This window comes from Odocoileus virginianus, chromosome 22, assembly GCF_023699985.2.
Source record: "Odocoileus virginianus isolate 20LAN1187 ecotype Illinois chromosome 22, Ovbor_1.2, whole genome shotgun sequence".
Lineage (NCBI taxonomy): Eukaryota > Metazoa > Chordata > Mammalia > Artiodactyla > Cervidae > Odocoileus > Odocoileus virginianus.
Window position 1 is genome coordinate 45,574,973 of NC_069695.1, and position 127,920 is coordinate 45,702,892.

General features: G+C 36.9%; 1 protein-coding gene and 1 pseudogene across 1 annotated transcript; one reads left to right on the forward strand and one right to left on the reverse strand.

Moving 5' to 3' along the window:
- The first annotated feature begins 9,744 nt into the window (after positions 1-9,744).
- Positions 9,745-10,263, forward strand: LOC139030450 (thymosin beta-4). The gene has a single exon (XM_070453047.1). It carries the CDS (start codon positions 9,802-9,804, stop codon positions 9,934-9,936), a length of 135 nt encoding a protein of 44 aa, XP_070309148.1. The 5' UTR covers positions 9,745-9,801; the 3' UTR covers positions 9,937-10,263.
- A 30,100-nt stretch (positions 10,264-40,363) lies between these two features.
- On the reverse strand, positions 40,364-120,922 carry LOC110150220 (peptidyl-prolyl cis-trans isomerase D pseudogene; annotated as a pseudogene).
- Between the last annotated feature and the right edge of the window lie 6,998 nt (positions 120,923-127,920).

Consider the following 127,920-nt stretch of genomic DNA (forward strand, 5'->3'; position numbering starts at 1 on the left):
TTACCCCGCAATTTTTATATTTACTACAATCCTGAGCAACTAAGGTGCCATAGCTACTTTATCTGTAGATGCTTTTATCTGTATCTTTTTTTCCCAGCAAGAAAGATGTCATATATGTGAGCAAACTTTTCCCATAAATATACTTACTTAATGGTCTGTTGTTTATTTATTTATTTTCTGTATCAACTGAGGTCTCAGAAAGCTATGGTGCAAGTAGGGGTGGGGGAAGATGTTACACTCAAGCTAAAAATGAGAGGAGTTTAATAAAGGGGTTAGTTACAAAGATATAGGTAGGCTTAAAGGCCTAGATCTGAAAAGGAAACAGGAGATAACAACTTCTAAAACCCAAAAAGCACAACCACAGATGAAGGTGGTCCTATGAACCACCTCATAGGAATGGTCTTAAGGAAAGAACAGTGCCTCTGGGCAGAGAGAAAGCCAAAAGAATATTCAGGCTGAATGGTCATATGTATAGCTAAAATTGGGGGTTTTACTAACTAAAATAAAGGATAAAATGAATATTGAGGGAAATTTAGTGAATTCTATCATTGCAGATTGTCAGGAAATGTCAATAATAAATATCATTAGTAGTGGTGACAAGGGCTTCCCAGGTAGTGCAGTGGTAAAGAATCCACTTGCCAATGCAGGATATGTGGGTTCGATCCCTGGTTGGGAAGATTCCCAGGAGTTGGAAATGGCAACCTGCTCTAGTATTCTTGCCTGGAAAATTCCAAGGACAGAGGAGACTGGCATGGTATCACAAAAGAGCCGAGTAGTGGTGGCAAAGATAAAGTAAAATGTTATAAATGGAACATGATTGTATCAATCATTTAACACACATCCAGTAACTATTATGGGTCCAGAATTTGCATTTATTTGAGACTAGAGAGAGATCTCTTGCACAGTCCTTCCATTACTAAAATTGATTGAGTCTCCATTCCAATTGCTTCTCTGCCTATTGTATAGATCACCTCTTTGATGTGAATAAAAGGAGTAACTAATGTATCAAAATGTATTTTCATGGCAGGAAAAAGAAATATGGTGGTTAGATAGAGCAAAGGTAATAGAGCCTACCTAACTTGGCATTAGGTCTATTCAGCTAGTATTTTTAAGCACCTACTGTATTCCACCAATCTAGCAGTTAATAAAATAAAGGTCCTATTCTCTTGGAACTTATTTTCTGGATAAGGTTACAGTAAAAATACTGGATTGACCAAAAAGTTCATTTGGGTTTTTCCATAAGACATTATGAAACAAACATTTTGGCCAACTTAATACACCTATTTCAGGCTGAGAGATAACATGTTATACAGGATTGTCAAGGAAGTCCTATCTAAAAAGGAAATACTTGAATTCAGTGGTGGAGAAATCCACAAAGATCGGTGAGAAGATTATTTAAGACTGAGAGACCAGTAACTCTACATACCTTGAGATAAGAGGATACTTGTCATGGATAATAACCAGCAGCCCAGAGGAGGAATAAGTGAATGGAGAATGACAGGAGACAAGCCCTGAAATAGAAATGGACCTGATCATGTAGGTTCTTGCTGTCCACTGGAAGATTCTGGATTTGTGAATGTGAATAGCATCTTTTAAAGAGGAAGGTGGCAACACATAATTTCTGTTTTGCAAACATCATGCCCACTTCTTTGCAAGAAACCATGATGCTGTGAACATAATTGTAGTTGGTGATAGTAAGAGGTGGTTGGATTCCACATACATATTTAGAAGGTATGGCTGCTATCAGTTTGAGATGTTTCTAAGAAAAAGAAGTTAGGATGACTAACATTTCTGGACTAAACAACTGAGTAGATATATGGAGGGAAATTAATTGTTTGCTTTTCACATGTTAAATTTGTGATGCAAATATATTCTGATATTAGCCTATATGCTAATTAAATGCTAATTTTTAAATAGAAATTAAATGCAATAGCCCAATATTTACATTTTTTCCTAGCTGGGATGGTTTACAAAGTGTAAATAGTTGGAGATAAATAATTGCTCTGAAAGATACCAGAAGGAATATTTTACTGCATTTGCCTCTCAAATCCTGTGATGAAAGTAAAATTGGTAGCCTTCCACTAAAAATGCAATACTGCCAATCACTGGCTTTAATTCATTTCTTTCATTTCAAATCATTCAAATTCTAATGAAGGATGAATTGTTTCTCTTGACAGATAAGATTTACTAAGTCATATTTATGGTTCTAAAAGGTGAAGAGCTCAATGGAGGTCATTGGGGTGAACTAACGTCTTCTCTTATTCTATTTTAATTTATGTTTTATACAGGAGATAATGTTCATATGTTTGAAAAAAAGAGTGTGTTTCAATTTAAAAATGGAGTGTGACTTGATTGATTTGCATAACAGAACCTACATCAGCTTAAATTCTTTGGTGCTCAGTGATTTTATATCCTGTATTTTGGCTTTATAATAGTGTGAATTAATTCAATTTGCAAGGTGCTATAATAGAACAAAGGTAATTATGAAGGATGTGTCAACCACAGTTAAAATATTACTATTTTAATGTGCCTCTTGAAAAATATTTCTTACTGTAATTGCGGTGAAAGAAACCATATTTTTTATAAATCTCTTTTAAAATATCTGAACTGAATATTGTTATATAGTAATATGCAAATAATAAATAAAGCATGCAAAATAATTTTCTACCTTGCCTTATAAGCAAGCAAAGGGATTTAGGCATAGCTGCAGATTAGTCTCACTGGAAATAAAACACAGAAGTGAAAAATGTATATGCATACTTATTTATACATGTTAGAAGATATAACTAACTGCAGAAGCATTGCATAGAGATAAATTTTAGTTTAGGTCCTTAAAGAAGTATGAAAAATGTGTAGGAAGAAACCTCAACAGGAACCATTAACTAAAGTTTAATTTCAAACATATGCTCTTCTTAAAGGACTCATCTTCAAATATTTTACTACATATACATGAAACACACAAATTTTTCTTCTATACTGGTTCTTCATTTCCAGCCTTCAGTGGCTACAACATGTTTGTGATTTTTATTTAAACAAAATCATTAAACAATAGAAATAATGTTTAATCAGATATCTGGGCACCCCATGATCTGGTCAAGTTGACACATGAGATTAACCATCACAGGAAGCTTAGACCCAGGAAATGGTAAAGTATAATTTCCATTGTTTTCTGGTCAAGCAGCTGCTCATACAGTTCCAGAAGCCTATCCAGATACTCTGAGAGGGAGCACAGACCCCGTCACTCTGTAAAAAAGGACACAGAAGAGGCTTGGTGGGCTACAGTCCATAGGGTCACAAAGAGTCAGACAGGATTGAGCAACTAACATTTTCCCTATTTAATCTACCACAGTCTTATCTCAGGGGATTAGATAAGTGTCTGTATCTGCTACCTGACAATATTGTCTGTTATGAATTATGGTATTCTTGTGATATAAATTGATCAATAATAAATTTAGTGTTTTGTTTACCTTTTCTTATAAATGGTAAAACTGGGACATAAATGATTAATTTATTTTATCTTGTTCTCCCAGTGAATCCCTGGTTCAAAAACATATTAGATTGTGTTCTAGAACACTTTATAAATAAGCTTAAAATTCATTTGTTTAATTCAGTTGAAAATATACATTGAAACCCTGCCATGGGGTTTAAGACTGCTGCTGCTCAGGTGCTAAGCTGTCCCCAATTCTTCGCGACCCCATGGGGTGTAGCTTGCCAGGCTCCTCTGTCCATGGGATTTTCCAGGCAAGAATACCAGAGTGGGTTGCCAGGCCCTCTTCTAGGGGAACTTCCGGACCCAGGGACTGAACCTGAATCTTCTGTGTCTCCTGCATTTCAGAGCCAACCAGGAAAGCCCCAGGTTTAATGACACATGCAGTCAAAAAGACATATGAGAAGACCTTTTTTCTTCTCACTTTTTATAATGAAATCTCATTCATGACACTGCTTCAAAAGACCAATGACAAATTTGTATCCCCGGATTCTATTTTGCATCTTAGCTCCAGACAATATACCCAATTGCATACTTAATATTTCCAGTTAGAAGCATTAAAAACACCTCAGATTCAATACTCCTGAACACATTCATGTCGCTTGTCCTCAAACCTGTCCTCTCTCCAATGCTCTTTACCATAGTTCCCATGATTGCACAAGCCAAAATCTGGACTTTGACGATCCCATCTCCTCAATCTCCATTTATTTTTCTACTACATTTTAAACCCTACAAAGCAAAGATTATGCCTTTTTTCTTTCTTTCTTTTTTGTTTTTTTTTGGTTGCGTTCCAGTGCCTGGGATAGTGTTGGTATTTGGTACATTATGGTGAGTGAGAAAATTGTCCCTGATTTTGTCTTTACTTTGGAAACATTTTTGATGAATTTATAAAATCAAATGAAATTCTAAAGTGTATATGGCAAGAAATACATTTTGTTTAGTTTGAACATTTACAGAGATGAATCAGAGTGCAATAGGAATTATTAAAAACAATATATTATGTGTGTATATATATATATAGATACACTTACAGAAAGATTACATCTTATAGATATGGGGGATCATTTTAAGATTCTTTAGGGACGGTACAGGCTTCTTCCCAAAAGAAGTACTAAATTTAGGACATCTCTGAATTCACAACACAAAAGTAGTGAGGAGATTTTATAGTTCAGTCACCAACAGAGAGAAATAGCAAAATAGCACAAAAGACAGTTTCTCACACAGTGTAAATCATGTAGCAAGAATAAGATTTTCTGTTTTCTATATTATCAATATAGCTGAAAGAATTTCTTCTGAGACAGGTAACACAGGAGAGAGGTTCTTCAGATGCCATTTAAACTTCAAACACTGGTGGGCCAGACTGTTATTTCTCCTTTTCCTATTTATCAAGTTTAAAGTAACCTCATGGTGTTCTTATCTCTTTCTGTCAGGGAATCATTTCCCTTGTCTCTTTATAAAATTTCTTTACTTCTAAATTTCTTTAAAAAATGGGCTCTGGACAATACTGTCTCACTTATCTTCAGCTTCAACAAATTCTAATGATACTTCTAGTTGAGAAATAGTTTTTTATTTACTTTTCTGTTTCTTTCAATAAATTTGTCAGATTCTTAAGACTGAATATTGTTTTATACATACTCTTATATCTCCAGTCCTTATCACAGTTAGTGACACATTGTAGAGAATGATATTTGCCTACTTAACCAATAAAAAAGAAATGTGTGTCCTGGTAAAAATTAGGAAGTGAAAATAGAATGCTATTATGAAGGAAGAACATAAGATAGAATGCCACCAAAATAGAAAAGCAATAGACAGAATAATACAGAGTAAAAAAAAGTCACATTAATTATTTTGCAATTTCCATATTTTTTTACACTAGTAAAAAAATTTACAAAAGTAAGTTTATCAGATATATTTTCAATGCATTCAAAGTAGTGTCTTTCAAACATTTTCCAGAACTGACATTAAGAAATATGTATAAAAACTCAGTATTCAAATACACACAGAGATACACATACATGCACAAGACTGAAAAAATATATAATTGGTGCATATTCTAACTTTCTGTGATAAATTCTAAGAGTTCACCTTTATGTTCTGTCCTGGGTCTGTCTTGTAAATTGATTTCACAAGTCACTAGAAGGTTGTGACATGTAATGTTAAAATATAGTGGATGAAAAGAGTTCTGGAGGCATCTATTCAAGGCAGCATGGTGTGCAGAGCACTAATAAATAACAATTTGCAGCAATAATTAATCCTGCAATGTTCTCCATCTGCTGGCAGTGGTGAAGCAATAGCTACAGAGGTGAAATGATGAGTCCCAGGTCATTAAATGTACAGACTTCATGACAACTCCACCTCTAACAAAACCGATTCATATAAATTGGTTCATATAAACCTTGACTCATTTAATCAGTTATGTTTTGGGTTAATAATTTAGGCAAATAATTTTGAGTTATTATATATCCAATGGGACAAAAATATTTTGGAGGGAAAAGAAGGTATGTTTTATTAATATCTGACATAAAAATTAAACAACTATTTTTCTTTTTTTATCAAAAGGATCTATTTTAAACCTAACCTGTTTATTGTGATTAAATTCTACCTTACTAGCTTCCACAAAGTGATTTGGGATTACAAAGAAGGATTATTTGCATTTATAGTATAATGACTTTGAACTAAAAGCACTGCATTGGACATTTCATTTTTTTCCCCAATATCATTATTGATAGAAGAAAAAGTTGAAATTCTTTAGGGAATTTTTAAAATTAGCATGAGATTTTTCATCTTTAGCTTAAATTAAAATTGCACTTTCTAAGATAAAAACTGAAGCAACTTGAAAGTCAAGGCACTTGGAAGTTTACAGATTTCTTGTTTGAAGATTAAATAAATATTGAGATGTTCACAGATGTAAATATAAGTTGGCCAGTGAAATGTGAAGAGGAATATAATTACCGAAGTGACAGCAGGTGGAGTTTGGGGCATTACCTTCAGACATTCTTCCTGCATTCTAATTTGAAATACATAATTTTTGAGATGCCACCTGTATTTTCAATTCAGATCTGGGATGCAAAGCATATCCAAAAGTCAAAATTGAAAATGTAGTTTTAATATATCTCATTATGACATGTTATTCTTCTGAGGCTATATTTACTTTGGATATTTTTAAAGGAGTAAAATAACATTTTATAATACAATGTAACTATTACCATAAGAAGAATTTCTGAAAAATGTAAATCCCTCAAAGAGATGTGCAATTTATTACAAATCAACAGACAAAAATACAATGCTTTACTAGCAGAGGCATCACTGACTCAATGAACATAAATCTGAGTGAACTAGGAGATCGTGAATGACAGGGAAGTCTGGCATGCTGCAGTCCTGCTGCTGCTGCTGTGGCTGCTAAGTCGCTTCAGTCGTGTCCGACTCTGTGCGACCCATAGACGGCAGCCCACCAGGCTCCCCCGTCCCTGGGATTCTCCAGGCAAGAACACTGGAGTGGGTCGCCATTTCCTTCTCCAATGCATGAAAGTGAAACGTGAAAGGGAAGTCTCTCAGTTGTGTCAGACTCTCAGTGACCCCATGGACTGCAGCCTACCAGGCTCCTCTGTCCATGGGATTTTCCTGGCAAGAGTACTGGAGTGGGTTGTCATTGCCTTCTCCTGCTGCAGTCCATGGGGTCACAAAGAGTCAGACATGAGTTTGCAACTGAACAACAAGAAGTGGAGGTGACAATTTTCAGTTCACTTCAGTTCAGTCACTTAATTGTGTCCAACTCTTTGCAACCCATGAACTGCAGCACACCAAGCTTCCCTGTCCGTCACCAACTCCCGGAGTTTACTCAAACTCACGTCCATCGAGTCAGTGATGCCATCCAACCATCTCATCCTCTGTCATCCTCTTCTCCTCCTGCCCTCAATCTTTCCCAGCATCAGGGTCTTTTCAAATGAGTGAGTTCTTACAATCAGGTGGCCAAAGGATTAGAGCTTCAACTTCAACCTCAGTCCTTCCAATGAATATTCAGGACTGATTTCCTTTAGGATGGACTGGTTGAATTTCTTTGCAGTCCAAGGGACTCTCAAGAGTCTTCTCCAACACTACAGTTCAAAAGCATCAATTCTTTGGCACTCAGCTTTCTTTATTGTCCAGCTCTCACATCCATACATGACTACTGGAAAAATCATAGCTTTGACTAGACAGACCTTTGTTGGCAATTTTACTAATATTTATGACAATTTTAGGAATACTCAAGTTATTTACTAATATTTAGAAAAGATAAAACCTTTTTCCATCCACGTTTTTATCAGATTTATGGTATGCTTTTGACTTACTGTATACTGAATATTGACAACAGCTGTTTAAAAAGGCTATATTTCTGAGGCAGAAATTAAACAGAAATATGTCTGCAAAAGAAACTAAGTATATAAATATATAAAGTTCATAGTCACACTCATCATTTTGAAATATGACTAACAAGATTATCAATATGAGCAAAATATAGGAAAACTTTAAATTACAAGATATATAAATTCACGAGGGTTGTACATTTGAGAGGTTTTATCTACATCATGTTGTTGCTGTTGTTGTTTGTGTATGTCATGTGCATGTGCATATGCTGGAAAACTTGATTAATTTGAGATGCAAACAAAATGTAAAAATCATTGAAAAAGTGAAAGTTCCTCAGTCGTGTCTGACTCTTTGTGACTCCATGGGCTATAGAGCTCATGGAATTCTCCAGGCCAGGATACTGGAATGGGCAGCTTTTCCCTTCTCCAGGGGATCTTCCCAACCCAGGGATCAAACCCAGGCCTCCCACATTTCAGGTTGCTTCTTTACCAGGGAAGGGAAGCCACAAGGGATGCCCAAGAATACTGGAGTGGGTAGCCTACCTCTTCTCCAGAACATCTTCCCAACCCAGAAATCTAACCAGGGTCTCCTGCATTGCAGGTGGATTCTTTACCAACTGTGCTATCAGGGAAGCCCTAAAAATCACTGAAGGGCAAAAAAATAATAAAATTGATTGATGATTTTGGGCTTCCCTGGTGGCTTAGATGATAAAGAATCTGCCTGCAATGTGGGAGACCTGGGTTTGATCCCTGGGTTGGGAAGATTCCCCTGGAAGAGGACATGGCAACCCACTCCAGTATATTGCCTGGAGAATCCCCATGGACAGAGGAGCCTGGCAGGCTTACAGCCCATGGGGTCACAAAGAGTCGGACATGATTGAGCGGCTAAACACATGATGGATGATTTTTTCTTACTTTTTTGCCCATCAATTTGATATTGTGTAACCAAATGAATGACAAAGTCTTAAACGTTATAAGACTTTTAGCAGGTGTTTAATTAAGCTTTAAGTAGCTGAATTTATTTGAGGATAGTACTTAAGGGCATAGTCCTTCAGTCCAGGTTCTGGTTCTATTAATAACCAGGATTCCTAGTATGTGCAATTTTGAGTAATGAGTTCATTAATCTTTTGGTGCCTCAGTTTCCCAACATGGAAAATGTGGATATATATTTATTAGCTCAATAATAAAAGGTAGAAAAGTACTTAGAACAGTGACTCATATATATTTAAAGCTATATAAGTCTCTCATTGTATTGTCTATTATAGCATTAGTACAAAGATGAAATAGATGTCTGTCGATAAATTGGCTATGTATTTGTGGATAATGAGGCATATAAAGCTTATAAGAAAAGGTGGTGGTGGTTTTTTCTCTAAGTTGCATCCAACTCTTACGACCCCATGGACTGTAGCCCACCAGGCTCCTCTGTCCATGGGATTTTCCAGGCAAGAATACTGGAGTGGGTTGCAATTTGCTTCAAATTTGGACAAGCACAAAATTATACCTATGTAAGTTACAAAGAAAATAAGCTAAAAATGTTTCTATGTTAATAATATTTTAGCATTGTATGATTAAATCAAGAATAATCAATTGTTAAAATAATATTTGACTTCTAAAATTAATCTTTTTACCACTCTGTCAGTAAATGTGGCCCAATAGCATTTGACACACATTTTCCAACCTGCATCTTTAATATACAGATATGGCTGAGCATGCACACACAGAATGTTACAAGAAATAAGGATATTTATGTACTAACCTGTTTCATTGCTTGGAAAATAAAATAAAATCATCATTAATTTGGAAAATTTTAATTAAGTAACTACTTTTTGGCAGTTCAGGAATAACCCTAAAGAAATGAAGGAGCCAGAATTTCCAGTGGTCAAATTGAAAAGGAAATTAAGGCACTCGGCGGCGGCCACATCACAGACCAGACTTCGCTCGCTCGCAGCTCGCTCCGCGCCCTCCGCAACAATGTCTGACAAGCCCGATATGGCTGAGATTGAGAAGTTCGATAAGTCGAAATTGAAGAAAACGGAAACGCAAGAGAAAAACCCACTGCCTTCGAAAGAAACGATTGAACAGGAGAAGCAAGCAGGCGAGTCGTAATGAAGCTTGCGCCGCCAGTATGCACTGTACATTCCACAAGCATTGCCTTCTTATTTTACTTCTTTTAGCTGTTTAACTTTGTAAGATGCAAAGAGGTTGGATCGAGTTTAAATGACTGTGCTACCCCTTTTCACATCAAAGAATGGAGAACTACTGACAACGTAGGCCGCGCCTGCCTCTCCCATCTGCCTATGTGGCTGCAGGGAAGGAAAAGAACTTGCATGTTGGCGAAGGAGGAAGCTGGGTGGGACGACAGTGAAATCTAGAGTTAAAAAGCTGGTCCAAGGTGTTCTGCGGGCTGTAAAATGCAGTTTAATCAGAGTGCCATTTCTTTTGTTGTTGTTCAAATGGTTTTAATTATTGGAATGCACAATTTTTTTAATATGCAAATAGAAAGTTTTAAAACCTGAAAAAAAAAAAGGAAATTAAAATCAAAACAATAATCATGGTAAAAGGAAAGTTTATTTTTGAAATCATTATTTCATAAAGGTTACCTTTAACCAGTTGTGATTGTTTTTACTATTATTTATTCTCTATTTTAGAAAATGGAAAAGGAGGAAAAAGAATGATTAAATGAAATTGTCCTAACATAGAAGCTAGAAAAGAGGACCAAAGTATACCAGTAGTCCCAAATAATAACCATGTAGAAATTTTTTTCAATAATTGATTAGCTCATGTGGATATTCACAAATAAAACTCATAGATCTTACTTTTCATCTCAGGAAACAAACATAGGTGAGGGCAAAACACACATGAGAGATAATAGAACAGGTTATATTAGTCAACTGAAAATGAGACTGTATTCCATTTTTTTTTAAATTTGCTATAAGTTTGTAGCTCCTTAAAAGTACCTGAATAAATACATCCATAGCCAAAAATAAATGGCAAGTTAAATCTAGAAATAAAATAGCAATAATAATAATGCATTACACACTGATAGGGCTTCCTTGGGGGCTTGTGTGCCTGCTAAGTTGCCTCAGTCATGTCCCACTCTGCACAAATCTGTGGATGGTGGCCTGCCAGGGTCCTCTGTCCATGGAATTCTCCAGGCAAGAATCCGGGAGTGGCTTGCCATTCCCTCCTCCTGTGGATCTTTCTAACTCTGGGAACAAACTCTCATCTCTTACCTCTCCTGTATTGGCAGAATGTTTCTTACCTGGGAAGTGTTCCCTGGTGGCTAAGTGGAAAAGAATCTGCCTGCCAATGTAGGAAATGCGAGTTTGATCCTAGGGAGTAAGATTTCTAGACAAATTACAGCTGTTTAGTAAAAACAGAATTTTTGGTTTTGCAAGTTAATTTCTGAACTGTTTTTTTTTTTTTTTAATAAAGTTCTCTTGAACTTTTTCTTTTTTTTAAGAATTAAAAGCAAAATTGCTCGTGTGTCTATGTGCTCAGTTGTGTCTGACTCTTTGTGACCCCATGGCCTGTAGCCTGCCAGGTTCCTCTGTCCATGGGATTTCCCAGGCAAGAATACTGGAGTAGGTTGCCATTTCCTTCTCCAGGGGATCTTCCCAACCCAGGGATCAAGCCCGCGTCTCCTGCATTGGCAGGCAGGTTCCTTACCACTGAACCACCTGGGAAGTTCAGAATTGCTTGACTAACATTAAAAGAAGTGCATTGTATAACACTAAGTATTCAGTATGTTGGATTTAGTCAGGTCTTTAATGTGGGCATCTCATGATCATGTTATACACACTTGAGACTATTTTCCAAGAGGAAAGTTCACATGGTCCTTTGTGTTTTATAACACTTAAAATATCATTAACAATGTAATAGTGATAAAAGCACCAATACCTGCCTTCTCCGTTAAAGGATGCCACAGGATTTTAAAACTGTTGAAAGGAAATCTTTTGCTTTTAATATGACTTTTATCTTGTCATCTAATAATTGTAACATTTAAGAGTGATTTTTAAATGACATTATGTTATTACAGGCCAGTCATTCCACTCTGGGTTTGGACAATTTGAGGAAAAAGCAACATAAAAGATTAGACTTGGTGGAAAGCGTTTGCAGAATTTTCTAGAAAAGTTTTACACAATGTGAGTACCATTTGAAAGCACTTGGGAAGCCAATTTGCCTTCTTAAAATAGTGTGGATCTCTTTGCTTTCTGTGGTATATTCATCACTTATCACCCTAAGATGTCTGGTACCATGCAGACAGAGTTCTGCAAGAGGACTCTTTCAATAAAGGAAGGAGATCAAAGGACAATCTATTTGCATAGTACTTTCTCATCTACTTGACATAGATTGTATTTACCACTTCTGGAAGGAGGCAAGAGGTGTTCATGCAGGCAAGAGCTGGAGTCAACAGACCAGCTTCTAGATCCAGCTTTCCCACACATCAAGCCACCAGCTTTGGCAAATACATTCGTCTTCATGATACTCTGTTTTGCCATCTGGAAAATGATGGCAAGATCAGATCAGTGGTTTTCAGTCTGTGCGCTGCAGAGTTTTAATGGATTCAGAGTAGCAATCTGAGGACCCCCATGTGGGGAGGACAGACTGTGTTTTGATCTGATTTTTATATTGGAGTTTGCCCAGAGATTTGAAAAGATACAAGCAGGTGAAAATAACTGTATTAAATGGTCTTTAAGGTTCATTCTCTCTCTTTATGGAATGTATTCCCATTCTTACTCTAGTCACTTCATGAAATTAAAAAAACAACCTGATTTTGATTATTGTATCTGCTTAGGGGTATAATGCTCTACTTTTTTCAGTAAAAGCATCATAGTAAGGTATTTCAGAGCAGACCTTTCGAGACTTATATAATGGATGCTCGTCTGAGAAATGAGTACATTCAACAATGTCCATTTTTAAAAATTTAACTTTAAATAAAGGAATATCTTTCTCATATGTCCTATAACCATCCACAAAGAAAATATGTTATAATGTTTATGCTGTTTCAATTCACTACTTCTGCTAGTCTTCAAATTCCTCCAGATTAGTTTTGTTTTAGAGTGATGAATTTTTGTACTCAAAATATTTAATTGGAAAAGGAATTTAAAGCATGAGACAACTGACTAAACATAAAATTAAAAATATGAAACCATTTATGCATCTAAGTAGAGTATCAGTGTTCCTAGGCAAAATGTTATATGATACTCACATTTCTTATTTTGTGAGGTTACCAAAATCTTTTTCTATGGTATTTTACATGATATATATATATCATTTTTAGAGTATACACATACCTCAGAGATATTGTGATTTTATTTCCAGATGACAATAAAATGAATTTTACAATAAATGGAGTCACACAAATATTTGGTTTCCTAGTGCATATAAAAACATCATATATAGGTGGTCCAATGGTTGGGACTCCATGCTTCCAATGCAAGGGGAAAAGGTTTGATTGCTGGTTGGGAAACTAAAATTCTACATGTTATGTGTGCAGTCAAAAATTTGTTTATTAAAAATTCATATGTATATATATATGTATATATATGCATTGCCATATGCAAATATTACTTTAAGTGGAATTTAGGAATGTCTCTTTGTCTTAATTTTATAATTCTCTTTGCCTTACTTTTATAGAAATGGCAGAGGACTCTATAGCTGAAAACACATCAGCAGTTACTAAATACAATTTATTTTTTATGTGAAGAAACTGAGAATCAGAAAATTGAAATTTACAGGACACTCAAAGGCAAAAGCTAGTTAGTGATAACAAACGAAACTACATTTTTCTTTTCCAGAAGAGTTTTGTTCATTCTCTTGAATCTATTTTAAATGTATATATTCTATATTTATAGAAAGACAAATAAATACAAAATATACAAATACTGTCAGCTTCCAAAAGAAAAATCACCTGTTATCTTAATTTCCTTTACTGTTGGGGGCATAGTGTTATTCATAATTTTAAGTGGTCTTTTTCAAAAGTCATTATTTAATGTTCAAAAGCACAGATCAATTCAAATGAAAGAATCAAGTGCACATTGCTGTAAAGCAAATGTAAAGCATTTGATAGCAGGAACTGTTTATCATTCTTTTATCTATAGACTTTGCTTTTAGCTGTTTTCTTCTTCCTGTTATTTTTCAGTGTCTTGAATAACAGTCTTCCTAACATTCCAAATCTACCTTTGATAAGCCCAGTCTCTCTTTTTAAGATACACCCAAACACGCACACGCTTCAGGTATGTCTTCCAATCAGCTCTGGGGGAGAGAGAACGTCCAGAAGGCCTGGCTGAGAAGCTTCAGGCTCTACCTCCTCTGCGGTGAAGCAGCTAAACCGCCGTTCTCTTCCTTTGGACTTAGTTGGGTGTGTTGTCTTTGTTTTGTGCTCTGCTCCATGCATGAAACATTTTGGAGTCATTCCAAGATTTGGATAGTGTGTTTTCAGAATTTGAGGATATCCCTCTCTCTCTCTTTTGCCAGATTTCTAGTGTCACATACCAGCTACTGAGTTCACCCTGAAGTCTTCATTATGATTTCTTAAGACTGAAATATTAAGATTTGAGTCTTCCTTCAGACAAAAGCAAGTTTCCATAGTGTAGTGATTATCACTTATCACGTTTGCCTCACACACAAAAGGTCCCTGGTTGGAAACCAGGCGGAAACATCTCCCCTCTCTGGAATTTGCATTTGGGCTTCCCTGGTTGCTCAGGCAGTAAAGAAGTCCTCCACGGCCACATGCTTAAAAGCACATATTTTGTTCTGACTCTAATAACATTTTTACATCAGTTACAACAGTAATAAACCTCTTTTATGACAGCTTTCCACATGTTTTAGTTATGTATAAGATCAGAATATCCTCTGTTAATAATTTAATTAATTAACTAACTTCAGCCAATATTTTCTCAATTTTCCACCTACCCCCATGCACATAATTTATTCCAGAAAAGACTTAAGGTGAAACTTTTACATAATATTCTTCTAAATTTTCAAAGCTAATTAAAAATCCAATGCAAAACATATCCATATTGATCTCTCAGCCAAGAACACTCTTTTATATCCAATGACCCTAATCTCTGGTTTAAAAATTCCATCAACATATTTAATATAACAATTCATTTTCATCAGATTTTTTAGTCTTTTTTAAATTTAAGAATCATTACAAAGCATGTAAGCTATGAAATGCCAACTCAGTAGCTTATACCCTTTAATGTTCAACAAATGATAATGAAATTCATGAAATAAATTAATGACTTTGTGTTGATGAAAGCAGACAAAAGTAATAACCCTTGCATTCTAACTCAGAAAATCAACCATTATGTATGTTCTTCTGCTTTCAAAAACATTTCCTCACAGTTGTCAGATATCTGAGTAAAAACTGATCATAAAGACAAAAAGGAAAAAAAAAAATACAAATGGTGACAGCTGCTGCAAAAGACACAGAAGGCAGAACACAAATGGGGATATTATAGGCAGAAGGGGCAGAGAAAGCTTGCAGACCTATCACTTCAACAAGGGATGATTTGTGAGAAGGTGGAGATGTGGAGAAGGATCCATGAATGAGGGCTGATGAGAGGGTTAACTGGAGCCACAGAATTGAAAACCATGCGTGGCTCAGCATTTTACAAGAACGTTTTTAAAAGTTCTGGATTCCAGTGTGGGAGGGAAGAGAAGAAGGAGGGAAGTGAGAATGAATTGCTGGAGTTGATTTTGAGGGTGAATGGAGAAGGAAGTGGCAACCCAGTTGAGTATTCTTGCCTGGAGAATTTCATAGAGAGGAGCCTGGTGGGCTACAATCCATGGGGTCACAAAGAGTCAGACACGACTGAGCTAATAATACACACACACAAGAGTCAGATGGTAACAGGACTTGTAGGCAAATGTAAGGAACTTAGACTTTATAGTGATAAACTTCTGAATGATTTTAAGTTGGGGAAATAATATGTTGTGATCTCCATTTATATAGAAACATCCTTGCTTCTGAATGGAGAATGGACAAGAGAAGGACCCTAAGTAAAGCAGAAGATGAGCAAATTAATTCTCACAATTTCAGTTATGTGTTTCTTCCTTCAGTTGAGATCAGATATGTCCATCTTTGTAACCTATCCCTCAGAGAGTCATACTTATTCCTCCAAATCCTTAGCCATTGGGTCCAAATTTGCTAAATTAAGCTACTATCTCAGAGGATTTGGTAACCACAGTAACACAGCATACAAAGTGTTGGTTATCTGTGCTTCTCTCTAAATGCTCCACTTTGATAGAATTAAGCCTGGATAAAACCATTGGTGGGGAATCAAGTCATGCTTTCTAGTAGATTATTCTTTAAAATATGCTATTTTCTGCAGAATGAATGTCAAACAGGACCAGAGAGTGGCACCGAGCTTTAAATACATGAAATAGTTACCATTGCTTTACAAGTATAATGTACTACATAAATAAAGCAATCCAGGTTCAGACTTGACTTGTCTTATCTTCCTCACACAGTAATGATAAACAATTTAGGGCTTCCTCTCTCAGTCTCTGAAGTTCCTTTTATAGCTCTGAAGTCTACTCCTGAGTGCTGTTGTTAAAGGAAAAGAATTTTTTATTCTGACAACCCTGATATCCTTTGCATTTTCTACAAATGAGTGAAAGGAAGATATTGTGTGAAGGGATTTGATTTGTAACACAATAGCTGCTTTTCCTCAGCTGAAGTAGAGAGCATAGAACACATTTACATTAAATGTGTGCTCTTATGAAGGAAGAAATAAGCATTTGGATTTGAAATATGTCGAACACTATTTTTATGAAGGGCAAGTCGTTTCGTTCAGCTGTGATTTTAGTTCTAACGAACAAAAGCTCACTCCAGGCGTTCATTTGCTACTTCTGGGTGTCTTGTTGGTTAAGCTCTAAATCTTCCACATGGTCCCTTTCTTCCATAAGAGGTAGATTTTAGACAATGTTGGCTTTGCCATTAAATTTTACAGCTCGATGGTAATAAAATATCAAGGAAGCTATTTCATGGCCTTTCAGCAATGTAGATAGATGGATTCAGAACAGCGAAGTGTATCTGGACATGCAACTCATCTAACACATGCCCTCATTTAGTTGATGACAGATCTACAAGCTGTACAATACAAGCCTCAAAATGAATTTTGTACATCTATCCTAGTACAGGTGTTTTGATGCTGTTGTTGTTTTTTACTGTCAAAGAAATAGTTGAAAGATACTGAAAGGTTAAACCACTGGTGGTCACGGTTAATGGGAAACATTTGAATAGCAGATGGTGAGATATACCAAAAATGTACTGCTTAAGTAGCTTCTTGGGCCCCAGGGGACAGTCTAATGGACTCAAGCATAGCTGTGTCTCATTTGCTGAAACACATGTTACCTTTCTTGATCTCAATATAAAAGGATTCTGGTCGCATGACAATATTTAAGCAACAAAAGATCACTGTAAGTGCAAAGACGGTAACACGATTTTAATCTCATTGTCTTTCTACTTGTTGGGATGAGTGTCAGTGACCCTGAACTTCTTATATGGTATTGTGTTTGGACAGGCAATATGGCTACCAAAGTAGCTTCTGGCAATAAAAGAAATTACTTATCATTTAAGGTCAGCTACATAGGTCAGTCTGCATGTCAGCATACTCTAATAGTTCCCTCACAGCATTAGGCTGTTTTTGGCTGTGGTAAAATGAAAAATCTGAGTCACATTGCTTTAAAACAGAAGGAACTATGATATTGATTCTTGTAAGTGAAAGTCTAGAGGCAGAGACACTTTTACAGTTGACTTAATTATTGAAGGTTTCAAGCTCCATTTTATCACAGTTCTCTCATCTCAGCCCTCAGTATTCCTGGTCTTAACCTCTGTGTGCCCGGCCTTAACCTCTGATCATCAAACATCTACAGAAATTCTAAGTGGCACATCTGAATGACAGACACTGTCCCTTCCTGTTAATCTCAAATCAAGTAAAGAAACATTGCAGGATCCAGCATAAAACCCAGCAGAAAACCTCCCATATCTCATCAGCCCAAACTATGCAGATGCTCTTGGTGTGGGGAACGCCGCACATGGATTGGCCTAAGTCTCCTTCCTGAATGAATCAGTGGTAACAATCAGGATATTTCCATAACTGACTTTATTTGTTTTAAATATTTTATTTACTTATTTGGCTGAACCAGGTCTTAGTTGGGCTTCCCTGATAGTATTCCACTACTGGAGTGGGATACTGGACGATCCCATTCCAGTATTCTTGGGCTACCCTGGTAGCTCAGATGGTAAAGAATCTTCCTGCAGTGTGGGAGACCTAGGTTTGATACCTGGGTTGGGAAGATCCCCTGGGGGAGGAAATGGCAACCCACTCCAGTATTCTGGCCTGGAGAACCCCTGTAGACAGAGGAACCTGGCAGGCTGCAGTCTGTGGGGTCACAAAGAATTGGACATGGCTGATTGACACAGCGCAGCACAGGTCTTAGCTGGAGCATATGGGATCTTCAATCTTCACTACAGCATGCGGGATCTTGAGTTGTGGCATGCAAACTCTTAGTTGCAGCATGTGAGATCTAGCTCCCCAACCAGGAATCAACCTAGGTTCCCTGAATTGGGAGTACAGAGTCTTAGCCACTGAACCAACAAAGAAGTCCCCGTAACTGACTTCAAATAATTAAAGCTCACCCAGAATGGACATGGGAATATTTAAGATAATGTCAAAATGTCCTTAACCCTCTTTAAAAATGAGAATTTCTGACATGGTTTAATAAAACACCATCATTACTTTCACTGAGCACTGGGGAAGAGAGAGTAAATAAAATTTCCTCTGTGTGATGTTCATTTTGATATGGCCCCTCCATTATTACATGTGACAATGCAATAGGTCCTACTGCTTTCTGTTTTTGAGTTTTCATGCCACTGAGAGGCTTAGAAGGATCTGGATCTTGTCAAAGCAGAAATACAAATATTCTGTCTCTTTTCTAGACCCATGAAATAAAGATCTTCTCTTTCCTCGCTTTCTCCAACAGGCATAGCAGTAATATCGAGAGAAACAAAACCAGGCTACACCCTAAAAGACCCTTGCTGAAAAGCAAAGAATTAGCCTGTTTTCTATGTGGGCCAAGATCTTCTCTGGTGGCTCAGACAATAAAAGTGTCTGCTTGCAATGCGGGAGGCCCTGGTTCAATCCCTGGGTTGGGAAGATCCCTTGGAGAAGGAAATGGCAACCCACTCCAGTACTCTTGCCTAGAAAATTTCATGGATGGAGAAGCCTCGTAGGCTACAGTCCATGGGGTTGCAAAGAGTCAGACACGACTGAGTGACTTCACTTACTATGTGGGTCAAAGGAAAACATACATTTCATGTTTTATCCAACACATATTGATAGAATAAGATACTGCTCAGAATTTGGATCATCATCCATAACTAACAATAAAGGTGGTATTGCCTTATGGTGGTGAACATATAACACTTATGAATTTGGTGCAGCGGAAGGTGAAGAATCCAGGGCATAGCCTGTCTATTCTCCCTCCCTAAATCACTTATTAGCCTGTCTATCTTAATATACAAAATATGGAATCTCATTTATACTGATTTAACTTAAGTTTGAAAATGCCATTTTATGTGGTAGAAATAATATATTCAATTTTTACTTACCCTAATATGGAGCATCTTTTATTTTTTTTAATGCTAAGATATAATCTACCCAATCTTTATAAAATTCTGAACCTTCAACACTGCTTTTCAGGAATGACACTTATATTTTTGCTAACTTTTCTAAAGTAAGAGAGATGAGTGATGAAATCTTGCTGTTACAATTGGTTTCCTTTTGCTATGAATTCATAAGGATAAATATTATTTGGAATATTCTCAATATCAAGCATAAATGAGTTAGAAGAGAATCCAGTATTGTTTCCATTTAAAAGGGAGGTAAGTTCAAATGCCTGGAAAGCTCCAATACTTTGGCCATCTGATGCAAAGAGCTGATGCTTTGGAAAAGACCCTGATACTAAGAAAGATTGAAGGCAAAAGAAGGGGGAGGCAGAGGATGATGTTTAGATAGTATCACTGACTCAATGGACATGAATTTGAGTAAACTCCAGGAGACAGTGGAGGAGAGAGAAGCCTGGCATGCTGTAGTCTATAGGGTCACAGTCAGACAAGACTTGGCAACTGAGCAACAACAACGTGTAATAAACATTAGAGGGCTTGACCACAGATAAAGTTGAAAAGGAAGCAGTAAATTATTATATCCAAAGCTTTATTTTCCTTATCTGAAAATATTCTGTCTAGGTGTCTGCAGCTCTAACATGCTATGAGTTCTTGATTGCAATCCCTATTGGATAACATTTGATCTGCTATGAACTGGAACAAAGCAGGTCTTCCAAGTTCCCTTGTAAATTTCTTATCTTGCTCTTGATAAAGTCCCAAATTATTTCCAACATGATATCATAATTCTCTCTTTATAAGAATGTCTCCTTTGAAAGCACCTTTCCGGTTTTGACAATTCATGAGCAACAAGATATAACTGATTCATTAATATTACTTTTGTAATCAGGATTTGTCTTTTAATAGAAACAAGGAGAGATTCTAAATCTGTCCACTAGAAACATAATGTCATCTACATGTGCAAGCCAGAGACATGATTTTAAATTTTCCAGTAACCACATTATATGCGGGCCTGCTCCATGGTGTCCAACTCTTTGCCACCCCGAGGACTGTAGCCCACCAGGGTCCTCCATCCCTGGGGTCTTCCAGGCAAGAATACTGGAGTGGGTTGCTATTTCATTCTCCAGGGGATCTTCACATCCAGGGACTGAACCTGGGTCTCCTGCACTGGCAGGCTGATTCTTTACCACTGCATCACCTGAGAAGTAACCATATTTTTTTTTTAAAGTTTTAAAATGTTTATTAGCATTAATAATATATTTTATTTAAATCAATATGTATTTCAACATATAATTAAAATTTTAAATTAGTAATGGAGTGTTTAATACTCTCCTTTTTGATACTATACATGCATGCTAAGTCACTTCAGTTGTGTCCAACTCTTTGCGACCCTATGGAAAAATCTGATGAATATTTTATACTTACAGCACACTTCAATTCAGCCACATCTCAAATGCTCATTAGCCACCTATGTTTGGTGGCTTACCTAATTGAATAGTGCAGTTCTAATGAATAGAATTAATTCAATGTTTAACATTGTTAAAAATAGGTTATTTATTAGGCAGGGTGGAGATGGAGAGAACTGCAAAGCAAGGGAAACTGTCTTAACTTTGGTTGCCATAAGAAAATACCATAGGTTGATGCTATAAGCAACAGAAACTTGTTTCTCACAGTACGGAGGCTAGGAAGTGTTGGTATGGTCAGTTTTTGATGAGGACTGCCCTGCGGGCTTGTAGATAACTACCTCCTGGTTTCGTTCCCACATGGCAGAGACACACACACACAGAGAAGAAGTTTTCTGATACCTCTGCTTACAAGGGCACTAATCCCATCATGGGCTTCCCAGGTGGCTCAGTGGTAAAGAATCTACCTGCCAATGCGGGAGATGCAGGCAGGATACCCAGGTTCAATCCCTGCATCAGGAGATCCTCCTAGAGAAGGAAATGGCAACCCATTCTAGTATTCTTGCCTAGAAAATCCCATGGACAGAGGAGCCTGGAGGGCCATGGTCCATGGCAGGTCACAAAGAGTAGGATACAACTTAGCAACTGAGCAAGTAGGCAATCCCATTATAAGGACCCCACCCTTGTGACATTGCGTGTGCATGCTAAGTTGCTTCAGATGTGCCTGTCTCTTTGTGACCCTATGAACTGTAACCTGCCAAGCTCTTCTGTCCTTGGGATTCTCCAGGCAAGAATACTGGAGTGAGTTGCCAAGCCCTCCTCCAGGGGATCTTCCTGACCCAGGGATTGAACCCTGGTCTCTAATGTCTCTTGAATTGATAAGCAGGTTCTTTACCACTTGAACCACCTGGGACGCCCCCTGATGACCTCATCTAAGCCTAATTACCTCCCAAAGCCTCCATCTCCTGATCATATCACCCTGAGTTAAGGTTTCAACATAGGAATTAGGGGTCAGGAAGGCATGAACACAGTTCCTAACACTGTTGCTTTGTGTCTATCTTTACTCCCCTGACCTGTGAGTTTAGAATTACAGTGACTATACTTGCAGTTTTCTCTTGGCTTTTTGGGAGAGAATTTTTTTATATATATAGTTATTTTTGCTTTTTAAGAAGTCCTTTTTTACATATCTGTAATTGTAGAATGTGAAAGAAAGATAGTTGAAAGAATTACATAGAAGCATATGCTCTCTTAAAAAGTGTTAATGAGAAATTAAGTAGAAATTGTTTTACCTGGGAAATAGTACTATCCTCTTTGGTCTACTTATCTTCTTTAGTGTTTTTAAAGCAGAAACAGAGAAATTATCTTAATTGGGAAATATTTTAATTAAGGAGAAATAGATCATTTGGGGAAAATCAGCTTACTGGTTAGTGATTTAACTTTTCAAGTACAGATCTTTTTTTCCTGAGCTCCCAGATTTTATATCAAATCTCTTTTAGCAATCTACTTTCTGGGGCTTACAAAAGAGGTGGGAACAAAACTGGCTTAACATCAACATTTTTTCCCCATTACACTCACCATATACTGATCTAAAACACTTAAGTGTTAGTCACTCAGTAGTGTCCGGCTCTTTGCGACCTCATGGACTGTAGCCCATGAGGCTCCTCTGTCCAGGGGATTTTCCAGACAAGGATATGGGAGTGAGTTGTCATTCCCTTCTCCAGGGGGATCAAACCCAGGTCTTCTGCATTGTAGGCAGATTCTTTACCATCTGAGCCACCAGGAAGGCCAAAAACTCTAAACTCATCCACAAATAGTTAGAATATTTGATTCAGAACTAAAATTGTTCTACTTTACAAATAACGAAGATCATAATGTGGGTAATAGTATCAGTTGTAAAACAGCTATCATGATGAAGCAAGAAAGCTTGCTTTCTTCAAATACATCCCTATTACTCTGTAAGTAGATATACAGAGACTTTGCTGTTATATTACAATTGAAAAAACAAAACAAAACAAGGAAAGAGTAATTGTTTAAGGTCAAGCAGATCATTTTTTCTGTATCAAAAACTTATGCTTAAGTCATCTGTTTCCTAATGTAGTGTTTCTTCACTGTGAACAATATATATCTAGATCTTGAAATTGGGTTATCTGTCCGTGTCAGCATATTGCCTCTAAGTCACATCTTAAGGCTTGGTGACATGGACATGTGGATGAGCTGTTATATAGTGTCCAGATTTTCCTCCACATCACTCCCATTCAGTGTTCACTTAGACCCCACTGCATAACAAGAGCTGGACAAATGGTTTCTACTTTTGTCTCTTGAAATCTGAGGAGATGTGACTGCTATTGAATATATAAATATAATTTATATTAGAATCCTGATTATTATTATTAGTGACATGGCATATCTGAAATGTTAAATTGATTTTAGTTAAGCAATATTACAAATAAAATTCTGAGGCCTTTCCAAAGCATATTTTGACTACTTTTAACTTGCTACTGGCTAGATCTTTGCCAAATCTTTGGAATAAGGCCTTATAATGTTTGAGGGATTGACAACTTCAAAATGAAAACATATTTTAGTGATGAAATATACAGATTTTCAAAGTAAGTAAAATAATTTTAAAAGTCCTATCTGTTAGGTTGTATCATTCTTGTAAGTGAGATAAAATGTCAAGGAGATACTATTTTTTTCACTTTGAACCAGCTGTAGAATTTGAACTGACCTCTTCATTGTGTGTGAAGGGTGAGGCACTACATTCAAGGTCAAATGAAATGATGACACAAAAAGATAAAACCTAAGCCCTTTTTATTTTTCAAGATAATGGATTCATTATTTCTTTAAACTTAGAGAAATTCAACAACAAATATTTTTGAACATTTCTTTGAGCAGAAAATATGAGCTAATTTCTATGGCAGGTGCTGAGAATACAGAAATGAATATGACATGTGTCTAAATATTGGCATAGCTTAATCTTAGTACAAGACAAATGATTGCTAAGGCCACATCTTAAAGATTAAACATCTGTGTATGTGTAGTGAGCCAAGGGCTAGCAATGTCCAAGTTTTACCCAAATAAATTCCCTAATGAAATTTTCACCACTGATGTTCTCGGTTTGAATATTGTCACCATTTCTAAGAAGGATTTAAGCAACATGTCTGTGCTCCTACCAGGAGAGGAAAAAGCCAGGAGGATTGTTCTCTTTCCACAGGGAAAATAATAATGACAGGCTTACTGGGGAAAAAAAAATGCAATGGATTTTGTTAGCAGGAAAGTCATTATCTATGGAATGTTTTTAGCAGAAAATGCCTGGTTCTTTTTTTTTTAACTTTATTCAAGTATAATTAACATACACAAGCATCAGATATTTAAAGTGTATATCATGGTGATCTGATAAGTGTAAAAGGATTATCCCTATCTAGTAAATTAACATATCCATCCCCACACATGTTTACATTTTTATAAAATGTGTGAGATTATATAAATGTGTGAGAACATTTAAGTACTATTCTTTCAGCAAATTTCAAGTATACAATACATTATCAAGATGTAGTCACCATGCACCATGTTGTATGTTAAATCTTCAGGCCTTGTTCATCTCATAGCTGAACGTTCATAGTGTTTTAGCGGCCTTTCTCCACTTTCCCCACCCCTTTGCCCTTGGCATTTGTTTTCCTATTTTCTTTCTATGAGTTGGATTTAAAAAAAAAAAATTTCCACATTTAAGGGATACCAGGTAGTATTGGTCTTTCTCTGTCAGACTTATTTTACTTAGCTTAATGCCATCAAGATGCATCCATGTTATAGCAAACAGCAAGATTTGGTTCTTTTCACGGCTGAATAATATCCCACTGTGTACATTTAAACATTTTCTGTATCCATTCGTGCCTTCATGGACAATTAGGCTGTTTCTATATTTGATTCTCAGAGAAATTAGAGAGATGATGCTGAGGTAATAAACAAGAGGGTACATAGTTTATTTTCAAAACATAAGAGAGATAGTGATCAGCATACACCAATAAAATGATTTTCAGTATTTGTTCTGTGCAATCTAAGTCACACACATACAAATAATAAACAGTGTTTAGGCCATGGGTTCTGGAGCCTGGCTTCAGTGTCCAAATTTACCAGCCACAACTTCTGAGGCTTTAAGAAAATAAACACAATTTCCCTGTGCCTTAGTTTCCTCATCCATAAAGTATCAATAACATAGTAATAGTAATTTCCTCATAGAATTATTGTGCTAAGTGGGTTAATACTCAATGACTAGAATATCTCCTGTCCCATAGGAATTGCTCAATAAGTGCTAGTTATGTGTTTTCTTCTATACAATGTTTTCAGTTTTCAAAGCATTTTTATAAAAGAACATTTCTTTACAAGTCAGAAGAATTTGTGTGACCATAAAATTTGACTACAAAGTGTCTGATCATCTTAATTAAATGAACAAAGCCTATGCAGTTGAATTAATTGCCTTTATTCAGTTACACTATTTCTGCCTAAATTTCTAATGCTGGTTATTAGCATATGAGACCTCTCTGCAAATTCTATGGATTGTACAGTTATGTTTTCTTTTACACAAAATATCAGTCTTTGTGATGAAATATTGCAATTTTCATGATCACAGCCTCATTGAACATTTTCCTTTGAGGGAAACACTCTAGATCCATTGGTAAAATTTTAGGAAAAACTTTTGTCATATCAGTACCCTATTTATAAATAAACTCTGTACCATATTGTTTCTTACATAATTTATTATCATTTTTCTATTATAGTGTAACAAGTTACTATAAATATAGTGGCTTAAACAAAATCTATCTATTAACTCACAGTTTGGAGGGTCAGAATGTGGCAGGTTGTGACTTGGTTCTCTGTTTAGGGTATCACGAAACAGTAATCAAGGTATTTGCTGGGGTGAGTTCTCACCTGAAGAGTCTGCATGAAATCCGCTTCCAGGCTCATCCAGGCTGTCAGCAGAAGTCAGTTCTTTGCAGCTGAGAGCTAAGGTCTCCATTTCCTCGCCATCTCTAAGCTGGGGTGACTCCCTGCTCTTAGAAGCCGTCTGCATTCCTTCTCACGTGGCCTCCTTCAAAGACAGCAGAAAGTTGAAAATCTTTCTCAAATCTCAAATCCCTCTCACTTTTTTTTCTACCACCAGCCTGAGAAACCTTTTTGCTTTTAAGGGTTCATAGGATTAGGTCAGGACCAGCTGGAAAATTTCCCTCAGGTAACATTAACTGTGCCATATAATATAACTGAATTGCAGAGTGATACATCATTATATTCACAGTACTGGGAAAATAGGGTGTGGAATTTGAGGATGGGGTCATGCTTTGCAGGATTCTGCCTTCCAAAGATGATGTCATGGGTTTCTACAAAGACTCTTTCTTTGAATCCTCACCTGCTCAAATTCATCATCACGGACAGTATTCCATAGTACTTGGAATACATTCTTTGGGGTTTCTAGATACTTAACTGTTAAGTAGGAGCTAGAAATGCAACTGGTAGCTGTAAGAATGTTCTGATAAGCCATCTTGTCCAACAGTGAAACAGCTTAAGTTTTAATGTAATCAATTTCATATTTCACAAAACATTTGGCTGATAGAAAATAATCTCCTGGTACAGATACTAATATGAAGTCTATGCTGTGAGGAGAAAGACTAAACTAAGTGGTGTTTAAGTTTCCCCCTTCAATGTTTATATTGTATGTTCAGTGAATTTGAAAATGATTTACTACATAGGCTCCTAAATGTGAATTTTTATGATGAATAGTATTAACCTTGAATCAATTAAAATAGATTCTTTTTTAAAATCAGAACTACTGAGAAGGAAAGAACATTTCTTTTGAAAGAAATACTATCTAAATTTCTCACATTTTACATATGTGAAAACTAAAGTTCAAAGAAATCAAATGACCTTACTAGTTTCCTCAGTAACAGATTTTGGACTCTAATCTAATATTATTCTCCTACTCACATATGTTTAGCTACTTGGCCAAATATAACCATAGAGAAAAATGTCAGGATGAATAACGCCTAATTTTGACAGTAGATTTTTTCATTTTCCTTGCAATCTTTACAACTTAAAACTTATTTTAAAAAACTTGATGAGGCTAGCAGATTCACCTCCACTCCCAGTGCAGAGACTCAATGAGGACAAGATGGGCTTTTAAGGAGAGGTCATTAAATGGGTATAAAAAACATTAAAAGAAGGCATATTAGTTTTTACTAAGACATACCTGGAAGAAATAGCTCAAATTTTATAGTTCAAATCCTAAAAGATGATGCTGTGAATGTGCTTCACTCAATATGCCAGCAAATCTGGAAAACTCAGCAGTGGTCACAGGACTGGAAAAGGTCAGTTTTCATTCCAATCCCAAAGAAAGGCAATGCAAAAGGATGTTCAAACTACCTCACAATTGCACTCATCTCACACGCTAGCCAAGTAATGCTCAAAATTCTCCAAACCAGGCTTCAACAGTACGTGAACCATGAACTTCCAGATGTTCAAGCTGGGTTTAGAAAGGGCAGAGGAACCAGAGATCAAATTGCCCACCTCTGTTGTATCACTGAAAAAGCAAGAGAGTTAAAAAAAAAAAAAAAATCTGCTTCTGCTTTATTGACTGTGCCAAAGCCTTTGACTGTGTGGATAACAACAAACTGTGGAAAATTTTTAAAGAGATGGGAATACCAGACTATCTGACCTGCCTCCTGAGAAATGTGTATGCAGGTCAAGAAGCAACAATTAGAACTGGACATGAAACAACAGACTATTTTCAAATTGGGAAAGGAGTATGTCAGGGCTGTATATTGTCACCATGCTTATTTAACGTATAGGCAGAGTACATCATGCAAAATGCCAAGCTGGATGAAGCACAAGCTGGAATCAAGATTGCCAGAAGAAATATCAATAACTTCAGATATGCAGATGACACTACCTTTATGGCAGAAAGCAAAGAAGAACTAAGAAGAGCCTCTCGATGAAAGTGGAAGAGGAGAGTGAAAAAGTTGGCTTAAAACACAACATTCAGAAAACTAAGATCATGGTATCTGGTCCCATCACTTCAAGGCAAATAGATGGGGAAACAATGGAAGCAGTGACAGACTTTATTTTTGGGAGCTCCAAAATCACTGCATATGGTGATTGTAGCCATGAAATTAAAAGCTGCTTACTCCTTGGAAGGAAAGCTATGACCAACCTAGACAGCGTATTAAAAAGCAGAAACATTACTTTACCAACAAATGTCTGTCTAGTCAAAGCTATGGTTTTTCCAGTAGTCATGAATGGATGTGAGAGTTGGTCTATAATGAAAGCTGAGCACCAAAGAACTGACTTTTTTGACCTGTGGTGTTGAAGAAGACTCTTGAGAGTCTCTTGGACTGCAAGGAGATCCAACCAGTCCATCCTAAAGGAAATCAGTCCTGAATATCCATCAGAAGGGCTGATGCTGAAGCTGAAACTCCAATACTTGGGCCACCTGATGCAAAGAACCAACTCATTTGAAAAGACCCTGATGCTGGGAAAGATTGAAGGTGGGAGGAGAAGGGTATAACAGGGGATGAGATGGTTGGATGGCCTCACTGACTCAATGGACATGAGTTTGAGTAAGCTCCAGGAGTTGGTGATGGACAGGGAGGCCTGGCCTGCTGCAATCCATGGGGTCACAAAGAGTCAGACAGGACTGAGCGACTGATCTGAACTGACCTGGAAGAAAGCAGATATTCTATGCAATGTAGTCTCTATGACCTAAGATTTTGTAATTAAAAATGATAAAACTTTTTGAGAAAAGAGATGATGTATGCAGAGGCATGCAGTGGTACTCAAGAATATACTCAACAAGGTGAATGTAGAGGTAAAATTTCATTGATAGACTTTCCAATATGTCACAAAGGCAAAGGGGCACTGATCCCAGAAAAGTAGATATTGAAAGAAAAAGTATGGCATAAATGTTGACTGTACCTATTGCATATTCTATGGATATTAATTTGCTTTAACAAGCATTTATGAGAGGTTACTTTGTGTGTTAGTCACTCAGTCGTGTCAGACTCTATGTTAGTCCATGGACTGTAGCCTGCCAGGCTCCTCTGTCCGTGTCTGAGCAAAAGTACTGGAATGGGTTGCCATTCCCTTCTCCAGGGGATCTCCTGACCCAGGGATCAAACCTGGGTCTCCCACACTACAGGTAGTTTCTTTACCATCTGAGCTACCAGGTCCTCCAGTTTGGCACTGGGCAGTGCAAAAAGAGAAGCGCTCTTGACCTAGTAGAAGTGGGAGGAAGTTTTTATAACATTACAGTTATAAAAAATGCTTTAGTGTCAACATGGACCATGTAGTTTGTGGGATCACAAATGAGGGAGTAACTAAATTGGCCTAAGAAAGCTGTGAAAGGACTCACAGTAGGTGAAACTTTAGCCAGCCTTTAACAAGATTCAATGGGCTAAAACAAGTAGGATAAGTTAGATGAAATGGGATGGAATATCGTGAGCAAAACCATAGGATTTTCTCATGAATGCTCAGGTCAGAGAGGGAAGAAATGCTAGGGGGAAAGAAAATAAAACAAATAGTAAAGTATTATAAACCTAGAGTGGGAAAGGTCTTCATTATTAAATTAATTGAATCTTCTTCTCTGCTACTCAAGGGAAAATCTGATGTTTTGACCATTGAGGGGATGTCTTAGAGTAATAACTTTAATGGGAATGTGAAAGAGAGACACATGAAGGATGTACCATGTGAAAACATGGAGATATGTTGGAAAAACTATTCCAGATGTTCAGAAGCTTTTCATGAGGAATTTATATCAAATGGTGCTGATCCCATAAACATCTCTGATTCTACATTCATTACCTTTGTACTTTCTTATATTCAGTTTTTATTTTGGGATAACCTAATCAGAATAAAAGACATAAACAAAACAAACAAGAAGCTCTGTATTTCAGAGAGAATGTATTTCCCCCTGACATTTTCCATCCACTGTCATTGGATTTTCTCTTGGCTTCAATTATATGAATCCATTTTCTGAAGATTTAAAAATTCTTAATAAAAAACAACCAAGATTCCATCAAATATGCAGTTTAACAAATATTCCTTTCTTTATTTAGAATCCAAGTCATAATCAAACCTTGGAGCAATTGTTATGCCCTACAAATTTGACTTATATTCGCTGATATACACTCGCCATGTAAATGCTTTCAAATGATAGCTAATTCATCTTTAAAATATAATAATACATTAGATTAATATAGATTTAAATATGCCATCTTTGTTTACTTATTCCCAAAGAAATGCTGTTTTTAAATGACTCATAAAAATACAAATGGGTAGGAATTTCAATGTTATATTATTGTGGTTTTACTGAACATAGTAAGGGCATGATATATTTAGCATTAATTCTTAATTATGTTTTCTGGAAAAGTAATGAAAAAAAACTTTTTAATCTCAGTCATTTGCTTGTTTTAGAATTAAAACAAAATTTTCTTACTTTTTATTGATTTCAACCTCATCTACTGCCAAAGAAAAATTTCAGATATTTAATATATATAAACGCTATATCACAAGCCTAACCCTTTATATAAATCAACACAATGAGAACACAATATGATTCTGTATTTCACTAAATGATTGACACTGTCTTATTAACTTCGCATAACCACACAGAAAGATAGATTTTATTTCACCATTTAATAGATGAGAAAATTGGTTCAAAGTGACTAAAAGAACTGACAAAAGTCTCTGTTAGTAAATTGGAATATCATGATTCAGATCCAGATCCAGATCTATCTGCTGATTTCTTCCCCAATATTCAGATCCCCATCTTCTCTTCCAACAGACTCTGTTTTGTTGGGGGTTAGAAAAATGTACGTTTACAAATACCTCCTATATACTCCCTAGTGGCCCAAATAGTAAAGGATTTGCCTGCAATGCAGGAGACCTGGGTTCGATCCCTGAGTCAGAACACTCCCCTGGAGAAGGGCATGGCAACCTACTCCAGCATTCTTACCTGGAGTCCCATGGACAGAGGAGCCTGGTGGGCTGCTGTCCACAGGGTCACGGAGTCAGACACGACTGAGCGACTAACACTTTCACTTCACTTTCCGGTCTACTCACTTGTATCTATCAGTTGCCTTTTGACTCAGTTGCAGACAATTAAATACAAATAAAAGACTATTCTTGCATTCGATCTGTGAAATTTCTATAAAAATCATCCTTTTCCTGTTTTAAGAAGTAAAAATAGCTTGGGCCAATGGTCAATGTCTTCCCATTCCTCCTGACTTGTGATTGTTATTCATTAGATATGCCAACATATCAAGACACAAGTCACAGACTAAAGACAGTGAGATGACTAGGTCTCTTTTGACATAGAGAAGTACCCATCCATGCACTTCCTGCATCTTAACTTCTTTCTGTGTGAGAGGTATATATCTCTATTTCATTAAACTATGGTGCTCAGGTTTCTACTAAATGCAGCCAAAAGTAATACAGATTATTGGATATAACACTAAATAGGAAGAGATTATGAGCTATATAGTTGAAATGAGTTAGTTACCATCAACGGAACAATTTATAATTTTGAGTAAACAGCCAGAATTATCAAGAAAACACATTCAGCTTCATAACAATAAGAAGATATAGATCATGATCAACAAGAAGAGTAGACTGAAATTTAGAGAAACCTCTCTGTGAGAAAAGTATCAAGTGCTTCATAAGCATTATCTTTGATCCTCAGCATAACAGAGACTTTACACTAATTGAAACGCAAAGAAAGACAGTAACAAATAGAATGTTATTAAGACTCGGTGCTTATGGACATATAAACGCACATATACGGACAGCTACATAATAAAAACATTATCTGTGGTCATTTTTGTATAATGAGACGATGGATATTTTTAAATGTTTAATGATCATCTCCATCATTAACTATTCTTCAAACTAAAATTGTTATTGTATTAAGATAGTAAAAATAGCAACATCAATAAATATGGTACCTTCATACATGATTTGTCTACATCACAGTTCTCTTCACAATTTCATATAAATTCATAGATGCAGTTATTTAATCAAAGTAAATTAAGTATTCCTTATCTGTTCATTTTGTATTCTACCAACTTTGAAATGCTATCAATAGTGGAATGTTGTAGTCATTAGGCTCTTTTGGGGACAAGTAGATTCTGACACAGGTTTTCAGAATCTAGGGATGTATGTTGGCCAGCATCACAGATGTATGCAGTCAATTCCCAAGTACCACTTGTCTTTATAAAAGTTTATATGACCTGAATCTGTCCCCATCCAATAACAGACAGCTGAAAATCTCAGATATGATTCCATAAGCCCTTCTCCAAATAGAACTAAAGTGGATAAGGGGGATTCACTGTTAAAATTTTATTTTAGAACATAGACTTTTCTTTATCTACACTGCCTTGTTCTTCATAGCTAATATTGTGATGGTTTTATTTGGAGTCGATTGCTTAACATTTCTTTTTTCTTTTCAGTTGTATACACAACATGGCATTCTTGAGTTATTTGACCTTGAAATTAACATTTCAGAGCCATTATGTAAATCAGAAAGCTGCAGTGTTATGGGAGCAAAATTACTTGATTCCCCAAATTCCAGCAAGTGAACATCAAGAATGAAAGAGGGGGTGAAGGTAGAAGAAAATGCTAAATGGTATATAACAAAATCATTATCATCATTATTACCACCTTTACCATTAGGTTCTAAACACACTCCTGAGAGAGATGAAGATGAGGCAATCTGGTGAGATTGTCCAGTCACATCTCAAGTGCTTAATAGTCACATGTGGCTAGGGGCTACCATGCAAGCATAATCTTAGAACATCTACATTGTCAGACTTGCCTCAGTAAAATTAGGGATTCATCTGTTAAAGTCTTTTAATGAATATGTTGGGTTTATTTTATTATATTTAATGTACTTTTATATGTTTAGAAGTCTTAAGTTTTTATGTAGTTTACTTTTACATTTTTATTTATTCAATTGCTTTTGTACTTAAAATATCCTTTATACAAAAGTATTGTTTATGTATTCAGAAATGCTTTCTTATTAATAGCTTACTTTTTACCTAAGCCTATTAATTTTGTACTGGCTGATTGTGGTATATGATGTAAGGTAAAGATCAGTAATTTTCTAAAAGTTTAAATAATTTTCTAAGCAACATTTTGGAATAATCCTTTATTTCTCCAGTGATCTGTTATATTGCCCAGTACATAAACTCTAGTAGAGCTATCTATTTTCCCTTCATTTTTAACTATACTTTCTGAATTTTTTAGAATCACTGTGTCTAGATAAATATCACATTCTATTCTTTATCAGAACTACATTAAATTTATAATTGTTGCAGGAAGAATTCCTACAATTTCTTGATCACCCTGTATTTCACTGGCCACTCCAGCCATTACACTTCAGTATGCCATTCTTTAAACTGTACCCTGCTTAATTTTCCTTTTGCTACTTTTCCTCATCTGACACTGTATTGCTTATCACTTATGATTGGTATAACCAATTATATTTCATTATGGAAATCACATTAAAGCATAGTATGTTTAAAGCCTAGAACAACACAGCATGTAGCAGATTTTCGATAGACATGCTGCACTAAGAAAGAATGGAAAATTGAGATGTTTGCATTTGGTTTGTCTCAAGAATCCTGAATTAGAATAATATAGACTACTGAGCAAATATATCATAAAAATATATGCTTAGTCACTCAGTCATGTCTGATTCTTTGCGACCTCATGATCTGTAGCCCATCAGGCTCCTCTGCCCATGGAGATTCTCCAGGCAAGAATAATGGAGTGGGTAGCATATCCCTTCTCCAGGGGATCTTCCCAACCCAGGAATCAAACCAGGGTCTCCCGCACTGCAGGCAGATTCTTTACCAGTTGGGCTACTAGTGAAGCCCATATAATAAAAATAGATATATGAAATTACAACTTAAAAATTTTAAGGTAAATAATTTCTGAGTATATACAAAATGCCAATATTATTTCTGGAAAGTATCTTCTTTCCCTTTGTCTTCCCAGTTACTTAAAGAAATTACTGTTTAGTTTTAAAGGTAAACTACCTGAGTTACAATCTCAGAGAGTATATAAAATATTTAAACTTAAAGCATCATATGGAAGAGATCAAGGCCAAGGCTCTTTTGTTTTATTTCTCTTTTATGTTCTGCCTCTTCTATGTGTGCAAATGAATTAAAGAAGCAAAACTTGGAGTTTGTTCTTGAAGAAGTACTGGGGAATTTCACATATGTCATCTCATTCAGTACTCATAGCAATCCTTAAAATATCATAATCTCCATTTTTTTCTAATAATTGAGGCTAATTTGAAATTCAGGCAGTCCAACAGGAAAGATCCACAATATAGACTTGACCACACTTTTGGCAGCGAGTCATCGTAAATGACCATTTCAACATGTTCAGGAAATATGTCCTAATTCTTTTATTTGTCACAAAAGGATTTTAATGCAGATAGAATTTTCCTGATCATCAATCCCATTCAGAAAGAGAATAATGAACAATAGTGCTAGCTGAAGAAAGTTGAGGTAAAAAAAAGTTCTTTAGTCACATATAGACTCCACAGTTTTTCCAAGTTTCTCACTCCTTTCAAGTTAATTAAAAGGAATCCTTAAATAAACATGTAAAAGATAGAAAATACTGAATCTTGTTATGTCTTCTTCACAGCGACTGCTTTATTTTGTGCCAGCCTATGAACAACTAATAATCTACCCCACAAATTCACTCAAGCTACAGTAATTTAACAGGGACATGCATCTGTAAGTTTTAATTATCTGTTTAATCAGGCTGTGAATAAACCAAAGTAGGTTAATTTTTAAAGTCCTTCTTGGAGCAAATGTTTTGACTAAATTTGAAACTTGGCCAATACCTGGTGAGATTATAGGAAACTGACTACAATTGTGTGTTTGCCATTATCCATCACTTGACTTTGTTTTGATAAATCAACAGTTTTCTAAACACACTCCTTTCAATTAATTAAAAGGGGATCATTAAACCAAATGTTGTGTTATTTTAAAAGTGACGATTTGATAACAGTGTGTTGTTATGCTATGCTAGTTTTAAGAACAGACACTTGGAAATATTGCTTGAGAAAATATGGTGAACCAGATAGTATGAAATAGTTAAGAAACAGTTAAGACACTGTGTTTCTTATATCCTCATCCTCCTAGGTTTGTGAATGTACCCAAGTCCTTAGTATATTTTTGTCTGTGAAAGGAATATGTTATTTTTATATAACATTAAGGCATAATAGTAACAAGGTGTCCCCAGTGTGTGTGGTTAATCTCAATGCTCATTACTGCAGTCCTCCAGGGATGACAGCTCACAATGCAATGTGAACACTAATTAATTTCAATAACCCATACTTAGGAACTAGTTTCTTTTCAAAACTATTTTGCTACAACTATCACTTGGGAAAAGCAAAGCAATTATTTTCAACTACAGAACTGGGAAAGGAAACTCAAGTTCACTCAACATTTCACTCAACACTGGGGACAGTACTGAACATTTATTGCAGCACCAGATGACAGTAAAGTTCTGTCTTTGAAGGTAATACACCGATTCCCCAGAGAAGCAATAACCAGCTATTTCAGTATGATAAAGGAAAGAGTTGTCTTGTTTTAGTACTTGATCGAGATACCTACATTTGGAAATTTTATGATCAAAACTCAAGATACAGCATTTTATAGCAACTATTTCACTTTAAAGCTAGAGCCTGGATTCTCCAGGCACATAATTCTCATTGTTGTGGAAAACATATGTTGCCTGCAAAGAGAAATAGCATGAAAAGAAAATTAAAATCCTAACTCAGGTTAAAGGAAGTCATACAAATTTTTTTACTGGAATAGACAATACAGCCTATTAAGTCGCACTGGGATGGCTTATTATCTTTGGGTAGGTGATACTCATTATAACATCATAAATTACAATATTATTTTAACAACATAAATTATATTAAAACAATATGAATTATATTAATTTTTGATGCTGTATTCTTAAAATGATTGCAATTGATAAATTTCTTATATTTTACTAATTAAAGATTCCAATTTAATAAAAAGGAGGAAAATTTACTTACATCAAAAGTATATCTACTCTGAAATTTCATTCTGTAACTTGTAGAATCAGTTATATGTTCACTTAAGATATTTTTCTAGACTTTATATATGATTACCATAGATTTAGCTGAAACAAATTCTGATTCTGATAGATTTTTAAATAACCTTACTGTTGATCATAAATTTAATTTATAATAACTGCAGATGTTCAAATTTATAATTTCACTTGTTGTGATATCTGTAGTTGATTTCAAAATATCTTAATACATTTTCCAGAGTGACATTATGTGTTTTGTCATCAAATTATTCATATCAAAATAGGGGAAAATAATCTATAGAATGAGAGAACATATTTGCAACTCATGTATATGATAAAGGTTGAATATCGACAGTATATAATGAACTCTTGAAATTCAACAACAACAATCTAAAAATTGACTTTAAAGAGTTTTCTCCGAAGGAGATGTACAAATCGCCAACAAGCATGTGAAAAAATGCTCAAAAGTATTAATCATTATGGAAATGCAAGTCAAAACCACAATGAGATACCACATCACATCCACTAGGATGATTATAACATTAAAAAATGGAAAATTAGATTTGGTGAGGATGTGGAAAAATTAGAATCCTCATACAATTCTGGTGGGAATGCAAAACGATGAAGTTTGATGGTACTTCAAAAAGCAAACAGAATTACCATATGATTCAACAATTCCACTCCTAGGTATATGCCCCAAAGGATTTGAACATAGAACTTGAACAGATACTTGTAGTAGTGTTCACTGCAGTATTATTCACAAGAGCCAATAAGTGTAAACAACCTATGTACATCAACAGAGAAACAGAGAAACAAACTATGGCATGTGCATACAAAGAAATATTCATCCTTAAAAAGAAATGAAGTTTGCCGCCTACAGCAGTATGGATGAACCTCAAAAACAGCGTGTGTGTGTGTGTGTGTGTGTGTGTGTGTGTGCGCGCACACGCACGCTCAGTCGTATCCAACTCTTTGCGATCCCATGGACTGTAGCCCACCAGGTTCCTCTGTTCATGGGATTTTCCAGGCAAGAATACTAGAGTGGGTTTCTATTTCCTACTTCAGAGGATCTTCTGACCCAGGGATGGAACCCGCATCTCTGGTGTCTCCTGCATTGGCAGGCAGGTTCTTTAACACTGAGCCACATGGGAAGCCCCTAACAAACAACATACTAATTGAAATAATCAAAACACAGAAGATCACATGTTTATGACTCCACTTACATGAAATGTCCATGATAGGTCCCTCCAGACAAAGAAGACTGGTGGTTACCAGTGGTTGAGATCAGTTTTGGATGTGGAGTGACTTCTTAATGGTATGGGGTTTCCTTTAAGAGTGATGAAAATATCTGGAAACTTGACAGAGGTGGTGGTTACACGTAAATGATATACTAAATGCCACTAAATTATATACTTTAATTAATTTTATGTTATGTGAATTTTGCAGTGTCATGGTGAGAGGGGTGATGGCAAAGCATTTGAGTTGCTTGACCTATGTCCTCTCAACCTTTATTAAACTATTCAGGAGTCAAAGCTTGCATCATTGTCAGGTGCCAATACCAAATAGATATACTATACAAACTATCAATTCCCTTTTACAAAAATAAGTGACTTTTCACATGTTTTTTTTCACTGTAATTGAATAAAACCAAAAAATGTATAAACTTTTCCCGGGATATTCACTCCTCTTGCTATCAGTTTCATTAACACTAAGTTGCATTCAGTCTTATACCTTAATGAATTTACTTTTCAACCATTTAGTCAACAATATTTATTGGGCACATATTCTCTTTGCATGGGATACTTCAGTGAATTAAACAAAGCCCTGGTTATAGGGGTTTTGCATTCCAGCACAGAGGTAGAAAATAAGGAATGAATATAATAAATAATTTATGTGATATGTTCATAGAGGCTACAGGGAAAAAAAGTTTAGAGTACTATAAGAAGACTGGGTGATTGTTCTGTGTAAAAGTTTTAATATAATATAAAGTTAATTGCACAGAAACTATGCTGCCTTTTTTCACTTGATCATAGAATATTATAAGGGTTTATAAATTACTTTAACAATAGACTGTATTGTCTTTAATCTTTTAACGTTTTACTTGAACTATTCTTTACTTTGCATTTTGGAAAATTAAGACCAATTTTTCTTATTTTGGTTTATTTGCTTTCATGGTATTTTCCTCCTTTAATTGTGACATAAATCATATAAAATATACATAATTTAATACCCACCAAGTCAGCAAAAAGAGTATGCTGGTGTAACATTAAAATCTTTTAAAGTAATTAATAATGAGGTTGAAGCAATCTCCTTATATGCTTATTCATCTCTTGGATTTCCACTTTTAAATAGTGCTGTTTATTATTCATCATCAATTAAGAGGTAGATTGCCTTTGAAAGCATATGAATATTTAAATTAACCTTCACTTGGGATACTTATTAAAATAAATATTTATAAGAAGCTATAGGTATGTTTTGCTCTTGAAAATCTAAATTACTAATTAACTTATCATTTTACTTTATTTAACACTTCCTCAAAGCAAGCCAGTTCAAATATAGTTTACCCACATCTTTCCTTAAGCATGCTGCACCTGCATCGGGAAACTTTGTAAGGTTTCACAGTCTGTTGACACAAACGATGTTCATTCGAGTCAATATTCCAAGTTCTCTGTTCCTACCAGCAAAGGAAAGACCCTTGGGACTCTGGGACATTCTCACTAATACTGTATGAAGAAGCATTTTGAAGACTATAAACCTGTCTACACACTGGAGTTCACACTCTATTTTTGCCCTGTTTTTCCTCTCTCCCAATTCACCATGGAGGATGCCTGGGGCTGCCTTAGAGCTTTGTTGCTTGGATCTCAGAGCAAGAAAATCAGCATCCACCCCAGAGGCAATAGGTACCAAGGCTTTCCATCCTCCTCCTCCAGACACTGTCGAGTTCTTTAGAGGAAAACAAAGGATCCATTTCCCAATGACTGTTTGCATAGTCACCATCTGAAATCTGAAACCAGTACCCAGGGCACAAGTTCTAAAACTTTCTCACAAGAAAACAGCTTCTTCAGCACCTTACCGCTAATACTTGCTTTCACATGAAATGAAATTCAATTCAAAGAGGTCTGCCAGGACACAGAATCCAGACTTTCCCTTCTAGTAACTTTATTTTGTCTCAGAGTTTCCTGGCTGTTGCACCTCCCTATCCAACATAACACAAACGTTCAATCAGGCACCTGCTGAAAGATTTGAGATAGCATCCAAGGGCTCACCATTTAGCAAGTACTCAAACAAGAAACCTTCATTCTGAAGCTGGGGTACATTGATAATTTGGACTGGTTTCCATCTGAGGCTACCACGGATTGGCTATATGACTTGAAAAACTTCTTTATTCCATGTTTCTTGGAGTGTGTGTGTGTGTGCACACGCACGCGCACGCACGTGTGCGCACACTCAGTCGCTTATCGTGTCCATCTCTGAGATCCCATGGACCGTAACCCACCAGGCTCCTCTCTCCATGGGATTTTCCAGACAAGACTACTAGAGTGGGTCGCCATTTCCTACTCAGAGAATCTTCCCGATGCAGGGATCAAAGCTTCATCCCTTGCATCTCTTGCATTGGCAGGCAGATTCTTTACCACTAGCACCACTTGGGAAGCCCCTTGTTTCTAGGTTCTCCTCTTTAAAAATTGAAGAGGCTAATAAGAATATCTTTATTAGAGGTTCCTCCTTTAGTTGTGAAATATATAACCAACACATCATTTAAAACCCATCAATTCAGCAAGAGGCTAATAGTACATTAAAATATTTTACATAGTTAATAGTGAGATTGAGCACATTCATTTGTTACTTGGATTTCTACTTTTGTAAAAGGCCCTGTTCAATATTATCCACCAATTTTTATGTTTTCCTGTCGATTTATAGGTATTCTTTATGTATTTCTTATATTAATTCTTTTGTCAGTAATCTTTGTGACAAAGGTCTCCTCCCACTGTCTATATAAGTTTATTTCTCCTACTTATCAGGGTTTCAGTTTAATGTGATTACATTTATTGATAGTTTTTATTGAAAAGTATTTACTTTTTTTTTTTCAAGCTTTTGTCTGTTTATTCAAGCATGATGTGTCTTTAGGAGTTTAAAAACAAGCTGGAGACACCATTATCCTTAGAATAACGCAGAGTCCCTGAAAAGGGAATCGACGCCATTGTAGTTTGTAACACTGGTGTATTAAAGAGTAAGTCCCTATCCATATTCCTGGACTGTAAACGTGGGGAACTGAAGTATCAGCGGGAGCACAAGAGGGATCACACTGAACAGACAAACCGTTAAACTGTCTTCCTCACTCATACAATCAACGCACACTTAAGCAAAATCCTCATCAAGCAAACATTTTTGCATAAGCTGCCTTCTCTTTATCTTTCTGTGCCTTTATCTTTTGCTTGGCTTTCAGCAATTCTGCCTGGATAGCTTTATCTTCTGGTGCTATCTCCTGAGCTTTCTTAAGATCAGCCAATGCTTGATCATATTCTTTTAATCCTTGCCATCCTTGGGCTCTAGGTACAGTGCTTTGGGATTTGATGGGCCTATTTCAAGGGCCTCCAAACAGCTAGCGACTGCGCACTGCCAATCAGACATCTTCAGTTTGCAAGCGCCGATATTCAGCGCGCAGCTCAAAGCGACAGGCTGCAGCTTCGCTCCATCTGTGTCCTCAGCAGCAGCCCTGGAGCCTTCCACATACCTTAAAACTTCTGTGTATTTTTTAATGGCCATCTCCCAATTCTGGGATTTGAAAATTGTTATTTCCAATGTTTTTTTTTTTAAGTCTTCTGATATTAATAAAATTTTATCTACATCTTTTAAATCCACATCTGTGTCCTCGGGGAAATCTGGGTGACTGTCACCAGATCCATCCTTTGGGAGTATTCCCCAATCATCCCCTTCTTTCATTCCCCGCATTTTTGGTAGGCTTTTCACCTTTCACCTCCACATTTTTTAGAATCTTTGACACACCCATTCCTTTAATCACTTGGCCAGACACTACATGCTTCCCATCCCAGCGCGGAGTCGGAACGGTGGTGATGAAGAACTGGGAGCCGTTTGTGTTGCTGCCCACGTTGGCCATGCTCAGAAATCCCTCCTTGTCATGCTTATAATGGAAATTTTCGTCTTCAAATTTTTCACCATAAATGCTTTCTCCACCTGTCCCATTCTGATTTGAGAAGTCTCCACCCTGAATCATAAATTTCTTAATAATGCTATGGAAAGTATATCCTTTGAAATGGAGAGTTTTCCCAGTAGTGGGTCCAATGTCTTTTTCTCCTGTGCACAATGCACGAAATTTTTCTGCAGTTTTAGGTACAATATCTACCAACAATTCTAAGACAATTCGACCAACTCGCTCCCTTCCCTTGTCCACCTCAAAGAGGACTCAATGGTTACTGGGGTTGGAGGGCTTAGCCTGGGGGGATGAATGCAACCTTGTTGAAAAGTTTTTACTTTTTGACTCACTTAAATTACTTTTTCCTACAGGTCCCTAGAATCATAACAATATTTGTCTATTTAATTCCTTCAAGATATATAGTTGGCACTTTTCTTTTAGTTCCCTGATCCACTTGGGGTAGATTTTTTGTGCAGTCTATGATAGGGGTTCATTTTTTTCACTTGGTGGGGATTTTAGATAGCATTATTTTCATCACTGCTCTACCGTGTCACCTCTGTCATATGATGAAGAGCCAATATGTGAATACTTCTCAGGTTTCCCTTTTTTGTTCAAGTGGCCCATTTGTTTCTACTTGTCCACAGCCACATTTATCACAATGACTTTAAAAGTAATTATTTTCTGGTAGAGAAAAATCCTTCTACCACTCCCTTCTTCTTCAAAAGAGCCTTACCAATCCTTAACTTTTGACATCAGAGATACATTTTAGAATTAGTTTGTCAAGTTCCGCTAAGTCCGTATAAGCAAACCTAAAGGACTTTGATTAGTTCGCACTAAACTTAATCATATTGAGTTGAATGAGCTTTGAACAGCAACACAGTATCTTTTTCCATTTACTTCTTTATTGTATTCAAAAGAGTTTTATATGTCCCTTATAGAATGATTTGCATCTTTAAAAATATTTCTATATAATAATACTTCTATTTGTTTCTTAATTTGAACTGTATCACTTGATAGTAAGTAGATATCAGAGTTGGCAGACTATAGTCTATAGCCAGATCTGGCCCTTATCCTGATTTTGTAAATAAAGTTAGTTAGAACACAGTCAAGTATATTTCTTTATGTATTTTAAGTATTACTCTTGGACTGCAATGACTGAATTGAGTAGTTTTGAGAGAGACCTTATGAACTGCAAAACCTAAAATAATTACTATCTGGCTGTCAGCAGAAAATATTTGCCAGGATTTGGCATATAGGGATATATTGATAATTTCTTTATATGTTGCAATACTTGCAATTCCATTAATTAATTAATCTATAGGCAATTATATCTGCAAGTAATAACAGATTTGTTTCCTTTTTCTGATTCTCTCTTGCTCTCTCTCACTTTACTGAGCTCGCTAGAATTCTAGCACAAAGTAGAAAAGATATGAAGGCTGTCACATGGATAGCCTTGTTATTCTCTTGTATGTTTTGAACATTTATTTAAGAACATCTATTTATATTCCTACTTTGATATTTGCTCTCAGATTTGAAACTGCTTTTGTTTTTTGCATCAGTTGAGAGAATTGCTGGATATTTTTCATTTAATTCTACTGATGTGGTAGACTATATTAATTGATAATTTGCATTCCTGGTACAAATCTAACCCCACCAAGATGTGTTTTCTTTCTTATCCCTTTTTAACTTGGCTTAGTTCATTTTGATTTTTTTCAAATTTTTGATGTTATCAAGAATTTTATTAGCAATTTTCAGAAGGATGATTAGTTTGAATAACCTACTCTGTACTGCCAGAAAAGAGGTTGATTTTATTATTTTGAATACATTAAAATGTTCAAAGCAGTATCTTCTTCTGTACAATTTTATCTTTAGATCCTTCAGAAGGGGGAGGCTAACTTAAAGTCAGTAACTTTTTAAAATTAAGAGCTCAATAGGAAATTCATTTAATTTATGGTTCAAAATATGAAATTACAACATATAGATTAATCTGTTTTAAGACTTTTGTATTATAGTGATCTGTCTATTCCAATATTAGGACAATGTTGTTCAAATGATTATTATTTTTTATCATTATCAATATTTGATGCTTGAAAATATCAAACATAAATATAATGTCAAATATAAATATAATATCTCATGAAAAAATCTTCACTATTCTTTGTAAAATATCTTGACAGTGTTATTACTTTATTTTTAGAAAACTTTAGAATCATGAAGATCCAAAACCCTGTAATTTTGATTAAAATTATTAAATACTTAATCTTAGAGGAATGGCATTTCTTTATTTTTCATTAATAATATTTCTTTCTTTAGTAAAATATTATTTATGTCTCTCAACAAAGGGTTTTAGCTTTATTCAAAAAATAATTAAAATGTTTAAATTTCTTCCTTAAGCATTTTTTCATCTGATATAATTGTGAAGATTTTTCCACTTTTATTTATAACTTACAGTTCAATAGTGGTTCTACCCATATAAACACAGAAAATTTGTCTAAAATTAAAACAAATTTAGTGAGTTAAAATAAACCAATGCTGTGTATTTATGACTATCTTTGTTGAGTCAAAACTTTCAAGAAGTACTGAACTTAATATTCAGCATTTTGCTATAAATATTTGCATTTTTCAGAGATATCATTTTTCTTTTATTCATCTCTCTTTATAAATATAACTTACATTTTAATATTTTACCAAACAGCCATTTCATCTCTTAGGACTTTTTAAATTGGGAGGGGACTGAAGGAGTTCAGATCATGTCTCCCCAAAATGTGGCACTATTTTGAGCTGTGGATTCTTTTGAGCTGAAGGCAATCAAGATCCAGCAGATTCAAGAAAAAGTTTTACCTCTCTGTCTTCTGCCAGAGAGAATTTAGGTAGAGAACTTGGTCCAGGAAGAGAACTATCAGTGAGGTAAGTACAAAGATGATGACGGAGTTGCTGTAAGCTGATGGGGAGATTGCTGAGCCTGGAGATCAAATTCCTCTCTGTCTCCCATTGCCTCAGTGTGGCATGGTGAACATTTGTTTACCGAACATTTGCTCTTCCCATGTTCCTGTGAAATTTTTTCCTCCTTCTTGAAGCTCCAGTCTCCTACCCCTCTGCTCCTTAACTCAGAATGACATCTAAGCCCCAGGGGCCTGACTGCATATGAGCCTCATAGCCTTAAAGGACTCCTGTACAGACATAATTTCATTTTCTCCTGTTTATCTGTCTTGTGTCAATTTAATTATTACACTATCCAAAGAACTTAGTAGGGTGGAGGGACAATTGTTCCTCTCCTACAAGATAAAATGAGTTATTTTGTATAAGTAAAAATTTTGCACGTTTTTATGAGATTTGTGAGAATGGCAGGGAATCTAGTATCAGCAGTTACTCCAGGGGGTCAGACTCACTGCAGGCTATCTGGGCAAAACTCCAGTTCGACAGCAAGAGAGCTAGTTCAGGATCTCAGAGCTTGTGCCTTGGGATGAATTTGTTTTGTTTTTTCTAAAAATGGGAGAAAAATAGTTACTATCAGGTTTAAATTCAGATACTGTTCTTTTTAGGTACACAATATGGTTAAGTAAATTAGTTAATGTAAATTAACTAAAGTAATATCCAGGATATAAAAATAGTTTTTTAAAAAAGCAATCACTCATTTTCTAATAAAGTAGTATATCTTTATCATCATAAAAAAATCTATTTCTGCTAAAACTTCTATTTGACTTATGCTCTTCTCTTGTATATTATATACATTAGATGTATATAATAGCAAGGAATTTAATATTGCTTTCTTATAGCACTTCACCTAAGTCATAATAGTGAGATGCTGATGTTTAAACACCTCACAGGTAGGTGTTTTGGACCCTTCATGATTAAGCAAAATGTGTGTTTATAGACACTAATTTTTAAATCCTTTCCTGAGTTCTTGCCATTGTCTTTATTCCTCTTCCCTCTTGCAAACTAGATCTTTATTCATGCGCAATTTCTCCTCATTTGGGAGTAATAAAAGCAGTTATTTAACTTTATGCTTTCCCTTATGAAAATATGTAATGGGACCAATTTTACCCACTAGCTCTCATGAAGACTGCAAGCTCACCCTAACCTCAATCCCAACCACTATCTCCTTGCCTGCACTTGCTAGAGAGATTGTGAAAGCTAGATATGTCCTTTTACAGTCTGTCTCACAGATGGGGTTTACTTATATCACTGATCTAGCTAATGAGATGAAGGCAGGAGACTCTTGGCACCACCATGGAGACATAAGCATGAAAACCAGAGCCACAGCAGCTGGTCACACCATGAAAGACAAGCCAAGGGAATCACAGAAATAAGACTGGATGGGCACAGGCAGCCAGAAGACCAATGGCTTCACTGGCTCACATGCTTCTCGTTACATGAGAAAATTCAATGTCTATTTCCTACAGCTGACATTAGCGAGACATTCCAATTGACCCACCAGCATTACCATTTCTTGAGGGAGTTATTAGGTGTGATTCCCATCCTGTACTTGAATGATTAGATAATATAAATTCAAAAATAAAGACAAAATAAGCAAGCAAAAATTCTTCCCAAAATAATATAAAATGCCAACGGAAAGCAATAATTGCCAAGAACTCAGAATGCATTCCAGATGTTTCATAACTTACATACCCATCATAAAGTGAAAGTGAAAATGAAAGTGGTCGTTCAGTCGTGTCCAACTCTTTGCGACCCCATAGGACTATAGCCCACCAGGCTCCTCAGTCCATGGAATTTTACAGGCAAGAGTAATGGAGTGGGTTGCCATTTCCTTCTCCAGGGAATCTTCCTAACCCAGGGATTGAACCTGGGTCTCCCACATGGCAGGCAGATGCTTTACTGCCTGAGCCACGAGAGAAGCCCACTATACATCATAAGTATTATATATATATATGTGTGTGTGTGTGTGTGTGTGTGTATCTTTTCTGCTTGTGAGTACATAAAATATGTGGAGAAATATTTTCATCAGTCACATTCTTATCCCATTTCATATACACAGTCAGGGAATGTTACGTGATCTAAATACATATCAAACTGAATTAAATGAGGTTAATTAGATATTGCTTTGGTACGACTCTTTTAGTTAGACTTATGTAAATTGTGTTTGAACCAAGCATTCAACCCCTAAAGATATTTTGTTTTACTTATTCTTCTTCAATTCCACTAGGGGAAAGTGAAATAAGTTGTTATTCAGTTAGCTGAACAGCTATTAATCTGTTCATTCAACTCAAGGGTAGCATATTTTTTATTCTGATTCACTCAGATACTGACACAGAACCTGATTTAGTAAGTGTAGTGACCATCTAGTTTACTCAATCCCCAATCAACAAGTAGAAGTTTGCTATATCTGTTAACAATATTTTCTGATTTGATCCTATATGTCACAAGATAACATTTCTACAACAATCACTTTCTAATACAAAATTTTCATTTGAATTACCCTGCAATTTTTTAGGTCAAAAATAATGGTATGTATTATACTAATGTGTGCTTATTATAAATATAATGTGTATGTGTCTAAATAGTGTCAATCATTTTAGAGACTGAGTGGGTCATATGGAAACAGTCAACACCATAATCGGTTTAAATTTGACTGCACCATCCAGTGACTTCATTGTTTTAAGCACTTTTGTCTGTTAATGGAAATTCTCTATTACTTTCTGTCTTAATTCTATTAGGTCTGTGGAGTAGACATAGTTTGAGCTGATAGCTTTGAAAAATAGCCCCTTTAGATTGGCCTCGGCAAGGACATGAGTTGCAATCACTCAACAATTCAATAACAACAGTATTTGTGCAAAGATTTTTCTCAAACACTTATTTTATAAGCAGAGCTATGTTGACACTTTAATATCATTGCTAACTGCACATTTTATTTCTTTGGTCAAGGAAAAGTGAATCTATGAGTAAATTCTAAGGACTAATTTTTTTCTTCTATGTTTATATCTTAAGAAGAAAACAAAACTTACATTTTCCTACTCAAGGTGAACCTTTGAAAGAAAGTATGAGTTATGTCTCTCTTGGTTACAGCATAACTCACTGAAATTTCAAAGAGTACCTAAAATGTATTATTTTCTAAAAACAGCTGTTTATTTACAGATGATCCTTTTTGCTGTTGCACCAACCTTAACAGTGAAACAGCTATGCCCAATAGAAAAAAGTCTTTGAAAATATAGTCTGTACATTTTATACCTTGTGGGTTAAAATCCAATACTATAGTGTACACATCCTCATTAGAAAATGTGATGTGCCCATCACTATTTCAAGAAATTTGAGTCCTAAGACACAAGCATGGAAGCTAAAATATGCGTTTTGAAAGGCATAAAGAATAAAACAGAGAATAAAGATTTATTCATCTCAGAACTTCAGTATGCATGGTGAACTTGTCTCTTTGTGCAATCTAAAAATACCATTTGAAATAAAAATAAAAATAACTTTTGACTCTTGATAATCCTTAGAAATTGTTGAGCAATTCCATAAACTAGCTGTACTGGTCAAAGAGAATGGAGCTATAAGTTAAATCCAAAAACTAAAAATAAGAAACACCATCTGTGATCATAAAACAAAGTTATTTTTCCCCCTATTTTGTAAAGCTCAAATTTTATTGAAACCTTAAGTAGAGGCTCTGGATGTCATTTTCAGAGGTATTAATGTTGCATCTAATGTCAGGGAGGAAGAAATTTCCCTCTCTTTCTTTAGGCTCTTCTGACTGGTCTAAGAATTAAATTAACATGAGACAGGTTTGATAACATGTATAAGGAGATTCCCTGGCGGCTCAGTTGGTAAAGCGTCTGCCTGCAATGCAGGAGACCTGGATTTGATCCCTCGATCGAGAAGATCCCCTGGGGAAGGAAATGGCAACCCACTTCAGTACTCTTGCCTGGAAAATTCCATGGACAGAGGAGCCTGGTAGGCTACAGTCCATGGAGTTGCAAAGAGTCAGACACAACTGAGCAACTTCACTTTCACAACTTCACATACATGGGAGAGACTCAGGGAAGCTGAGAACTTACTAAAACTGTTGAAGTCTTCATCTTAAATACCATCTTCACCTAAAATGAAAGAAGATGGTGGAGGTAGTGGTTGGAAATTTCAAAGGTGAGCAAGGTGATTTGCAAGGAGATGGAGAAGCACATGTTTGAGGGGGGAAAAAAAAAAATGTTTGTTGGGCCAGGCAGAGATAGCAGACATAGAGTGAATTCTGCTCTCCAGACCCTGCTGAGTTTCCCCATCAGACAACCAGCTCATATCCTTCACCAATATCTTTGGGGATAGCTCTATTCCAGGAACAGGGCCTTTATCCAAATTGTTTTAGGCAGTTAAGGGGGAGGTAACAAGAACAAACTTCTCAAATCTTCAGTTTCTTAAAAATAATCAGGCTAAATTAATCCTTATGCCAAAGAAACATATTTTGGGGTGGCAAATTTTGCTCCCACACACTGTCACTTTTTGAAACTTGAGTTCACCCTTTAATATCTTATGGTGATGTCTCTGTTGCTAAAAGAATAACATTGACCTTGTGGTATTAGACATCACTGAGACATCAGTATAGTGAAAAGATAAATAGACTTAGATCCAGAATAACTAAATTACAGCACCATCTTTTCATAGTAAAATTTGGAGACCAAAAGGTAGCAAAGGCTAACTTTTATTTTAGCTGAAAATTCTACATTAAATAAAAAACAAGAGAAATTAAAATTAATGGATGTGATCAAGTATTCGAGTATGAAAATGCAAAATACTCAACAGATACCATTTAATGAAAAATTAAACTGTGGAAGTGTTCTATTAGGTGTTTAAATACACTTTGTAGTATGTTTGCTATTTATTGTTATTATCTAGTTGCTAAGTTGTGTGTGACTCTTTTGCAAACCCATGGACTATAGCCCACCAGGCTCCTTTGTCTATGCGATTTCCCAGGCAAAAATACTGGAATGGGTTGCCATTTCCTTCTCCAGGGATCTTCCCAACCCAGGGATCGAACTCATGTCTCCTGCACTGCAGGCAAATTCTTTACTGCTGAGTCACCAGAGAAGCCCTATATTTACTATAGTACCTTCTAAATTAACATTTTTCCAGTTGTACATATTAAAAATTTAAATGAATCTTACTAAGCCATATCACTGTTTAATGGCAGGCCAAGTGTTTTGTCTTGATTCTAAAGCTCATGTTCTTTCTTCTGTACTACAGCTTTGAAGAAAGCAATTTTTGAGATTAAATTTCAGAGCAATCTTTACATTGCAGATGAAAATGAATCACTATAAAGAATACAAAAAGCAATCCAGGATATGTAAGGCATGTCACAGAACACACCCAGGGCTTTCTTTGGTTTGAAGTTGATTCACTAATATAACACCTTCACTACAGAGGGGAATTATGGCTCTTTGATCAACAGGACCATCTCATTCAATCATGCTGAGTTTAAACTCAGAAAACCATAAAATTACTCACTCAGTATCTTTCTTGAAATGAAAAATAATTTATCACAAATAGTTGTGCCTATAGGCTTTAAGCCTGGCATTTTTCATCCTTGACAAAAAGCCAGTCATGTGGCTTATTACAATCCTGTCTGTAACATTAGCAGAAATACAAAATTAAGCATTTTGTTCCAATGTCCTGTCAATCATTAGAAAGAAAAGTAGTCTTTTAAGTACCATGCTGCTCCAGAGTAAATTTTATCTTATTTTCATTACGGATGCAGAGAGGGTCCTAAATTCTTACCATTTAATGGCAGTGGATCATGTTATAACCAGAAATGCAAGATGGAGCACATGAACTTCTAGAGATGGGTGACAGCCTACAGCACTGCATACATGATTTATTTCCCCTGAATGTCTTGTAATATTTTTAAACCATTTAATATCTTGTAGTATCAGAAGATAAAACTATAACATTTTAACTCTATGATAGCAGTAATTTAAAGTAAATCCATGGAGTGGAGTGGTGCATGCCACTTCTAATAAAGTAATAAAATACATTAAAATGGTTTCTTTGATGATTTTTGTAACTCTGCCTTTCCTAAGGCTAACTAAATATTTCTTGATTCATGTAATACATCAAAATATAATATAGAAGTAATTTTTTCACTTTCTTTTTATTTTATTTATTTATTTTTTTCATTTATTTTTATTAGTTGGAGGCTAATTACTTTACAATATTGTAGTGGTTTTTGCCATGCATTGACATGAATCAGCCATGGATTTATATGTGTTCCCCATCCTGAGCCCCCCTCCCACCTCCTTCCCCATCCCATCCCTCTGGGTCATCCCAGTGCACCAGCCCTGAGCATTTGTCTCATGCATCCAACCTGGACTGGTGATCTGTTTCACACTTGATAATATACATGTTTCGATGCTATTCACTCAGATCATCCCACCCTCTCCTCCCATAGAGTCCAAAAGTCTGCTCTATACATCTGTGTCTCTTTTTCTGTCTTGCATATAGGGTATCATTACCATCTTTATACACAGCAAGATCCTCTAAAAGTAATTTTTTTTAAGATTCATTTGATGTGAACCACTTTTAAAGTCTTTATTGAATTTTTTGCAATATTACTTTTATGTTTTGGTTTTTTGTCCACAAGGCATGTGGGGTGTTAGCTCCCCAATCAAACCCATAGCCTCTGCCTTGGAAAGAGGTCTTAAACCACCGGGCCGCCAGAGAAGTCCCATGGAAATAACAATTCTGTAATATTGATTTTTTTATATTGAAAGCCAACATCACTAATATTAGTTATATAAATATATATCATTTTGCAGTATAATTATTAAAATTCATTATTATAGAGTCATTTTTAACCTATAAGTTAACCTTTATTTAAAAAAAATCAAACTGGTTTATTCAACTTGTGGGAAGAAAGACATAAGGCAGAGGATACATTTTGATTCAGAAAAGTGACTTTGTTTGTCCACAGGGATCAGCTTAGTCAGTTTAGCCAGAGAATATGATTGAATATAAATCTCACTATTTGGAGCACTAGAGAAAGCAAAGCGATGGAAAGAGTTATAATCCTTGAACTCTAAGTTCTGCTTGCTGTCTAAAGGAATATTGATTTAAACAACAGCAACAAAGGAAGCACAAAAAGAAACCCACACATCACCAGCTGGCAGACACTCAAGTTGCTTGCAAACCTATCTGCTACGGGCTAGCTGGGGCTTTCATGACAACTCTAGATGCAAATTTCAGTGAGGAGCAAAGTGAGGAGCAAAAATAGGTTGTATAAACACATTCCTGTCTGTGTGTATAAATATGTTACATTTCAGTGATAACTCACCATATTTTAAACTTCCCATTGGAGAAAAAACACATACATTTCAAAGTATGTTTTGCTCTTCTGCAGCTTATTTAAAGATGACTAGGGGCTGGGCGTTGACTTTGAGAGTTTTGGTGACTTGGACAAAAGAAATATTGCTCCATATCTAAGATAGGCATATACAGAGAAAGAAGGCCAGGATGACTGAAACAAAACATCAAACCTGATTCCGTTCAACTAAGCAGGAGAGGAGCATTAAAAATGTGCCAGGGTATGTGGGGGAGATTAATGGAGAAATCCTTGAGATTTAAGGGGAGAAATCTTTTAAAGCTAGCTGAGCTACAGTCAACAAGCAACACATGAAAAAGATCCTGAAATGGGAGATTTTGAAAAAGCATATACGTTTGGATCCTTATAAAAATTCAGTGTAATGTACTTAAATTTCTTCTCATAGCGCTTTTGCAATTGGAATGATTCCAAAGCAAGTGACTCTAACCTCAAAAATCTTATATCTAAAAGGAAGCTGACATCCTCCTTCACTTGAAATCACTCTGCAAATGTTGATAAATAACATATCTCCATCAAAGCATCACTGTGAGATACAGAGTGAAGAACTTTCTGCAGACACTAAATGCTTCTTTGGTAATATTAAAAACTTGGACTTTGCCTCCAATAATGCTGTTCACAATGATAGAGCCCACAAACTATAGTCTACATTTTTTTTGCTACCTCCCATTTAAATCATCGATATTCAGTTACTAAATAGTGCAGTATGCTAAGTGCTAGGTTAAGTAAGACACACACACACCACATCACAAACACATAAATGAACAGGATAAGTCCACTGAAATTATGTTGTGACTTAGTTAGAAATCTAAATTGCTTTCTAATTTTAACACCTGAAATTATGATAAAAGGACCCAGGTTTTCATCTGAATTTTGCCGCAAGAATTTTTCTAGTGAGAGTTGTGGATACTTCAATTCACCATTAGGCAGACTACTGTAAACTTTCTTTAAAGAACTCTTAAGGTATCAATCTTCTGTAAAAATTTCTTTCTGTATCTCTGATTGGTTATCTATATTATTTGCATAAAACTGAAAAGTCTGTTGGGTTCATCCTCCAAGGCGCAGTTTATGTTTTTCCTGACTTTATATTAATAAAGACAGTACTGTAGAAAGACAGTGATCTGCCTTGGAGGATAAGGAAGTGTGTGTGTGTGTGTGTGTGTGTGTGTGTGTGTGTGTGTTCGTGTGTGGTGCTCCAGAAGAGCAAAGGTGAGGAGTAGCTGAGGTCCTGTTTTAGCCATGTGATGCAGAGCCTGAGCAGCAAAGTGTGCTTAGAATGTCAAGAAAAGGACCATTTCCTTACTTCTGCACAAAATGAGCAATGTCTGGCCTCCTGAGTAATTTTTATATAAACACCATGATAACACCAAAGGCACCTTCAACGGTGGCAGCAGAGAGAGACTCGGGGTCAGTTCTAGGAGAGTTAGAAGTACAAGGCAGAGCAAAATATGCCAGATGTACCTGGAGACTGAAAAGGATAATCTGGTTTATAAACAAGCAAGAACCCTCTGAGTGACTAGAGAAGTTATTTCAAGAATACTTTTCATGAGAAAAGGGATAAGATATGGCAATATTGAAACATTTTACTTTTTGATCAGGAAATTAATCAAATTAATCCCTAACCTTTTAAGTAATAGTATATGCCTCTTTGCTTCATTGACTCTGCCTGGCTTCCTTGTTCTTCTAACTCGCCACGTTTGCTGACACTTCAAGACCTTTGTTCTTATTGCTTCTTCCATCTGGATGTTCTTCTCTCGACCTTTACTTTACTTTACCCGTCACTCCATTTTTTAAAGCTAATTTTTGTTGGAGTATAGCTGTTTTAAAATGTTGGTTAGTTTCTACTGTATAGCACAGTGAATCAGCTATATGTATACATATATCCTCTCTTTTTGGATTTCCTTCCCACTGAAGTCACCACGGAGCTCTGACTAGAGTTCCCTGTGCTATCCAGTAGGTTCTCATTGGTTATCCATTTCACACGTGGTATCAATTGTGTGCATATGTTGATCACAGTCTCTGAATTCTTCCCAGCCCCTGCTCCCCCACTTGGTGTCTATGTTTGTTATCTACACTTGTGTCTCTATTGCTGTCCTGCAAATAAGATCATCTATACTATTTCTCTAGATTCCACATGTATGAGTTAAATGGACGATATTTGTTTTTCTCTTTCTGATTTACTTCACTCTGTATGACAAGATCTAGGTCTACCCACTTCTCTACAAATAATTCCAATTTTGTTTCTTTTCATGGTTGAGCAATATTCCATTGTAGAATACCCATCACTTCATTTGTGTAGACTTACGTTATTTCCCAGACAGATTTCCAAGATCACCCTCACTTGAATGTTTCTCTCTACAGTTAATATCTTTTGTAGTTCCCTATTTATCTTTTTTCACATCTACTACTTGGCAGTATGTGTTTATTTATATTCTTTTTTATTTCAGTGCTGCCCCCAGACTAAAGGAATAAAGCTGTATTTTGCTGTTATTAAATCAATCTTTATTTATTTATATCTAAATTACATTCAGTTCTCTTATTTCAAGAAGATCCAGTCATCACCTGTCATGTTCAACTTGGTCTTCCATTCACATATATATACAGAACAACAAAGAACCCTGAGACAGCTGGAGAAATCTAAAAATTCAAAATAGAAAATCTAAAGAGGAAACTTCTTTAAAAAACAGGGCCAATAAGAAGCTGAAGTGATGCTAATTATTATCCTCAAATATATATATATATTCAAATTATTTTATTTTTCTGTATGCTTAAGAGTAAGATAAAAATCAATAAAAATGGAGAACATAAAAGCAAAGATGAAAGAAGATAAAATATGACAGAAGGAAGTTGTAAAGCAGAATGAGGGTATTTAAAGGCACACACGTATGGGACATATTTTCCCTTTGCAGAAGAAGACTCACACATTCACTGTGATGCAGAAGAATCAAGAAAAGGACTCAAGATTGGAGGCAGATTGAAAATTTCTTTGGGGATGATTTTTTTTTTAAACTTATGCCATACCTTCTATTTTCTCCTCAAAGAAGTGGAGTACTCTATCCAAATGAGGTGTGTGGATGGTGATGCTTTGCTATACCTGAAAGTGATAAGGTTCATCAATAACCACTGGACTTCCCTGGCCACCCAGTGGTGAGGATTTCACCCTCCCACTGCAGGGGGCACAGGTTCGATCCCTAGCCAGGGAATTAAGATCCTGCATGGCAGGATCCATATGGCATGGTCAAAAAACCAAAAATCAATACCCACTGATAAAAAAGAGGCCCTGCAACTTGGGAACATTATTTACATGATTTTATGGACTTACTTCAGGGACAATATACAATTTGGTTTTTAAAGCATAGAGCTGTACACTTAGATTGATCCAAGGTCAAGCATTTATTGTATTGTGTATGTATACGTGTGTGTGTGTGCACTTGTGTGCGTGCAGGCTAATTAGATAGACATGTTGAGAACACTGGCAAACAATCAGCATTGCAGAGCTCGACCACAGTATTTGAGCTGTGTAAATTAGGTAAAAAGAAGAGGAGCCTGCTATTAATATTAGGAGGAAAGGACACAAGTGCAAGGACAGAAAATGATATTCCTAAAAACCATGGTGGAGACAAGAAAGAAAATAGAAGATATTTAGGGCATTATATGAGAATGGGAATGAAAACTTTCTAGATGCTGAGGTGTTAAAGTGATATCAAGTGTTATTCAAGATAGGAAGCTAAAGTGGAAAGCAGATGGAAATCCCTAGAAACTAAGAGATTACGGAAATACAGGCTATCTTATTGGATTCCAAATTAATGTGTAGAATGTAAGAAAGTACTGTGAATCAGAATACAAAGTTCCCAAAGAATGGGAAGAATTCAGTACTTAGATGACCACAATAAAATACCAAATGAAAGATAAGTACGGAGGAGTAGCAGAAGCAAAATTTTTATATGAAGATAAAAATATTCTTCATAATACCAATTTCTAGGTAGAAAGGGAGTTGGGTTACAGTGCAAATTTAATATATTCTTAACTTAACAGTTTTAAGGGGATATAGTGTAAGAGGTAGAAATGTTTATGATAATAATCAATTCCCCAAACTGTGTTGTTTTGCATTCATATTATATGTACAGTGTAGGTTGGTAGGCTATCTGATCCAGGCATCAGTCAGATTCAAGATGATGGAGGCATTGCTGTCTTGTAGCCACATATCCTGGAAAAGGTGTCTTCCTCTGTCATCTATGCAGAAAAAGAAAGAATGGCAGAGGTACTCAAAAACAAAAAATGCAAAGATCCCAAAGGGACCCATGTCACTTATCCTCAAAGCCCATAGCCAGAACAAGTCACATTCCCCTGACTATTTGAAAGGATGCTGGGAAATCTGGGGAAGAAGTACAAATCTTTCCTAAGAAGGGATAGGTGTAATTAACTAAAGGGGGATGTGAGAATACAGAGAATTTAATTTATATTTAGCTACAGAAATGTTTTGGAGAAAAATGTACAAATTTATATTTAGCTACCATCATCTGAAAATTAATCACATGCATAAATATTTGAATACACACAAGACAAAAATAGTGTGGTTAGTTTCAGCATTTACTTGGTCATTATTACCTTCTTCATACTATATTGATTACGAATGTGTACCTTAGTTCAATCTGCTAAGCAGAACAGAATGCTAAGGGAATATATTATGTTACAGCTATTAGCTCTTCACATAGGAGGGTGCTATTGACAGCTACACTGGTCCCTTTGTTTGACTTCCTGGAGAAGTAATGTTATATTCATTTATTTGGATTGACCCTTGAAAATCAGTTTCATCGGGCATGATTCACCAAGCAGCTGCACACTTCAGAGCTGCAGTCAGGAGACAGGTCTTTTTATATTGGATAAGAAAAAAGATAATAAAATTGTCAGAATGTATTGAAGAAAAAAAAGAGAAAGATTTGTTCAAGATGTTGACCTTATGGTTCCTATATCAGACTTGCTTATTGAAAGAAAAACAAAGCTGAGATTTTGGGACACACAGGAGTATAATACTCAGGAGGAGTAAAGAGAATTGATTCCAAACTGAGCTAAAGCAAAAAAAAAAAAAAAAAGAACCCAGAGATGAGAAGTGTCAGGGGGCTTCAGTTGAAGAGCTTCTTTTTATTAGCTAGGTATTATTTAGCTTATATGCAGAGTACATCATGAGAAATGCTGGACTGGATGAAGCTCAAGCTAGAATCAAGATTGCTGGGAAAAAAATATCAATAATCTCAGATATACAGATGATACCACACTTATGGCAGAAAGTGAAGAAGAACTAGAGAGCCTCTTGACAAATGTGAAAGAGGAGAGTGAAAATGTTAGCTTAAAGCTCAACATTCAGAAAACTAAGATCATGGCATCTGGTCCCATCACCTCATGGGAAATAGATGGGGAAACAGTGGAAATAGTGACAGACTTTATTTTGGGGGGCTCTAAAATCTCTGTAGTTGGTGACTGCAGCCATGAAATTAAAAGACACTTGCTCCTTGGAAGAAAAGTTATGACCAACTTAGACAGCATATTAAAAAGCAGAGACATTACTGTGCCAACAAAGATCTATCTAGTCAAAGTTATGGTTTTCCAGTAGTCATGTATGGATGAGAGTTGGACTATAAGGAAAGCTGAACACCAGAGAATTGATTCTTTTTAACTGTGGTGTTGGAGATGACTCATGAGAGTCCCTTGGGCTGCAAGGAGATCCAACCAGTCCATCCTAAAGGAAATCAGTCCTGAATATTCATTGGAAGGGCGGATGCTGAAGCTGAAACTCCAAAACTTTGGCCAACTGATGCGAAAAACTGAGTCATTTGAAAAGACCCTGATGCTGGGAATGACTGAAGATGGGAGGAGAAGAGGACGACAGAGGATGAGACGGTTGGATGGCATCACTGACTCGCTGGACATGAGTTTGAGTAAACTCTGGGTGTTAGTGATGAACAGGGAGGCCTGGCGTGCTGCAGTCCTGTGGTTCACAAAGAGTCGCACATGACTGAGGGACTGAACTAAACTGAGAGCTGTTTAATATTCAAAACTGATCTTTAAAGTTTTTGTTTTGTATTAGTGAAAGTTTCCCAGGTTCACAGAGTTGAGATTTAATAGTGGTTCGGTTCAGTTCAGTTCAGTCGTTCAGTCGTGTCCAACCACTTGCAACCCCATGAACCACAGCATGCCAGGCCTCCTCGTCCATCACCAACTCCCGGAGTTTACTCAAATCCATGTTCATCAAGTCAGTGATGCCTTCCAACCATCTCATCCTCTGTCGACCCCTTCTCCTCCTGCCCCCAATCCCTCCCAGCATCAGGGTCTTTTCCAATGAGTCAACTCTTCACATGAGGTGGCCAAAGTATTGGAGTTTCAGCTTCAGCATCAGTCCTTTCAATGAACACCCAGGACTGATCTCCTTTAGGATGGACTGGCTGGATCTCCTTACAGTCCAAGGGACTTAATAGTGGTTAGGAAAGGCTAAATTAAGCTGATTCCTTATAAACTGCCTCCCCTTGAAGGGTAAGAATCGCTTGCAGTAAATAAGTTTTCATCCTTATTTATTCCCTGAGGAAACACTTTTGTTTCACCTACCAAATATTCTATCCAATTTTCCTAGCTTTCTTCAGAGTATTCATCACTGTTTCACATGACAGCTGTTACTATTTCCCAGCATTATGTGAGCAGATGACCAGCATCTTGCTTCTCTGTTGCTGGTGGTGGTTTATTTGCTGTCGTGTCTGACTCTTGCGACCGCATGGACTACAGCCTTCCAGGCTCCTCTGCCCATGGGATTTTCCAGGCAAGAATACTGGAATGAGTTGCCATTTCCTTCTTCATTTGGCTCTTCTACCTCCCCATAATTAAAGCTTTGAGTTTTAATATGCCTACTTGAAGATTTCAGATAATCCTAGTAAAATGAATCTATGTTAAACCCAAACAAAGTCTGTTTTCCCGATTTATTCTTTGAATGCCTTTTCAAATCTCTTCAGGTGCTGTCAACTGTTTATTGCAAAAGGATGACATTTCAATGGTAGGCTTCTTTTGAAATTAAAACGTTTTCCTTAGGGATAACTTCCCTTATGCTGTGGTTAGATGTCTCAATAAAGGTGGCTTTATTTCACATCTTTAAAAAAAATTCAGGTTTTCCAGTAGTCATAAGAAATAAATGAATTTTATCTAGTAGTACCAGAATGCAAATACCCTTCAACAAATATGAAACTGTGAATTCCTCCACTGGTATGTCAGAAACACACACTAAGTAGAAATAAATTTTATAAAATCTATGCTTCCCTTTAAAGTTCTACATAACTAGTTTCTTTTATTCTTGAATTATCCTTTATTCATATAACCCTGACGGTAATGCTAGATATTCACCAGTTGCTACTTTATATTTAAGATTAGGAAAAAAAGCAAGTTTGTTTTTAATCAAAATGAATTTTTATTCAGAATATAACAATTTCAATATTGTTCCTGAATACAAAAAATTCAATAATTTCAATTTTAATTATGTTTGTAGAATGTCATCTGGGAGATACTTTCCAATATTTTAGCTAACAATGCTTTCTACTGATATTTAATTGATATTCATGGAATATCTATGTCATTTATAAGACAGAATACTGAAATATGTATTACTAAGCAACATTTTAAGTTTATGTACATTTGATTTTAATTTTTCTATATTACAAAGAAGTTCTATCTTTATAACTTACTGTCTATACAACAGGACCAGTCTGTTAATGAACATGTTCATTTTCACTTCTTTTAAAAAATTGTTTAAGAAACAGATTTTGCTGTAGAAACGTGTGTTTTTGTGTATTCATGAATTCTGTTAAGTCTATTAAAATGCTGGTGTGTCAGAGGGTTCACCATGTCCATTTTATAGTTCTTTGGTAAAAGAGAAGTTACTCTGATTAAAAGTTATAATTGTTTAGTCATTCAGTTGTGTCTGACTCTTTGCACTCCATGGACTGCAACATGGCAGGCTTCTCTGTCCTTCAGCATCTCCTGGAAATTACTCAAATCCACGTCTATTGAGTTGGTGATGCTATCCAACCATCTTGTCCTCTGTCATCCCCTTTTCCTCCTGCCTTCAATCTTTCTCAGCATCAGGGTCTTTTCCAACGAGTCTACTCTTCATATCAAATGGCAAAATATTGGACCATCAGCTTCAGCGTCAGTCTTCCATTGAATATTCAGAGTTGATTTCCTTTAGGATTGACTGGGTTGATCTCCTTGCCATACAAGGGACTCTCAAGAGTCTTCTCCAACACCACAGTTCAAAAGCATCAGTTCTTCAGCACTCAGCCTTCTTTATGGTCCAACTCTCAAATCCATACATGACTACTGGAGAAACCACAGCTTTGACAAGATGGACATTTGTCAGCAAAGTAATGTCTCTGCTTTTTAATATGCTGTCTAGGTTGGTCATAGCTTTTCTTCCAAGGAGCAAGCATCTTTTAAATACGTGGCTGCAGTCACCATCTGCAGTGATTTTGGAGCCCCCCAAAATGAAGTCTGTCAATGTTTCTATTGTTTTCCCATCTATTTGCCATGAAGTGATGGAACCAGATGCCATGATCTTAGCTTTTTGAATGTTGAGTTTTAAGCCAGTTTTTTTCACTCTCCTTTTTGACCTTCATCAAGAGGCTCTTTAGTTCCTCTTTGCTTTTTGCCATAAGTGAGTATCATTTCTATATCTGAGGTTATTGATATTTCTCTCAGTGATCTTGATTCCAGCTTGTGCTTCTTCCAGCCTGGCATTTCACATGTTGCACTCTGCATATAAGTTAAATAAGCAGGGTGACAATATACAGCCTTGATGTATTCCTTTGCCAATTTGGAATCAGTCCATTGTTTCATGTCCAGTTTTAACTGTTGCTTCTTGACCTGCATACAAATTTCTTAGAAGGCAGATAAAGTGTTCTGGTATTTCCATCTCTTTAAGAATTTTCCACAGTTTGTTTTGACCCATACAGTCAAAGGCTTCACTGTTGTCAATGAAGCAGAACTAGATGTTCTTCTGGAATTCTCTTGCTTTTTCTATGATCCAATGGATGTGGGCAATTTGATCTCTGGTTACTCTACCTTTTCTAAATCCATCTTGAACATCCGGAAGTCCTCAGTTCACATACTATTGAAGCCTAGCTTGGAGAATTTTGAGCATTACTTTGCCAGCATGTGAAATGAGTGCAGCTGTGTGGTTGTATGAACATTCTTTGGCATTGCCCTTCTTTGGGACTGGAATGAAAACTGACCTTTTCCAGTCCTGTGGCCACTGCTGAATTTTCCCAATTCGCTGGCATATGGAGTGCAGCACTTTCACAGCATCATCTTTTAGGATTTAAATAGCTCAGCTGGAATTCCATCACCTCCACTAGCTTTGTTTGTAGTGATGCTTCCTATGGCCCACTTGACTTCACACTCTAAGATGTCTGGCCTTAGGTGAGAAAGTTATAATTAGTATACATAAATGAAGTTAGGAACCATATGGCAGAGAAGTACAAGTTTGTATACAAGACAATGAGTGTAGGTTTTCATTTATTAGTGGAAAATCTCAGCTCTTGACCTAGAGGAAAATGTCTGGGCATCCCAGTATGAGAAAGTGCAACATGAAGAACAAAACCTGAATGGATATAAAAGTTGTAGGTTTACACAAAGGAATTTAATTTGCCTTAAGATTTGAGTTTGTGTGAAAATGAGTCTGAAAAGAAGTAACACAATGTGTACACTTTTGCCAAACTTCAATCTCAAGATTCAGTGAAATAAGAATTAATTACATAGGAGTGAGTGAGCTGTTGCTTCCCTGGTGGTTCAGTGGTCAAGAACCCACCGGCAATGCAGCAGACCAGGTTCGATCCCCGAGTTGGGAAGATCCCCAGGAGAAGGAAATGGCAACCCACTCCAGTATTCTTGCCTGGAGAACCCCATGGACAGAGGAGCCTGGCGGGCTACAGTCCATGGGATTGCAAAAAGTCAGACATGACTTAGGATGAGCATAATGAACTGATGGAAGTTGAGGGTGATTTGTATTTTCTTTTGAATACTGTTAATGTTGCTTCACTATTTCATTTTCTGGATGTAGTAGGAAGCCCTCTCTCTCTTTTAAACTATCTATAACCCAAATCAATTTACTGAATTCTGATTTTGTAAACTAAAATGAAACACTTTAAAAAAATGAAATCTTATGATCCCTGTTTAACCATCCCACTCCTGGATTTGGAACAGCAATATAATTACATACATAGGTTCAGTAAGAAACTGTTCTCTTATTTACCAGGGTAGAATTGGAAAATGTTGTTTTTCCATCCAGGGCTTGTTTGAAATGTCACACTTAAGAACGAGGCTCATTTAGTCAGATATGACCAAAAACATTTAAGTAACTAAGGTTGAATTTACAGGGCAGTATTTACAAAGCCCTCTAGGAAAACTGGACTGGCATTGGCTTACAGCGTTCCCAGCCCTGTAGGTCAGTAAGGAAGGTCACTTCCTGAATAACTGAGGAAACTTAAGATATTTGGGGGGCTGAGAATTCACCTAAATGTACAGGTACCACAGGTCAAACCAGGTGGACAGAGTGTCTTGACCTGGATTTCTGGCCTCAGTACAGCTTGTAAGATTCTAAAATCCTTATCAGAGATTGCCGATGAAATTTACAACGAAATAAAGCAAAAAAGGGTTAGGTGGTAAGTTTACATTCTTGCTACAGCTAGGTCAATAATCAGTACAGCTCTAAGGACAAGAGCCTTCTTTAGTGATACAGAATAATCTTTCTTTGAGATTGTTTATAATAGAATGAAGGGAAAACCTTAAGGAAGAAAATGTGTTTTTAAAAAAGCCACTGCATTGTCTAGATCATGCAAAGCCATCTATGTTTGAGCTATTTTACCACTGTTATGCACATATAACATATTTTTTTTAGTATTCAGTTCTAGAACTCTTCATGGTTTTTGAGTTATTTTACAACTCTTGTAATTTTATGTCTGTTATTTGAATGCTCTTTTGAACTATTTATAATATTTTCCTAGTTCTTTCACTGAATGAATTAAATAACATCATTTAACAAATGTTCATTTTTACATTAGTATGACAGACATTTCAACTTCTTTTGAAAATTATCTTTAAAAATGAGTCTTTCTCTAATATTGTGTTATGCCTTTATATATTCTTCCAGAATTAATAACATGCATATTACTGGATTCTGATCTTTTGGTTTTGTTGTTGCTTGCTTTTTTTTAAAATTATATTTTGTTTTCTAAACTTATGTAAGCCTTTTATTGAGTAGTGTGCTCCATATTAAATTATTTCCAAGTGACTATACATAGAGTAATCTGTTTTGGACCTTTTCTTCTGTAGAATTCTATTTCTCTAAATATTCCCACCACCAGACTGTTTTACTATGTTTGTGTTAGATTATTTTTTGTTCCTATAATTTTAGGGTAATACTTAATATATGGTATTTTAAGCAATTTGCTTCTTAAAGTTTATTCTTTTTCAGAATGTTCTTATCCTTCCTTATGTTATTACTCTCCTGATGATCATCATAATCTGTTAGTGAAGGTCCATTTAAAAAATTCTACTGAATTATTACAATGACTGATAAGGAAAGAAAATAAGTCATTCAAGCTCTTTTGTTGCAATCATCAATGAAAAACTCTAAACAAACAAATTGTATGAAGAAAATAGTAACTTAGATGTTAGGTGAATTAAAACATACATTTTTGAAATCTTAACTGATTTATTATGTCTTATGAAATTGAAACTCACAACATTGATTATCAATGTGGCAGATCTCATGCTATTTTTTACATACCTATGTATTCATTACTTTTTAACATAGATCAATATAAGGCAAAATACATTTTTAGACATTAAGTTTAATACTTTTTCATTTTTGTTTATTATAACAAAATAATAACTAGGTCAGAAACTAGTACCTTAGTTACCTCACACAGACTTGTTCTTATCATGGATTGTTTTCAATTTTTGGCCACCAAACAGTTAAAAGTGACAGCTTTTAAAAATAGAGAGCTGTAACACTAAAATCTACATTTTGGACTTCTTTTTACAAATGGGAAGTATCTCGCCACACAGGACCAGCCATAAAAACATAAATGTTCAAATAAAAATTTTTGTATAGTCCATGGGGTCGAAAGAGGCAGGCGTGACTGAGAAACTTCCACTTTCAAATCTTAGCTAAGTAGGGTTTATTGGGCTAAAACATCTCACATAAAACATTCTTCAATATTCCACTACCTTAGTGCGCTAGTGTGATTGTATTTCCTACTCATATCAAAGAAAAAAGTGGGTCAGGCAGCTCTTGGAGATGCTGATCACTGGAAAATAACATTGATACATTCTTGCTTGAAATTAGAGAACACCTCTGGCTCTCAAGGCTTCAATCTCTTCAGCTATGCGGCATGTTTAGAAGTGAATTTGTCAAATTTCTTTGCTCTGCCCCATGCCTGCTCTTGATCGTTAGAAATATATGTATTGTAAATAAGACTGGAGCTTCTGTTTATTATGTAATTTGCCAGCCATATATATATGGTTTTACCCTATGTTTACTCTTTATAGTTCTAATAGAAGTTACGAGTTGCATGAACTTTGGCCACTTGATTTGCTATGTTAGAAGTGTCACATTTTGATATCGTGTAGTTAATTATTCGTTTGAACATATACATAGAAGAAAGGTAGAAATTAAACAACTGTAACTCAAGTGTGCGAAAGTGGTGGACTGCTCCCAACTTCCCCATGGCAACAACCTCCAAATACATTAGACCTGGGGCCTTCCCTCTTTTCACTGTAAAGCTTTCTTACTCCTGTGTCTGACTTTGAGATTCTGCCAAAGGCAAGTGATGATGGCTGACTTGCTAAAACCAGAAAATTTCCTCTTGTCTGTTCTCTTTTGGGCCATCTTTGCAGATTTCTATAACCCCTCATAGAATGCACTAGTGCTCCTGTGTCATGCAAGGCAATTCCCCACAAAAGCTCCAAACTGAAAATAAGGATCTAATTCCTCCTGTTTTCTGCTTCCCCCTCAATCTGAAATTTCTTAGAATCTCCTTACTCCATGACACTGAGTTCCATCTTAAGAACCAATCAGTACTTTAACCTGATTAACAGATCTTACCTCTGCTGGGTCTCTCCACCTTCTGCTTGAACACTGTTTTCATAGCAGAGTTGAAGGAAAACTTTGATCCATCCTGCATACTGATACTACCTGACTGATTGTGTACATGTGACAATGCTTTATTTTAAGCTTGCTGCAGGAAGTGAGACTTCTAATAAATTTAACTCAAACATTTCCTTCAGCTGGAAAGTTTTTATATAAAAAAAGGTGACCTGATAATAATTTTTTGATGGTGTATAAGAAAGGAACTGTCTGGTTAAAGGTTACTAGGCTCCTCACAAGTCTGCAAGTTAGCTTTCTGGGGGAATCCAACTCAACATAAGGGAATTTGATCTCATAGAATCTTTCAGAAATTGCTCAAACCCATTCCTTAAAATATTGTTAATTCCATCAGATAACTAAGTTCTGTTCCAGACTGCCTCTTCAGACAATTTTTTTGTTTCCTTTTGAAATATTTTTTTCTTTTTTTAAGTTTTCACGTGCTAGAATACATAAACTCTTTCCCCATTCAAAAAAAAAAAAAAAAAACTTTTTACTAAGGACATAAGAAAAATCTCAAATTTGACAACCAAAGTTAAGTAAATATTTCTGTTCAGTGGCCTTCACCCTCCTCTTGACTTAAGTGGTAAATTTCAGTTTCTTGGTCTAATACTTCAGTTCAGTTCAGTCTCTCAGTCATGTCCAACTCTTTGCAACCCCATGAACCACAGTACACCAGGCCTCCCTGTCCATCACCAACTCCTGGAGTCCACCCAAACCCATGTCCATTATGTCATTGATGCCATCCAATCATCTCCTCCTCTGTCGTCCCCTTCTCCTCCCACCTTCAGTCATTCCCAGCATCAGGGTCTTTTCAAATGAGTCGGTTCTTCACATCAGGTAGCCAAAGTATTGGAGTTTCAGCTTCAGCATCCATCCTTCCAATGAATATTCAGGAGCGATCTCCTTTAGGATGGACTGGTTGGATCTCCTTGCAGTCCATGGGACTCTCAAGAGTCTTCTCCAATACCACAGTTCAAACGCATCAATTCTTCAGCTCTCAGCTTTCTTTATAGTCCAACTCTCACATCCATACATGACCACTGGATAAACGATAGCTTTGACTAGACGGACATTTGTTGGTGAAAAGGTAGGCAGGGGCATTCTCTTGGGGCAGCCCTGGGCCAGCCTCTGGGACAGGCAACGGAGCCAACCACTCCTTTCGCTGAAACCTCTCCTTTCACGCCCCTGACTAGAGTTTCTTGATTTTTGTGCTACAAAGAGGTGCCTCAGCCTCACCCCCAGGTTCTAGGCGTCTCACAGGGACACCTCGATTATGGCTACTGTGCCCAGGCTTTCTGCGAGGAGGGCTCACTTCTGAACCACCTGTGCCACCATCGTGTTCAGTCACCAGCTCAGGTGATTTTTTCAAAGCTGCTCCCCCTATATTGCACAACTATTTTTATTGGGGGGGTGGGGGGAGAACCTATTTTTGTAGGGAAAACTCCTGAATTTTTAGCATTTTTAATAGTGAAATACTTTCTTGCGAAAGTTCACAGCCAAGAGATATAATAACTTGGTCTGATATCTTTTCAGTGCAATATAAGTTAACGATAGTAGCTTCCACAGCTTCCCACAGGTTTATTCTTATTCAAATTCAGAAACATATTCTCAAGTGTTTGTTTTCTTCCTGGAAATGAGCCTTTGCATTCACTGGGAATTTATATATTATGTCTGTTGTTTGCAAAACCTCTAGGATAGGGTTTCAGGTGAATCTTGAATGGAGTTTGGGACATTTTCAAACTTGCTTCTCTGACAGTTTGAATTGTTTTTCATGAAAATGTGCACGGGATACTTAAGACTTTGTTTCCAGTTGGCAGACATTCAGGGAAAAGAGTAGTTATTATATTAATAGATCTACTGACACTGGGGCTTCCCGGTGGTAAAGAACCCGCCTGCCAATGCAGAAGACGTAAAAGACAGGGGTTCAAATCCCTGAGTCAGGAAGATCTTCTGGGTCGGGGAGATCCCCTGGAGGAGAGCAGAGCAACCTTTTCCAATATTCTTGCCTGGAGAATCTCATGGACAGAGGAGCCTGGTGGGCTTCAATCCATGGGGTTGCAAAGAGCCAAACACCACTGAAGTGACTTAGCACGCACGCACTGACGATGATGACTCCTGGTATGGTCAGTAACTTATTGAATAAACTGATTGATTCTCTGCAGTTGAAATGGTTTTTGAAAATTATTTACAAATATTGTGGAAAGAATTCAAGTCAGTCTACTTTCTGTTTTACCTTTTGTCTCACTGTGTGAGCCATTCACCATCTGCGCCTTAATTTCTCATTTATATCTTCTGAAATTCTATATTTACAAGTTTCCATAAGAATAAAAATGGCATTATTATATCAACAGAAAGGGAGAGTTTCTAATTTTATGGTTAGTGTGTGTGTTTTTTTTTTAGTAGAATGGAGAAATAAGTATTCAAAGCAACCATATATAACACTTACAGATTTATCACAAGTATAAGTAGTTAAGGCCTTCCCTGGTGGTTCGGATGGTAAAGAATCTGCCTACAATGCAGGAGACCCCAGTTCAATTCCTAGGTCAGAAAGATATGCTGGAGAAGGGATAGGCTACCCACTCCAGTATTCTCAGGCTTCCCTTGTGGCTTAGCTGGTAAAGAATCTGCCTGCAGTGTGGGAGACCTGGGTTTGATCCCTGGGTTGGGAAGATCTCTTGGAGGCATAGCCTCCCACTCCAGTATTCTTGCCTGGAGAATCCTCACAGACAGAGGAGGCTGGTGGGCTACAGTCCACAGAGTCGCCAAGAGTCAGACATGACTGAACAACTAAGCACATAAATAGTTAAGTCAGTTTCATGACTCACATTGGCCAAAACTTAATATCAGACTCCAGAATCTCTGGAGCTAACTGAACCAGCCCTCTTCTTTAAAGCATGAATCCCATTACAATGATCACAATAAGTGATCATATACATGAGGATATCCATTGCACTTTTTAATAGTTTTGCTTGTTAGAATTATTCTACTTTGATAATGAGCTGAGTTTTTCCCTCTCAGGAACTCTTCCATACACTTGATATACATTATTCCCACAATTTTGCAAGATGAGTTCTATTACTCTGTTTTGCAAATAGATGCTAAAATTCAGAGCTATTGATTTTCTTTTTCAAGCTCACAGGACTGGTAAGCAGCAGAACTAAAATTTCCATCCCACTCTGCTTCACTCCATATTTTCTTCACTTTGTTGGTTCTCTGATCATATTTCCCTGGGTGAATTTCTATGCCTTGAGCTAAGAGCAGCACAAGAGATACATAGAAATCACTTGTTGGAAAGAGAATACTAAGTGTGTATTCATAGCTTACCTGTATAGGGCCTGGTTTGAATAAAATTATTTCTAGAATTACCATGTGCAGTCCCCTAATGGATCTCTCCTGCCAACCACTAATAAACCAAAAATTAACTTTGGTCCCACATTGAACTGATGGGAAAGAATTGGAATAAGAAGCTGAAGAGTTGTTACCTAATGCATATTTCCAGATAATAAAAGCAAAACACAAATTAAATTAACAGGTGATTTAAAAGGCTATTTCCTACTGTTTGGATTTAACCATTCATTGAGTCATTTTCTGAGGTACAAAGAATGAGATATGGTCTTATCTGTTTATCAAACATTTATCAACTTTCATTCTTTACTTGAATTACTGCTACCATTCTTAACTGAGTATAAAAGAATGAACTACTGAGGTATGTGAAATAAATGAGGCTGCCAAATAGATTTCAACAAATAATCCTGATAAGACTTGCAATTTTTAATTAGTTCAATCAGCACTCTTGGAGAATACAATTATCACAAAAAACTCTTCTGAAGAATGTCCCACGTTTATACATATTTCTGAAAAATGCCTTACAAGCCATTTTTTTTTTAATGGGACTTTTCTTCCTCTTAAGAACAATCTCTAAAGCCAAAGCTCTTGTAATATAAATACTTTGAAAGAAAGTAAAAATATTCTAATATTCAGCACACTTTGTAAAAATGTCTTTCAAGGAAAGTTTCCACCAGGCCTGACCAAGAGTGTTGTATAAGTTCAGATAATTGTTTTAGTTACAATGATAAAAATATCTCATAAGGCTCTAATTATAGAGTATTTTTGCTATAGCCCACATGATTGCTAAAACTTTCTTTGGGTAGGTCATGTTGCATACTTCAAAAGTTAAGCAGTCTGTATAATGCCTCCCACATATACACCAGTTGGGGCTATATCCAGAAAACTCTCAAAAGACAATATGAAATAAAGATTATATGACTCATCTAGTATAAACTCATGAAATAGGATAACTTCTTCAACAGTTTACACTCTCTAATCGCACCGATAAAACATTTCTTGAATATTATCCATGCAGGGATCGTGCCCCCTTTACTGTTCTTTGATGCAATAGTCTTTTGAAGTAGGCCTTATGATTAGCTCAGTTTTATAGATGAGGGAACTGGGATACAGAAAGACTGATTGACTCAACTGTAGTCTCAATGTTATCAAGTAATGGAACTAAACTTCACAGCCTGAGCCTACTACTACTATAGAACCTGAACAATTAGCCACAACATAGACAGCCTATTGGTTGATTGTCCATGTATCTATTTAACTCACCGACTGCAAACCTGAATATTGATCATCTTGCTATATCATCATTTAAGCAGACACCTAATGGTACAACTCTTAGGGCTTCCCTGGTGGCTCAGAGAGTAAAGCATTGGCCTGCAATGTGGGAGACCCAGGTTCGATCCTTGGGTCAGGAAGATCCCCTGGAGAAGGAAATGGCAACCCACTCCAGTACTCTTGCCTGGAAAATTCCATAGACAGAGGAGCCTGGTAGGCTACAGTCCATGGGGTCGCAAAGAGTCGGACATGACCGAGCAACTTCACTTTCACTAATGGTACATCTCAGTGTTCTAAATAGGGGAATGCCAATGTTGTCAGTAACTGAGTTTTACTCACTTATTAAGAGTAATGTTCATAGTAAGACCAACTGATGCTACAACTGATTTCAGTTACAGCTGATGCTAAAATGTCTTTTAGTATTTGTCATTTTGTGTCATGAAGATTTTTCAGTACACAATAGATATAACCTTAAAATTGAAACTTTAAAGAAAAATCTGTGGCAATATTATTGCCACTGTAAAATTGGTAGAATTATGTTGAATTACTTAAGAGCTCACTTCATGGAAATGTACTGAGAGCATGGTTATGCATTATTAATGAAGAATTCATATTCCCATAAACTAAATTCCTCATTCTGTGAACTATATGTATTTTACAATTTCAGTAACATCATAAAACATACAAGCATAAAAATTCCCATCCCTCCTATCCCCCATTCAGTGCCAAAGAACTTAGAAATATGGAGAAAATTTAAATCACTCATAAAATTTTCCTGTATTTTCTTTATAGGTATATTTAAAACTTTACCTCTATTTTAGGAAAGAAATGTTCCTGAATTTGTGATCAGATACCCTAGAGATAAAACTGTGTTTTACACCTAAAATCTGGGTAGCAGGCTTCCCAGATGGCACAGTGGTAAAGAATCCACCCTACCAATGTCGGAGACACAAGAGATGCAGGTTTGATCCTTGGGTCAGGAAGATCCCCTGGAGAAAGAAAGAGTAACCCACTCCAGTATTCTTGCCTGAAAAATTCCATGGACAGAGAAGCCTGGTGGGCTACTCTGGGGTCACAAAGAGTTGGACATAACTGAGCAAATGAGCACATAAGTAAATAATTTAAAAAAAAATCTGGGTAGTTTCACAGGAATTTGTTACTATCTTCAGATAAGCAAATAATCTTTTAGATATTTAATGAGGATTTAAGGAAAATACTGGGAATGGCAATAGGATTGGCCAGCAGTAGACACATAAGAAGCATCTTCTGAAAGAAAATATAATTTTAATTATGTATAATTATACAGTAGAAATAGATAAATTGTAGTATAAAGCTTCATATTTTTACTCATTTATATAAAAGTTTCCTCAGTACTTTGATATTAAAATTTTTTCAGCTATTATGACAGGCATAGAAGATATAGTTATAAACAACTAATTGTATTATGAGTATATTTTGGATAAGTATTTGATCTACATGTTTATAAAATCAATAATGTTAATATTCCTTAAAAGAAAAAATATCAGGAAAGCTTAAAGAATGGAGAATAGTATAATGGACACCATTCATATAATCATAATAAAATCCAAATATAAAATTTCATTTGAACAGTTGGAATGTTCTTTTCTCCTTGAAAATTTCAATGCATATTTATTATCTTTTCCACTATTTAATGTATAGACTATTTATAATTTAATAATATGCCTTTTTTACTTTACGTGACTGTTTAAGCATTTTTCATTTCGTTGAAGATTCTTCAGAAACTTGATTCTAATCATAGTTTAAATATAGGAATAAATAAATAGAAAGCAATACTGTGTTCATGGGTTGGAAGGCTCAGCATAATAAAGATGTCAATTTTCCCCTAACTGATATGCTGAGTTAATGTAATTTCTGTCAAAATCTTACCAAGACTGTTTTTAGATATAGACTTGATTATTTTAAAACTTAATGTAGAAAGACAAAAGAACTATAATAGTTTAAACAACTTTGAAAAAGAATAATAACATGGAAGGAACCCATCTGCCCAATTTCAAGATTTATTACATAGCTACTATAATCAAGACGTGTGGTTTTGGAACAGGTGTAGACACAAAAATCAATAAAAAGAAATAGAATAGAAAATCCAGAAATAGACCCACACAAATATGTTCAATTGATTTTTTACAAAGGTGCAAAAGCAGTTCAGTTGAATAAAACTTTTCAGCAAAATGGTGCTAGAGCAATTGGATATCCATAGGAGGAAAAAAAGGAGCAGAACTAAGTGTCACACTTTATACAAACAGAAATTTAGAATGAATCTTGGGTTTAAATGTAACCATAAACTATTAAACTTTTAGAAATCAGAAAGCTTGAGAAAATCTTCAGAATTTAGGGATAAGCCAAAAATTATTTAGGTTTGACACCAAAAACACTTTCCTTAGAGGGAAAATTAGGTAAATTAGACTTCATCAAAGTTAAAAATTGCTTTAAAAATTATTTCATGAGAATATTGAAATGACAAACTACAGACTAAAAGGAAATTACTCACAAATCACATATCTGACAAGGAACTAGAATCTAGAATATATGAAAAAGTCTCAAAGTTTAATAATAAAAACACAGTCCTATTACAACATGTGCAGAATATATGAAGAGATATTTTGCCAAAGATATGCAGATGGTGAATAAGCACATGAAAATACATTCAACACCATTAGCCATTTGGGAGATGCAAATTAAAACCACAATGAGATGTCACCACACACTTAACAAAGTGGCAAATATAGAAAAATGTTGTGACATCAGTTACCAGTGAAGATGCAAGGAAACTTGGTCATTCATACCCTGGTAGTGGGAATACAATAGAGTGTTTACAATTGAATAGCATGCCTTTTATACTTAACATGACACTTCCACCCTGAAAAACAATTTGGCAGTTAAAAAAAAGTAGCCAAACATGTAACTGCTACCATATGATCTGGCAATCACATTCCTGAACACTTGTTCCAAGAAACAAAGATTTTCATTCACAAAAAAAATACCTGTAAGTGAATATTTGGAGCAGCTTTATTCATAATAGCCAAAAACTGCAAACAAGCCAACTGTCGTTTGATATGTGTGTGATTACGCAAACTGTGGTTCATCTGTACCAATAGAATCCTGCTCTTGATAAAAAGGAAAGGACTGTTGGTACACCTAAGAAAGTGAATGAATAGCCAGAGAGCCATGCTGAGTGGGAAAACAAAAACCACTGCCGAAAGGTTACACGCTGTAATTCCATTTATCTAACATTCTTGAAGTGAGGGAAATTATAGAGGTGGAGAACAGATTAGCGGTTGTCAGGTCTGAAAGCAGTTGACAGGAAAGAAGTAGATGTGGCTCTTGAAGTTCAACACTTTCCTAAAGATCCCTGGGTCATAGAAACGTTCTGTACCTTAACCGTATCAGTGTCAGCATCGTGGCTGCGATGCTGCCTGTTGTTTTTCAAGAAGCTACCACTGGATGAAACCGGGTGAAGGATACTGAAGATCTCAGTCTATTTTTTTCTTACAACGTCATGGGTCTCTGTAACTATATCAAACTAAAACAGTTTAAAACTATTTTTCTGTTGTAATCTGTTTATTTCTGATAAACTTTAGGGTTTTTTGGGGGGTTATTAGCATTTTATATTATTAAGCCTAGACGCTGAAGCTGAAATTCCAATACTTTGGCCACCTCATGCAAACAGTTGACTCATTGGAAAAGACCCTGATGCTGGGAGGGATTGGGGACAGGAGGAGAAGGGGATGACAGAGGATGAGATGGCTGGATGGCATCACCGACTCGATGGGCATGAGTTTGAGTAAACTCCGGGAGTTGGTGATGGACAGGGAGGCCTGGCGTGCTGCAGTTCATGGGGTCACAAAGAGTCGGACATGACTGAGCAACTGAACTGAACTGAACTGAGCTGAGCTGATATGTTAATTTGGGAAAGTTTCCTTTCTTTGCAATAGTCAGTTCTCCTTTCAGAGGTTTTTACATATTTCTTCTTCAAGCTGTTGTTAGTGGTGACAGTTAAGTGAGATATTATTTGTAATTAGAATGAAGCGCCTGGATCATTGTTAACTATCAATAAATTATCAATTATCTGACATGGAAAAAGCAAATGGTAATAAGTCTGATATAAAATGTAACAACATTATTAATATAGAATTTTTCTACCAAAGAATAAACTTTTTAAAAACAGCTTTATTGAGCTACAGTTGATACGCCTTTGGCAGTGCCTGGAACGGGCAGAGCTGCGCTTCGCTTTTTGCAGCTGTGTCGTCGTCTTGGTTGCTGATCCCAAGATAGCATGACTGACGGTGTAGCTGACTCAGTCACAGGGTAGCTGTGCATTGGGAAATTTTAATCATGAGAATGCTTGAATGGAAGTGACTGGTTTATGGTTTATCAGTGCCATTTGTTTAGCTATTTGTCCTTAGACAAATAATGTAGACTGGCTTTATTGTGGTTCCTTACTTGTAAAACAAATAGGTGGGGTGAATTGATCTTTTGAATTGCCTTTGGTTCGGGAACACTATAATCCCATGAGAGCTGACTTTATGGGTATTTCGTATCCCCAGTGCACTCATCGCCTCAGGTTGCTAAACATCCCAGTTTAGCAGTCTCCTTAGCATTACATGGTTCCACATGCAAATCTCTGGGCTGTAAAACATTTTCCAAGGACCAGTACTTCCAGCAATCATGTGGGAGACACTGTGAGCGATTTTACACGTTCCTTGAGTACAGATTATCTGCCTTGCTCCCTCTTATATGTCCTAAGGATTTGGTTCATAACTTCAGAGGAAGAAGAGGGTATTGACTGGCAGTTTGGCAAGAAATTTCCCACAATTACTTCCACAAGTTTGTTTTTTCTTTTCTGCAGACTTGAAAAACAAATCTTGGTCTGCCTACTGGAGTGTGCCGTACATGTAATTACCATCTAGCAGGTGTGTTTAAATAAACACAAAAATGAACAAAAATATCTACTTTATTTCCCTAAAGTAGATAATGCAGTATTTTCTTTTAGAGAGTAGATAATCAGAATGTTATTGAATCAAAGTAAAGTACTGCCTTTATATTAAACTTAGTTATTCTCAGTATAATTTTGTTTATGCAAAGATTTGCTTAAGTTATAGAATAAAGCTTACTGGAACATTTTTTTTTCCTCTCAGTATTCACCGGAATCAAAATCAAAATTATAAAAATTAAGGATGCCTTTCAGCATTGTTTCTGAAATGTATAGGCCAGTCATAGTCCATAGTATGATGTACAGATGTGAAGACAAGAGAGTCCATATTTTCTGTGCTATTTAACAAGAGCATACTCACATATTATTTATACCACATATATATGACTAATCATTTATTGAGAAATTATTGCATTAAGCAAGATCCCAACCCTTCATTTACTATAACAACTGCAATGAACATATTCTTCTTCATTATTCATACTGATTTCTTCTAGAGATGCTGGCAAGGGCACCGTATTGTAAAGAATGAGTATTATAAAAAAATTTAAAAGCTGAAAGTTCACTATTGTTTGAAGAATAGTTCAGAACAAAATGCATCTCTACTCAAAAAATATTTTTAAGAGCCTTACTGATGCCATTTAAGGTTTCTTAGAATGAAGAAAAAAGTAGTTTTAAAATTGACTGCCAAATTGTAGAACTTTTAAATAGCCAAAAATCTATTCACAGTATTCCTAGTGTGTTAAAACACTACTTGATACAATTTAATGCAGCATGATACGGGCCAGCTGAAATCAGTCCCCAGGGGACCTATGTTAGAGGCAATTTTACCTAGAGTACGTCTTCATGTCAAAGACTGGAAAGACAAAGCTTGAGAAAACAATGCATGTAGTGGCATATGATAACAAAAACTAGTGTATGCTCAGTAATTTGAGTTTTATTTTACAGGCAACTTTTCAGTGTTGAAGTTTGATTGATTTTTTTTTTAACCCAGTCTTTTTCTCTCTACCCTATCCTAACCATGGATATATACCTATTCCCTTTTTGTATTTGAACTATATCGTGACAATTCTTACAGATTCAAATCACTGGAAATTTTGGAGGGGGATTATATGATAGAAATCAACCATACCGGTTACTGATTGTTTTAAGACAGTTGACTGTTTTCATCTTGTGTTTTTAAATGCTGTTGAGGCTTATTGGTTATGTTTGGAGGCCCCAGAACAATTACTATCAACCATATCTCTGACTTTGACTCAACTGAGAAGTTTTTGAGCTTCCAAAATTTGAGCCTCATCTCTAAAAAGTTGAAGTTGGTTGATCTGGGACAAGGCCCAGGTGATGACATTTTAATCATCCAGATTATTCCAAGTGTGAGCAGGTCAAGTCCTGGTGAAGTCTGGAGGGTTGAACTGGTGAAGTCTGAAGTATGTTATGTCTTATACTGGGCTTCCCAGGTGGCGCTAGTGGTGAAGAACCCACCTGCCAATGCAGGAGACACAAGAGACATGAGTTCAATCCCTGGGTCAGGAAGATACCCCAGAGGAGGGCATGGCAACCCACTCCAGTATTCTTGCCTGGAGAATTCCATGGACAGAGGAGCCTGGCCGACTACAGTCCATAGGGTCACAAAGAGCTGGACGTGGCTGAAGCGACTTAGCACACACACATGTGGCTTATGCTGTGACATTGGGAAATTAATATCTCTGTGCCTCAGTTTCTTCACACAGAAAATCAACATGTTAATAGTCTGTAACAGAGGGACATTCTTTAAGAATTGCTTGATAAAATGCAGAAGTGATTAGACATAATGAGGAAAAAAGTTGTGAAGAAAAGGAGATTTAGATGTCCCTGAGGAAGTGACATAGGAAACAATTTCTCATTAAAAGAATTCAGAGATATTTCATGACATTAGAAATACAAAGAATAAAATGTTGAAAGTTGATACAAAGTTAGAGACAATCTGCTTCCCTTCATATCCTAAGTTACAGAAAGAGAAAACTAGCGCTGTTCAAACTGCTCTTAATACATTTTTACAAGGACATAAAGCACTTTAATTCTCAATGTTTCTAATGTATTTCTTTAAGGTCTATTAAATATGTATTATTTTTACTATGTTTGTTAATTTCCCTCTGCACTGTTAATAGTGTACAGGGATAAGAAAATGTTTATATTTTCACAAAATGTTTCATTGGTCTTGGGACCAAATCATACTCTTGTCCCCTCAACAATTAAGATCACTTTGTATTTTGAGTATACTGTTGGAGACCATTAAAACCATACTTCTTCACCTCTTTTTTGAAATTTTTCCTCAAGTGCAAATAAAAAGAAAGGAAAGAATGAAAGATAATGTTTTTTATAATTATGTCATCTGGAATTGATAATGGTAGACCTTCTAATTATGAATTAATTTAGAATATTGTGCAGTACTAGAAATCTTTCTAAACATTTCCTTTACATCCAAAGGTTCCATTTGGATTTGTGTGTGTGTGTGTGTGTGTGTGTGTGTTTCAGATTATATAATCTGACCTACATTCTATTTTTCTTACTATCACAAAAGTTTTTTTTGGATCAATCATTTTTCATCCAGCAACAAAGTTTATCGCTTTATTTTAAGCACTAAATATTCTAATATGCCAAGCATTTCTCTAAGAGATTGTATTGTATTAGTGAGTTGAATCTACATAGCAATTCTCAAAAATAGATATAGTTTAGATCCTCCTTTAAAAACAAAGAAATTCAGCTGTAGAACAGTTAAATAGCTTGCCCAAGTTCACACAGCTAGAAAGTAGGGAGCAATCAAAATTTGAAACAAAATAGTATAATTTCAGAGTCAACATCTTCTTAGACTAGCTGCCTTTCAGACTTATTAAAAATACTAAATATTGATTGCTAACCTCAAATCAGGCAAGCTATTCTATAAATCAACATTTATATTCAACAAAAGTTTTTAATAATGACCAAAGAGTGTTTATTATCCTGTTTATTGTGAAAATTCTAAACCACATACTTTACTTTCCAAGAGTTTTCTCTTTGCGTTAAAAAATCATAGTATTCTAGTTTCTCTATAGTATACCATGATTTACAGTAAACGATAATTTGGGCTAACCTGGTGGCTAAATGGTAAAGAATCTGCCTGCAATGCAAGAGACTCAACTTTGATCCCTGGGTCAGGGAGATTCCCTAGAAAAGGAAATGGCAATGCACTCTAGTATTCTTGCCTGGAAAATCCATGGACAGAGGAAACTGGCAGGCTACAGCCCATAGGATCACAAAGAGTTGGAAACGACTGAGTAACTAGGTGTGCATACACACACACACATGTTTCTTGATAATTTAGCAAACAGGTAGATGTGGTAGATGGAAAATGGTCAGAATTACAGAATTCTATGTCTGATTCTCATTCTGCTAGTGGCAGACTTCTGTTGATACCTGTCATCACTGGTATCAATCATGTTGTTAATTTTTCCTTGTTTTAGTATTCCCTGTGGTCATCACTGATCACAGGATGTCCATTACAATTTAGTTGTGATGCCCTATGTGATGATCTTTTGTTTCATTTGTTCTCCTTTATTAGGATCATAAGGGTGTTGACATTCACTCTGTGTTTTACCAGGCAACTGGCGTGCTATTTCTTATCTGTCACAGCGTCATCATGAAAACTTTTAACTTGCCCAAATCATGACCCCCTACAAAGTGAAAAGAAGCAAATTAGAACACATTATAAAAATAAATTAAAAGGAACACAGTAAGAGACAGAGAAGATTCAGTTGCACTATCAAGAGAACTATGCTTAAAGTACATAGGCCCATGGTATATATCGTGACTGTCATTATAACTGATGCAGCTAAACGTTGTTAAATATTTACCTCCCTGATGCTTCCATGCCTATTCAAACTGTGAAACAACCAAAGTGAGTTTTTCGTTCCACTTTGTGATAACTGTCCTTGAGAAAATGTTGCACTTAAGTTTTAAAAATTTTATCTCTGTCTAATGTTTAAGCATGCCTTCTGTTCAAGAATGTAACCTAATTTTGATCTGGGTATGTGTTAGTACCGTCATTGATTATTATCATGTATTTGAATATAGATCAATCAAATAAAATAAAAATCTAGAGTTTTCTATCAAATCTTTATAGTCCATTAGAATTTACAACATTATTTGAAACAAAGAAAAAATTAGCCAAAATCTGTAAATACGACCTAAAATATCATGAGACTTATGTGACTCTATAACACTGAAAGACTGGCATTTTAACCAATTTTTGGGTTTCAAGGAAAAGAAAAATGAAATCTTAAGTTTAAATTAGAATGACTTCTTTTGGCCACAATAGAATATCAGGAATCAAATTTATACTCCTCTCTAAATCAACTAAAAATAATAAAAAAATATACAAAAAAATGATTTTCATATATTAGGCATCAGAGAAACAGTGACAGATTTTATTTTCTTGGGCTCCAAAATCACTGCAGACAGTGACTTCAGCCTTGGAATTAAAGACACTTTCTTCTTGAAAGAAAAGTGATGAGAACTTAGCATTTTAAAAAGCAGCAGCATCACTTTGCCAACAAAGGTCCATATAGTCAAAGTTATAATTTTTCCAGTAGTCATGTATGAATGTGAGAGTTGGATCATAAAGAAGGCTGAGCACTGAAGAATTGATGCTTTTGAGCTGTGGTGTTGAAGAAGACTCTTGAAAGCCCCTTGGACAGCAAAGAGATCAAACCAGCCAACCCTAAAGGAAATCAGCCCTGAATATTTGTTGGAAGGACTGATGCTAAAAGTGAAGCTCCAGTACTTTGGCTACCTGATGGGAAGAGCCAACTCACTGGAAAAGACCGTGATGCTGGGAAAGATTGAGAGCAGGAAGAGAAGGGGGCAACAGAAGATGAGATGGTTGGATGCCATCACTGACTCAATGGACATGAGTTTGAGTGAACTCCGGGAGATGGAGAAGGACAGGGAAGCCTGGTGTGCTGTAGTCTAAGGGGTTGCAAGGAGTCAGACAGGACTTAGTGACTGAAAACAACAAAATGCAGAAAAGTGGTCCCTGAGAGGAGAAACAAGTGATGCAAGTCGTATGATTACCCAGGGCTGCTGCCCAGACAGAGATATGAGGCTGACATGCAGGAAGGCCAATTTTCCTGCATTGCAGAGAGCTACCTCCGAATCCAGTGGGGTCAGGAGAACATAGTCCACAGAGAAGCATGGAATGAAACTTGCTGAAAAGGGCAGAGGGTCCACCTCTAATTGTTCAGCTGACTACTGATCAACAAAGGAGCATATGGGAATTCTAGAGGCCAGAAAAGAAATAACTGAAAGAAGCAGAGAGAATTCCAGGAAAAGTTCGTGTCCACACCAGGCAAAGTGGAAAATCTTACAATCCTCAGGGTTTCACAGAGTTCTTAGAAAGATATTACCTCTCTAGGGAGCTGAAATAACCCTAGACTAAAAGTTGATCTGTTCCCACAAGCAAAGGCTGAAAAGAACCTTTTAAAAAATCGAAGTTTCCAAGGAAGTTAGTTTTGCCCCAGAACAAACTCAAGAACGTTTATAAGGAATGTGAAATTATGCAACACTCAAAAAAGGCAACATTTGCAATGCTTTGCATCTAGTCAAAAATTTCCTAACATAGAAGAAAGGCAGAAGTATGACACATATAAGCAGAAAGATCAATGAGTTAGAAATCCATATGAAATTACACAAATGATAAAGAGAGTAAACAAAATTTTAAAAACATTTATTATAACTATCATATATGTTTAAGGAGGTAGAAAAAAGGTAGAGCATGTTAAGTAGAGGTATGAAATCTATTTAAAAAGAAAAAAAGTTAAACTTCTAGAGGCGAAAAAACAAAGTCTAAGATTAAAAAAACACACTAAATAAGATTAAGAGTAGATACTGCCAAAAGGTGAAAAATGATGATTGAACTTGCAAAGAGCCTATCTAAATTAAAACACAGAATAAACACAGAGAGATCAAGACACAAGACATCAGGAAGCTGTAAGCAAGTTTCAGGAGGCCTACTTATATGTAACTGGAGTCTCTGAAAAAGAGAGTGCAAAAATCTTTAAAGAAATAATGGATGAAATTTTCTGAGTCAGTTGAGAACTACAAAGTGTTGGGAAAGGCAGCGCCTGCAACTTACTCAGTCCTTATTTGGCTGCATAAGCATGCACCTTGGCCCTGCAATATTTGCTTTTATGGAGGTTAGGAGCCCTCACTGCCTGTGCTAGGCTTCCTGTCTTATTTGGGAGTATGTTTCCCTTTCCTGGGCTTCATGTATGCATCTCTGTTTTGCTTAAATAGTGTGTCCTATGGCACCTGGCCAACCCCACTTCTTTGTCTGCTCCTGGTGGGAAAGAAATGGCATCCTTTGCAAACTGTTTCCTTGCCTTGGCTATGGGGCAACTCCTGTTGGGCATGAGGTACTACACACTCACTAATGAAGCTGATCTTGTTCTGCCCCTTCTCTGTGTGAGGCAAGTGTTGTTCCATCCAGTGCCTGCATGACTTGTGTCTTTCATGACGAGTCTACTACCCACAAGCCATGCAGTGGGTGAATATCCTGGGACTCCTGCTCTTGGCACGGACAGCAACAGTCACTTGCTTGCCACAACCCCACAGATCTAAGATGCTCAGTAAGCCAGAGGAGGGAAGGAAGGAAAAGAAAGGAAAAAGAAAGAAAGCAAATTGCACAATCAACTTGCTTAAAATCAGTGATAAAGGGAGTATCTCTAAAGTAACTGGATAGAGAAGCAGTGGAGTGGATGTCATGTACAGGAGAATAAAAATAAAAGGACAGCAGACTTCTTGATGGACACAATATAAGTAAGAACACAGAGGAGCAACATTAATGCATGGAAAGACCACATCTTTCAACACAAAGTATGTATCAAGCAAACTTTAAAAAAAAGGTGAAATAAAGACTTTATCATATATGAAAAACTGAAAAGTCACAATCGCTGGCATGCTCTACAAGGTAAAAGGAAATGTTACTGGAGGTAATATGCAGTTTATAAAATATTAATATGTAGAAGTAAAATATGCATCAGAGTACAAAAGACTGGGAGAGGGGAAATGGATGTATACTGTTGGGAGGTTTTGATACTATATGTGAAGTGGCATAATGTTATCTGGGCTTCCCTGCTGGCTCAAACTGTAAAGAATTTGCTTGCAATACAGGAGACCTCGGTTCAGTCCCTGGGTCGGGAAGATCCCCTGGAGAAGGGAATGGCGGCTACCCACTCCAGTATTCCTGCCTGGAGAATTCTACGGACAGAGAAACCTGGCGGGCTATAGTCCATGGGGTCACAAAGAGTCGGACATGACTTAGCACTAACACTTTCACTTTCTATAATATCATTTGAAGGTAGACAATGATAAATTATAAATATATACTATAAATCCCAAAGCAATTGCACAGAAAAGTGTGCAGTAATAATTAGCCTATAGAGGATAAAATAAAATCATAAATTATTCAATCAAAAAGAAGGAATAAAAGGAAACTAAGAATGGGCAAATAAATGGAAATAGCAAGATGGTGACTTTAAACCCATCCTTGTCAATAATCATATTAAATGTAAATGGTCAAAATATATTAATTAAAAGTGAGAGAAAGAGGTTGGTTCACGATGGCAGAGTAGAAGAACGTGCGCTTATCTTCTCCTGCCAGAACACTGAAATCTCAACCAGCTGTTGAACAACCACTGACATGAACACACTAGAACCCACCAAAAAAATGAAAGGTTAATAAGATCACATGAAAAACTAAGATCCAACTATATGCTGCCTTCAATAACAGCAGCAAAAACAAACCAAAAATCTCAAAATATTTTAAGGATATATATAGGTTAAACAGAAAATACTGAAACCCAGTGTGTTAAGTCACATTAATCAAATTAAATTGGATTGACTTCATTAGTATCTGTGATTGACTAACCTTTGAGTTGCCCTCTGATCCCCATCCCCTATTCCATCCTGTATAATTTCTTCCCCTTGAATATAGGCAAGACCTGTAATTGGTTCAGCAAACAGAAAATGTCAGGCATGAAGGAATTTTGCAAATGTAATTAATCATTATGATTTTGAGGTAACCAAAAGAATGATCTTCCTGGGTGGGTCTTGACTTATCAGTGGAAGTACCAAGCCCTACCTTGCAGGGAGATACTCCCCTTGAAGGCTTGAAATGAGTGGCCAGGTTGGAGAGCTTGCTTAACAAGAAACTGTCAGCAGTCTCTAGGACCTAGTGATAGCCTCCAGCTTACACTAAGCAAAATGCCAGAAACTACAATCATACTGCTGCAGAGAAATAAATTCTGCCAACAACCTGAATGGCCTTGGGAGGAGATTCTGCCCTAGTTAAGCCATCAGATGGAACCCATTCTGGCCAACACCTTGGACTCTGAACAAAGCATCCAGACAAGCTATGCTTGGACTGCCGACACAAGGAAACTGTTAAATGATAAGTGGAATGTTGTATTGAAAGTGAAAATGTTAGTTGCTCAGTCATGTCCAACTCTTTGCAATCCCAGGAACTGTAGCCCACCATTCTCCTCTGTCCATGGAATTCTCCAGGAAAGAATCCTGGGGTGGGTAGCCATTCCCTTCTGCAGGGGATCTTCCCAACCCAGGGATAGAATCCAGGTCTTATGCATTTCCTGCAGATACTTTACCATCTGAGCCACCAGATGTTGTATTAAGTCTCTAAAATTGTGGTCACTTGTTATGCATGATTAGAAAACTAATACAGTATCAGACAAAGTAAATTTCAGAGCAAAGATCAGAGACAAAGAAGTTTATTTCATAATAATTAAGGAGTCAGTTCAGCAAGTACACTAAAATGTCCTAGCCATTTAACATCTTAATAGCAGAACTTCAACATTCATTAGGCAAAAACTAATATAACTGCAAGGAGAAATTGAAAAACATGTCATTATAGTTGGAGATTTTACCCAAGAGGAATGAAAGCATATGTCCATACAAAGACTTGTACATAAATATTCATAGCAACTTTATTTGTAATAATAAAAAACTGGTAACAATTCCAATGGCCATAAACACATGAATGCATCAGGAAACTGTGCTGTATCCCTCCAATGGAATTCCACTCAGTAACAAAAAGGGATAAACTATCAATTCATGCAGCAGCATGGATGATCTCAAAGCAATTATCCTGAATGAAAATAAAAGCAGAAAAGAGTATAGTATGGTTCCATTAGAAAAAAGACATCTTAAATTCTAGAAAATGCAAACTAATTTATAGTTATAGAAAGTCGATCAGCAGTCAGTTGGCATGAAGTGGGAATGTGAGGGAGAATGGGAAGGAGAGGCCCAAAAGAGAGATGAGGAACTCTGGGAAGTAATGAGTATGTTCATTATCATAATTATGTTGATGGATTCATGGGTATATACGTGTTCAAAACTTGTCAAATCACATACTTTAAATTTGCACAGTTTATTGCAGTGTCAGTTGCACCTCCACTATTCTATAAAAGTTTCAATTGAGATAAATTTCATTGCAAAATCAGAGTGTACTTGTAACGAATTGATTTATATCTTTCTAAAAAATTACTTTACTGTAATTATAACTTGTCTACTATATTATAGTTTCCAGCTTCCCCCTGGTAGCTCAGCTGTTAAAGAATCCACCTGCAATGCAGGAGACCCTGGTTCAATTCCTGGGTTGGGAAGATCCTCTGGAGAAGGGACAGGCTACCCTCTCCAGTATTCTTGGACTTCCCTGGTGGCCCAGCTGGTAAATAATCCACCTGCAGTGTGGGAGACCTGGGTTCAATCCCTGGGTTGGGAAGATCTCTGGAAAAGGGAATGGCTACCCACTCCAGCATTCTGGCCTGGAGAATTCCATGGACTGTATAGTCAAGGAGATCACAAAGAGTCAGACACAACTGATCAACTTTTACTTTGATTTCACTTTCACTTCATATTATAGTTTGGGGGGGGATTAAAAATGGGAAAAATAAAACCAAAATAAAAAATATAAATAAGTAAAATAATTTTCTGGACAATCAATATATTGATAGAGTCTTCTTAGTTCATCTTTTTTTTTTTTCTATTTCTGCCTGTATTTTTCACTTACCCTTTTTCCTGTCCAAATATATTAAAATGACTATGAATAATGAAAAGCAAAAATGAAATATGAAGTTATGTTGTTCCATAAATGCTGTCCTGAGTTACACTAAACAGTTAGGAAAATAACCTAATTTCCATTTAACAGAAGTTTATATGACAACCCTATTGGGGGAAATTAGGAAAGGGGAACATAGCCACTTCTGCTTCCCCAATGGCAGAAAGGGCTGTACTCATAGGAAGTGCTCTGACTTGATGAGGGTCAAAACAAAGACAACCACTGGCAGTCTTCTAGATTTATCTGGTACACAACTCAAGCATAAGAAAAAGAATACTAAGCATCAGCTTTCCTTTTACAAAGGAAAACTACAAAGGCAGAATATTGAGATGGAAATGCCTGTTATATCTATCGTGGAAGAACTTCAGGGAGCCCAGCTAATGATGTGGCCCTGATAGATACAGGAAACCTCACAGTTCTGCATGCAGCAGCTGTGCATGTGTCATTTAAAATGTGCCTTCAGAGGGGCCGATTCTCCTAGCACAGCTCACACCCTATCCGTCCAGTGGCTGTGGAGTAACGCGGAACTTCTTTAACTCACACATCGCCCTGGATTTCAGTACACTGCAAATATTCTGTTATCCTCTTTTTTCTGAATTCATGTGGAGAAAAAAGATATTTTAAAATTGTTAATATTGGGCAGGGAAACGACAGAACCAAAGTATTTTAACAAGTGATGACTTGAAACTTTTTTTTTAACACCTAATAATGTTTGGCACTATTTTCTTTTCTATTTCACTCCCTAAACACTATAAAAGTGAAAGCAAAACCTATGCATTGGGCAGTAAGATTGATTTATTTGTCTTTAGGAAAATGCAGGCACAATGGCCCCTTACCGTGTGTAAAATATCTATATCTGATCTTTTGTAGTCTGAATTTTTCTGTTATGTTATCCCGGTGACATCAAGGTCTTCCAATAGACACCAACTCCGCCAGTTGTCCTCTGGCCAGAAGAAAAATTAAAATGAACACCTTAAATTGGTCATTGCTAAGTTGAGTATGTGGTATTCATGGGCATACTCTAGGATATCGACAAAGGCTCCGCTAAATAATTGTGACTCATGGTCCTGCAGGGGTTTGGGAACCTCTGGCAGCCTTAGTTGTTTAGCTGGTATACTCAGCTCACATTCATCCATGAGGGCAAGATGCTCCTTCTCTAAGCAGCTGACCACTATCATCACTGGGTATCCTGAATTGTGCTATTTATTCGATCTCACTTGAGAATCACAGAGAACCCACTTGTATAATAGAAAACAGCCTAGTTTAGAGTCAGTTTCCTCTAGACAGGCTTCTCAGCAAAGGCCTTAAAATCACTTGCCAGTGGAATAAGGAAACATAATTAGTAAAATAAAAATAGTTTCATAAACATTGTTAAATACAGCAGGTCTTGCTTTTTAGTTCCTAAGGATCAGTCTGGGAATTTTTTAGAAAGGTAACATGGTCTGTAAACTTGTAGTGTGTTCTATCTACAGGCGTACCATATGCTGTAGACACAAATTCATCTTTAAGAGCTGAACACTCTGTTCCAGTTGGTCATTTCTTGGTGTTGATCATATAAAAAGTTAGAAGTGCTAATGAGTTACATTACATAAAAATGTCTTCTTTTTCTTCATCCAAGGTTGAAGTGTTTAAGAACAGTAGAGATGTTTGCCCTCTACCCTATCCTACATTTTTTCTAATAGAAGTTAATATACTTTTCTCTAGTATGTCTGTATGAATATTTTAGCATTTGATTCAAACATTACATTTAATTATATTAAAGGAATATAAATTTAAAGCAAATGTGAACCCAAGAGAAGCAGAGAGTATGCTCACTGATGTAATAAGACCATATGTATTGCACTATGTAGTTTTCCAAACAGCATTTAAATGTATATATTTCTGTATAACTATTTCCTATAGTATATTAATTGTGCCAGTGGTGTGATATACTTGACTTATGACTGAAATCAAAAAGTTTATATTTAAGTGAATGAGTCTGTTACTATATAATTTTTTACATAATTAAAATAAATTTCCATGTGTATGTAAGATTTCTAGTCATATAGATGTGTGTCCATGAAATTGTACAAAACCAAGAAAATGCAGTCAAACTATTAGCTTTAAGCTTTCATTGAGGTTATCTGCATTCTAGAATTGAAGTCATCTTTCACTTATAATTTCTGTTAACTCTGATTTGCACTAAGATTCTTTAAAATTTCTTGAGTTTCCCTCTTTCTATTCTCTACCAACATATTACAATTATGTTGTTACCTTCCCCACTCCCAAGTCCACTAAACTGCTCTTAACAAGGCACAAGTGCTGTCAGTTGCTCAGTCCTTGCTCCGACTCTTTGCAACCCCATGGACTGCAGCACACCAGGCTTCCCTGTCCTTCACTATCTCCTGGAGTTTGCCCAAACTCATGTGCATTGAGTCGGGGATGCCATCCAACCATCTCATCCTCTGTCATCCCTGTCTCCTCCTGCCTTCCATCTCTTGCTGTCTTACACGTTTCTAAATTCAGTGGTCCATTCTTACCTTTTCGCTTACTTAATCTAGCAACAGCATTAGAATCAGTCACTCCCAGCTGTTTGATAGACTTCCTCTCTAGCTTTGCAAGACAACACTCCCTCTTTTCTTTTCACCTGCTTTCCTACTCACACCTTCCCCTTCTCAGTTATTGGTTCCTCATCTTCTCCAGACTCCTCAGTGTGGCTGCCCAGAATCTGTCTTTTGTGGTTGTTTGTGCTCCTGGATGATCTTGTTCAGGGTCATGACTTTATACACCACCCAAATCCCGACACCACTGAAGCTCTATCTCTAAATCAGACTCATGTGTGTGTATTCAGCCACCTATTAGATTTCTCCTCTCGAATGTTTAGTATACATCCAGCAGTTAGTATATATCTAACATACACGCTGAGATTTAACATTTTAAAACAGAATTCCGAATCCCTAGAAACATCCTCCAGCTGCAATATTACTCATCTTGGTTGAAGGCAACTTAAATAATCCAGTAGTTTAGATCAAAATATTTTTGATTCATTTTTGTTTCTTCTTTGATTCTCACACTATGCCCAGCTCACAAAAACTCCTGTTGTCTTAAATTCCAAAATACATTTATGACATGACCACTTTTACTGATACCGCTGGTGCCACCCTGGTCTGAACTATCCTTACTTCTAACCTAGATTTATGTCATTAATGTCCCAGGTTGTATGCTTTCCTCCCTACAGGCCAATCTTGACAAAGTCAAGTAATCCTCTTAAAACAAAAGACGGATTATGTCACTCCTACCCTTAAACTCTGCAGTGAATTCTGGATGAACTCAAAGGAAAAGCTGAAGTGCTTACATGACCCTACATGATATATACCCCACCTTCTGCCATAACCTCTGGATTTATCCTCTACATTTATCTTCCTAACTCACTCCATCTCACTGGCCACATCCTTCTGTTTAGGGAACAGACCAGAAAGTGTCCTACCAATATGTTTTTCTACATTTTCTGGTGCCCTTGACCGAAAATTTTTTTTTTTCTGGTTATCTAAGCTGTCTATGTGGTTATCTTCAAGTCTGTGTTTGAAAATTATGTTAGTGATGAGACCTATCTACTCTGCACACATAACTTTAAATTGCAGTTCACTCCAAGATACATGATTTTTTCTACCCTACTCTATTTTATATATATGTTACACCAATCATTACCTTCTTCTATATTATATTACACACTCATTTATTATGTTTATTGTTAATTTTTTCTCTCTCTCCATGTGCCTTGTTCACTGATATCACTCAGCCCCCACAAGTACAAACTAGTCTCTTAACTAAAGATTTGTCATACTGAATTAACTCAGCAATGTTATCAGGAGAAACACAAAGCAAATCCTTCCCTGGTTATCACTGATCCTTCTAGAAGAGTGTTTTATATAACACAAAGTGGAACAAAGAACCCTACATAGAATTTACAGAACCATCTTACTCTATTTTTTTTCCCCACTTAAAATAGACTTTAGTGTTTAGAACAGTTGTAAGTTGACAGAAAAAAAAAATTGATCAAAAGAGACAAAGAGTACCCACACCCTTCTACCCCTGCACAAGCAGACTGCCCTACTATCAGTGTTTCCCCCAAGAGTGGTATGGTTACACTCTACTTTGTTATTTGTGAATCTTTGAACTAACAAAATGAAATAAACTTTAGTTTCTTCAAAGAGTAAAATGGTTAAGTGAGATAAAGTAAGTGAAATAGTTAAAAAGCTAAATTAAAATTTTTTTTTTTAAATGTAGAATGCCCAGCATAGTCCCTGGAAATGAACTGGCAAGTAATTACAGTTTTCTTTCATCCTTCTCTCTTTCTATTTTCTTTCAAGTTTTCAATTTCCTTGCCCCGAGGAATCATGATTTTAAAGATAAAGGTTTGCTTTGGTTTATTTTTAATGCATATTTATTGCACACACTGTTGTGCCAGTTAGTATTCTGTTATGTCATGTGTATTAGTTAGTGCTTGCCATGTTCCTGAACTTTTAGCAGTAGTCTGTTAAAAATATACTTTGCACCTGAGGAAGCAAATTTCATCCAAATGTCATTCATTCACTATTACACTTTAGGATGCAAATGGAACTTTTTCTCTGCTAGAAGATTATGATTTATTATTAATAAGAGAAGATAAATTTAAATAAATTAATGTAAAGATCTCCAAATATTCTACATTAGTAAAAACAAACTTGATCTTTGGGATAGTTGCTTTTGATAGACAGGCATAATTTTTTCAGTTTATGGATGGAGAAGTCAAGGTTATATGAGCTATCTAGGTACAGAACTCAGCCAATCAGTCAATCAACATGCAAGACAGTCATGTTATTCTTCCCACTTAGTTCATTTTCCTAACACTCAGTTGGCACTTGCCCAAGCATTGTAATGTAATACTGTTATCAAATATTCACAGGAGGACTCTATCTCACTGCCTTACACAGAGCATCTAATGTCTTTGACTGCAGTTAACCTGTCCATGAGGACTTCTGAAAGTATTTTCATGTAGAATGCATTGACACTCAAATGTATGGGAAACATTTAACTTTTACACATACCATATATATACTTATCTCATATCTATCTATCTATCTATCTATCTATCTATATATGTATATTACTATTGAGGCTGTCCCACTTGGCTATATAACAAACTCTTCCTTCCACTCTGAAAGTGTAAAATAGAGAGTAAAGCAGTCCAGTCTTTAAAGTATGCTTGATGACTCTCTCCACCCCTCTTCCATCCACTCTTACCATGGATACTTTAAATAAGAGAATATGCCATATAACTTAAAGATGTTACATATGAGAAAAAAGTTATCTTCCATAACTCAGAAATAGTCACACATACTTCTGCCTATATTTCCCAATTATAAAACTCAGTATTTCTTCTCTGTAATGTTTTCCACCTTGCAATATTTTTTTTTCAAAAACAAGATAAACTAAGCAAACAACAACACAGATAGAAAAAATTAAAAAGGAAATGCATTCAGGATAATATGGCGTATGTTCTCAAGGAATACTGCTACCCTGAACCTAACTCTAAGACTTAAAACTGAGAAGGAGTAGGACTCTCTCCAAGTTGTTATTGTTTAGTCATTCAGTTGTGTGCAGCTCTTTGCAACTCCATGGACTGTATCCTGCCAGGCTCCGCTGTCTGTCGGATTTCCCTAAGCAAGAAAACTGGAGTGGGTTGCCATTTCCTTCTTCAGGGGATCTTCCCGGCCCAAGGATTGAACCCATGTTTCCTGAATTAGCAGGCAGATTCTTTACCACTGAGCCACCAGGGAAGCCCTCTCTGTAAGTTCCAGTTCCAGTTCAGTCTCTCAGTCATGTCCAACTCTTTGTGACCCCATGGGCTGCAGTATACCAGGCTTCCCTGTCCATCACCAACTCCCAGAGCTTACTCAAACTCATGTCCATTGAGTCAGTGATGCCATTCAACCATCTCATCCTCTGTCGTCCCCTTCTCCTCCCGCCTTCAATTATTCCCAGAATTAGGGTCTTTCCAAATGAGTCAATTCTTCGCATCAAGTAGCCAAAGTATTGGAGTTTCATCCTCAATATCCATCCTTCCAATAAATATTCAGGACTGATTTCCTTTAGGATGGACTGGTTGGATCTCCTTGCTGTCCAGGAGACTCTCAAGAGTCTTCTCCAACACCATAATTCAAAAGCATTAATTCTTCAGTGCTCAACTTTCTTTATAGTCCAACTCTCACATCCATACATGACTACTGGTAAAACCAAAGCTTTGAAGAAGTGAAGTCGCTCAGTCATGTCTGACTCTTTGCAACCCTGTGGGCTGTAGCCTACCAGGCTCCTCCGCCCACGGGATTTTCCAGGCAAGAGTACTGAAGTGGTTGCCATTTCCTTCTCCAGGGGATCTTCCTGACTCGGGATCAAACCCAGGTCTCCCACACTGTAGGCAGATATTTTACTGTCTGAGCCACCAGGTAAGTCACACCAAAGCTTTGACCAGAGAACAAAAATATGATAATGTGTAGTGGCAACTGATCAGACTGTGACCCATAAGTAAGTGAAGGAATGAATATGAATTCTTTAGCTCCTATTAGGTCCCATTTGAGAGTTATTGTCTATATCAGTGAATGAAAGAGAGAATAAAGATGGAGAGGAAAAAAAAAAAGTGCTAACATTTTTTAGCACTTACCAAAGGCCAGGCAGTTGGCTGTGAGGTTTTATATTTTATTGGATTTAATTTTCTCATGACCCTAGGGGGTATAATTGGATCTATTTTTCTGATGCTTAAATATGAGCCTTGGCTCAGTTGAGCCTTGTTAGACTTTGTCAGCTCTTGACCTTGTTGACATAGCTGCAAGTGACAACACATCAATGGATGAACCAAGAGAAAGATATCTGGTGGATACTATGCAGTGGGAGGAAAATGAGATTATGGTCAGGGCCTGGGATGCCTGATTTATTAATAGCATTCCAAATATGGTTGGTAAGTTGGTTGAAATGTTCTATAAGTCTCAAAAGCTTATTTCTGCGGAAAGTCTTTAAAACCCTAAGAGGGCAAGTTTTCCTCATAGAGTAGTAATTTGAACATTAGCCAAGTCAGATATATTGTATTTTCAGTTATGAAGGGTTTTTGTTTGTTTCCCCTTTCAGATTTAAATGAAATTATCTGACACGAGTTTGGGAACATGAAAAATAGGTGATAACAGATTAGATTCTACCAGAAATGCTGATTGGTACAAGAGGTCTAACAAGACGGGCATCAGAAGTGCTTGGGGACCAATAAACCCTGCATGGTTGCTTCCCTTAGACAGGTGGCTGCAGGATTCCTACATTATAAATTAAGGAAACAGTTGGAACTCACCTTTAAACATCAGCGTTCCTGTCAGAGCCCTGACAAGGTGATCTGTGGCGCTGACTCTGTTTCAGCAACTGTTCACAGGCACATTTTTAGAATCAGATGCTTCATTTAAACAAAATACGTTTCCTTGCCACTCAGTTGAAGCCTTCAACCTATTTCTTCTGTTGTGTCTGCCTTTGCAAGTTGAGCGCTGGTTTGGACAGAGAAGTTATGTTTTAGTGTAATATGTAATTTGTGTTTCAAGGCCCAAATAATTAAAGGACTAATAAAAGTGGAGAAGATGCTGTGATGTGAGCCACAATCATTCCAACTGAACTACTATTTCTCCTAGTGTTTCATCTTTGCTTTCATTTTACTAAGGAAATGAAATTTGTTACTACTGCACACATTCATGCATATTTTATACTATACATGCCATGAACTTTTCTGGTTGATAACCAAATCTAGATGTAAGTGTATTTAAGATATAAGTATAGGCCTTTTGGCACTAGTGGTAAAGGACCTGCCAATGCAAGAGACTTAAGAGACAAGAGTTTGATCCCTGGGTTGGGAAGTCTCTTAAGAAACTTAAGAGTTTGATCCCTGGATTGGGAAGATCTCCAGGAGAAGGGCATGGCAACCCACTCCAGTGTTCTTGCCTGGAGAACCCCATGGGCAGAGGAGCCTGGCATGCTACAGTCCATTGTGTCGCAGAGTTGGACTTGACTAAAGTGAGTTAGCAGGCACACAAGATATAAGTACATATAAGATGTTTTTTGGGAGATCAGTCTCCCTTGGGTCTAACTTCTCATGTGTTTCTAGAACTTAAAAAAATAAGCATATTTCAGACTGACTTTGCCCTGGAGAGGTGTATCACTGAAATTTTATCTCCTCATCTGTAAAGTGTTGATAACACCTAATTTGTTAAGCTAGATTGACATATATGAACCTTACAAATATAAGCATGTATTGAATCTCACTAAGTAAACTACACATATGGTATAAACATTGCAGCTAAAGGGAACAATGCCTGAGAAGCACAGAGCAAACTGTCTGGCACTAGAGAATACTCGAAATGTCAGCAGTGGTGATGACGACGATAATGATGATAAAGGTGAAGGTGACTATTTTTATGATTATGTCAGCAGTCCTTTTATTATCTACATAAATAAGCACAGGATTGATCTTAAAGTCTTACTTAGATTGTTAATGTATTTTTAGCTTGATTTGATTTTTAATTTAAATTTGGTTACTGTTGGTACGACCTTAAATGAGTTGGACAGTGGCTAGCAGTAACTTGAGGAGTTCGTGGTGAAATGTTTAATGAGTGAACTTCAGCACTAACTGAAAATTGCAACTGAGTACCTTGGGGGAGAGATTGGAGAGTCAGCTCTGAGAGCCAAGTTGGAGAATCAGTCAGGTGAGAAAGGAAAATTACTTCCTTCTGATTAGAAACAGAGAGCCATGGGAATTTGTTTTGCTGATGAGCAGACACGTAACATAATGGGGATTTTTTTTTTTTTCTTTCTGCTTCTGCCTGGAAAGAGAGAAACAGAGAAAGTCATAACAAAGAGCGAGGGGGAAATAAAGCATGGACTTTCGAGATGATTAGGAAAACCAGAAAGCAAAAAGGATGACCATCTCCTTAATAGACTTAGGGACTGAATGAAGGAAAACCTCTAGCAGCAAACTCACTCTTAGTTTGTTTTACACCCAGTTTCCCTGGAACCTCCAAGTTGCTATTACGTAAGTGACCCACAAGTCTGTTTTGGTTTGGAGTTATCTTCTAGACGCAGCTTGGTATGGTCGGAAAAGAAATGGCTTTTGATCCAGGTGGACCAGGTCTTATATATTGATAACTGTGCAAATTATTTAACCTATTCTGAAGCCCACCTTCTTCTTTATTAAAAGGTACATAGTAATAGCATCCTGAAAGTATATGGTAAGAACAAATAAAAATGTAGTTTGTGTACATAGTTTCTTACAGAAAATACTTTAAAATGCTAATTATAATTCACCATCTCAGACCATTTCCTCTATCCTTTCTACTGATCTTTCTCCTTCCATCTAACAAGATTCTCTCTTGCTGCTTTATTCTTAAAAAGCGATATTTGTCATTCCTAGTCAATATTGGCTTGTCCTTTGTCTTCCTTAATTGAATATATAATGATGCTTGGCTGCAGAGATTGTTTCCTAGCTCCAGATATACATTTAAACTACTAACTAAATTGCTATCTCCACTTGTATGTCCTTCAGACACAATAGATTCAGCACGTCCCTCAGTGACAGCATCAGATCGCCTCTTAACCTCTTCCTTCTCTTCCAATAATCACTAGCTTTATTCATGGTTTTATAGCACTATTTGTTTTCAAAGTTATAACCCAGAGGTTGACTCCCATATTTATCACTTCGAACTTGGTAAAAAAATCATGTTCTTTCTAATGTTTGGAAGCTAGGCTAATGTCTAAGCCTTTAGTTTAAATCTGTGCCATCATTACCTAGACTAATCTCTTAAAGAGTCACTTTTCCTTTGACCTCTTCCCTCTTTAGTGAATCACTAAAATTTGTTCTGGGTTCGGTAAAAGTCAAACATTTTATAACTAAGCACAACTGAGCTCTGAAGAAAAAAGAAAACTTAGTAAAGAATCAGACAAATTAAAGCTAGAAAGAAATGAAAGTGAAAGTATTAGTTACACAATAGTGTCTGACACTTTATGACCCCAGGGATGATATCTCACCAGGCTTCTCTGTCCGTGGGATTCTCCAGGCAAGAATACTGGAGTGGATAGCCATTTCCTTCTACAGGGGATCTTCCTGACCCAGGGATCAAACCTGGGCTGGGTCTCCTGCATTACAGGTGGATTCTTTACTGTCTGAACCACCAGGGAAACCCAGAAAGAAATGGCACGTGATTATACTAGGTCGCATTCAACTGGCACTAGATACTGGTTTTAAGTTCTCATGCCTCATCAAGTAAGAGGTACAATTATCTGTAAAGCATTTGTACACAGTGGAATAAATAGATAAGATCAAAATCTTCACTGGAGGCTTCACTGGTGGCTGATGACATTAACTCATACTTTGCTAGAAAGGTTGCTATTAGGAAATATGAACTCACTCATCTTCCTTAGTTTCTATAATCAACTACTTCGTATATTGACTCAGCATCTTTCTCTCTCTTTTTTAATACATGAAGAAATTTCTCTTTTATAGCTGAAACAAATGTATGGCTTGAGTCATATTTAGGACAAGCAGGCTCACATGTATCAATGATCCACAATGTACAAATTTAGGTTCTGTCATCCAGGTCATTCCTCCATAAATTATTTCTTCTACTAGTGAACATTCAACCTTATTAATAAACTGCACCATTTGTTATCCAAGGCATAAATACACAATATATTCTTCCCTAACTGAAAATAAACACAATGTAATAAACAAGCTAGCAAAAAGAAAGTCCTTGTCCTGCCTCATACAACCTCTCTCTCTCTCTGGATTTTGAATGTCTTGAAGGAGCAGTCAACCCCCATAACTTGCACTTCTTCAGTACCCTCTCCTTTCAATCTGACATGTATTTCCACAATTTGTTAGAAAACAACCCTTTATGAAACATTATTTCTAGAGATATTAGTGGTTTTAATTCCTTAAATCCACCTAGTTTATCTCAGTCCTCATCCTACTTAGCTTTTGTGTAGTATTGGGCATTTTACGACATTTCTTAAATGTGTTGTCGAGAATCAATCTTCCACCTGTGTTTCAGATTACTCTTTCAGAGTAACAATTATTTTACCTGTAAAATGACTTTTTCACAGTGTGGAATGCTAACAGATATATATGTTATTTAAAGAGAATCTGCAGTATTTGTACTTAATTATAAATTAGAAGTGGATCAATGAGGTCAGAGTGGATTAAGTCATTCATGGCCAATGAGTAAATTTGTATTTCTGTGATGATCATAGTTTACAACCTTAATTGAGTCATTGATAGTCTAACAAATGTGGTTTCTTTCAATAACATCCATAGTCTAATGTAATTAGACGAATGTCCCCAAACCATTAATATGTTCATTTTTATAAGAAAACTATGTGCCCCTTTAGTAAATAGACTTGAAGTTTGGTATATGATGATAAGGTATAAAAGAATCCATAAGGCAGTCCCCAGAGACCAAAATTTGTACTATTAAAAGGTGAGATCTGCTAAAAACTATGAGGTATCCCAAATGGGCTGACTCCCAAGTGCTCATTTTAGATGCAAACATGGAGGAAATGAAGGCCAACAAAGTGGTTTGTTCCAGAGAAAGAATTTAGGACCATGGAAGACAATGAGAAGGGATATCATCTAAAGAACAGAATTGAAGTTTGCCATATGGGGTCTGGCTCTGACAAGCCAGATTCCTTCAATGCTCATCTAACAGGATGGCATTTGTATAGATTCCTCTTAAAGTTTTTTGTGAAATGTGGGGCTAAACTATAGCTATTCAGCTCCCTTACTACCTTTATGAACTGAGTGTGTGTATTATGTTTAGTGTGTTGGGCAAATCTAATTCTAATCTGAACCAATACCTATCTCGCTGGTGACAATTCTTGTTGTAAGGAAGAAACAAGACTAAGTTGATTTAGACTGAAGAGAAGGATTTTATCATGAGTGGGAGAAATGTTCTTTATCTTAGGCAGGAAGTGAATAGGAAAGTATTTTGGGCTGAATTTTGTGGGCAATTATCCTAAGACCACCAAGAGAAACTAGTCTTGAAATGAGGCTGAGGTGAACAGAAAAAAAGACAGAACAATTTTGAGTTCTAGATGTCATTGTTGAAAGGCTCCACCTACCAGCCCTGCGTGCTGCCATGTGAGATGATGGGCTTATTTGTTTTGAAGGCTGAGGTTTCATGGTTTCTGTTACTTATGACAGAAGATATCTTATTTCAGACATTATTTTAAATCGGCCTGTTATAGTCCGTCATGTTCCCAATCACTTTATTAAAGCTACTTCATTTCTTTCAACTTTACCTTTTCCCCCAGTAGGCAGGACTAGAAATCTTGCAGTGAATCTTGAACACTTCCCTTCCTACATCCTGTAAATCCTACTCTACAAGGCAACCAAGTGTTGCTTCCCCTTAAACATCCCTAAAATGTCTTCATATCTGATCTTTTAATCAAGGAGAAGTTACAGAAAACCCCCCCAGGTATGTAGTGCATTTGGGGTCTGTCTATCTTTACTGGAGTAATACAATGCTGCCTGTAGAAGTCTACCAGTCTGCTCTAATGTCCCTAACTAATATAATCCCCATTTACACTTTCTATTTATTTCCAACCACTCAATTAGGACAGTGTTAGTGGAAGCAGAGTTAATGATGTAATCTTGGGAATGAGTTCGATAACAGGACTCAGGTTCCATCAGACAGAACAGTTCATTTTACGGTTGTGATTCTCCTGAGCACTTTTCTCAATTTGTGGGCAAACAATGGAAACATTTCAACATTTCTTTTGTGACTCTTTGCCTTTCTGGCTGTTTTCTGGGATTTCTTGGAGGTTCAAACCTAGGTCTACCTTTTGCTTTTTTTGCATCACTTGTAACCCTAGTGACCATATTACCTACTCATAAAACAATCTCCATATTGAATAACAATCACAACTAGGAAAAATACATGTCTCAGTTTTCTACTACTGAGTAACAAGTTCCTGGAAATTTAGTAACTTGAAACATCATTTATTATTTTGTATTTCTTTTTGTTAGAAGTCTAGCATGATGTGTCTGAATCTTCTACTAAGACACTCCTTGTGCTAAAATCAGGACATCAGTTGAAGTCGCGGCTACTGTTCTCATCTGGAGTTCTGGATACTCTTCTGGTGCAGTGGGTTTTGATAGAATGTTTTTATTTCTCATATTTTCATTATGTACCCCTCCATCTTCAAGCACATCAACTATTTCTCTTACTTCAAATCTCTTCAACTTTTCTCCTGCTCTTAAGGGCTCCTGTGATTACACTGGGCCCACCAGGATATCCAGGACAATCTTCTTATCTTAAATTCAACTGAATGATAAAACTATATGTAGAGTTCCTTTTTTCAGGTAATGTAATATTTCATAGGCTTCTTTGGTGACTTAGTGGTAAGGAATCCACCTGCAAATGCAGAGATGTAAGTTTGATCCCTGGATCAAGAAGATCCCCTGGAGAAGGAAGTGGCAACCTGCTGCAGTATTCTCGCCTGAACAATTCCATGGACAGAGGAGGCTGGCAGGCTATATAGTCCATGGGGTCACAAAAGAGTCAGACACGACTTTGCCACTAAGCAACAACAACATTTTCATAGACACAGCACCAGGGGACAATGTTACTGGGAGCCAAGATCCTGCCAGTCACAGCATGCATAAAGCATTTGTCAGTTGAGCATAGCAGAATACAAAATGTTTTACAAGATAATTGAAAATGCATAAAAAAATATGGGCAGGCAGAGTCAGAAAATTATTCTAAAATATTAAGATTGATATAAATTAAGCTTTTCTATGTATAGAATAGTCTTTCATCTTTTATAATATAAAATAGAAGAAATATAAACACCAACGTAAAATTTATGTTTAAAGGGTTAATTGAAAATTCACTCAGTCCGACTCTTTGCAAACCCATGGACTATACAGTCCATGAAATTTTCCAGGCCAGAATATTGGGATGGGTAGCCTTTTCCTTTTCCAGCAGATCTTCCCAACCCAGGGATCGAACCCAGGTCCCTGGCATTGCAAGTGAATTCTTTACCAGCTGAGCCACAAGGAAAGCCCTTAAAGGGTTAAAAAAATGCATCTAAATATTTATTAGTAGCAAGGCTTATTAGTGAATTTTATTTCTTACATCATTACATAAGGTTGAATTTTTTCCCTTGATTTACAAAAGCTTATGGGGTTATATTTCATTTTATTAGGTAATGATAAATAACCTCTCTGTCAGAATCACCCAATACATCAAGTATCTAATTTGTGTAGCTGATGGAGGGGGAAAAAAAAAAAGCATTATTATAGTGTTAATGGAAGAAGTGGTGTTATATATTAACTCAGCATACGTACCCTGGAAAGAGACTAGGTGACACTGTGGCATGTTCAGAGATGCCTGTGAGTAAGAACAGTTGCCTTTCATTCTAACCTTATGATTGTGAAGCAAATTTTATAATGGAGCAAGTACTCATATTAGGGTAAAAGGTATGTTTAACAACTATTGTGTAGAAACATTATTTTACTTTTATCAGCTTTTAACAGTTTAATCATGTTAACTGTTAATATCTAATAGAGGGTATTATGCAAATCCAGACAATAATCTGAGAATCTTCCAAATGAAACGTGTCTGTACAGATGGTATGAAATGCTGAATTGTTTTCAGTGTCGTTGGTTTAACAACTGTCCAAACAGAAGCACACTTGCAGGCCTGCTCTCATTTTCACTGGTAAATCATGAATTATTTTGAGACATATTAATTTAAGTTGGATTACACTCAGGAAAAACATAGCTGTTTCTGCATTGTAAATAAACTTTGAAAATACACATGAATAAGCAGACAGCCCTTGGGATGTGTATGACAATAGATTCGTGAACATAGTTTTAAATAACTCATTTTTTAAAATAAATTTAAAGATTTTCTACATTTTTTTCCTCTTTTCCTCCTTTCCTCCCACCTCTCAACATCCAAATACACTTGTGGTTTTGTGTAAAAATGTAATACACACCCTTTCCTGGTGGCTAAGGATGAAAAGACTGCATTGATCGTGATAGATTAGTTTTATTCCCCAAGCTGCTCAAAGCTGTTGAGATGATCGCAGGAGTTGACAGGGTTGATACTGTGTAATGTAACTGGAGATAATCAAGAGATTTTTTTATACATTATTCACACATTGTTTCTATCAATTCAACAGCCCTCAAAAGAATCTATCCATTTTATAGCAATCTAGTTCTCTGACTCTGCAGGTAAGGTTAAGACAAATATACTTCTATACAGTATAGAAGAAATTGTGTGAAATTCACAGATTCATTTTTAATGGATCATGATTTAAAATTATAAAATACTATTTTTAACTGTAAAAAATAGCACTAAGTGAAGCATTTCTTGTTCTAAATAAAATCATTGTTCCTATTTATTAAGTGTTGTTTATTCTTATATTATTTCACTATAAAATTGATAAAATAGATAAAATCATTTTAGAAGAAACATAAAATTTGTGTCATTAGGTACTCTTTTTAAAAAAACTATAAACTTATCTTTATTCAGTTCCTGTCTATCAACTAAATCTTTTCTTATTTTAAAACTCCAGTTGGAAGGTTGACAACAGGAAAAGCCAACACTCATGCTAAAAAGGTGCTGTTGAGAGCTCATTTGAAGAAACTGTGAGAAAAAGAGGCAAGCATATGTAGAGTAAAAATTACTAATTTCTTAGGCAGCAATGTGATTAAATATTGGAATGATCACCTATAATTAAGCCAAACTTAAAAGTAACTAGTGAGATAAAACCAAAAGTAATAGTGCAATGTACAGATAGGTTAAGGAAACATTTTTGCTAAGTAACAGTATATCGTAACTGCCTTTGTCGACACCTACTATAACTCTTCTTCAATTTTTTATCTACTTCTCCATTGGTATATATGTAGTTTATAAGAGGAGATTTTATTCATTCTTATGAACTTTTTATTTTCCCCTTTCTTCTTTATAGATGGATAGATACATAGATAGGTAGGTAGATAAACATAAATTAAAACCTCCCATATGCTAGGCACTAGAAACAGAGAGATGTGAAATCTAGTAGCCATGTTGGAATAGGGAGTTAAACAGATAAATACATAGTTACATAAATATGGGAAGAGTTCTAAAGTGTAGAGAGTGAAAGAAATATACTGAGAGGTTTATAGGCAGCATCTAACTGCGTGGAATGGTCTGGGGGTAACCGTGATGAATGTGTTCACTAATATGACTAAGTGGATAGGCGAGCAAAGTATCAGAAATAAAACATGTGCTGCACTTAGGGAAAATATGATTTGAAATATCCAAAAAAGGCTGTGAGAACAATCCGTCCGGTCAAGAATACAAAGATTGGTTATTAACATTTTTCCTCACAAATGAATATGAGCTGCTCTGTCTTGACCCAGACCATCATTTAGGCTGGTTTAAGTGAACTAAAAGGACTGAACGAAACCAGTGCATCACCCTCCCGATTTCCTTCCCCAGACACGCAGGGGAAACATATTTGTATCTCAATGGAAGTCTTGAATCCCGTCACCATCTCAAACTAGATTGTTAGATTAAGATGAGGTAGCATATTTAAAACATTGAGCCCAGACTTAAAGGTGGCTCAGTGGCAAAGAATCTGCCTGCAGTGCAAGAGACGTAGGTTCAATCCCTGAGTCAGGAAGATAACCCTGGAGGAGGAAATGACAGCCCACTCCAGTATTTTTGCCTGGGAAATCCATGGACAGAGGAACATGATGGGCTACAGTCTAACAGGTCGCAAAGAGGTCGACGTGACTAGTGACTGAACACAAAAATACACAGTATGTTTAAAAGCCCTTGATTCAAGAAAAAATAGTAATATTAACAAGCATCAATATATTTACAGTGAAAAATGTTGGTTTCTCAGTCATGTCTCTTTGCGACCCCACAGACTGTAGCCCACCAGGCTCCTCTGTCCGTGGGATCCTCCAGGCAGGAATACTGGAGTGGGTAGCCTTTTCCTTCTCCAGGAGACCTTCCAGGCCGAGGGATCAAACTCAGGTCTCCTGCATTGCAGGCAGATTCTTTATAGTGTCTGAGCCAGCAGGGAAGTCCTCAATATATCTATAGGGCTTCAGTTTACACATCAAAACACAAAATCTAAAGAGCAAATTCTTCCTAAATCCTAGCATAAATGAAAGACAAAGTCTCTCTGGGCTCTTTCATAACATTCTAGAAGTTCTAAGTTTACAAGAGCAGAGTTAAGAAGCAGGCCAAAGGAGATAAGAGTGGTGAATGTGGCTTATATCCACAGGTGTGGGGCCAGGAAGCTAAAATGAATAATAAACCGAGGCTTTAACAGTGGAAGTGAACAATTAAGCATCAAGTAAATGTAAAAGTAGAGTGATAAGTTCTGGCAAAATGCATGTCGAGGGTCTTGCAACTGTATTTCTGCATTGTGGCAAGGCAATTAATGAAGGTGGCAGGAAAGCCAGCAAGTAATGCATTATAATTATCAATCAATAAGTGCAACGAATGCATTGATCAAAGTCTAAATATCTCCTGCATTAAGTAGGGGCATAATGGAACTATAATTACTAGTATCGGTGGACTCCCAGAACAGTTTCTTCAAGGTCAATCATAATGCTGAAATGTGAAAATGTTGGGCGAGTAGCCCAATTAGAGACATTTAGAAGTTTGAGATAAAGGAAGCTGAAAGACAGCTGAATCAGTAAAAGATAAGAAGAATTTTCCATGCTTAGTACTTGCTGGGCTTCTGATTAGCCGACTGAGATTAAAACATAACCGAAGGGGCAAAAAGTAATAGAATACTCTCATTTATCAGGATGAAGTTAGATGTTATATATATATTGTGTGTGTTGAGAAATATACAAAATTGCATGTTAAGTCATTTATCCCTCAAATGGGAACAACAACAGGAAAATAATTTACTTGCTACAACTAAAGAGAACATGAAACTATATAAATATTACTTTAAATTCTATGTATCAGGACATTAAAAAGGCAAAAATATGATGCCTAATAAAAATTCATATGATTCCTTGTTTTAAAAATCACTATGTACATCTCTTTGACGTGTCAGTGTTATTGATTAGATTAGATTTGGTTTACTCAGGTTGCCTCAAACCAATTTAGCTGGCTAGCCTTAAGTGTTCTCTGACAGATCACTCTTCCCCGTGTCAGTTAGGGAATTGCAATGATTTTTTTTGAACTCCGTAAAAAGGATCATTAAAGATTTCCTCCATGCCAGGCATGACTATCGCCGTCAACCCTGCTTTGACATATCATTTATTCAAGGGTGTCCTTGTTGCCTTTCCCTCCTCTAAACTCAGTAATTATGGTGCCACACTATTTAGCCTTAGAGAAAAATTTCCAGAACAATTCCAGATAGTTCAGAACTCGGCAAGCTGTCAGTCCATTTGCTCCAGCAATAATACAACCGTTTATATTGCAGGAGAATTCTACAGTCTTATGAGACAGTATAAACTCAAAATGATATTTTAACCTAAATTTAAAATATCCTCTTCCCCTTTGCAAAAGCATCTACCTGAGCTGCTTTCAGTGATGTATCTCTTAAAATATCTCTGTCAATATTTATTATAATATCAATTTTAAATGGATTATGTGAATGAAACTTTTAATTCTGCATCAGTACAGATAAATGGAACAATAATCAGAGGTGTTAAATATTAACTGAGGTAACTTCAAATATTTCTCTTCCGTCTCCAAATAATTCTTTTTAAATTCTTGACCTTAGATAGTACCATTTGCTACTTTCATTCATTATGTTTAGCTACCAGTCAACTAGTACACTGGGTTCTGTTCCACCATTTCTGGGATCATCCCTGATAACTTCAGCCTCACAGTAGCACAAGGTCTTTGTGGCTGTTGCTTTACTCCTTGATCTATTCACCACGTCACGTAGGTCCTTTTCATGCTCACCTCTAAGATGTATTTTCTCTACCTCCTTCAACTACCTACTTCCTTGGGATTGGCTTAAACCTTTATATTACCTGTAGCTTCTTCTCCAAGTAGAGAATGTTACCCCATGTTCCTATCTCATTAACTCAATCATTCCCATGTCAAGGTTCCAGCTCTCCAGAGAACTTTTCTTTTTCAAAAATCCTTGTATTTACTTTTTATTTTTTTCAAGTATCCAGTTGTTTGTTGTTGTTGTTGTTGTTGTTGTTTTTAAATTTCGACCTCTCAGCATATGAGATCTCAATCCCCTGACCAGGGACCAAACCAGAGTCCCTTGCATTGGAAGCACGGAGTCTTAACCACTGGCCTTCCAGGGAAGTCCCCCAAAAAGCTTTCTAAACACACTGATATTGCCATTTTTCCAGAGGAGTTTCAACTGAATGCATCAATTTTTTTTAAAAAAAGAACACATATGTAAAAGGGGGGAACTTTTAAAATCATAAAGCATATTCTAACATACAAAAAAGGGTTTTAAAAGCTAGTGAGTGATAATCCATTTTACTAAGGTTAGTGATCTGTGAAGGACTGGAGAGCTCAATGTCTGGGGAGGAAAGTGAGGGGAGCAGGTTGTGGCCTTCCGGTTTAGTTGCTTATTGTATGTCCAAACGAAGAAATCAAGTCACCACTGCATCATATTGCAAATATATGTGTGTGTAATCTTAATAGTATACAAATAGTCGTCATTTTTAGGTTTCACTCCAGCTTCCATCTCCTTTTTTTTTTGTTCTCCTTCCGAGTAAAATTCTTCACAAGCGGCTTGCTGACTCTGCTTCCTTTCTTTCTGGGTCTCATCTGTCCACTCTAGGCTGGAGTTATCTCCCTGAGTTCAAAGTGACTAATCCTGTCTAGACAATCCATAAACTTTCTGTTGTTGAGTCATGAAGCCGTGTCCCAACTCTTTGCAACCCCATGGACTGTAACCTGCCAGGCTCCTCTGTCCAAGGAATTCTCCAGGCAAGAATACTGAAGTGGGTTGCCGTTTCCTTCTCCAGGGGATCTTCCCAACCCAGGGATCGAACCCGTATTTCCTGCTTGGCAGGGTGGGTTCTTTATCACTGAGCTGTTTGGGGAGATACACAAAGGTCATTCACGATCAGATCAGTAGTGTAATCACTGCAATTCCTTGGAATCCAGATGGGTATAGTGTAATAGCTACTTGATAGCTTTATTGGATGTTTTATACTCAGCCACAATTTAACATGTCAAAACATAACTGTCTTTTTCTCCCCAAATATTTTTCTTTCCAGTCTTTCTCATATTAGTAATCTTAGTAAATGTACTATCCATCATTGTTTACTTCTATTTCATTAAAATTTACTAAAATTGTATGTAAACATACACAGTATGGTGATTTGTATAATAAAACTTTATTAAAATGTGTAAAAAAATATTATTTCCAACAACAACAATGAAACCTAGACATAATCTTGATGCACATCTTTTTCCCTTACACTCAACAGCAAGATCTGCAACTTTGTCTCCAAAACATAAATGTACTTTTCCTGTTTTTCTCCATACCCACAGTTGCTACCATAGTCCTACCGTTCAGCTTTCATGGTTCCCAGACAACAGCTAGAATGGCCTTTTAATATACATTAGATCATGTAATTCTACTATAGAACAGTCTGCAGTGATCTGTTAAGCATTCAGAATTAAATCTAGTATCTATATATATACTTACAAGCCTTTCATAACTTGGTCTTTGCTTATCACAACTATCGCTCTTCCCCCAAATACAATGCAGCCGCTTTGCACTTTCTGTTGCTTGTCCTAGCCATAGTTTGGACCACTCTACATATGGAAATTTCCATAGCCAGATTTCTTAGTACTCCAGATGCCAATTAAATCAGATAGATTTTAGAAAGTGAGTGAAGAGCTACGTTTGTTAATCTGATCAGAGGCTGCATCTGTACCTCTTCTTAGTCTCATTGGTTTCATAGAGCTTGTCACTGCTTGAAGCTATCTTACTTATTGATTTGCTTTTTCTCCCCCTTTCTGCCAACTAGAATTTATGCTTCAGGAAAAAAAGGTCATTGTAAATATCGCTGAGTGTTGAAGCCTCATCACCTGGAACACCTAGCTATAGGATAAGATCCATAAGTATTATATTTAATCAATAAATCCAATAAATGAACACAATTGTGAATATTTTCTCATTATGGAATCAAGTTAAAGTTTTGTTCTAGGCCTTTAACATCAATTTATATTTGTAGTGTGTTTTTAATTTGATAAGCCCCTTTAGACATAAATGTATAGATCCAGTATTTCCTATCATTCCTAAAGTCAACAAGAAAGTGAGGAAATGATAAATTGTGGGTGCTCAGTCCAACAAGCTGGCTATTCTCATTCCAACTTCCAAATATGACTCACATTTCCCGAGTTCCTTAACAATTATGTGATTTTTCTTTTCTGAAAAAAATGCCCTAAGGCATTAAATCTTGGTGCCTATTGGCAGCTGTGGCTTTGCACAACTGCTGTCCTCAGCAGCTCCTATCCCTGCTTCTGGCTCTGCTCCCCTGACCAGAACACCTCTCAGCCGCTCATGGCATCCGTCCCTCTTGGAATGCCCAGACAACACTAGAAGTTTCCCTAGGGCTTCCTCTCTCACTTCGTTTGATCTGTGGCTACTTTGTCTTCTTTGCACTCAACTCTAGCATCAGTTTCTCATACTCAGCCTCGCAGCCCTTTGGAGTGGATAGTTAACCTGTTGTGACAGCCTTTCCTTTGTATTGTTGGATTTTTAGCAGCATCCCTGGCCTCTTCCCCCTAGATCCAGTGGCTCCTCCCAGCTGTGACAACCACAAATGTTCCCAGATAATGACAAGTTTCCCTAGGACCCCGAGTCACCCACCCACCCACCGTGTTGAGAAATATCACTCTCATGGACAAGTCACTGAATAAGACATTCTACAAAATACCTCTTCCCTTGACTTCCGTGGACTGATTGTCTCTTATTCTCTACCTGGTCGTCTGCTTCTTCTTTGTCTTTTACGAGAAATGATGTCCTGGAATTCCTAAGGTTCAGTTCTTCATTTTTCTCTTTTCATTCTATATCTATCCTATAAAAGTTACGGGCGACCGGGGAAATCTGGTCGCCCATAACTTCAACATTACCTTAAAAGCTGTTTTCTCTTTAAAGAGCCCCAGAGTCCCGGTAGAGGTCCTATGTCTTTGTTATGCACTCTTTCAAGACTGTTGCTTTCCTTCGGAGCGCTAATCTCAGATTGTAAGTCTTATGTAATGCATTCATAGTTTTCATACTGTTTTTATTAATGTCTGTCTCCTACATAAGACTATAAGCTCCCTGAGAGCTGGATCAGTTATATGTTTTGTTTGCCATGTATTCCAATAAGGCTCAAAATACCCTTAACCGAGTTCTAGGAACAACTTGGATTTCCCCAGGCTAGACATAAAATATACTCTTTGAATAGCCTTCTTAACTAAGATTATTTCTGACAATACCCACTTAGGTATTTTCAATAAACCCAGTATGTTCCAGTTCTATAGACTCAGTCTTCCCTCTTACAAGATTTGTCTTGACATGCAGCTTTCAGTACTATCAATAACTTCATTCAGGAAAATGTGGTTGCTGTCTGTTAGGTTTAACTGGGACATCTGAACCGTCGCTCATTTGTTTCATTTTTGTTCCACAGGAATACAGCCCTTTTTATGCACTCTCTTTTTAGGTTTTTTATTCTAGTTTTTTGGGTTTTTTTTTTTTTTTTAAGATTTTCTTCTTCTCTCTATTCTTAGAAACTGGTTTAATTTTGGCCAGTTTTCGTCTTTGGGTCTGAAGCCTTTGTTTGTGTTCTGTTGCCAGTGGACCAATAACCTTTAGGCTAATGGCCAGCGTCATGAGTATGGCTCCTACCCTGACAACACACTTATCTATCAGGAAACATTTCTTACGGTTCAAGCTGCATGACATGAACTTTTCACCTTATCTTAACATAATAAGCTGAAGTCAGGATACGGCAGCCCCCATGAAAACTTATAAGGTACAGACAAATCTAAAACTTAGTCCTGAACCATACCCAATGTCTTACTACAAAAAAGCACATACCCCCTCAAAAATAAGTGCAAAATATGATGATCATCTTCACAAATATGTTGTCAGAGATATACCATTATCAAGAATAGAACTGCCATATGACCCAGCAATCCCACTTCTGGGCATACACACCAAGGAAACCAGATCTGAAAGAGACACGTGCACCCCAATGTTCATCGCAGCACTGTTTATAATAGCCAGGACATGGAAGCAACCCAGATGCCCATCAGCAGATGAATGGATTAGAGGAAGCTGTGGTACATTTACACCACGGAATATTACTCAGCCATTAAAAAGAATTCATTTGAATCAGTTCTAATGAGATGGATGAAACTGGAGCCCATTATACAGAGCAAAGTAAGCCAGAAAGATAAAGACCATTACAGTATACTAACACATATATATGGACTTTAGAAAGATGGTAACGATAACCCTATATCCAAAACAGAAAAAGAGACTCAGATGTATAGAACAGACTTGTGGACTCTGGGAGAAGGCGAGGGTGGGATGTTTCAAGAGAACAGCATTGAAACATGTATATTATCTAGGGTGAAACAGATAACCAGCCCAGGTTGGGTACATGAGACAAGTGCTCGGGCCTGGTGCACTGGGAAGACCCAGAGGGATCGGGTGGAGAGGGAGGTGGGAGGGGGGACTGGGATGGGGAATACATGTAAATCCATGGCTAATTCATTTCAATGTATGACAAAACCACTGCAATGATGTAAAGTAATTAGCCTCCAACTAATAAAAATAAATGGAAAAAAAAATAAAATAAAAAAAAAATTAAAAAAAAAAAATAAAAGAAACAGAGATAGCAATGGAAATGCAACTTAATTCAGCATCAGAAATATCTTACCCCTTCAGCAAATGTTAACTGAGGGATGATGCTTGTCTGGCACTCTTCCAGACTTTCAGTATATCAGTGCTCAAAACACACACACACACAATTCAAATAGAAAATTCTTGTTCTAAAGGATTGTCTCCACAAGTAACACGCAGTGAGGATGTGGTTGAGTGATTTTTTTTTTTTCCCTGAGCTTCAATATTCTCCTTGTAAACGGCAGATTGATAATATCAAATTAATCCTTGGAAAGTCTAAATTAGAGGCAGGACTGGTACAGTGCTTGGAATAAGAGAATATCAGTTATTCATGGTTTTTCATTTATTTATTTATTTTTAGATTATTCCTACTGTCTCTCCCAAAATAACACATGAGATTCTGAGCTATGCATTAGCAATCTCATGACCCTAACTTTCATATCTACCAATTATACTTAGGTCAAAATGATGAGCACCTCCTCAGAAAACATGGTATAATTATGATTTATTCAAACCTGATACAAACTGACTACAGTAATAATCATTTTTATAACTGAAGATTTTTAAACTATTTGTGTGTGGTTTTTTTTTTTTTTTTAAGAAGGAACTAAAGTTCAATTGTAGGGATGGCTGTACTTCTGAAACGAAGGGGTAAATCCTAAAAATGATCCTCTCGAAGTTACGTTCAGGCGCTTCCCTGTTAAGAGCCCTCCTACGGGGATGCTCACCATCAGGGTCTGCACATGAGAACAGGGGCTGCCTCCTGACATTTCCCGACCTCGGGTGCCCTGCCTACCCCACCCACTCCTGATGTTCCCATTCACCTTGGCGCCTATAGTCTTGGCTCCAGCAAGGAAGCAAAAGGTCAAAACGAAAGTCACAAGGCAACTTGTGTATACAAAAGAGGAGGGATTCAAAGAAAGATGGCTTGCAAAATGAGTTGGGTGACGACAGTCAGTCTGTGGGAATTTCTTTTCCGTGGGTTACAAGATTTTGTCGAAAAGGAGCATTTCTCCCAAAATTGGGAGCATGCAAACTACTAATCACTTTAGGTTTGTGTTGTATGCTAGTTTAAAAAAAAGAAAATATAATGTTTTTAAAAAAAGCCTTTATGATGGATTTTGTAAATACATTGGGTAAATTGGGTAAATTAGTAAATTCTATTGGGTAAATAGAACAGGGTAACCTGTTCTCTGGGCTTTCTTGGTGGCTCAGTGGCTCGGTGGTAAAGAATTCTCCCGCCCGTGGAGGAGCCACAGGACATGCAGGTTTGATCCCTGGGTCAGGAAGATCCCCTGGAGGAGGGCATGGCAACGCACTCCAGCATTCTTGCCTGGAGAATCCCAAGGACAGAGGAGCCTGGCAGTTCATGGTGTTACAAAGTTGGACACAAGTGAGCAACTAAGCAACGACAATCTAGTCTCTACCTGTGATCCCATCACCTCATATGGGTGTAGTCTGAATAAGTTTTGTATGATAGATGATCAATAAAAGGATTTTTTAAGGAAAAAAGAGTCACAAGGATTGGAAAGAGTAAAACTTTTATGTTCAGATGATCAATTGTGTGTAACAATTCCTAAGAAATTATTAGGAATAATAAATAATTAGATAAGTTTATAGATTACAAGAGCAAGAAATAATAGAGTAACTGTGCAGTAAGCAAAGGAAAAATGTCATCAATATTTACATTGGCCTCACAAAATATAAGATGTGTAACAGCGTTGGTTACAAGACTAAGAGACATGCTGAAAATTAGTGAAGACAAAGAAATGGAAAATATGTCACCTTCATGACTGGATGACCTAATGTTGTCAGGTTAGCAATACTTTCCAAAAGAATCTTTACTTTCAGTGAAGCTCCGATCAGTATTGCAGCAGGCATATTCAAAAATTAATAGGGAAGTGAAAAGGCCCTAGATAGTCAAAATAATCTTGAAAACGATGAACAAATTTGTGGAACTTGCTATCTCATTTCAGGACTTTCCCAAAAGCTACAAAAATGGGGAAACTGTGTAAGAATAGACAGATGAATCAATGTGATTTATAACTTAATTAAAAAAAAAACAGAAAAGCAACTAAAAAGAAAAAAAAAACTATAAAGGCAAATATAAATTAAAAATAAGAGGCCTAAATTTTACTGTTGAAAATAAGGAAAGAAATTCCTCCTCACTCTTTTTTTTGAGCCTGTACTTTAGAAAACTTGCAATTATAACTTCTTTCTCAGTCTCTTTGAAATGTATGTAAATCTTTTCAAAAGCTAAATAAGTCTCTCACCAGCTTAGCAACACAGGAATATCTTTCTCAAAGACCTAGGAACCATCTCTTTGAAATGTCATCATCAAAGAAGTGAACACCCAGTTTCTGGGAGGTGAGGCTGCGGGAGGGGTGGTAGGAATCTAACCTGGACCGAGGCTGAGTCCTTGCTCCAAAGCTACATCCTGTCATTCAGACAGAAGTAAAAGAAAGGAACAGGCTAACTCCACTTAAAATACTTTACCTAATACATTAGGTTAAGAATTATGTCTACACAAGTATAAACTGCAAAGTACTGGGTTCTCCTAAGTGTACAATTGAGGAATTTAGACTTCCTTTCAAATCCTACCTGTCTTAACCTCCAGCCTTTCAGAAGTAAATTAATAATTGAGTAGAGTATGTGAGGGTCTCTCAGGTGAGACCGTAAAACCTCGTCCTGTCTGCTATGTGGATATTAAACATCCCCTGGCACTCTTTTACAAAGATAGAGTTAATCCTGATATGACCTTGGTCAAACTTCTTTTTTCTCTTTCATTTGTAGGTTGTAGCAGGCTCCAACTGCAGCTCATAGAACTCTGTATCGTGTGACTGTCACTTTCATGCAGTAATCATAAACTTTAAAAAAGATTTAGATATCAGTTAGAATTTTTTTTTTAATATGTACATTATACTGGTTTCTTATACAGCATTTAATAAAATGCTACAGTGTTATATATATGGGGCATGCATACATATTATGTTTATATACTGCTTCCCTGGTGGTTTAGAAGGTAAAGCATCTGCCTGCAATGCAGGAGACCCGGGTTCAATCCCTAGGTTGGGAAGATCCCCTGGAGAAGGAAATGGCAACCCACTCCAGTATTCTTGCCTGGAGAATCCCGTGGACGGAGGAGCCTGGTAGTCTACAGTCCACAGGGTCGCAAAGAGTCAGACACGACTGAGCAACTTCACTTCACTTAAAATGCATGTAATAGATAGACATAGGTTTTCATTTGAGAGTACTAGAGAGATAAGTAATGCATCAAATACCTGTTTAACTATAAGTCAAATCGATGTCTCCCCATAAGTGGAAATAATTTCATAGCTTTATCTTGAATAAAATTAATAATTAGCCATGCAAATTTTAATAAGTGTTATGTTAGTCGCTCAATCATGTCCGACTCTTTGTGACCCATGGACTGTAGCCCACCAGGCTTGTCTGTCCATGGAAGTCTCCAGGCAAGAATACTGGAGTCGGTAGCCTTTCTCATCTCCAGGGAATCTTCCTGACCCAGGGATTGAACCCAGGTCTCGGGCATTTCAGGCAGATTCTTTACCATCTAAGCCACCAGGGAACCCTATATAATGTAATAGAATAATTTCCATATATTGAAGAAATATTGAGTCAAATCCCATAGAGGAATTGAGTGTCTTTGTGGGAGGGGGTTATGAAACTAGAACATTTTGAATAGTAAATGATCTCTGATCAACAAACCTGTGATTTTAGGCACTGGCCACATTTAATTTTTTCAGATTAAGAAAAAATATAGCCTATCTGCTTAAAACAGAAAAATAAATCTCAAAGTATGTCTATGATCCCTGAAAGATGACACTTTAACAAGCTATATGTTGTTTAATGGCCAGTGAACCAATAAAGTTTTCAGGAGTTCTTCCATTCACTGGTCAAATCATATTAAATTTTTACTTAATTTTATAGATACAGTACTGTGAATAATTACTAATTCTATCCATAAAAGAGAGAAGGTACAACTTTGGAAAAAACTAACATCACTGAGCGATGGTTGTTAGTTAACTTTCATTTGAAGCTATCACTAGAAATTGGAGTTTTGCAAATACCTGATTAAGACTTTTCCAAGAAGTTACTTTATTAATGTTCATTCTACAATGTTTATTACATGCCTCTTTGGATTAACAAGTTGTTAATTTGGTTATAAAATGTAACCATCCTCATGATTAAATGTTCTTCTGGTGTAGATGATAAATTATGGACTCAGAAGAATTTACCTTTTCTTATTTGAAATATTGTTATTCATTACTCTTAATTTTCTTACAATATCTTAATTCTCACTATAATTTATAAAAGGTGCTCAAAAAAGGCATATAGATGAGTTATAGAATGCTACTGGCAACTTTACAAGAACTTTTGCAAATAGTAATATAGCACAGATTCAAACTTTATTCTGTTATAATATCTATAATTTATACTAAATAACAAATTGAAATTATTTTGTGTTAAATAAGTTGCACAATAAATGACATTTGTTCAAAGTAAAAAAAAAAAAAAAAGAAAAAACCTCTAAGCTTTTATGATATGCTGAAGTGTCATATAACTTAGTCTGACAGTTTGGGATTAGGTAAAAAAAAAGAAAACTGAGTGATGACTATTTGTTTCCCAACCCCTGATGCAGTCAGAATTGCTCGGCGAGTTTTCAGACCTAAATCTATGTTCCAAGCCTATTTTATAGAGATCATATTTGGACTTCACTGACTAACCTGCTTTACATCACATTTTGATTTGTATTATTGTGAATCGCAGCACGGTTGGAAAGGAATGACGGTATAAAGTAGTTACTTGGTGATCCCATTTCAGAAAGGGAAGTCTGGGTGATAAAATGGAAAGTTCATAAACTTAAATCTAACTGAGTCTTCTGCCCCAAATGTTCTTCCCCATGTAACCTACTTTCACCATCAACTTGTCTTTCCTAAACTCTACAATCTCTATAAGGCTTTTTCTGAGGTCTAGTTTAAATTTAGACCATATCACTCATCTTCTTCCTGGTCTTCTCCCTCCCTGCTGTTTTTCTGTAAGCCATTTATCAGCTTCTAATTAGCTGAGGTACCCTGCTTCACATGTAGCACACGTGGCTTTTAACTGAGTATTCTCACTGCTGCTCTCTCATCCCTCCTAGCATTGACGTCATTCATCTCACTGTCCGTCCATGTGCTTCTTTTATCCTATGTTGTAATATGTTGTTAATATCAGTAGTTTAATCCAGTAGCTATCTCTTTGTTCTCATCCACTTCCTAAGTCATGTCTGACTCTTTGCGACCTCATGGACTGTAGCATACCAGGCTTCCCTGTCCTTCACTATCTCCTGGAGTTTGCTCAAATTCATGTCCATTGAGTCAGTGATGCCATCCAACCATCTCATCCTCTGTCATGCTCTTCTCCCCTTAACCTCAATCTTTCCCAGCATCAGGGTCTTTTCCAACAAGCCGGTTCTTCACATCAGATGGTCAAAGTATTGGAACTTCAGCTTCAGTCCTTCCAATGACTAATCAGAGTTGATTTCCTTTAGGATTTGGTCTCCTTGGTCTCCTTGAAGCCCAAGGGACTGATACCTGGGTGGGCCTTTCCCAACATCTCCTAAGCTTGTCTTTAGTTCCCACTCCAAGAAGGAGCCCCTCGTCTCAGGATCTGCCTTGAACAGCTCCAGGTTCCACATGCACTTCCTGGGTGAACAGCTCCAGGTACCCCATTCACTTCATTTTTCTGCGTCTGAATTTTATATATCTCAATGTGGATGGGAGGATGGGGGGTGGGGCTCTGTTATTATGCTTAGTGAACTCAGTTCTCTGACTCAGTTTATTCTGTTTTCTTTCTTGTTGTAAGGTGGGAGTGACAACTTTCCAGCCTGTTCAATGTCAGAACTGAAACTTACCTTTTTTCAAATGGCACCAAGATGGTGAATAATGGTATATTCGGGTTTCATGTATCACCGAACAGAGAACGCATTGTATTCACCGGCCATGAGCATTCTGAAATGAGGTAAGCCTCACTACACACTGCACAACATTTTAAATTCAATGGCTTCTAATACAAAACACTAAACAAATACAGGCCAGAATACTGGAGGGAGTGAGGATTTTACTTAGTATTTACTCTTCATGTGGCATGGTTTATTGTATGGTGAACACACATACATACTCTTCTGTAGTCAGCATATATAAAAATAACTCACTAAAATTTTGCCACACGTTAGGCAGTGTGTTTGGTAATGGTGATTCAAAGTGGGGAAACACATCCTGTACCCCAAAAATGTGTGTGCACTTGACCTTTGAACCACTCCACCCCTCACACAGCTGAAAATCCAAATAGTGCTATCTCTGCCTCAAAAAAAAGTGATTCATCCAAGGGCAGGAAGATGAAGCAGTTTGGATAAAATCTGGACTCAATGTTGTTTCACTCCATATACTATTATCACTAGCGAAACACAAACTTTGCCCAACACAAAGAACAGGAAGCTGAAAATAACCTACATTTAAGTAGACTGCAAAGTTCAAACCCATGTTGTTCAAGGGTCAACTGTAATTATGTATGAAGGAGGCAAATAAGGAACAAAAACCTTTGCAGCCCCCCGCCTCTATTTAGCCCAAACTTAATATCTTCCATAGTGATATTTGATAATATTAATGACATTAATTCTAATAATTCAAATGTAAAACCTTATATTTCCATCCATGTTATTTAGAAAGGTCATCTCACTACCAAGCTCAGCTGAATAGCCATATGAATTTGCCAAGATGCCTGTACCTGCTTCCGTGTGGGTTGTGAGCCTGTGCCGTTAAACATGGCGGCACATACACCAGAACACTGAGCGAGTCCCATCCTTGAGACCAGCCCTGGGCTCACATACACTGTGAAGCCACATTTTGAAATGCAGTTCGACAACCATTTACTGGGAACCAATACTTTTACTCTGAACGTTTTCTCTATCTTTTTATTTAATAATTGAGTTATTACTATGAAATATTCCAAGTATTTCCAAATGGGCAAACAGGGTCTGATATTTGCATTGCTAGTTTCATTAAACTACCATTCTCCATCCTCTTAAGAAAGTGAAGTCTCTCAGTCCTGTCGGACTCTTTGCGACCCCATGGACTGTAGCCCACCAGGCTCCTCCGTCCATGGGATTCTCCAGGCAAGAGTATTGGAGTGGGTCGCCATTTCCTTCTCCAGGGAATCTTCCTGACCCAGGAATTGATCCTGGGTCTCCTGCATTGCAGGCAGACACTTCACCGTCTTGAGCCACCAGGGAAGCCCGCTCCTCCATCCTCTTAGTAACACAGTAACATAGACATCAGTGGACACATATGTGTGTTTGCATATTCTTAAGCACTGTTTCATATACTGTAAAGTAAATCTTTACTAGGGTATTTATTTTGTAAAATGGTGCCTTGCAAAAATTAGAAGGTGAAAGTTGAATAAGAGACTGGTGTATTATTCTTTCCAAAAGCATATTGACAAAATCATCTCAAAATATTATTAGGAATAAAGTTTTGCTGACATGGCTGTTTTGTTTAATTAAGATAATTACATTTTACTTAATTAAAAATAACCAAATGCTAATTTGGTTTTCTCTTTCTTTACTGAATTATACAAAGCTTCAATTTTCATTTTGTTCACCAGCATGTTCAGTGCTACAATTTCAAACCAAACAATTTTCCAAGTGCTAAAATTACTTTTTCCATTTGTAACTCCTTAATCTAATTTAGAAGTATGCATTTTAAAATGTGAAGATTGCAAAACACATACTGAATTTGGTCTTTGGAGCAAGACTGCCAGCTGAAAATGACCATAGAGTGAGAAAAGTCTTTTTTTTTTTTTTTGGCATACTGATGAGAGTTTATGGTTTCTACTTCTGCAGATGGTAGTCTATCTTATTTCATAACCATTTTAGAGGTAAAGAAATCTTGTCATGTTTCTCTCTAGCACATATTTGTTAGACCAAGAAAAGAAATCCTATCTCTATTTCTTACTTTTTCACTCTTCACCTTTCTGGAGTAAGTGGAGTATCTTTTCTAGGTGCCAAAAATAAAATTAATAACTCCACCTTCTTACTCTCATAGATGACAGAAACTTTATTGCTTCAGAGAAGAAAAGAGTATTACATTCTATTTCACTGATTTCATAATTTTCTAGTTACTGTTTCCAGATGTCTCTTATCAGACTGTTCTGAAGAGAATCAGGAAGGACTTAACAGGACAGACAGTCTGACCCTGGAGTGCTGGGCCACCTTCCCTCACAGAGAAATGTGGGACTTCTCTGCATGCTTCAGTTTTCATCATTTGGATGAGTTATGGAATTCTGTAGCTCATTATTGGCCATAAACCATGGCAAAGTGGAAAAGGATCCTGTTGGCAGCAAGAGAACCTCAGACAGCTTGGAAAAAGAAAGGGAGCCTCTATAGTGCAAAGATGCAGTTTGGGAGCAAATAGCTCTCTGATTGTGAGCTATGCTGGGAAGAAGCTAAAGAACAAGGACAGCCCTCATATGTGCTTTCAGTACATGTGGATGTTTTGTTCTACAAGTGTTAGAAAGTTAATAATTGGACTCAGCTATAAAAGTGTTTTCTAACTAGGGCAGACATAATAAGAGGTATTTGGGTTCCAGATTAATATTCTGTCATCAATTGGCAATGTATTTAGGATTGTTGAATCTTTTGAGGCCCAAGGTATTTATTATGTAGAAGCAGCAACTCTTTCTTCCAAATGACCTTTGACAAATGTTGTTTTCTCTCATAGTGAACTGAAGGAGTTAATAGTAAATGAAAACATAGGGCAAATTTTAACCTGGCATACTAATTTACACTTCTCTCAGTGGTCCTACAGAGCCAACTAGGATATTGATGTCGAGGCCAGCAATTTGCTAGCTTATGGAGTGTGTGTATTAGTCATTAAGTTATGTCTGATTCTTTGCGACCCCATGGACTGTAGCTCACCAGGCTACTCTGTCCAAGGGATTCTCCAGGCAAGAATACTAGAGTGGGTAGCCATTCGCTTCTCCAGGGGATCTTCCTGACCCAAGGGTCAAACCCAGGTCTTCTCCATTGCAGGCAGATTCTTTACCATCTGAGCCACAAGGGAGTGTTCAGAAAATCCAGGGACCCATCAGTCAGAGCTTCCAGTGGAGCAGGGCAGGTTTTGGGTTATTTTTTAGGCTGTACTGGGTCTTCATTGCTGTGTGCTAGCTTCCCCTAGTTGTGCCAAGCTGGGGCTACTCTCTCGCTGTGGTGTCCAGGCTTCTCATCGCAGTGGCTTCTCTTCTTGCAGAGCACGGTCTAAGTGCCCAGCTTTCAATAGCTGTGGCACATGAGTTTAGTTGCCTCGCAGCATGTGGGATCCTCCCAGACCGGGGATCACATCCATGTCCCCCGCGTTGGGAGGTGGATTCTTATCTACTAGACCACCAAGGGAGCCCAGGACAGTTTGATGGGTGCTTGGCTGCAGCAGGTGCCCTGAAGATCAGGCTGCCCCACTCCAAGCAGCCACTCTGGCGGCCCCAGAGGAGTGTGGCACATGATGCTCTTGGTGTAAAGCTTAGCAGCAACTGATCACAAGGGACAGAAGCCTGGCTGTGTGTGCACAGTCGTGTCCGACTCTGTGACCCCATGGACTGTAACTCTCCAGACTCCTCTGTGCATGGAATTTTTCAGGCGAGGATACTGGAGTGAGTATCCTCCATTTCCTCTTCCACGGGATCTCCCCAACCCAAGGATGGCAGCCGCCTCTCCTGTGTCTCCTGCATTGCAGGCAGATTCCACTGAGCCACTGGGAAAACCCTAACAGCCTGGGAGCTATTCTTTGTCAAATGTTCACTTTAGAGCAAGCATCTAAGTTTTCAGGTAAGATTGAGCAACTTGACAAAGACAGAAACAACTTCCAAGTAATCCCGTAGGAATGAGAAAGAGAGCAAGCTCTTCTGTTCTTTTGCTAAAATCCTAACACGTTGCGTGGGAAGCATTTATTCATTGTGGTCTATCGTCTTCTAACATCTGAGGACAAAGTAACTTCTATATACACAAATTATACAATGTGGGGGAAAATGACAATAGTGTCAGGTACAGAGTGACAAGGACTAGGTAATTCAGAAACGAGTTTCTTTTCTTTAGTCTCCTTATAAAGTACTTTTGGCATGTGATTGATAGATATTGTGTTAAATCTAGGAGGAAAAGTTCCAGGAGAAAGCTTAGATGTAAACTTTATCTTTTTCTTCATATCGAAAACATACATACAGAAAGAAACAAGTGACGTCTCAAGGTCATACTGCTCCAGCATTCGAAAGGACAGAGTTCGATGTCCTGCAGGGTGCACATACCTTAAACCCAGCTCATTACGTGAAGGGCTAGAAGGAAGTAAAAAGCTTCTTCCAACTATGTGCGTGCTAAGTCACGTCAGTTGTGTCCTATTCTTTGGAACCTTTGGAACCTTAGCCCACCAGGCTCTTCTGTCCTTGGGATTCCCCAGGCAAGAATACTAGAGTGGGTTGCCATGCCGACTTCCATCTGTAAGTCATTCTAAGGCCTGAGTAGAATCATATGGTAAAGGCAGAGTCATGGTTTTGAATTTTAAAATTTTAAAGCCATTTGTGTTTCATCCATGAACATTTTTTTTTTTATTTTGCTTAATTGGAGCCTGATTGCAGTTGCTAAGATTAGAAATACTACATCATTTGTACTCATTGGCATATTGCATCAATTCTCAAGTAATTTCTACAGGTGTGTTCCTTACAAATCTCCATGTTAATATTTTTAAGGCCTCGCTCTGACACAAAAATCACATACAGTGTGTGTTCAGTAAGAAATATCAATTAATAATGTAATTGCTCATCTATAATTAAAATATCATCCTTATGTATATATTCTATTTTAGTAGATACCATTGTCATGAGAAATAGAAAGTGTTCCTGATAGAAACTATATTTACTATTACATTTTTATTCTTTAAAGCCTCTATGGACTAAGAACAGAGATGATATCATACAGATAATTGATTTTAATTATTATTACAAATGTTTCATATTATTATTTTGCCTATTGTATTGCATGCAATCACTGTTACCAAAACTCTTGAACATCACTTCAATAAATGGTTGAATTGCTTCTCTTGGCAAGATATAAATGATGGATGCTTTTGGGTATTAGAATGAATGCTGCAGATTAAGTTAATGTTTTACCTTTGTCCTTTAGCTACACACATAGGTATACATACATAACTACATAGGTAGCCTTTCTACTCATTTAGCTTTCTATGAGAAATTTTTTAACCCAAGAGAATCCTTCTTTCTTTGCTCATGATTGTCCTTCTGCTCACCTCTATTTCTCATATGGAAGTTGCCTCCCAATCTTTGATGATTATTTGGTAGTCAATTAATAATTAGCTACACACATATATATATCTATTACCAAGATCTTAATTTATATAAAAACTTAAGAAAATTCATGAGTGGACACATAGGGCTTCCAGCTTCTGCATGTCATAGCTCAGCACATTTGCCTTGCATTCTAGCTAGAGCAGCCCTTACCGAGGTGCGCTCCATCGCCCGGGTCTTCGGAACAGGACTCTGCTCCTCCGTCACTCCCACACACCTGCACTTCACCTCCCTCCGGGACTTCTCTGTCCACTGAGGCCCTAGATTGTCGCTGTCCTCACTCGGTGAGCTTACCCCAGAGGAGACAAGATTTGTAGGAGCAACCCTTCTGCCTCCTAAATACCAAAAAGATTTAGGAACCCGCAACATCAGTATGTTTTTAGGAATCCAGAAATCTGAAGCACCCTTGAATATCTTCTCTGAGATAGAAGATAAAATGTTGCTCCTCACATTCCATCACATTAAGTAGGACTTAATGGTTTGGCTTGGGCTTTCCAGGTGGTGCTACGTAGTAAAGAACCTGCCTACCAATGCAGGAGACGTAAGAGACACAGGTTCAATCCCTGGGTCAGAAAGAATCCCTGGAGAAGGGCATGGCAATCCACTCCAGTATTCTTGCCTGGAGAATCTCATGGACTGAGAAGCCTGATGGGTTACAGTCCATAGGGTCACAGAGTCAGACACGACTGAAGCGATTTTAGCATGCAGGTACCCAGTGGTTCTACCTATATCATCTCAGATCATGAAACTTTGTGGTGGATGACAACAGGACTCATCAGTCCTATGTGCATTATTAGCCACACACACCCAATCTGGAAGCTCAGTGCAAAGTGCCAACTCAAGGAAGTAACTCGCAGACTTGAGACATTCTCCTCCATCGTGCAGTGTAGGCACTGACCCAGTGGCTGATATGAAGTACTGAATCTCCTTGGCCTGCATACAGGAAACAGCGTCTGTCGCCACCAGGCTCAGGGATTGAATTGTGGAATTTATGCTTTTCAGTCCACCTTTTTAAACTCTGCCAGTTAGAAGTTCTGGTTGCTGGGGGCAGCTAGCTTCTGTCAGGTTCCATTGAGCTGATTGCTCTGACCACCATCTGATCACTTTAGGATCCTCTTGCCAAAGTACCAGAAGGCAAGTAAAGGAGTTACAGGACTGGCAGGGATAATCAACTCCGATCATCATAAGCTTCCAGGGTGGATGCCACACAGTAGCCAAGAGGAGGAAGTCTAGAAACAAGTACCTTCACTGGGATGTGGCATGGTGCCCGGTGATGGCTATAATTCATTGAGACGTTCGTAGTTCATTTCAGCAACTATGCCCCAGCAAGGCTAGACGGCTAAGGACAGAGCACTTCATGAAGAGACTGTCTGCTCATTGTATTACATTAGCTCCTCTGTCAAAGATCAGTTGGCATGTTTGTGACATATGGCTTGGGTAGGAGTCTTTGATTTACTTGTCTGTTCTCCCACCAGTACCGCCCTGTCTTCACTACTTTGCTTTGTAAGAAGTCTTCAGGTTGGCTGGTGTCAGCTCTCGGACTGTCTTCATCAGTCTGCGTCTCCAAGTCTTTCTGCCTCTCCATATAAACTACAGAGTCATTTTGCCAACATTCACAAAATAATTTTCTAGGATTTCGACTGGCATTGCAATGAATCTGTAAGTCAAGTTGGGAAGAACTGATAATCTGAACAATGTTGAATCTTCCCATTTATAGCCACAGACTATCTCTTCCTTTATTTAGTTTTTCTTTCACTTTGTTCTCAGAATTTTGTAGTTTTTCTCCTATAGATCCTGTATGTATTTTGTTAGATTTTTACATAACTATTTAATTTTGGTGGATGCTAATGTAAGTGGTATTATGTTTTTAATTTCAAATTCGACTTGTCTTGCTAGTATATAAGAAAGTGTTAGACCTCTCTCTTTGGAGAGTGTTTATCTTAGAAAGCCTGTAATTATAAACTCTCTGCTCCTTTCACATATATGTCTTTTAAAAACCTCTTTCCAGTTTTATACCTCAGGAGTGTATTTGTCAAGGACATGGTAACCATCCCTTTGAAAGGTAACTATTAATATCAAGGAAGATAGTGTAGGAGTCTCACTTAGATGGGTACCTTTCTCCAAAGTGTAAAACTACCTCCTGTCATGAAGATATGAAAAGTTTACTTTTCCTTTGGGTAAAACCAATTAGTAAACGTGGATGGTCTATGATCTCTCCTCCCATGAAATTCCTGTTCCTTTTATTTCACTCAGACTCACTTGTGGCCTTTCTCTCCTATCTCAGTATCCTCAAACAAGGCCTTCCTTGCCAGCTTAGCTTTGTTCAGTGCAAAGGTTTACTTTGAAAGAGATCATACTGTTTGGGGTAAAGAAGTCAGGAAAACCTTTCCTAAGAAGGTAACATTTAATCAGAGACATGAATCATGTGAAGGACTAACTGTTATAAAACATGAGGAAATACACTCTAGGGGGAGAAGGAAGCAGATATTCTCTGGGGCAGAAATGGGCTCGGTTTGTTTTAGGAGCAGCATAAGTACATGCAGTTAAAATAGATGGAGAGGAGAATAGCAACTGAGATGCAAATGTTTCATCTAGTTGTTGAAGCCCTTGTAAAACATTTAACAAGGGCCATTTAAAACATTTAACACCTTGTCTTTATGAGGTAAGATGCCATTTTTCACTAGGAGAACTGGCATGCTCTGATCCACTTGTAAAAGAAAATTCTGGATTCTAAGCGGAGAACAGACTGAAGGAAAGTCAAGAATGTAAGCATACAGACCATTTAGGAAGTGGTCCGGACAAGTGTCAGATCACGGAGGCTTGTGCCAGAATATTAGTAGTTAATGTGGAGTCAGATTCAGCTGTGGTTTCAAGTTAAGTGTACCAAGGTTTGCTGAAAGGTAATGTTGGATGACAAGGAAAAATGCGAACCTAAGACACTGCTTAGTCTTCTAACTCAGGAATTGGACATGACTGTGGTCAGTGGATCAATGATTTAGAACACGAAGCAACATTTTGTGGAGGGAGCAGGGGATCAAGAGTATTATTGTGAGCGAAACTGATTTGCAATGCCTGCTAGATATTCACATGGGATTTTCTAGTCAAAAATTCCATCTATGCATCCGTGGAAACAGTGACAGACTTTATTTTCTTAGGCTCCAAGATCACTGCAGATGGTGATTGTAGCCATGAAATTAAAAGACGCTTGCTCCTTGGAAGAAAGGCTGTGACCAACCTAGACAACATATTAAAAAGCAGAGACATTACTTTGCCAACAAAGTTTCATCTAGTCAAAGCTATGGTTTTTCCAGTAGTCATGTATGGATGTTGAGAGTTGGAACACAAAGAAGGCTGAGTGCCAAAGAATTGATGCTTTTGAATTGTGGTGTGGAGAAGACTCTTCTTTTTTTTTTTTTGGAGAAGACTCTTGAGAGTCCCTTGGACAGCAAGGAAATCAGTCCTGAATATTCATTGGAAAGAATGAATGAATGGAAAGCTGAAGCTGAAACTTCAATACTCTGGCCACTTGATGCAAAGAACTGACTCATTGGAAAAGACTCTGATGCTGGGAAAGATTGAAGTCAGGAGAGAAGACAATGATGGAGGATGAAATGGTTGGATGGCATCACCAACTCTATGGACATGAGTTTGAGCAAGCTCAGGGAGTTGGTGATGGACAGGGAGGCCTGGCATGCTGCAGTTCATGGTGTCACAAAGAGTCAGACACAGCTAAGCAACTGAACTGAACGGATGCATCTGTAATCAATGAGAGCTCATGACTGGTACATGAACTTGGTGTAATTGGCTCTCTGGCTTCCCAATAGCGGTGTGGGCTGGGGAGGGAGGAGGCACAGGTGTGGTGAGGTGGATTCAGTGAGTTACAGGTAATGGGGAAGATACATCATGCAAGCTGATAATCTAAAGATACAGGAGTAACTTGTTAATATAGTCACTTTTTTTATACATGAGTAAGTAGTCAACTCTAACTTCTTTTCTAGAACTCAGATATTTTAAGAGAGAGAAGAAACTTAAAACATGTATTTTTTTAAAAAAACTAAAATTATAACTGGAAAGAAAAATAAGTGAATGGCTATTAAACATCTAAAATTATATCATTTTTACAAAATGAAATATTAGTGTATTAAAAATTACATGGTAAATATTGTATGATATAATTCACATATCTTCTAAGGAAAATGTCTATTTTCTAATCAAATTTGGGCTTTTTATTCCTTCAATGTCCTCATAAACCGAATTGCAGATTTGGACACTAATAGCATCTTGAGTCTGTCCACTTAAATTACATTTAATATGTAAAGAAAAAGGCTAAATATTTCCCCATCAATCAAAAAGGATATCTTCTTAATAGATGTCATGTCTCCAGTTATTTAGCCAGCTTGAAATCTGTATTTTCAAAATTATATACTTCTATCACACAAGGCAGATCATTTTGGATTGAACATAATAAGATATATATCTGAAAAAAATTTTGTTCTCTCTTTAGTATATCAATAAATATGACTAATACGTCTAAGTATGATTTAAAATATTCATTCAAAAATTCTTTGTTTTTGAGACATAGTCACTTAAAATCTAATCTCCAAGTATGGTGCATTTTGGCTATCTTGATTAACAGTCTTCCTGTTTTATCCCCCACCAAATTCCATTAGGAGAAATAAAGTATGAGAAATTACAGATTTTTATGACATTTTAAACATTATTTATCCTGATTAAACTGCTGCAGTAAATCTGCTCAGAGAATGAATCTTAAAAGTACTCATCACAAGAAAAATATTTTATAACTGGTGACAGATGTTCACTAGACATTTTAGTGATCATTTTGCAATAAATACAAATATTGAAACATTATTGTATACCTGAAACTAATATAATGTTATATGTCAATTACACATCTATTTAAAAAAAAACTCAGATACAATTTACGTTTGCCTGTATAAAGTATAACGGAGTCCCCCACACAAGCTTTCTGCCCGGCGCCCTTAACTCTACAGAAACCATAAGTTCTGCAAAGTCTGCTGCAGCTAAGTCTCTTCAGTTGCGTCCGACTCTGTGCAACCCCATAGACGGCAGCCCACCAAGGCTCCCCCGTCCCTGGGATTCTCCAGGCAAGAACACTGGAGTGGGTTGCCGTTTCCTTTTCCAATGCATGAAAGTGAAAAGTGAAAGTGAAGTCACTTAGTCATGTCTGACTCTTAGCGACCCCATGGACTGCAGCCTACCAGGCTCCTCCATCCATGGGATTTTCAGGCAAGAGTGCTGGAGTGGGGTGCCATTGCCTTCTCCATCTGCAAAGTCAGTGCACTGTTAATATCTTGTCCGAAAAGCCTTAGGTAGATGTGACATTTGATAGTGATTATTAACCTGGCATTTAACCAGTAATTAAACAATATAGTCTGAGTGGAGGGGGGTGCATTGCCTACTCTTGTTCAGTGATCCTTCTGATTCTAGTTCCCTAATCTAACCTTAGTTAGGCCCATTATTATTTTCTGTCAGAGCTTAAAGTCTAAATCATCACATAGGACATTTCTTTTTATTCTATATTCCTATTTTATTCTCAGAGAGATTTGTTGTATTCTTCAGAACTAATAAAAAGTAAAACAAAACAAAAACCAGACTCAATTCAGGTCTCAACTGCCTTTATTATACTAGTTTGACAAATTCCCCAAATGGACTGGAACGTCAAATGAAACACGTTCTTTGCGTTTGAGTCCTTCCATGAGTTTTAGAGGCTTCCTATTTTCACTGTCAGTGTATATTTTTTGTCTTGGCTCATTTAAGATATGTAGGTGATGAGGAGGTCAGGAGGGACCAAAGGGACATTCATCAAATGCCTTTTAAGTGCAACACATTCTTCTTACTACTTTATTCTCATTGGCCCACTTAATCCTCCTTAATACTCTTACTGTCATTTTAATTAAAAACAACAACAAAAAAACCTGAAGCTCAAAGTGTTTATGTTGCTCTGTCAAAATTACACTTTCCATTTTACAATTCTGTCTCTCCAGGGACTTTTAAAAAAGTTTATGTTCTGTACTGGACAATGAGTGATAAAGCCAGGGTTTGCTAGATGAAGAGAAACTGGACATAAATTACAACTTCACTATGAATAGTTGATATTGGCTCATGAAATGAAAACTACCTAAAAGTGCAGTAAATGAGTCTTTCTAAATGATCATGATTTATTAAGTAACTAATACATAGCGTGCTCCTGATTTCTATAACGTATTTATTCTGAAAATCGATAATGATACAAATTACCAGCCATTGACCCCCAAGAAATACTGATGAAGAGCCTTATATAGGCCAGACCTGACCCAGGAACTGGGGGATCGATGACATCCCTCAGAGGCAGAGTTGCCACGTTTAAAACATAAACATACAGGATGCCTAGTTAAATTTGAACTCCAGGTCAAGAACATATAATATTTTAGTTTAAGTATGTTTACTGAAATATTGAAACATTCTTATACTAAAAAAAAAAAATTATACATTCTTTATCCGAAGTTCAGCTTTAACTGGGCATCTCATATTTTATCTGGCAACGGTATCAAAGGACCTAAGCTGGAATCAGGAAAAATGAGAAATAATGGAATATATGTCAAATCCAAAAGATGAGTGAGAGTTAAATATACAAAGATGGAAGGGAAAGGCTTTTCGGGAAGTGATATGAACAAAGATGCTGTGGCAGGAGGCACAGCAAAGAGAAGGCGCTGCGAATCGGGCAGGAATGGAGAGAGTGAGAGGGTGGGTTTTAAGGGGAACCTGCTAAGCAGAGGGCTTCCCAGGTGGCTGAGCAGCACAGAATCCACATGCCAATGCGGGAGACACAGGAGACGCGGGTTCGAATTCCTGGGTTGGGAAGATCTCCTGGAGGAGGAAATGGCAACCCACTCGCGTTCTTGCCTGGAGAATTCCATAGACAGAGGAGCCTGGCGGGCTACAGTCCCTGGGGTCGCAGAGAGTCAGACATGACTGAGTACACATGCTCCTGCTGAACAGAAATGGGGTCTAAAGGTGAAGGTCCATGGTAGGCTTGGGGTAGGCAGCCCCTAGAGGGCCCGCAGCAATTCCTGCCTCCTTGTGTTAAAGCCCTCAGATGCTTTCGATTGCTCATAAGGAATGGAATATGCAGACGTGAACGTGGGTCGCTTCTGAGAGTAGGGACAAAAAAACTGTGACTTCTCTCTCACGGGGCCTTTCTCTCCTCTTCTCAACCCCCTCCCTCCCTCTACCTTCTCTCCCCTCCTCCTCCTTCCCTTCTCTCCTCTCTCCTCTCTTCTTTGCCCAGCAGAACCAGTCCATCCCACCTTGGAGTTCAGTTAACCCTTGTGTTACTTGCATGCCACTCTCTTCTCGGGGACCTCTGCTTCTGGCTGCCAGGCCACCAGGAGTTAATGGTATTCCCAGAGCACATATAATTAGTTTGGAGGCACGTCACAGTCGGACAACTTACTTTCTGTAGATTTGACTTCCCATTTAGAGGGCTGCTTGAACTAAGAAAGTTAGCTTGCACACATCACCTGAAATTGCAAAGCAGGCTCTGAGAAGACACAAACATAGCCTAGCAGAGAATTCATGTTCTGCCACAAATGATCTACGAAGTATTTCTCAACCTTTCAAAAAATAAAATAAAATAAGGCTATCTTTCCCCTAAGTAGCCTTTTAAGGAATACTTTTTTCTCTAATGGCCTTAACCCATGAAATTTAGTGCCACACTATACTGTACCTCTGTTTACATAGCGTGCTTGAAGGCTCCGCATGCTATTGCCATATCTGAATTTTTTTCACTTCTGCAAGAACTGATCTTTTTTCTCACTGGAAACATCAGTCCCATTGAGACTGTTTAATATACAGAATGGTTACTCTCAATCAAAGCAAGCAAATAAAAGGCAGAAGTTTTTCAGTAAATTACACACTCCTTATAACAGAAAAATTTCCACTGTATTATGCATGCATGCATGCTGTTGCTTCAGTTGTGTCTTGCTCTTGCGACCCCATGGATTGTAGTCCACCAGGCTCCTCTGCCCATGGGATTATCCAGACAAAAATACTGGAGTGGGTTGCCATGCCCTCCTCTAGGGGATCTTCTGGACCCAGGGACTGAGCCCATGTCTTTTGTCTCCAGCATTGGCAGGTGGGTTGTTTACCACTAGTGCCCCCTGGGAAGCCCCTCCATTGTATTATACATGTACTTTAAAAATCATATTTATGATGTGCAAAGCTAAGTTATATTTCTGCC

Bases quoted from the DNA above. Each gene is read 5' to 3' on its own strand.
- LOC139030450 (XM_070453047.1), top strand. From the start codon at position 9,802: ATGTCTGACAAGCCCGATATGGCTGAGATTGAGAAGTTCGATAAGTCG.